We start from the raw sequence: 133,708 nt of genomic DNA, 5'->3' as shown, positions 1-133,708 counted from the left end.
TTTGTAGTGGTAATCACCCATTTTTTCATGGTTTGTGTGTATAAAAACATCTTTTGTACTTTCCACAGTATGCATCCGATGAAGTGAGCTGTAGCTCACGAAAGCTTATGCTCAAATAAATTGGTTAGTCTCTAAGGTGCCACAAGTCCTCCTTTTCAAATAGCACGTAGACGCCTAACTCCTATTAATTTCCAATAGGAGTTAGGTGCCTATATGACAGCGGTGTCTTCCAAAAGCATCTCCTTTAGGCTCCTAAGTCACTTAGGGTATGTCTACAGTGCAGCTGGGAGCGACCGCCACAGCCCATGTGATAAAGGAAGGAGGGGAGCTCCCTTTTATGGACACCGAGCCAGCCAGCTAGCTATAAAGTCCCACTTGGTGTCTGCTTGCTTTACCTGTAAAGGGTTAAAAAGTCCCCCAGGTAAAGAAAAGGGAGAGGGCACCTGACCAAAAGAGCCAATGGGAAGGCTAGAACTTTTTTAAAATGGAAAAAAAGCTTTCCCTTTGTCTCTTCTTTGTTCTCTCTGGGCGCTGAAGAGAGAGGGGCAGCTGGAATGCTGTGTAAAGTTTGGGCCAAGTAATAAAATTCATCGTCCATACCTAGAAGGGTTCACTGGGACAGGGAATGTTTAGAAAGACGCGATCAGGGTTATTTCTTTTATTTTTTGTAAGGCTTGTGGACTCCTCTGTGTTAACCCCAGGTGCTCTTGTTTTGCTTGTAACCTTTAAGCAGGAACCCCAAGGATGCTATTTTGAGTGCTTAATTTTGGGAATTGCTCTTTTAAAATCTAGCAAAAGCCTAAGTTCCAGATGTATTTTCTTTCTTTTTGTTTTGAATAAAATTTACCTTTTTAAAGAATCTGATTAGTTTTGTGTCTTAAAAGGTCTGTTTTTCAGTTAGCTGGTGGCAAAAAAAGTAAATTTTATTAAAAACAAAAAGAAAGAAAATACATCTGGAACTTAGGCTTTTGCTAGATTTTAAAAGAGCCATTCCCAAAATTAAGCACCCAAAATAGCGTCTTTGGGGGTCTTAAAGGTTACAAGCAAAACAAAAGCACTTGTTTTGTTTTTGTTTTTTTTCTCGGCTTCCCTGAGGGAGGGATGGAAAAGCTGAGGGGCATCAGGGAAAACTTCCCAAGTGAGTTTTCCGGGATTTGCAAGAGGCAGTTTTTGACTTGGGCAGAGTTTACCAAGCCACGGTCAGAGAAAAGCTGTAACCTTGGAGTTTAATCCAAGCCTGGAGCGGCCCGTATTAATTTTCAGAACCCTTGCGGCCCCCCACCTTCTGCACTCGAAGTGCCAGAGCGGGGAATCAGCCCGTGTAGACAGACGCATGCTTGCAAGGTTCGAGCAAGTGCTCTACAGATAGCAGTGTGGATGCTGTGTCGTGGGCTGGCGCTCAGGGTCTTAAGCCTAGGAGGTCAGGGGGGCTTCAGAGCCCAAAGCGCAAGCCCCCCATCCCCTGCTATTTTTAGTGCCCCAGCCACACTAGCCTGAGTCTCTCACTGGCAGGCCCCCTCCAGCTGCCGTGTGGACGTACCCTTGGGGGCTGTTGCAGATCATACGCCCTGAAGACCTAACAGCCTTGGGTCACTGAGACATGAGCACCTGAGGCAGGTGAGGGGCAGAACGGGTCTCCTGCTGCTGCTTCCCAAAGCAGGGAGCTGCAGGCCTGTCTGTGAAGTTTCTGCCCTTCCCCCAGGACCCAGCCACTCTTGGATAGCGCGCCCCCTCCCCAACAGGTAGAACCGGGTGACAAGAGCCACCTCAGCGGGGAGTGTGAATGGTGCACTTCGATGAGGAGAAAGCCCTCCCTAGGGACGGGAGCCACCGAAGCCCAAGGGGAGCCTGTCCGCCGTCTCCAACCACCTTTGCACTAGGCCCTAAAAGCCCAGCATCCACCTGCGGGCTGGATCTGGGGCTTGGCTGTGCAACATGTGTCCATCGATTGCTGATCAGTTCCACCGAGCGATGCCGCCTACAGCCCAGCCCGGGGGGGCTGGGACAATGTGTGCGGGGTGCGGGGGTGCTGGGAGCCGTTGAACCAAACTGCACACCCTGCATGGGCTGGGAACCGCTTCAAGCCAGGGCGTGCGGCAGCCCCCTAGTTCCAGCTCCTAGAGCCCAGCCTGTTCGCTGTACCCCCTGCCCCAGCAGAGCTGGGGGGAACCCTACGATCTAATGGGACTCCCCCTGCCCCCCTCCCCCCCCAGCTTCCAACACCAGCGGCGTGGCTTTCTAGGCTGCCATATGCCGCCAACCTGGGGCTGGGGGGGGCTGGCTAGCTGAGGAGCGTTGTGGGTCAGGTGTTGGCTCGTCCATCTCTGTCCCTCCTGGATATTCGCTGGGGCTTTGACCAGCTGCGCTGAACCCCCCCTCTCCTCCTGTGTACCTCGCGCAGCAACTAATGCAGGCAGCCTACTGCCTGGGCCTGATCCTCTGCCCGTTTCCTCCGTTGGCACCTGGCAGAGCGGCTCCCGGTTTACTCTGGCACGGGATCCCGCCTGCCTTTCCTTCCATTCCTTCCCCCTCTCTCAGCAGATGATTTAAAGAGACATGGGCGTGCGGGGAAGAGCCAGTGTATCTGCAGCTGCCTCTCGCTCCCTCTAATCCTCTCAGCTGCAAATGTGCAATTTACCCCAGCGAAACACCTGCCTGGAATCTGTCTCTTCCTATTAAGCATCGGGGCAGGGATAAATTGGGGACGAGTCGGGGAGTGGGGGGCTCGAAGCATATGATCCAGTCTTGGCCAAAGCACTGCAAATTAATTTGCACGGAGATGGAATGAAAGGCTGCCTTCCCCCACACCCCGCTACCGAGCTTGAAGGGGATACGGCTGCATCTTATATAGGGAGACAAATATATGTGTATATATATCTCCCTTCCAGAGAAAATGGCTGCAGAGAAACGACTTATCTCCACGGAGACGGAGCCCAGGGGCCAGCAGCAGCCGGAACTTCAAAGGGAATCTATAAAAACGGCATATGCCCCAAATACTAATAATAAATGGGGAGATGTTGTTTGTTTGGCTCCCCCTAAGTGCTTCCCACCTTCCAAGCCTATAGATCTGTATTGATGCAGTTTGTCCTATCTCTTCAAAGCAGCTCGCCATGAGGAAACGCTACATTACCCTAATTGCCAGCAAGCCTATCTTCCTTCTTCTTGTGCTGCCTGGCTTCAGTGAGAGGGCCTGGCATGCAGCTGGGAGGGCTGGGGTGTGAACGGGGTGGGTGAGAGGGCGTGTTGGGGATCATTAAGAAAGGGATAGATAATAAGACAGAAAATATCGTCTTGCCTCTGTATAAATCCATGGTACGCCCACACCTTGAATACTGCGTGCAGATGTGGTCGCCCTGTCTCAAAAACTATATATTGGAATTGGAAAAGGGCAACAGAAATGATTAGGGGGATGGAACAGCTGCTGTTTGAGGCAAGATTAATAAGGCTGGGACTTTTCAGCTTGGAAAAGAGATGTCTAAGGGGGGATATGATGGAGATCTATAAAATCATGACTGGTGTGGAGAAAGTAAATAAGGAGTTGTTGTTTACTCCTCAGAACATAAGAAGTAGGGGTCACCCAATGAAATTAATAGGCAGCGGGTTTAAAACAAACAAAAGGAAGTATTTCTTCACACAGCACACAGTCAACCTGTGGAACTCCTTGCCAGAGGATGTTGTGAAGGCCAAGACTATAAGAGGGTTCAAAAAAGAACTAGATACATTCATGGAGGATAGGTCCATCAATGGCTATTAACCAGGATGGGCAGGGATGGTGTCCCTTGCCTCTGTTTGCCAGAAGCTGGGAATGGGCGATAGCGGATGGATCACTTGATGATTCCCTGTTCTGTTCATTCCTTCTGGGGTACCTGGCATTGGCCACTGTCAGAAGACAGGACACTGGGCTAGATGGACCCTTGGTCTGATCCAGTATGACTGCTCTTATGTTAAGGGCAAGCCCCCTCACCTTAAAGAAGCTTGGGGGAACCTGGCTGAGAGGCAGTGTAGGTCAGTGGGGAGGGGACTTGCCTAGGTTCTAGTCCCCCCTCTGCCACTGATCAGCTGTGTGACCATGGATAAATCGTTTCCCAGCCTACCTTGGGCATAACCACTGGGTTTTGAGGCTTTGCTATTTAAGAAACCCTTTGAGAGCCATTAAGGTCCGCTGCCATGTGGGGTCATTAGAAACATCAAGGTACTTGACATGGTAAGGGAGGGAAATACAGTAAAATGGCCACCTCTCCTTCCCGGTGCTCTGGTAACATATGGTATTAATGACTGCTGTTGCACAGGGCGTGGCTCTCCGATGAGACTAGGGCACAAAGGGGCTCCCACGTGGGCTCGAGTTCCCTTTGCACAGGCACGAGAAGGCGCCTGATCCTGGTGCAGTCATTTACACTAGTGCAACGGGAGTGTGCAAAATCAGATCAGTAGCATTTTACACACTTGTTCTACCTGGTGAAAATGGCTGCCCCGTGGTGCGGGGTGGAATCCAACCCCAAAAGCTTTCAGAAGGGACAGGGAATGGGATACAGGCCCTTTCACCGCTAGGTCACTATTCAAATCTGGCCCAGACTGGCAGGGACTGATAGCCGATCCTCTCTGACCGCTGCTTGGTCAGGGCATATGTGAGATGGGTTGACATGTGTCAGCTCAGTTCTAGCAAACAGGCATCCATGTGCCAAACTACACGCTGCAGGTGGGCTAGCTCTCAGCAGAAGGGCCGAGGCTGGGCAGGCTGTGGGTCATGAGTGGAGGGGTGGGTCCGCCAGGTCACGTTGGCAGCATGCATGCGCCCGCCTGGTGCTCCTAGAGCTGCCTCGCTGAGCCGCATGCAGGATGCGGCCAGAAGCAGCTGTTCCCCGCGGCTTGTCACATTCCTCACGCGCGTCGCCGCAGAAATCAGCCCGCAGACAGGTAGTGATTTGTAAATATTAAAAAACCCTCAAATTGTAGGTTTGCAGCACTGCCTTAATGCACTGCCTGGCTGCGGTGACGCACGACACGAAGGGGCTGCTTTCTGCTGCTGGAGAGAGCAGACACATCTGAATGGGGGCCTAGCCCCCTCCCGCAATCCCATCGGACAGTTTCTTTCAGACCCAGAAATCCAAGGCTCCCAAAGGATCCCAAGCCTGCTCAGCTCTTATCCCCTTTGCACACGCCTCTCAACATCACTCCGGGCCATTCAGTGGCTTTTGGGCTACCCGGTGAGATCCCATCATACCTATCTGTCGTCTCCCACCATCTTCACCCAGAGCACTGTGGAGGCTCTTGGGGTCAAGGCAGTAGGCTGGGACTCCGGAGACCTGGCTTCAAATCCTGGTTCTGCCCCAGGCTCCCTGGGAGGCCTCAGGGGAGGCATGTCACCTCCTATGCCTCAGTTTCCCATTAGTAAACTGGAAATGATAATCCTTCCCGCGTCTGTCCTGTCAGTATAGACCAGGAATCGGCAACCTTTGGCACACAGCCTATCAGGGTAAGCCCCTGGCCGGCTGGGCCAGTTTGTTTACCTGTCACATCATTGTGGGGCCAGGAGGGTCCCTTTGGAGAGCAGATCTGTCTGGAGCCCAGGGAGGGAAGGGGGGCTGGTTCCGGGTGCATCGTGTCCTTTCAATTCTGCTGAGTGGTAACACCCCATCCCCCTGCTGCAAACTGGACCTTGCCCCTTCAAGCCTCCCTGCACTTTGTCCATCACAGGAGGGTGATGTCACAGCTATTCCAGGCTGGAGTCCCACGCCTGGGCCTTGGCGAGTCCTTCACCTCCCTGCTGTGCCCTCTCACGCAGAGATAATGATAATTGCTCTCCATCAAAGGATCCCCAAGCACTTTCCACACAGATTAGCCAGCCGCCCCAGGAGGCAGCTAAGTGTTAACTCACCCAATTTTGCATAGCGGGGAACTGCCAAGCTAAATGACTCACTTCAGGTGGCAAGCTGGCGGCTGAGCTGAGGATGGAACCCAGGAGTCCTGCCAGGCCTGACCCTCTCCAGGTGCCTGGCTAGGATTTCAGACCAACCAAGAGCACAGAACTGAGCACATCCCTCCCGGCAGTGGCTAGCACCAGTTGCTTCAGAGGCAGCATAAGGAACCCTGCAGATGTGGAATAATCTACACCCCTAACCCCCACACACATGGCTTATCCAAAACTCTGACGGGTCGAGTTCATTTTAAACCCTGAAGTACAAAGTTTACGTGCCCTTCCAGCACTCTGGCTACTCTTGTTATCCATCCCCCTTTGGACCTTGCCAAATTCCTCAATGATATCCGGTGGCAATGAGTTCCGCAGGATAAGCACACATTGTGTGAAGAAGAGGCTGGTCCCCTAAGAAGCCTTCCCAGGCTTTACACAGAGACTAGTGCATGGTGGAGCAGGATTTCAGGGGCCAGATCCTCCAGTGGTGTAAATAGATATGGCTCCCCTCTCTGTGTAGCTGGTTTACACCATTTGGCCCTGGGAGTTTCGCCTGTGGGTGCCTGTGCAGTGCTGATGCAGTCAATAAAGCCCAGCATTAAGTAGTCCCTGCAAGTGTTGTGACTGAAAGAACCTCTGACTTCCAGCCCCCATGCTCTAAGCACTGGAAAATAGCAGCAGGCAGGCAAAGCAATGGAGAAGATTCCTGGGGCTGCTTAAGTCACCGGAGCCCAGATCCTTCCCAGGACCCATGGGAGTTAGGCACCTAAATACCTTTGAGGATCTGGGTCTGGGATCCTTGCCCACTGGCCAGAATAAAGGCAGCGGGAGGTGCCTGCTTCAGCGAAGCACCAAGCACCGGCTTAAACTCCATTGAAGTCAGTCAGACTTCAGCATGTGGCAAGCGCTTTGCCTGAATTGGGTCCTGTATGCCCATGGGAAGCCTGGGGCTGCGTGGGGGGCTGCACGTCTAGATTCCCCGGCGGGTTTGGCTCCCAAGCCCTGACCTACTTTCTGCCTCGGGGAGCCCCAAACCCAACTGCCTCGGAACCTATTTACAGTATTTACCAAGGCCTAATGATGAGCACAATTAGCAGGGGACCGTTCCTGCCGCGGAGATCTGTGAAAGTTAAAAATACCATCGCAGCCTGGCTCAGGGAGGCGGCTCCACGGAGCCAGGCCCGACATCAAAACCCGAGTCTCCTTTTACCTTGGAGTCTTCATCTTTTTGCATCTCGTTTCACAAATGAGGCTCATTTGCAAAGACTGCCACAAAGCTCAGCGCCTTTCCTCCCTGCAGATCAGAGCCGTCGGGCCCGCCCTGTCTCCTTCGGTACTGCTGAGCCGGGACCCTGGGGCTATGCCAGGCCCGAGTTTGGTTCAGAAACCACAATGCTGGGCACAGTATACAACACGGAATGGCAAAGATTCAACCGGGCTGAACGGTTCCTATGGGCAAGCTCTTGCAAGACAGTTAGGCCTCCCTAGCCCATCATGGGAGCGACCAATATAAATAATGGTTTTCCAGGGAGGGTTCCCGTGGATTTGCTCAGCACCTGGCCATAACCTGATTTCCACCAAGGAATAATAATCCTCAAAATCTAGCACCGTGGAACATCTTGGGGCAAAATCACAGGAGAACCTCTGTTCTCACAAGCTCGAGAGCTATCTGTTATCTACCTATTTATCCCCATACATACCCGGGTATCTATCTTTCTATCTACCTAGCAACCTACTGGCAGTCCATATATTGTCCCATCCTTGTATATCTTGTTGCCTGGCTCAGGAAAGCAGCCCCCTACCAGCTCTAATCCAGACCCCATAATTGTAGAGAGGGCAGCTTTGAATCCGACCGCCCGGGAATTGCAGGAGGGACTGGCTTTGTGGTTGCAGTTTGCCTGGGCAGATTCCTTCGCCTGACGGCAGTGCGGGGTAACAGCTGTAGAGGAACGGCGCCGTTTATTAGTGGCCTATTAATCTGTTAATCATTCAGTGCAAATGAAATGAGTGTGTCTATGCAAATGCCAGGTCCTTTGCATACGCCTGTGAATGCCTTTTCCATTCATTAATGCCGGGGAACCATAGGCCTGATGTCTAGGAAAACACAGCAGAAATGTACATTAAACAGCCAATTAAAAAATTAACAGATTCAAACTGAGCCTGATTTGCATGTGTAAATTAACTTAATTACCACCATTTCTCCCAGCCTTCCAAAGCGCAGCTATGGAAAGGGGCTCCCCACGGCATCTCGAGCGGGCAGGTGTCTCCTTTAATGTTATTAACCCATTGCAACAAACAGCTAGTGTGCCCTCCACTGCACGGAACGGGAATTGAAGGAGCATTTGTCTCAGCCCCTGTACTGCGATGCCGGGGTGGCGATTCTCCAGCACTTCAGCTGGTTGGGGCCTGTGCGTTTGGTGCGCGAGAGGGAGAATCTGTACTGCAGCTCCTGGGAGGACCAGCGCCTGACGGTGGGGGACAAGAGAGGTGGCGTGGGGCAGGGAATAACCCCCTGGTGTAGGGTAGCGAGCAGCCGCGATGTAATAAATTGGTTAGTCTGTAAGGTGCCACAAGTCCTCCTTTTCTTTTTGCGAATACAGACTAACACGGCTGCTACTCTGAAAGATGTAATCCAGCTATGCTGAACTCTGGCAGTGGGGGGAACTCTCCCCTGAGAATCCCTGAACCTCCCTAGCTAATGCAAGGGTCTCCTCTGCCCCTGCTCCCAGCCCCAGTGTTGTGAGCATGAGGGGGTTGTCCCGATTGCACTGTACTGTGGCTATTTGCTACATCCCCAGGGTCTGTGGGGGACCGTGGGCACAAGAGAGGCAGCTTGTGCAGCAGGAGCTGGGTAGCTCCTTGTGCTGCCCCAGGATATGGGGAGCTGCCTTCAAGCCACCTCCCTGCATCCCCGTCCCCCATGCAAGTGCAGGGCCGGGGTGACCAAGGCTCAGGCCAGGAGAAGAAATTCCCCCCGGCATTTAAAAATCTCCCTCTCACCCTTTCCCCTCCCCGTCTCCCAGACACAGGTGCCTCCCATGAGCCTTTGCAATCAGCCATGTCAAGGCTCCAAAGGGAGCATGGGGGTGGAGGTACCTGGCTGGGCCAGGTACCCTGGAAAGGAAGCAGCCAGCCCAGCCTTCCAGCTGCAGCAGTCGTTTCCAGCTAGAAGAGGAGCAGGGGTGAGGGCGGCAGAGCCCGGGGCCAGCTCAGGAAGAGAAGGGGGGTGGAGAGGGAGATGATGACACCTGATGCTCTGGAGATGGCCTAGCTCCTTCCAAAGCTGTTCCCCACATTTCAGACGCAGAAAGGGGAAGAGATTTGAATGCTGGATTTGTCCAGCCTTTCTGAGCCTTGGTATTAAGGGTAAGGGGCCTTCTGAAGACTCAGGCCTTGGATTGGTAGGTCACTCTTATTATTATCCCCATTTTACAGATGGGGAAACTGAGGCACAGAGCAAGGCAACGACCAAGGATCTACAGAGATTCAGTGGCAGAGTTGGGGACTGAACCCAAGAGTCCTGACTCCTAGCTCCATGCTCTGATTACTAGACCACACTCCCTACTAGTGCTGGGGATGGAACCCAGGAGTCTTGATTGCCACTCCCATGCTCTGGCCACTAGCCCACAATCCCCATCTTTTAATGGCAGCAGAGCTGAGCCCTATATAACTTCAGGAACCCCAAGAAGGAGTGAGACGGGCTCCTTCCCTGTGCCTCCCCCTACACTGAATAGGGGTTCAAACACATTTACTCTGCTAATTTGATCATCAGTGTTGCCAACTCTCATGATAATTACTGTTTTCCTTAAAGCCCCAGCTCAAGGAGTCAGGTGGATCTGTGATGCTTTCAGCCTTCGTTCTCAAAGAAAAAGTAAGTTTCTAACCCTCGTGGCTGTGCAGAAAGCATCAAAATGTGAACTGGAAAGGCCCCCAAAAGCAGGAGGCCAATAAAAAGAACACCATGGCTAGTGTTTTTAGAAAATCTCATGATTTTAGGTGAGCCTGATTCCTGATTTCTGAACATTTGGGGTTGGCAATGCTGTCCTCCCCTCCTCATGCACGAACCAGCCAGAGCCCTGCTCCCTGCCCGACCCTGCCTGGACATCTCCCCTCTGCGCGGCTTGGCAGCTGAGCCCGCGGCGTGCCCCCCCCGCCCCGGGCCTTGCGCCATGGAGATCTCTCTCGTCACAGCCTGGCTTCAGCCACAGGAACTAATTAGGAGCGAAGCTAGGAGATGGGGAGGGGAGTAGCGGAGCGTGGGAGCCTCTCGCGGGTGCTGCTCCCTGCACTTGGACAGATCCCGGCCCCATTTCATCTCCATCCACCCCTGGGCTTGGCATTAGACTGTGAATCACCAGGCCGATGCACTAGGGGGGAGGCTGGGCACCAAGGACTGCACCCAACCTTCCCCCGGCTGACACCCCCTGCTGCCCCCGGCACAGCATCTCGATCCAGCGTGAAGCCCGGTTCCCCTCCAGCCGCTCAGCTGCAATGCACAATGATTTTGGCAGCCATGCGGTGGAAGAGCGGAGCTGGAAAGGGGAAGAAGCTGGAGGGGCACCTTGCGAGCTCCCCCTAGATATCCCCAGCCTGCCCCAGGCTCTCTCTCCCCTGCCCGACACCTCCGCCTGTAGACGCTTTGTCCCAGCCTCACCTTACCCTGGCTGGGCTCTGTTCCCTCCCCTAGTTCGAATTGTGGGGCCAGAGCTGTTTTATCTGTCCGCTGGAGAGACGCCTTCCTCCTCTCTGAGCCAGGCTCCCCCACCCCATCAAACACATGCAGGCCCCCGTTCAAACACCACGGTCCACATGGGGTCCGACCTGGTGATTTAATGATCCCTTCTGGCCTTTGAATCCATGGCTTCATGGGAACACACCCACCCCCCCAGGTGTGCTAACCCGCTGGCACCTTCAGCCTCACGCCTGCACGCAGGTACGCCCGCTTCCATATCACACACTGACGTCCCCCCGGCGAACACAGCCACCAGCGAAACACCCACACTGTGCCCCCCAGACACACACTGGCCCGTTCTGAAAACACCACAAGTGCACAACCCCAAAGGGACGCTCACAGGCACGCCCAAGCATGCCCACGCACCTTCCGCTCTGCACACGCGCACAGACGGGAACTCCCAAGTGCACACACACGCCGCCCTGCACACACATGTGCACTCCCCGACATACACGCACCCTCTGCATACACATGCCATGCACTCCCCAGCAGCCCCAGGGTGCCATGGGTGCCAGCAGGGACCCTTTGTGCCACCCAGCCTGCCTCGGCGTTTGAAGTGAGTGGGCTGGTTCCCTGCCCAGGGCCGAGCCCCAGGTGGGTGGCTCTGGCACGGCAGTCCCAGGATGAAAGGCACCGAGCCCGGGGAGGCTGAGAGGAAAGGCAGGCCTGACTCACACACACGCAAATTCACACTCGCGGATGCCAGCCCGGCCCCCTTTGGCTGATCTGCCTTGGATGCGGGCAGCGGAGTGCCACCGGCGACGGGCAAAGGGGCTGCGTGCCAGGGCCAAGCTGCGTTTCCCACGACGGTGCCGGGGACCTCGTTTTTTCCCAGCTTCTCTTCCCTGCTCCCAGCTGTGGCAGCAACCACTGATATTAGCGGCTCCCCCCCAACCCCCCCGGGACTCCCCCCTATTGCTTTACAGACCCTGTCACCCTGCTGTGCTTCACCATGGAGATTAAAGGTAGCTGCTTCTCTCCTCAGCTGAGCCATGCTCCGCCATTTCGTTAGGGAGGCTTCCCTGACAGCCGGGCTTTGGAGATGGGGGACTAGAAAGGAGAGCGGCTCTGGCAGCCTCTGGGAAGGCAAGGGAGGCGAGGGACGCTCAGCGTGAAAATTAATCAGCACAGAGACATAGCGGGGCTGAGCCACAAGAAATCCCAGGTTTCAGAGTAACAGCCGTGTTAGTCTGTATTTGCAAAAAGAAAAGGAGGACTAGTGGCACCTTAGAGACTAACCAATTTATTTGAGCATAAATTAAAGAACTAAGAATTAAAATTAAGAAATCGCAGCTAATGGGCCGGTGTCCCAGCCCCCAGCCTGGCACCGCGGATGGGTTTCTTCACCCTCCTCTAGCCCCTGCCATCCAAGGATCTCGAAGCACTTCACAAGCAGCCATGAATGCAGCGACCTGGCAATAGGAAAGTGTCGTTATCCTTCTTTTCCCCGGGGGGGGACTGAGGCAACAGAGCAGGGAGACGAGCAAGTCACAGGACCCGAAATGGCTCATGCCTGGCTCTAACCACTAGACGACGCTCCTTCCCTGTGTCTCCTTCTGCCAGCCCCACTGCTGTCTTGCAGCCCTGTGTTATCATGGGCATGTGTTATTTGTATTGCGGTCTTGAGGAAAGGCTGATGAATTCACACTGGCTTTGTGAACACAAACGAGAATTGGCGAGGGTCAGAAAACCCCCACAGGGTCACCCAACCCTTGTCCAAATACAGAGCCCACTCCAGCTGCCCCTCGCTCCATGGGCTGACGGACCAGGCCTCTGCTTTCATGCGTCTGGCTCAACACTGTGTGGTTCCTAAGTCAGGGCATTGGGTTGGGCTTCGGGAGGCAGAGATCCTCAAAGGTACGTGGGCTCCTAACTCCCAGTGAAATCAATGGGACTTGGGCACCCAAGTGAACCCTAGCATCTGTCCCAGATCTGTGTCAATGGGGCAAAGCCCTTATGGAACCAGGAGTGATGGGAAAAGAGCTGATTGGCTAGACAAACTGTCAATCATCCAGCAAGACAAGGGCGGGACTTTCCTTCTCTGCAAAGGGTTCTGGGTAGGGAAGCTCTCTATAAAACCCCTGGCTTCTGGCTTGCTGGGGCATTGGAGTTGTGAGGTTGATGAGGCAGGTTGTTGGGGTCTGGTGTGAGGCAGAGGGGGCACGGTGGATGAGTGAATGGACTGATGTTACCTTATGGAACAATATCCTTTGTTGTTCTTTTGTCTGTAGGTTATTAATGTTTGTTTTTTTCCTAAACTCCTCTGTACTAGGTCCTTCCTGCAGGTCTGTTTGGGCCACCTGGCTGCTGTGGCCTTCCAGGGGAGTCAGGCGCTGAGATCCCTTTGCGGGACTGAGACTGTCCCAAATCTGCCATTGGTCTCCTGGGTGACTTTGGGCAAGTCCCTTCCCCCTTTGCTTCCGTCCCACCCCTTTGTCTGCTTAGACTGCAAGCTCTTGTGGGGGGCTGGGGCCGTCTCTCACCATGTGTCTGTGTAGCATCTTGGAGCCTACAGGGGCTACTGGAGAATAAATCCTAGTGCTAATAACAACGCACCTGCAGACACGAGTCTCTGACGTGCGCTTTGTGAGCCAGAGCAAGCTGCTGCCCTGGCCGTCTGGGCACGCACAACAAACTGCATGCAGATGACATGTGGGTGTTTCACATGTATGATCCCAAATCTCTCAGAGGGGAGCGCGCAAGCAGCCTCAGGGCAGGCTCATGCCCCAGCATTTGGATGTGGATTTCCAGCTCCCCACAATTGAGGGCTGCTTGAATCCAGGGCCTTTTGCACCAGGCTCCTCTGTAATCCATATGCCTGCACCCAGCACCTGCTTCCCCCCATGCCAGGCAGGAAGAAGGGGGGATGTGGCGAGGGAAGGTTTGTCTGGCCTGAGCAGAGAGCCTGGCGTGTCACCTTGATGCATCTAATGCCGGGTCTGCTCCCGTGGGTCTGCAGCTGCAAGGAGGGAGCCCATTAAACTGCCCGCTGCCTTCCTCTGCCGACGGGAGGATAAGGCTGGCGAGCCTCTAGTGACCAAACCAGAGAGGATGGCACCCCCAGAGGGGAGGACTTTTGGCAGGAGGCTCTTTAAGAAGCTGGAGATTAGGGAGCTGCGGATGGCAGGCAGGTGCTGCCTGTCCGGCCCTGGAGCCTGGGACTCGGAGGCAACTCAGTTTGAGAGGTTCTGGCTCCTCTCAGCACCGGCTTTGCCTCGCAGCATGACTGAAAGCCAAGCCGGCGCGCACGCCTCCCAGCCGGTGCCTCAGTGCTGTCCCCCCAGAGTGCAGCACGGGCCATTAGCCTCGCAAGCCGGGAGGAGGTGGAGAGAAATCCTGACCTCAGCAGTTAAGCTACATTGGGTTTCTTTGGAAGGACGCACAGGAAAATGCCGGGCAGGCAGGAGAGGAGGGTGGGCTACCATCCAGCAGCCAGGAAGTAGAAGAAATCCGCTGATACACCGCGGGAGAGCAGTAGATCCAGAGGACTTTCTCTGTCCATCCTGACACGTACTCCTTGGTCTATTCTTCCCCAGACTACCTGCAGGGACAGCTTTGTCCCGATGATGCCCTAGGGGAGGCAGAGTGGAGTTAACCCAATTAGAATGTGCCCAGGACATGAGGTGTGATGCATGGGATCCTGTCCCGTATCGCCCCCCACCTGGAACAGTTTGGACACCCACAGACCCCTCCTCCTCCCCCAACCCCCCAAGCTGAAACTCAGGATCTCGGCCCTCCTGTCTGGCAGGAAGTGTGATGGGATCTTTCCTGACCCTGAGTCCCTCGTGGGAAAGGCGGCAGCACCGCGCCCCCCTAGGACCACATGGGGGTTCGGTACTGGCTCAGAGGGCCCCACTTTTCCCTCCCAGGCTCGACCAGGCCCAATGCTGCTTAGCTGGGGCCGGCCCTGACCCTCAGGACTCATTGGAGAATGCACGTAATGACTCTGGATTCTCTGTAACTGGAGGTCTTTAAATCCTGTTTTGAGGACGGCAATAACTCAGTCAGAGGTTAGGGGTGTGTTGCGGGGGGGGAGGGGGGCAAGGGTCTGTGGCCTGCGATGTGCAGGTCAGACTAGTGATCACGATGCTGCGTCTGGCCTTAAAAGTCTAGGAGACTACTAATCGAAGCCTGGGAGTGGGGTCTCGAGCAGAGGGCTGCTAACGGGAGCCACAACGTAGGAGTACACCACAGTAGGGCAGGGCAGTGACCCAGCGAGGTGTGTCGGGGCAGTCCGCATGGAGGCAGAGGGGGAGGCCGCTTCCCCTATCCGCTGGAATTATCTCTGCCTAGCGCAGCTCTGGCATCTGCTGCTCCCTGCAGGTCTGTGCCCTGGCTAGGGGCTCACCGCCCTGGGGCTGGCTGGAAGGATGGGGAAAGATGCCCTGAGTGACCCGCTGGAGCAGCGGGCCTGCCTTTGTGCCTTCTCTTTCGTGGAGAGCCTCTCTCTTTTCAGCCCAGGATGGCTGGCAGGTCGCGGGACCGCAGGGACCTTTTCCTAGGGAATCAAGCCAGTTCTTGGGCCTAATCCAGGACCAGATCCCCACTGGTGCTGCAATTCCTATGCAAGTGGGTGGGCCACCCTCCCCCAGCTTCCATGCCGGTTGGAGCTCAGTGGGAGTTGTAGGTGCTGAGCAGGTGCCTAGCACCTCAGGATTCAGCTCTGTAGGTTGCATGTCCCCCAGCCGGAGATCTGGTGGTTTCCCAGTGCTGGGAGCTGTAGATGGAGCCGTCCTTAGTGCGCGAGGCTGGCACCCGCAAAGGCCCGACTTAGTTCACTAGCAGGGCGCAGTATAGACACTACGAGCGGGGACCTGCCTGCGTCCTCAGAGCATCGCTCCGTGCAGAATGAACAGCAGCAGGGAGCCGAGGTGGTGACCCGGGAGGAGTTGGGGCAGGACAGATCCAGCGGGGGCTGCTGCAGGTCAGGCTGGGATGCATTAGCAGAGTGTGTGGGGAGCCCAGGGCTGGGATAGCAGGAGCTGTGAGCCAGGATTGGGGTGCACTAGGACAGGACCAAGTAAACGTAGACCATCTCTGACAGGGGTTTGTCCAGCCTGTCCTTAAAAACCTCCAGTGACGGGGATCCCAAAACCTCCCTGTTCCAGAGCTTAACTACCCTGAGAGTTTAAAAATTTGTCCTAACGTCTAATCTAGATTTCCCTAAATCAGTGCCATGGTCCATCCAGTCTCACTGGGGTGCTGCAACTGTGGGTTCTATCCCAGGCTCTGTCACTGACCTGCTGGGTGACCTTGGGCAAGTCACTTCCCCTCTCTTTTCTACCCTAGGTAGATGTAGATTGTAAGCTCCTCGAGGCAGCTGAGGGGCAAACCGCCCCCAGAGAGCAACCTCCTGGCCCATGCTAGCTAGGGGGTGGCGTAAGCCCTGGAGTGGGAGAGTTTATTGCCCTGCCAATCAACAAAAACAGGCATGGCCCACCAGCCCCATTTGCTGGCTGCATTACAGCAGAGGGGAGTCCTGGACAGGGTCCCTGTGGGAGACTCGGGGGATTGACACAAGCAGGCTCAGGGGATTGACACAAGCAATGGTACTGTAAAGGAGTCCTGTAGTGTTCACAGGAGCCAATGGGGAGAAGAGCGGGGGGAAGGGAGTGTGCACTGCCGGTGGGAAAGGCAAAGGGATACAAGTCTGAGAACATCACCCACCTCTGAGAGACAGGGCCCCAGGGACCGAACCGCAGGGGCGGGGAGGATGCTGCATGTGTCTGGTGGAGAGACCTCAGTCGTCCTCAGCTCCTACAGGGGGAGAGGAGCAAGCAGAGAGCTTCTTCAGGGACACCGTCTACCAGGCACCTACAGCAGGCCCCTCACCACGGCACCTGGCCTTCCCGCTGCTGGCCACCAGGACTCTTGTTTTGCATCAGTCCAAACCGTCTCCATTTCGGACATTGGTTTTCCCTGAGCAAGGAGGTCAGGGTGGAGATTGGCTACCAGCAGCTCTCCATGGGCCAAGTTCAGAGCATTGGGCCCCGTGAAATACAGGCCAGGTAGTGCAGGGAAGTCCTAGGTGTGCGTCTAGCTCAGGGAGCCAGGGCCCCCTCGGGACATGCGTTGCCCCCAACAGGTGAAGCCAAGAACTGCAGACCCCACTGTGCCAGACTAAACCTGGGTTTCCCTTCTGCCTCTGCCTGGTTGGAAGGAGACCAGTAGGAGTTAAGGGAGCTCAGCACCGTGCTGGGGACACCTGGAACCCTGCAGGATTGGGCCCGTAGGGGGTTAGCAGTCTGATGTACAGTGCCCTACGTCGGGGGGAGGGAGAAGCGGCTCAGGCCAGTCCCTTAGAGCCTTTGATCAGAGGAGGTGTGTGAGTGGGGAGTAGCCCAGGTAATTAGGGAAGAGAGGTAGTCTGGCTGTTTCTGCAGATCCAGCAACCTCCCCAGTAAGAGGGAGCTGGGGAAGATGAAACCCAAGCACGGTTCACAAGGCATCACTCCGAAAGGGGGCCTGGCTTTGGCTGAAGGATGTTTTCTCTGTCAGCATCCCTAAACAGAAAAGGCCTCCCGGCCAACAGAGGAAGCCTCCTCTGCCCCAAGTAGCCAGCCAAGAGCTAATGAGGCCAGGACCCCATTGTGCTAGGCACTGTACAAACCCTGAACACAAGGATAGTCCATGCCGCAAATCTGTATCTGCTCTGTACATGTGCTTATCCCCCTCCCCGTTCTCTGGGGCAATCCTCCTTTCTCCAGGGGGAGCCCACAAGACAAGAAACACCCACAAGACAAGAAACACCCACAAGGACCTCATAGTGTCTCCATGTTGCCTGGCAACGTGCCACCAAGCGACAGTATTGGGCCCCCCTGGTGCCCCCCCAGGGTGAGAGGGTGGGGTGTCAGTTTCGGGACAAGTGACAAGGTGAAATCAGAGATGGCATGACATGGTGATGGCGTGATGACATGCAGTGATGCTGCGTTGTGTCACAATGCAACGTGGTGACAATGCAGAGGGATGCAATGGCATATGGCAGCATCCCCCCCAGGGCACGATATGGTGCCCTGGCAGTGTCCCACTGACACTACCTATAGGACTGGAGGGGACCTGCTGGGTCACTGAGTCCAGGCTCGGCTATTGCAGGCTGGCCCATATTGGAGGGATCATGCTGCCAGTTAATACAGCAGCTTGTTACACAGGAACACCGGTGTCCAATGCTGGGAGACAGGATGGCTTTATCCAGCAGGACAAGGAGTCCAGAGAAAGGCTGGCCTTGTGAGTGAGGGACCCAAGAGATCTCAATCCATGGACTCCCTGTGTGCCATTGGGAAAGCCACGTGGTTGGGAAAGCCACCATGCCTCAGTTTCCACACCTACAATGTTGGGGATTGGTCCCGCTTTGAGCAGGGGGTTGGACTAGATGACCTCCTGAGGTCCCTTCCAACCCTGATATTCTATGAAAACAGGGCTAATAATCCTTCCTCCCCGCACCCTTAGCCTTCCTTGGCTATTTAGGTTTGAGGCAGGGAGTGTCTTGCTCTGTGTACGTACAGCACCTAGCACAATGAAGCCCCGATCTCAGCCAGAGTCCTATAGGCACAACTATGGTACAATGAATTAATCTAACGGGGGTGCCCTGGCCACCGTGCCTGGGTCACGGCTGGGTGCATGCTCTGTTCTTCCTCCTGCCGGGCTGGAAGACGGAAGGGATGCTGCTGTGTTTTCCAGCCAGAGTGTTAACAGAGTTGGGCCAAGGCCCTGCTCCCTGGGCTTGCGGAATCCCTGCTCCCGAGCTCGCTGTCCAGATGCTGCTCCGAGTTCCAAATGCAAAGAGAGGGTCAGCCAGCGTGAGGAGATCCTGGCTGGGATCAGATCCTAATTAGCTGCAGCCTCTGCCTCCCAGCTCCCTCGGGAGGGCGCCGGATAATGGAACAACTTGTTTGGAATTATCTTGATTTTTTTCCCAGTTTTCACTCAGGGGTTTATTTATTTCCCCTTCCCTCCCAGGCCCTCGAGCACCTCGGAGCCCTTTGCGGGAAGGCGCCAGCTCCCAGGGAAATGCATCTCCCCTGCTCACCTGGCCAACAAGTGCCATCTCCATTTCCCAGGGCAAAGCCACCTCCCGTACCAGTGGAGTGGGTGGAGGTATTGCAAGGCTCCAGCCTCGCCCAGCAGGGGGCGCTGCGGGAATGGTGGTGGGGGTGGGCTGGCTGAGCGGGAGCCCCTGACGGCGGGAGCCCTAGCCAATGCCAGCAGGGGGCGCTGGTCAGGGGCAGGGCAGGAGTGCTTGCTGCGGGAGGAGGTCCCCTGGCTACTCCAGTCCTGGCCTCTCCCAGCAGGGGGCGCTTGTCAGGGGCAGGGCAGGAGTGCTTGCTGCGGGAGGAGGTCCCCTGGCTACTCCAGTTCTGGCCTTCCCAAGCGGTGTGTGCTGCAGGGAACACTGGCTCTGCGGGGAGCTCTTGGCTACTCAGGTCCTAGCCTGTTGCAGCAGGGGGCACTGTAGGGAGCGGGGCAGGAGCGCTGGATGTGGGGGGCAGCTCCTGGCTACTCCAGTCCTGGCCTCTCCCAGCAGGAGGCGCTGTAGGGAGCGGGGCAGGAGCAACTGCTGCAGAAAAGAGATAAAAATGCCTCCCTAGAGGAGCGACCAGCCGATGCTTAATTGGGTGCGCAGGATCCACTGGCAGACATCTGCTCCCAGGGAGGGAGCCATCAGCAGCTACTTAGGAAGGAAGCAATTAGCGGGGCCAGGGGAGCAGGAGGCTTCTCCAGCAGGGTGCACAGCTGGGGCTGAGGCAGGGGGTGGCTGCCCCATGCCCAGGAGGATGGTGAAGGTGTAGGCTCAGCAGGGGGTAAACTGATGGCTCTGCCATGGACCTGGAGGGGCCGCAAGCAAAGGCCAAAGCACTTTGCGGATCCAAATCTTCCCAATTGGATCGGGCCCTAATTCCCAGCTCCTTCTCCTGCCCCCCTGGGCTGGGCCTGCGCCTTCCTGCCTGAACAGAGCAGGACGGGAACGTGGCCCAGGGTGAAGGCTGCCTGTGATCCACCCAGCCTAAGGCGACTGTCCCAACAGGCAGCGGGAACCCAGGCTGGCCGCCCGTGCTGCAGGCTTTGCCCACTGTGGCTCGGTGAATCCCAGGCGTAGAGACGCAAGAAGCTACTTGAGCCTGTGTCCCTGGTCTGGGCTCGGTACTAGAATCCCACAGGGCCTCATAGGGCAGCTAATTGAGTGACAAGGGTGACTGGGGCTCCCACCCTGGCATGGCCTGGGGGGGACAGCCAGGCCCAGCTGGGGCTGCCCTCAGCACTCACAGGGGGCTCTCTCTGGGCAGTGCTGGAGCGGGGTCTGCCAGGCAGCCGGGCTGCATGCCTGGGTCAGGGAGGGCTCCGAAATGGAATCTGGCGTGATCTGTACCTTGGCGAGGAGACTCCATGGAGCCAGGCAGCACCGGCTGCCCGAGGTGGGGTTTGGCAGGAGACGGGGGGTGTCCCTCTCTGCTCGGGTGGGTGGGCTGGCGGCTGCCAGGTCTGTGCAGATTTGGGGTGCGCTGGGTGAGTGGGCAGGGCAGAGCTAGTCTAAGAAGAGAGCCACAGGTCAGGACCGAGGGGCAGCGGCAGAGCTGTGGGGACCCCAGAAATGGAAGGGCAGAGGGGGCTGTGGGTCAGGATCGGCCGCGCTGCGTGTGGAATCGATGACAGAGATGAGTTTGCTACTGAATCTCCTGGGTGCTGGGCCATCAACCTCTGTTGCCCAGGGACAGAGCACCTGAGCCCCAGATCAACACCACCAGGCCCCCCGGCAATCCCGTCTTGCGGGGAAGATAATCGGGCTGTGATGCTTCCCAGGGAAGAGATCCCTGGGGCACCGGCTGTGTTCTGAAGGAGGGCCTCGTCGGCAGGGGGCCAGGAGGAATCTCATTCTCTACTCAGACTGATGGAGAGGATGAAAAAAATACCCATCCACACGGCAATCATTCCTTGAGGCTTCACTCCATGCAGCCACCACCCTGAGGGCTCCTGGCTCTAGATCCTCCAGCATGAGAATCACAGGAGGCTGGAAATCTGAGCTGGGAAAGACCTACAGGGTCCTTTCCCCATCCCCCAGGAGCCACCGCTGGATTGTTGTTATCATGTATGCCATGGTAGCACCAAGAGGCTCGGGTACCAGGTGCCAGGCGCTGCACAGACACAGAATGAGTGACGAGCCCTACCCCCAAAGACCTCCACGTCTAAACGGAAAAGGCAGACACAGGAGGGGAAACTGAGGCACAAAGTGAGGAAGTGACTTGCCCAGGGACATCTAGGCAGTCAGCGGCAGAGCCGGGAACAGAACCCAAGGCTGAGATCCTGGCCCCATTGATGACAGTGGCAAAACTCCCTGTGATTTAAATGGGGCTAGAATTTCACTCCAGGTGCCCCGTGTCCTTGTCCAATCCCCTACCCACTGGGTCATGCTGCCGCCTCATCTGAGACAGGCCCAAGGGGTTAGGGGGCATCTCTACAGCTTTGCTCCTTACCCCCAAATTAGAACTGGAGCTTTGGAACATGCTGGCCAAGCCATGGTCCGGGTCCTGGCTGGTGCAGGAATAGCTGGGGTGAGCAGGGAGGTGTGTGTTCCTAGGGGATAGTGAGCAGTAGGTGAAAAAGAACGTGGGTTTTACGTGCTTCTCCATACATGTGGGTGTATGGCCATGGCCTGTGCAGTGGGGCCTGTGTTAGAATACACTCGACATAGGTGATGTGATTGGGACTATGCGTGTGTCACGTCTGTGGGGATGTACATATGGGCATTGCAGGTAGTAGGTGTGTGAGTTCATACATGCAGGGGTGAATCTATGCTTGTTACACGCTTTGCACACCTACATCCCCATGTAACACTTTATTGTACATGATGTATGGATATGCACACAGGAAGGGTCTTCCCCCAGGTGGCACGGGTGGGGATGTAAGTGTGCAGAGCAGGCCACCCGTGAATGTACATGTGACTTGATGCGTGTAGCGTGTGTGTAGGGACACGGGTACAGTTGCATGCGCATGCAGGACAAGGCCTGCCAATGTGATTGAGAGCTTATGAGCATCGAAAGCTGCTCCGGCTTGGTGACCCAAGAGCCATCCAGGGCCCCCGGGCGATTTCCCCAGGCCCTGCTCCCTCCCTCTCCAATTACTGCATGCAGATTGCCAATCAATGCTATCGATTCCCTTCCTCAAAACTGTATCTCGCTGCTGCCTCCTGTCCCAGCCGGGAGCAGCTGTGCAGGGCCCGCGTGCTGGCCTGAGCCACCCCACCACACTGGGAGCTGGGGAGAACCTGACCCACTCGTTCTGCCAGGGACCGACTGGGCCAGACTGCCGTCCTGCAGCAATGCCATGGTGCTCCCGGCATCCCCGAGTCCCCTCTCACAGCACTTCCAAACCAGCTTTGCAGACCCAAGAGGCTCAGGATTCAGCTCCCCTCCCGAATTGGGGGGCAGGATTCTCTAATTTGACCCTCTGTGGCTGCAAGGGCACCGTGGCAGCTGTTCTCCCTGCTTCTAGCATCCATCTACCATGGTCACTCATGGGAGCAGCCCCGGTGAGGCCGAGAAGGGCTGCCCCAGCCTCTGCTGGGCATAGGTGTGCACTTGAGGGCAAGGGGCATCACAAAGGGTGATGGGGGGGAAACCTCCCCTTCCCCCAAGTTTCAAGTGGCCTGTGCAAGTTGGAGGCACAGCCGACAACACAGGGCCGCCCTGCAGAGCTGGGACGCTAGGCTGGGCTTGCCTAAGGGGCAGATGGGCGTTAGGTTCCCAGGTCCCCATGGAAATCCAGTGCGAGTCGGTCCCTATGGAGATCCCAGCCCAGAGGCTGAGCAATACCTGTTACCCACAGAGAGATGCCAACAGAGCCCGTCCCTGGCCTCCACTGGTTTCTGCTGGCAGACCGGTCGCCCTGCAAAGCTGTTGGCCTCTTGCTCTGCTCCAAAACTTAGAGGCCAGCTGGGAGCAGCAGGACCCCCCTGGAATCCACCCAAGCGAGGACGGGCAGGCTCTGACCGAGTTCCCCTTGGTGGGTCCCTGGCCGGGGGAAGGCGGGGGGGCATTTCATGCCGCATCCCCGCACAGTTGCCTCTTGCAGGCTCCGTGTCTTTGCATCCCCTCCCACGGGGGCCTGCGGGTCCCGAGGCTGAGCCAGGCAGAGAGTAGCTGCTGCGGTCCGGGTGGGAGCATGGGGCCAGCTTGTCAGCACCCAGCAGCTGCCACCCATCTCGGTGCTGGGGGGTTGGTCTCATTTGCAACACGGGGTGGGGAGGGATCTTTGTTGTTCTCTGTGGGGCTGTTGCAGGCGGGGGATTCTCCACTGTTCTCAATGGGATTTGCTGGGTGTTGAACCCTTCTCTAATGGGGTCCTATGTAGCCCAGTCCCGCTTTTCAGCCAGGCCCAGAGATCGGCTGAGCTGAGCAGAGGTGGATTTGGCTTTGGCTTATGTCTGCTGTTTGCACAGCTTGGATTTCATTTCATTGGCCCCGAATGGCCCAGGAGAGTGGAGTGTCTGCAGATCAGGTAATAGACGAAGAGAGTGGGGGTCAGGGACCTCTCGCAGGCTGGTTCAGGGGTTAATTGCTAGAGCCCCGGGAAGGCCAGGGTGGAAGGAACGTGGGGACGGGGCACTGTCTGGGGACAGGCCCCAAGAAATACCAGCAAGTGTCTGAAAAGTCCAGCCTGGTACTGCTCTCCCAGGGATAACTCCCCACCCTGTTTTATTCATGGGACCAATCCCTCCCTGTGAGTCACAGGCTGATCCTTTCCCCATTAGGGCTTGGGAACACTTTTCAATCCTAGTGAATGCTCTTCAGTGGCTCTTTATTGGCAACAGGTCACTGGATATTAGACTGCAGATAAGGCCCGACCTTTGAAACGCACAGCACATCTTCACCCTGTGCTGGGGGATGCCCATCCTGCCGTCCCACCCGCAGCTGAGGGGCAGAGGGGTGACACGCACGGCTGCTGTGTTATCTCTCACTCGCCAGCACTTATTTGTCTTTAACCCACCTTTCCTGCCTTGCTTTGATCTATTGATTTCCTTTTGCTTTCCATGATCCCTTCCCAGATCACTCTGTACCTGCCTTTCATCCGTGCCTCTGGCGAGAAAGAAATTCATTGGGACTGTAACAAACTATCACTGGCAAAGGGGTTAACTCACCTTTCTTCTAACACTGAGACCAAAAGTTCCCTCCCCACACCTGCTCCTGTCATCAACTCCACCTCCCTGGGTTTGCAGAGTCCAGGTCCCTGGGGCTGGTCAGTTTTGCTCTGTCACCATCTCCTCTCTCTCTCTCTCTCTCTGCTCCCTGTCTGTCTCCCCTGTAATGGGAAAGCATAGAAATGAGGTAATTTACAAGGTAATTTATGAGTCAATGGGCTCATCTGCTGCCTATAATCCTAGCTGGCAATTGTGTGTAGTTTATTTTCTCAGATGCAAGCTATTAAAAAAAAAAGAAAAAAGAGGAAAGATGAAGACCAAGCACAGGATCTGAGCACAGCAGGCTGTTGGTGTTAATATTATGGTACCAAGGAGAGGCCCTGTTGTGCCAGGCACTGCACAGCGAGACAGTCCCTGCCTCAAAGCGAATACAGGTTAAATAGACAACACAAGCCCAGAGTGGGAGGGGAGGCGACTGCCCTAAAGTCACCCCCCAGGTCAGAACTAGGACTAGCTTCTAAGTCTGCTGAATCCCAACCCAGTGCACCATCCTCTAGCCCACCCTGCCTGAGGCTCTGCCAAGGTCTTTGCTTAGTGAATATCTCCTGTTACAGATTTGGTTCCACCTCCTTGGAGCTGTGGCGTGTAATCACTGCCCTTCATTTAAGACAGCTGTAAAAACGATTAAGCTCCTTTATAGCAACCCCCACCGAAAACAAAGGCCTGTGTGAGTCAGCCCAAGAATTAGAACTATGTGAGTAGAGGGCTGGGCTGGGCTGGGCTGGGCATTGGTCTGGGTAAAGGGGTGTGTGTAAGGGCTACACACCCAGGAAGAGACTCAGCAGAAGCTCTGGAGGCACGGACAGACCCTGGAGAGAAGCAGACAGAACCAGAGAAGGAAGGTGCAGACGCATCTGGTGTGCTGGCTGGAAGAGGCTTTTTGGGTTGTGAGCACAGCAAACCATCTCCCGTTGTTTGGTCCCCCCGTGTTCAGGGAAACTGGACTTTGCACAGGCTTTGTAGATAAACAGGATTGCATCAAAGGCACCTGACTCCATCCTCGATTTCTCCCAGCTGGAACCACTCACAGGACCTGGATTTTTGTCTAGCTGCTCAGTTCAAAGGGAGTAACAATCCACATGTGTCCATAACACCATCAAACAGATGGCCCTAGGCTGCCCCGTTCACCCAACCCATCAAGAATCCTAGTGCTCCTTTCCTGAAGGGCTTTGTGAGTGTAAAACGCACCCGTCACACCCTCCTCCCAACCCGTGGTCCTCCTGTCTGCCTGGAGGGTCAGGCGCCGGCATTGGCCTCGGGTGCTCTGGGTACAATTCCCGGTTCTGCCACACACCCCCTTGGGTGAACCCTGTGACTCCCAGTTGCCCTTTGCCGCCTCTCTGCTAGAAAAGTGTGGTTACACTAGAGCCATTTGAAAATCGCTGGCGAGTTACCAGGAGGAAATTGACATGAGCAAAGGGGTTAAAGTGTGTCTTAACCCTGCAGGCCAGGTACCCAATGGGGGGGGTACAGCCTAGCACCGGTGGTACCGGCCACTACCAGGCTCTGACGGGCTCCAATTCCTAATAAGTCACTTCCTGCCTTCGCGCACCCTTTCCCTATTCTGAGCAGCTAATCAAGCCCATAGCAAAGATACGAGGCTATCTTGCCTCCATCTTTCTAAACCAACAGCTGCCCCTTTAGTGTGGGGAAGTTCACCCCAGAAGGCCAATGCTCCCATGGACTTTGAGGCCTTCTCCATGCCCCGGGCACCCCCATAATAAGAAGAGCAATGATCTGGGCACTCCCAGTTCACCGAGAGGGGATCCCTGGCCCCCACCCGACACCATGCCAGCCCTACTGCTGCTTCATGGGCCTCCGATTGAAATCATCCCTCCATCAATTTCCAGGCCAGCCGAAGGAAACTTAAGCCAGGCCACTGAGATAGCAGCAGGGCTGAGGCGGGGGGGTGGGATGGATTCCAGGATGCCTGATGGATGCAGCTTATTACAGCTTTGAAATATAATTTCCATTTACACCTCTGTTTATGTTTTCCTCATAAATAACGACTGCCTCATAAAGGCAGAGAGGAGCGCGCCCCACTCCCGTGCCAGCTTTAATTGTAAACAGGGCCATCAATCCTCAGGACAGCGCCGACGGAGTTGCTGCCTGGACAAAGCCCTTCGCCCATGCAACAGGAGATACTGACCAGCGTTCTTCTGTGCAAACTCCCCCCAGCCCAGCCCATCAACATCAGTCTTTGAATCCCCTGCTATTTGAGTCTGGGGCTACCCCTGCCCCTAGCGTTCTGCCAATGCTCCTCAATCCCAGCCTGCAGCCCCACTATCCCCGTCCTGGGCTCCCCACACATACAGCTTTTATTGATGTTCCTCCATCCTGACCCACAGGTCCCCTGGCATATCAATCCAGGGTCTTCCCGCTAGTGCCCCTCCATCCCGACCCATAGCCCTATCTGCTATTTCAGTCCAGGGCTCGCACAACTGCAAATGCCCATCCATCCCAACTCACAGCTCACAGCTCACAGCTCCCCTGCCATTTCAGTTGGGGGCTCCCCCCACCCCAGCTCTGCTGGTGCCCCTCGATTCCAACCTGTAGCTTCCTCCCTTGCACTCCAGCATTCCACCCATTAGCCCTCACTCCCTCCTCTAAGCATCCCGCCCTTGCCTTACTCAAGCCAGCCAGCGACCAACCAACCTATGCCAAGCACTTGTCCGACAGACACGGCCAAACGTCCCCTGGATTGGAAGCAATGGCTCTTGACTGGAAAGTTTCCCTTTCAGGGCTGCACTCGGTGGCAGGGTAGGAGCTGTGAGGTCCCAGCAGTGGAATTCATGCATCAGGCCTCCAAGCAAAGCTAACACTGAGCGCTCAAGCACCGTAGGGACCAGGCCAGGCCTGCAGAGAAGGAGCTGTCACTTCCCGTGGCTCAGGTTCGGAGGGAGTTGGCGAGTCATTGGAAGAGGCTGGGAGTTCAGACCCGTTTACCCTGCCACCCAGGGAGAATTTTGAGCAAGCCAATTAGTTCCTCTCCCACAATATATATTTCCAAAAGGTCAAATAAAATCCACAGGCCATGAATAAATCTCTCTGTGCAGGCTGTGTACAATAATAGCCCTCTCGACGCTACAGTTTCCAGACTGCCAGCCAAACTCAGACTTGGGCGGATTTATATAACCATCACAATTCCACTTTGCATTTATATAACGCCTTTCGGCCAAGGCTCTCCAGGCAGGAGGCAGCTTGTAACCATCTATCTCACCCACGGCTGGAATGCAGCCACTTCTGGGGCCGAACGCAGACACTGTTAAACGGCCACACTGCTGCATCTCAGAGGAGTCGTTCAGCCAGGAAATGCAGCCACCTCTGGGCAAGGGTGAAGCTATTGTCTGAAAGCCCCATGACAATTCAGCTTAAGGGTCGCTCACTCAGGGCAGGTCTACGCTACAAACTTGCATCGGCTGCATGCAGCTACGCCTCTGCTGCACTTCTGGTGAAGACGCTCTGAGCCAATGGGAGAGAGCTCTCCCGTCAGCATCATTACTTCGTGAGGGGTGGTGCCTACCTCCCGCTGACATACGCAGGGGGTTACAGTCAGTATACCTGCATCGCCCAGGAGGATGGATTTCACACCCTTGAGCGATGTAGTTATACCAAAGCAAGTGTGTAGTGTAGACCTGGCCTCAGTATTGAAATGCAGCCACCTCTGGGGTGCAACGTGGCAGCTGTTTAAGAGCCACCAAGCAGTTCTGCAGAGGGGCCACTCACCTACCATTAATGCAGCCACCTCTGGGGTGCAACGTGGCAGCTGTTTAAGAGCCACCAAGCAGTTCTGCAGAGGGGCCACTCACCTACCATTAATGCAGCCACCTCTGGGGTGCAACGTGGCAGCTGTTTAAGAGCCACCAAGCAGTTCTGCAAAGGAACCACTCACCTACCATTAATGCAGCCACCTCTGGGCTGCGAAGTGGCAGCTGTCTAACAGCCGCCTAGCTGCAATGTGCTGCAGTTTTAGGATAGGGAGCAAAGAACAGTTCATTCAGTTGAAATAATGGGGAATTTAGGTCAGCGGAATGTAATTAACCGGATTGGAATTGGGCCAGGACGCCGCTCTTAACAACCCTCCCTGTGCGAAAAAGGGCAGTGGGCTCTGTAGCGCCCTCTAGCACCCCACTATGGCATCAGTTCAGCAATGACTTCAAAGAGAAGAGCTCAGCACATGGACCAACACAGTTCTCTACTGCAGCCGGGTTTTCCTTGGCCATCTCCCATTCAAGCCCTGACCAGGCCTAGCCCTTCAACCACTGGCTGGGCCTTCCCTTGTGCTGACAGATACGCCCACGGTTTCCAAAGAGTTAATTTCTTCAGGCCTGAGAGAGGCAGTGAGGCTGGTCTCTAGCGGGCTGTTGAGACTTGCCCCAGGTGGCAGTGCTGGCCTGTGGCCTGTAGAGGGAGCTGTATGTGTTCCAACCATCATGCCCCAGCACCTTAATCTGAATTAAGTTGGAGACTCATCCAGGTTCCCTGCTATGGCAGAGCGTGGCAGGGAGCTGATAGCTTTCTTCCTCCTCGGCTGGAGGCCTCACTCTGCTCCCTTACGTCTGAGGGGAGATGCAGGCGGGGGCCAGGCTTGGGGAGAATAGGAACCAAATGCAGGACTGCAAAGGAAAGCAGCCAGAAGGGGAGGCAGTGGGAAACTCCTGTCTGAATCCCTTCCACAGCCCCGTCCTGCTACCAGCAAGGTCTGGATGGTGTCACCTTCCCAAATGCCCATGGGGTCCCCGATGTGAGGATTTGGGGTGGGGAGTGGGGCTGGCCCCTGGTGTGAGACAGCGCTTGCCCTGTTGGGGCCTATACAAGCCACGACCAAAGAGCTGAGCGAACCCAGCAGGGATGGGGCCATTCCAGCTGGTTTCACCCAGCCACTGAAGATGGAGAGGAAATGGCAGAAGGAAGGGGATGAGTGAACACTTCCCGCAGGGCCCTATTTTGAGCCCAGCATGCCTGGAAGCCGCAGGGCGGAAATACAGCTTTGTAAAGACTGTGAGGCCCTTCCTAACTGGAGCTGGCTTTGTGCCTTGTCTGGCTGCCTGAGAGGGACCCGGCCAAGCTGTTTGCCTGGAAGGTTGGTAAGAAACGGACCCTAAAAATGGCTTCAGTGTAGCCCACAGTTTCCTTCAGAGCTCCCTGTTTAATGTGAATGCTCTGCATTTCCATCACCCCTTCCAGCCAAGGAGCGTGACGGGCTTTGCCAGCATTTGTTAGCCTGGCCTCACAACAGCCCGCCTACCACACGTCTGGCACACCACTGCAATGCAGCCACCTCTGGGCCGGCGTGCGACAGCTGTCCACCAGCCACACGGTGATGCTTAAGGACCAGGAAGTGCAGAACGCTCCTAGCCAGCTGTCATTGAGACAGGAATCGGGGGGCGGGGAGGCAGGATGGCATCACCTGAGTGGGAATTCAACCCAGCTGGCAGGCCAAATGAGAATCCCCTAGGACTTTTGGGGGTGGTCCCAGCTATGGTGCTTCCAGCAGCCCAGTGCCCCCTAGCACCACGCTGGGGCATTAGCTTATTACTGACTGAGAGTGAAATCTGCCCCTGGAGCTGGGCCCTCTGCACAGGAGTGGATTTCACCCTCAGACAGACATTGCCCGGTTTCCTGCTGCTCAGTTTTGAGAGGTCTCCCAGCATCGCCAGGCAAGGAAAACCCCTTGTTATTGCTAGGACATGGAAGAAGCAAGGAGGTCATCACCTGGGGCAAAGAGACACCAAAGAGAGTGTGCGTGAGCACCCCCTGCTGGGGTGCAGCTTTCCCCTGCCTTGCCTCCTCCCTGCCTGCCGATGCCTGGTCGCGCTCAGGGCATAGACAGAGAAGTGAGCAGCCAGGCGCCGTGCCCGTGTTGGTGTCTCGGCTCTTACAGGTACAGGAGAGGGGGGCAGAGGAGAATCAGTGTTAGCCAGGAGGCAGGGTGGGAATACGTCTTATTTTCAGGCAGCAGAGTGGGATTTAAAAGCAGCAGAATGTGCAACAGTATCTATTTATATTGCAGTGATCACTTAGCACTTGAGCTCCTTGCTAGAGACCTGATTTATTCCATCTTCCATTCCAATGGGCTGTGCATTGTACGAGCTTTACAGTGCTCCGCCCAGTCTCTGTGTCTGGGAAGCTCAGCCCTTAAAGGCACCCCAGGACCACAGCAGTACCACCCACTAAGATCAGGGCCCCATTGTGCACATACACATAGAGAGAGGCAGGCCCTGCCCCAAAGAGCTTGCAGTCTAAATGGACAGGTCAGACAAAGGGGATGAAGAGAAACTGAGGCAGAGCAGGGAAGTGACTTGCCCAAGGTCATCCAGCAGGTAGGTGGCAGAGCTGGGAATAGAACCTAGGTCTCCCAAGTCCCAGCACAGTGCCCTGGCTGGCAGGAGAAGAAAATGAGATGTGCTATAAACTGACAGGACCCTTTCAACATCTCCCTGCGTGTTAGGGGCGGCTGCGCTGATACAAGTGGCTCAAGGTGGCTTGGGGGTGGTGGGGGAAATGAAAGGTCATTCTTGAAACAGATAATATAAACATTAATTTTCTGCCCAGTGGTTTTTAGGGGTTTGACACTGGTGGAGTTTGACAGGACTAGATCCGCTGGCCCGAATGCGGGTGATATACGACCCCTCGCGCTAAGCCATGTCGGCATGGGAGGCCTTCCAGAAATACCCTCTCCAAGTCAGTGCTGATCTGATGCCCCAAAGCAGTGCCAGGGGGCGCTGTGCTGCCAGAAGTGCCGTTTTCAAAGCCAGCTGTGAAACCCAGGTCTGGCCCACCGATGGCCACTGAGAATTTCAGGGCTCTTTCCATGAGAGTCAGGGTGGGAAGCCCTGGGGGTCTGAGCCAGACCCAACCATCCTGCCTCTAAGATTCCCCTGCTGTTCGCCTGTCCTGACCCTGAGCAGCACCCCCGGTAAAACGTGATGCATTTTTCACAGGAGAGAGGGCTGGAATTCATCTAGCGGTTTGGCCCTGACGGACAGTCCTTGCAGAGAAATCCCACATCTAAAGATTGGACGGCCACATGAATAAAGTTTCCCCCCTTATCTTCTACAGGGGTAAGGAGTTCAATCTATTGGCCACCAGTTGGAGACAGATTAAACTACTAGATACTAACAATATCTAGCATTGTTCAAATGCTTTATATGTTCAAAGCCCTGTACAGATATGAACTAATTAATCTACCCAACACGCTTGGGCCTGGGAAGCATTATCATCAGCTATTCGATGAGCTTCTGGACAAGACTTCGTGGGGTATAGTTGTCCTCAAATATATGGGGTCAAATCCCATTGGCTGCATGAACTGGGCCTATTGAGTAGATATTGTTCCACTCTGGTTATTCCAGGCCTCCTACAGACTGTGGGGAAGCCCAGAGATCTCCGTGGAATTGGCCGTGACTCACCTACTAGTCACTGGCTGACGTCTGTACAAACTGTTTCTGAGTTTGCAAATCAGCAGCGACATTTACATTTGGTCGTATGCTTTCAGCTAGCGTGAGCTCCATAGCCAGGGTCTGCAAGCAGGTGAATAAATAGATGGAATAGATCCAGGACCAAGAGGTAATATTACAGGCAGTGCAGGTAATGCCACCTATAGTTAAGGTCGCCCATCATTTGCCATGATAAGATCCTGTTTTTAGTTGCTTACAGCTTTGCTAAACTTTAACTGGTCAGGCTGAAATTTTCCATGGCCAGTGTCTGCCTTAGACTGATGGATTGATTGATTTTTGGAACGCTTCAGCTAAAACAGGCCAGCTATTGCTAAAAAGGAGGTTAGGGGGGAAATACCTTGTTTTCCCATTATTAAAAAAAAATTCTTCCAATTATTTCATGAGATGCTCAAGCACCTCTATGCTTTGGAGCGGGGATGGGAAATTTGGCAGGGAGCTCACCTTTTGCTATCCCCATGAAAATCCACCCAGATCTGGCCCAGTTAGAAGAGTCTCTGTTTGCACATGCTCAGAGAGTTAGAGTCAGGCAGCTAAATGCTCCGAGGAGTCCGTCTACAATGAGTGTGCTCCGTCCCCACCCAGCTCTTCCAGGCATGCGCCATCCCTGCAGGGTGGCTGACTGTGCTCCATCCTCAGCGTGGCAGGAGCTGAGCCGGACTCTCCCTGCAATGACTTCCAGAGGCTGCCGTGGCATCGCATTCAGGCACGGACCATGGGACGCCGTCTCTCCTGTGCACTCAGTGGCCCAGCCCCACCCTGGCACATGGAACCCAGGGAGTGGTGCAGGGGAGGAGAGGAGGAATCTGCCTGACTCAAAGGCAGAGGGGTGAGGAACCGGGGGCTGGGGGAGAGATGCAGGGCAGAGGGACGGGGCAGAAGCAGGGAACAGGAGCGGAGGGGGACAGAAGACCCAAAGTGGGAATAGGCTCAAGAAGGGGCTAGGGATAGTCATGATAGGAGAAGGGCCTGAACTGAGGAGGGAACATGGGTGGGAACAGAAAGGGGAGGCAGGCAGGTGTCAGGGGAGGAATAGCAGCAGGAGGGGACAGGAGTGGGGGAAGGGGTGGATAGGAGCAGAAGGGGATTTGGAGGAAATGGGACAGAAGGGTCTGTAAGCACCAAAGCACACTCCTCTATAGAACATGGAATGAACCCAGGAATCCTGAGTGTCAACATTCCTCTGCTGTCAGCAAATAGCGGGGAAGCCCACTAGCAAAGTGTGTCTCATCTTTCTCTTCTGCACAGAATCGAGCACTCCAGAGTTAGGAAATACCAGAATTCGGGTTGTCCATGCAACCTTAATTCAGCCTTCTTGTGCATTTACCAGGCCGTTATGATACAGTCCTTAATTACATGATCGCCAGTGATTTTTCCCACAGGCCCCCTGCCTCAGCCAGTGTATGGGCTGGACCTGCTCTGGGGATGACTCGGGGCTGTCCACCGAAGCTGCCTCTTGGAGCCCTGCGTCGTTTTTGCAGAAGTTGGGAAGTGTGCAATGAATGAGGTGGGGGACTGCGGGAAGGGAAAAGGATTCCTGGCTAAGAAGGCAGTGGAATGCCGTCCTGGACAACCGGGTTCCATCCCTGCCTCTGCCACGGAGTTCCTGGATGGTGCTGGGCAAGTCACTTAAAGCAAACTTTTCACAGCAGCCATTTTCTGGGTACCCAACCTGAGACACCTTGGGTCTGCCTTGCAGAAGTGCTGAGTACTCACAGCTGCCACTGAGGTCAACGGGCACCGTGCTCTGAATAATGAAGAGCTACACAATGTTTTGCAAAAGATCCTACACTTGTCAAACTGGGCCTCCAACCTTCCTTGGCATTTTTGGCTCTAATGGCTCAGTTTCCCATGTGTGAAATGGGGATAATACTGTGACCTCACCACCCCAGGGTGTCACACCAATAAATTCATTCATGTCTGTAACGGACTAAGATCCTCCAATGAGAGCAGCATGGAAAAGTCCACGGGGAAATTTAATAATTCTGTATTCAGTTCAGGGCTTGGCTGCTGGGCAGTGAATAATGCCTGGGGCCATGCACTGAAGCATGAGGATAAAAAGGAATATTGAAGAGAGACCCATTCAGTGAGCACCGTCCATCCTGAGCACTGAACGAGGCAGGGGGCTGGGGGAAAATAGACAGTAGGTGTAAGTAAAGACTGGATCACAATGCATGTGCCCGAGACAGCTGAGTTAAGGATGCAAAAGCTACCTTGATCCTGGCACTTCCTAACATTTGAGTGCTTGATTTTGCAACCTTCACATCCTTTGCATGTGGTTTGCTGTATGAAATAGCCATGTGCGTTCCATAATAAAGACGGGCCGTAAGGGATCGTCTATTCTGTGTTTCTGCAGTGCCTAGCACAGGGGTTCTCAAACTGGGGGTCGGGACCCCTGAGGGGGTTGCGAGGTTATTACATGGGGGGGGTGGCGAGTTGTCAGCCTCCACCCCAAACCCTGCTTTGCCTCCAGCATTAATAATAGTGTTAAATATATAAAAAAACGTGTTTTTAATTTATGGGGGGGTCACACTCAGTGGCTTGCTATGTGACAGGGGTCACCAGTACAAAAGTTTGAGAACCTCTGGGGGCCTGGGGCACGACTGGTGCTGCTCGGGGCTGCGGTAATACAAACAATAATAATACCCGGATTGCCAGCCTGGGATCAGCTCCCAGCTGTGCCGGGTGAGCAGGGCTGTAGGAAGGCAGTCTGGGGCCCTGGGCATGTGGCATCCCCAGAGCCCTACCTAAAGATCATGGCCTGGCCCCTACTTAGGGGGACAGCAGGTTTGTCTGTCTTGTCTGAGATTTGGGGCAAGAAATGGCTCGTGCTGTGTGTTTGTACAGCGCCTGGCGTCACCTTGGTCAGGACCTCTTGGCGCCACTCCCGTACCAATCATAAATCAAATACTACCATCTCATAACTAGCTCCAATGTAGACACAGTGCCCCGTCTGGCTACCACAAAGACCTAGGAGGAGTACCGAGGGCTGCGATTGTGTCCCCATTGTGCATACAGAGTCGGAGGCGGCCCCTGCCCCGAAGAGCTTACAGTCCAGGGGGCGGGGATGGGCAAAGAAAGAGTGCTCCTGATGCTGCAGATGGGGGAAACTGAGGCACGGAGCGGGGCAGTGGCTTGGCCAAGGTGGGCTGGGCTGGCAAGTGGAGACCTCGCCTCTGTGGCCTCAAACCAACCCACCCCTGGGCTGGCCAGGAACGAGCCTCCCCCTGGCAACCGGCCTTCAAATCCTCCCCCCGCCCGCTCGGAGCCTCTCCCCCCCCCCCCCCCACGCCAAGCGGGTCCCCCTCGCGATCCGGCTCCTGCCGGAAGCGCCGGAATCCAGCCCTGCTCTTGCCGGGAGCCCGGCGGGCTGGGTGCAGGCTGGAGCTGCGGCGGAGGGGAGATGCAGCCTGCAATGTGCGCGCTCCTGATAACGCAGGAGACGGAGCCAGCAGATAGAGCCAGCGCCTGGAGAGAGGGGGGACGAGACCCGCTCTCCGCCCCCCGCTAGCCCTCCCCCCCCCAGCAGGCTGACAAAGGCAGCAGGGAGGGGAGGGGAGGGGTGGGGTGGGGGGGAGGTAGCAGGAGCCCTCCTCCGTCCAGCGAGCTATAGCCCCCCCCCCTCGCAGGAGCCCCTGGCTGCAGCTGTTCCCAGCCCCCCAGCGCTGTTCCCCTGCCCGGGGGGGGGGGTGCTGGAGAAGAAGCTGCCGGGGTTTGCATGCACACAGCTGGTGGGGAGCTGCATTGCACCGGGGGGGGGATCTGTCAGGGGGGACCCCCCCCGTCCCTCCCCGCCTGCCTGGTGTGTGTCTCTGCGCCCTGGCTCCGGAGCTGGGTGCGTGGCCAGGATGCCAGGCGGGTGCGAGGCAGGGACAGGTGTGAGGGGGAGAAGGAGGAGCGCCGCCCCTTAAAGGAAAGAGCCGCTCGGAGTTGCACGCTGCAGACAGCCCCAGCCTGGCTCCCGGGGAGCCGCCGGCACGGTAGGTGAGGGCGCCGGGCGCTGCCGGGGAGCGGGGGGCTTTGCCTCGGCCGGGGGGGGCTTTTCCCCTGGGAGCCCTGCAAACTTTGCGGCTCTCGGCCGGCGATCGTCCGCTTGTGGGGGGCTGGGGGAGCAGCCCAGGGCAGGGGGGGCGTGGTGGTGGTGCGGGGGGGCGGTGTCGATTTCAGTCGTGGGGGGGGGTTATCCCCTGCCAGGGCAGCAACGTGCCTTTGTGTAGTCGGTGAGCAGCCCCTGCCTTCCCCATCCGAGCCGGGGGGCGGGGGGGGGACACACAGAAGAGCCTGCAGCGAGCTTTTGTTACGGGCTCCAATGCCGAAGGGAACCTTGAAGGGTCACTGGCTCTACCCCCCCTCCCGGGGAGCTGGCATTTCCCAGCAGCTGGTGGGTACCGCCGGGGGGGGGTCTGTTACAAAGGGGGAGGGGCAGGAGCGGCGAGGACCCCCCCCCCAGCCGGAGTTGTTCTACAGGGGGCTGGATGAGGGGCAAGGTGAACGAGGTAGCCGAGTGGCTGCCTGGGTTTGTTTTGTCCAGCCCCAAGCCCCTTGGTAACCGCCTGGGGGGCGAGGGGGCAGGACGGGACCTGCCCTTCACCTGGGGTGCAGCCCCCACTGTCAGGCAGAACCTGTCTGGGATGGAGCAGGGCGCAGACCCCGCCTGGGGACCGGGCACAGGGAGCTGAACCGCCCAGAATCCAGCACACGGGTGGGCTGGGGAGGGCTGCCGGGGGCCCTGGCATAGAGACGGGGTGGGGCAGAAAGGGTGACACTGACCCCTCCCCGGGGAGCCGTGCGAGGATCTGAGGTTTGCCACGGCTGGAAAGGTTGGCCTTGCCCTCGGATGAGGGGCGGAGGCTGGGGAACGGAGCCTTCCCCCCCATGTGGGTTCCCTCTGCCTCCGGGTGCTGGGTGGCCTCTGGACCCTGCAGCTGCAGGGAAGGTGTCTGCCGGGCTGTGGGTCCTGGTTTATGACATTTCTGCTTGAGGAATAAGGTTATTGGCAGGAAAGGAGAAAACAGCAGGGCACCAGGGGAGTTTAATACTTTTAAATGCGGGGGCTGGGCCCTGCGATTTCCAGGGGTGGGGGTTCAGCAGTGGGGAGCCCGGCTCGAGAGAGAGCCCTGCTAGACGTCACTCCACTAGGCACTTCATGGTTCCATGCTGGGCATCAACCACCCTCACCCGGTCCTGTGAAACCCCTGTTCCCCTGACGCTGGTCACACTAAAGATAGCCCACCTGTGTTCCTGCTCCTATCGGGGGGCCCATCCTGCAGAGTGCTGGATAAGGGCTCTGAGAGACGAAGGTGCTCAGCGCAGGATCGGGCCCCCCGAGATCCTCCTGGCTGGTTTCCAGTTGGCCTGACGTCTGTGCTAATGTTGAGCCCCTCCTGTTTTCTGCTTTGGGGACAGTCACTGCCAGGGGTGGGGGACAGGGGCAGGGACCTGGGTGCCGCCTGGCATGTGGCTGAGGACAGGGCTTTGCCTGCTAAGCACCTGGGGCAGTATCCCAGCTCCCTGTGCAGAGACTGCCTGCCTCCCCCTTCCCTAAACGCGCACCCAGCCTCCCACATCATGTGGGATCTATAGAGACACAGCCATGGAATCTGGAGCCACCCCGGGCATCGGAGCGGCAGGGCCTATCAGTGCATCCACTCTCCTGTCTGGGGCTCGCAGGGAGCACGTCGGCTCTGCCTCGCAGACAAGGCTCTCCCATCTCCCTTTCAGTCTCCCAGGGAGCAGGAGCGGTTGGCTTGGGGATGGGAAAGTGGGGCGGGCTGTCCGGTGCTCCATGCCAGTGCCCTGAGCCCATCGTAGCAGCGGGAAGTGGAATCTGGCCTGGAGCAAGAAGGTGATTGCTCATCTCTGTGCAGGTTCGTTAGCACTTGGGATCTCCGGAGTGCCGTACAGCCCGGAGCGTGCCGGGAGGCAGCATGGCCCAGTGGGTCAGTGCAGCACCCCGAATGGGGAAGTGGGGGGACCTAGGTTCTGTTCCCAGCTCTGTCATTGTTCTCTCTGCATGACTGTGGCCCTGTCATGTCCCTTCTCTGCACCTCAGTCTGCTTGTCTGTAGAATGGGGCTGTTGGTATAATGAGAGCGTCTAGGGGTCTCTGCTGAGATCAGGCCCTTCTTGTGCTAGGTTCTGTACAGACACAGTCCCTGAACCTGTGAGTGTACAGTCTAAATGGACAAGGGCAGGAGGGGAAACTGAGGCACAGGACGACTGCCCAAGGTCACAGAGCCGAGAGCCCAGGTCTCCTGAGCCATCACCCCATGGGCTGTCCACTAGCTCACACTGCCTCACTTTACCTAGCTGCTAATGATACCAAAGCCCCTTGAGATTGCTCCTCCAGAGGCCCTTTTCGTCCAGCAAAGTGTTATTAACGGATGATGAATAACAGTGCTGGGCAAGGACGCTGTCCGGGTGAAAATTCCATCAGAACAAAACTTTTCTGATCTGCGTCACTGGTAAGAGTTCTGCCGAGAGATTGGGAGAGGACATCATACAAGCAAATACAGGCCTGGCTTTGGTGCTGGCCTGTCCCCTTTTCCAAGGTCTTCACTTAGTTTCACTTTCTGGGCCAGACCCTTCGGCTGCTGGAGATGGAGTGAAACGGGTGCTCTGCTGGCTGTTGAGAGCTCACGCTGTAGCCTGCCCCGTGAATAATAATGAATAATCTTAACCCATTGTCCATTTCACCTCTGGTTCCTGTCCTGTGGCGTTGGGAGTTGCCCGTGCTGTAAGGGGAACGCAGGGCTCCAAGATTCAGTCTTCATTGGTACGATCATCGGAATAAATAGTGTTTAATGCTAATAAAATCGGTGCCGTCTAAATCTCTTTCACGCACCCCTCAGCCCCATCATCTAGTATTTTGAACCTAAATGTAGGGCATGGACTACATGACGCTAGGGGGCAGATTTTCAACTGCATAGCACCCAGTTGCTGCCATGATGCCGGCACTATCCGTTTAAAGGATAAGCATGGGCCCTTCACCTGCAGCTGGTGCAATTGGGGGTGGAGGGTGGGTCTTGAGAACATTGGTGTGCTTGTTTTTTCTTTTGTGCTTTTAATTTGAAATCGGGCAGGGTTGTGTTTGTGAATGAGGGGCCCAGTCCTGCCAGGTGCAGAGCACTGTCCGGCCCCGTTGAAGTCAGCGAGGGTGCTCAGCAGCTGCCCGCCGGATCAGGCCTTCCTATGGAGCGTGTACTGTGCGGGGGTGCGGGGGGGAGGCAGGCTGCCCCTTTGCTGAGTGATGCAGGGCTGTGTGGATGTAACATGGATGCAGTTGTCCTCCTTTGTGGAGGGACGCTGGCCCACAGCCTGCCCCCGAATTTCGCTCCATTCTGATGGGTGGGATGCCATCCCCCTGGAATAGCCAAACCCAGGGCTCTGCCAGTGGTAGATCGATCAAGGGGTCATAGCCAGGGGGCTCCCAAGTTGTCTTAGCTGCCGCTCCGGATTCTTTTGCAGCGTGCAGGTGGCGTCTGGGCGGTAGCGAGTCATGTGCTGGAGGGCGGGAGGGCTGTGCCGTGGGGTAGCAGCACCATGGGGAAGGCTGCCTCGTAAGAGAGAAGATGGGGGGGGGGGCAGGAGACTATGGAAAGGAGGAAATAGAGGGGAATATTTCGGGGGGCATCGTGAGGTAGGGGGCAGTATTCATTGGGTTGCTATGGAGAGGGGGAGAACTGGCGGTGTTTATAGGGGTTTGGGGCTGGGAAAAGATGGGGGGGGGGAAGGAGGGATGGACTCCCCTTCCCTGCCCCGCCCCTGCAAAGGCAGCACTTTACTGAAGGCAGCTGGGAAACTTTGCCCTGGCTCCGCGCGCCGAGGGTACCAGCTCCCAGCTGAGCAGGTGGTTTCAAGCTTGTATGAAACCACAGTCACCGCAGACCCCGCCTCGGGTGGTGCCGCTGGGCTTTGTGCCGTTCTGTGACCAGGATCTCGCCCGGGTTCGGGGTCAGTGGCTTTTGGGGAGCGGGTCGTTGCAGGGTTCGTAGCCTGCTGCGGTTTGGGCCGATCCTTAACGGCAATGTTTGCAGACCGGCTGCACGGGTTGTTTTATCCCTGCAGCTTTGCTGGCCGTTCGGAAAGGTCACCGTGTGTGTGTGTGTGTTTTATGGTGCTTTCAGACCCATTTTTCACCCGCTCTGGCCATAAAGAAGCTGGCCGCTTTGCGGGAACCCAGCCTCGAGTGCGCCATTCCCACCTAGACCCAACCCCGCTGGCTTATGGACGCTGCTTCTGAGCCAGACTAACCGGGCTGAGCAGGCTGCTGACCTGGGTCGCTCTCGAACTCCGTTTCCTACTGTTGGGCAGGAGGATTGAACTCCCCTGCCGGCCATCGGCAGCGCCCGGGGGTCACTAGTGATCAACACTTGCCTCCTGCTTCCGCCTTCACCCTGAGGCTGTCGGTCCTTGGGGAAGGGAGGGCTCGAGGAGAGAGCTTGTGACCTTGTCGCTGGGCAGCACAGGGCCCTTTGTTACTGACTGCAACCGGCTGCCATAAGCAAACCTCCAGTGAGACTCTGTCGCCCTCTAGAGGTGGCTTGGACAATCCAGGATCGCCCTGGGGGCCGTGGCAGTTGAGGTCACTGAAAAGGAGCAAGATCTTGCTTGGAGGGGCTGTCCCCTGCAGCTAGCATGGGGAGTATTTTATTAATGAAGTATCGAAGATCTCTGCCCACCTTCCTGTTTGGCCACTTTGTTCCTTCTGTGGCTCTGGCCTTTGCGTGAGTGGTGCGCAGAAGGGGGCCGGAGGGGTGGGGAGGGGCTCTTTAGTATGCGGTGTTGCAAGAGTTGGCAGGCTTCTCGGCCAGACGTGATCTACTTGGAAAGGGAGCTTGGGGATCTGATGCTGAGGCTTTCCTTCCAAGGGGGATGGGGGGGGTGGGGCTGGTTTCTCGGAGAAACCCGAGAAACTTCCCAGCGTTCCGCTTGGAGGCTGTTGAATTTTGCTGCACACATCTACCCTCCTGGCACGTGCCCCTCTGGTCTGTCTCTGTTCACCCCCTCTGACTCTGTCACTCTTGCAGCCCCATACCTGCCCCTCGGTCTAATCTAGCATGTGTCTGTCTCCCATATCGATTGCCCGCTCACTCGTGGCTGGCCCTGCATGGATGAGCTGGAGGGGGGAGGCATTCAGCTACTCCAGCGTCGATCACCTCTCCTTGGGAGGCAAAGGGGGTGCGTGGAGCCCCTTTGTCCCCAGGGCACCTGCTCAGGAGGTCACTGTAAATCTGGCCACACGGGCTGGGGAGCACAAAGGGGGGAGACCTGCTGATGCTGCCCCCAGCACTCGCTGGCCTGGAGAGGTCCTAGTTTCACCCCACTTTGTTTAGGGGAGTGGGTGGAGGACCCAGGGGAACTTGTTTTTGAAAGGACAACCGGATCGACTGCTCATCGTGCGCCTCCCGAGTGCCCAGGGGAGTGCTGCACAAGCTCTCTGCTTGGTTGCAGGGCCTGATCCTGCAAGCCAGGGCCTCCCTGAAGCAACTGGGTCAATCTGGGGGAGGAAGGGCTGCTCCCATGAGCCAGGGGGAAGCTCTCATTTGCTCCAGGTATTTTCAAGGCCTGGCTGTTAAACTCCAAGAAGCGGTTTATTACCCTGGTGCTGCAGCTCCTCTGGCTTGGGATCCGGGTGGAAGCTGCCATGGGCCCGGTTGCCTTGCCCGGAGCCCACAGGAGCTGCATCCTAGAAGCTGGAAAGAGGACTGGTCTTTTCTCCTACACCCACGCTGCCTGGAGCCTGGATCCCATGTCAGCCAGGGAGCCGCTTGTAAATACGTTTTTGTTCCGCCCTGCCGTTCAGATAAACAATGGGAAATTAATGAATTCAAACCCCGAGCAAGTAAACCAGCCCGAAGCCTCACACCTCCCGCAGGCAGGCAATTCAGAAGCAAGGCTGAATGACTCCATGCTTGTGTGCCCTGCTGTAATGCAGGGAAGGGGATGCATGGTGCTTTTCTCTTGGGGCAGGATCCGTGAGTTACTCCTAGCAATGGCCGACAAATTCTTTCCTGGTTGGGGTCGTGGGGAAGGCTGCTCCCACTGCAATCCAGTTTAAGGTGCTGAGGGGTAATTTTATTACTAGTTGTGAATGTTTATCTGATGGGCATGACCAAATTCCCCGATTGTGCAAGGCGCCGTACAGACACAGAAGAGACAATCCCTGCACAATCTAAGGCCCCTGTTCAGGGCAGTGCTTATGCACTCCTGGAATTCCCAGGAGATTGAAATCAATGGGAGAGCATAGATTTTTTCCGGCCAAAAGGGACCATCGTGTGGATCTAGCCCAAGCCGCCTGCGTTCACACCAGCCAGAGAACATCCCCTGGCGATTCCTGCATCAGTCAAAGCCCAGAACTTCGGGCTGAGCTAGAGCTTGTCTTTTGGAAAGCCAAGCAGGGCTGGATCGAAAGGCTGCAAGCGCTGGGGAATCTGCGGCATCCCTAAAGTTATGCTCCTGCTTAAGTGCTGCCCTGCATTGGGGCCTGAAAGGAAACTCTCGAACAATGGGGCCCCGTTGAGGTTAATGGAGCTATGTCCGTTTACGCCAGCCGAGGTGCTGCCCCTCGGAGACTTGTGGGAGCTGTAGTTGCAGGGGGGGCGCCAGCTTTGCCTAGACTGCCGAAGAGCGAATAAAGAATTGCTGCCTTAGTGCTAAATTCTCTGATGTTTCTTGGCTTAATGTTATCAGATGGCCTTGCGGTTTGTGTAATTAATGATACCGGTGTATATAAAATTTGATTTAGCAATCGCTGGATACGGATGCCTATATCTAGGCAGGAGATAGGGACAGAACTAGGTCAGTTAGTGCCTCCTCCACGCCAGGGCAGGACCCCTCCTTTCCCCCCCGCAGTGTATCTTCGAGTCTTTTTTTGAGTCTAGTTTAAGAGGCAAGTTTTGAAACCCACCTCTGCTGTTTGCACGGGCAATTTACGCACCCACTTATCTGCACGGACACGACACTGTGCAACCTGATGGAGCAGCTGTTCATCTGGGCTGTACTCAGGAGATCGGGATCCAGTTCCCAGTTCAGTCGCAGGCCCCCCCGCGTGACGTCAGGCAAGTCCCTGAAGGGAATTCTGTACTCCTGGAAGGCAATGGGAATCTTACCCCTGACTTCCTTTCTCCCACCCTCTGTGTTATCTGTTCGGATTGTAAGCTCTTCAGGGCAGAGGCTGGCTCTTGCTCTGGGCACATGCAGCACCTAGCACAGAGGGGCCCTGAGCTCTGCACACGCTGCTCATAATTGCAACTCTCTGGAGTCTGGCAAGGCAAAAGTAACTCTTCTCCCGGGAGTCTCAGTTTAGTCACACTGCGTCTCCTGCCTCTTCCATAGCATACGGCGTGCATTCGTCAACATAAACACTAGTAAAGAAATGCAGGAATCAAAAAGACTACAGACGCACTGCATGGCTGAGCAAGGATGTTTAACTCGTTCATTTCCTGCCTGGAGAGGCCACCTCCCTGCTCACCCTGCCCCACTGCGTGTGTGCGTTCTGCTTCAGGGACCGATCCCAGCCCTGCTTGCGAATCTTTCCATTGACATAATTATAGTATGTAGTGTCAAGATGGCCCGGCTGAGATCCGGGCCCCAGTGTGCTAGGCTCTGTACACCCACAGCAAGAGCCAGTCCCTGCCCCAAAGTGCACACAGTGTGAGTGGGGGAAACTGAGGCACAGAGCGGGGAAATGACTTGGCCATGGTCACCCAGCAGCTCCATGGCAGAGCCAGGGATAGAATCCAGGTCTCTAGAGGGTTAGCTCTGGGCTCATTCCACTAGCCCATGCTGGTTCTGGTAATGACTTCAGTGGGCTTTGGATCAAGCCTTAACTTTACAGATGCTGCGTGTGCCAGCAGCTCAGCAAATTGTTAATGCAATTTTGGTTCTCTTAGTAAAGGGAGGGGGAGAAGTAGAGTGAACTCCCAGCGGGGCTGGATTGAGCTAACAGGATTTCACTGCCTATTTAATTATAACTTTGTAAAATTAAAAAAGCAAACCAAACCCCCCCTTGTCTCCTTCTGCATGTCTCTGCCTGCCCCTGGGAGCCTGGCAGAGCCTTCGCCTGCTGAAGGGAGGTGGATGCTAACGAGGACACCCCCCCCATTTCTTGGAGAGCTGGTGGCAGCGGTGGGAGCTGGCAAGGGTTCCTGGTGGAGCGCGGCACCCAGGCTGCATGTCCCAGAAGCCCAAGGAGGCTGGGCAGACTCCTTATGGGGGGGCAGGAACTTGGTCGCCGTGACGGATCAGGCGTCTCTTAAGCAGTAGACGCAGGTTGCAGCCAGGGTAGAGGTGCGATGCAGCCCTAGTAGTAGAGATGCCCACCGTACTATCCCTCCTCCAGCCGCTCCATCTCCCCGGCACGTCTCAGCCGCTCTCAGCTTTCAGAGTGTTTTCTTGGGCCTGTGAGTGCGAAGTGTTTCCCAACTGCCTCCTTCTCCCACACAGGCTCCACAGACCCGGGTCTGGCATTTCTCTCCCCAGCGCCGGAGCTAGGATCTCCAGGCTAGTTTAGCCGCTTCTTTGGCAGAACAGCCCGAGTGCAGCTTCAGCTGTGTCCCGCTGGCTGCCTGCAGCCCGAGCAGCTCCTCGAGCCCCGCACGGCTCAGGCCTTGCTCTCAGAGGGCAGACTTGTGCCCAGGTGACCCGGGTCAGGAGGGCATGGGACCCTTCGTGGGTGGGTCACGCTTGCTCTGCAGCCTTGAGCCCTGGGCATAGACGGAGGCAGCCGGGGCGGCATTTTGATGCGCTGTGGCTAATCCACGCACCGACATGGATAATCTCTGGCCCGACGGCCCCACTGGTGACCTCAGCCGGGCCGCAGCATGGACGTTTCCTTGAGTTGCGTCCCAGGTAGGTGCCCAGGATGGGTGACGCCAGGCACAGCTGTGCAATCACGGGGGCGAAGCGGGGCTCCTAGCCGGCAGGGGGGATTGCTCCCCCTGGCAGACCAGGTGCATGGCAATCCGTGGGCTGCTGTTCTGTGGCCCAGCTCCTGAGGAGCTCGGATCTTGTCGGGCTTTGGTGTCTATTTCCCTCCTTCTATTTCCCTCATTCCTTTGTCCTTTCACTGGGTTTATAACTCCGCTGGAAAATAATTTTTGCCTTTGGGGCCGGGGTGGGGAAACTCATTTTGGGTGATGGGACTGAGGACGGGGCTGAATCCAGGCCTCCTTCCCAGACACCTGGGAACTGAGGAAGGGGATTTACCCAGTACTGCCCAGACGCACTAGCCTGGCAGGAAACTAGAGGTGGTTTCCAAAGAATTCAGATAGGTCCTCGAAACATTGCTCCCTCTCTGCCTCTATTCAGCAGCATTTGCATCTGGGGGTTGGATAGCAGGGCCCCCATCTCCAGGGGACTTAGACTGGGATTTTACAAGGGCGTAAAGGAGTTAAGTGCCCAAATCCCACTGATTTTCCAAAGGGAATTGGGAACCTAGTGCTCGCCTTAGTACGATAAGCAGTGGCCAAACTTGACCCGGCTCAGCTGGCTGCATTTGAATGAGCTCGGCCTCTTTAGTCTGGAAACAGGGACTGAGTGGGACACGATCAGGTGTCATCAGAGCGTGTTACAAAGGCGGGTGGGGTCTCAACCCCATGTGACAGATGGGGAAACTGAGGCACAGAGCAGCGAAGCCGCATGGCCCAAGGTCACTCAGGAGCAGAGCTGGGGATAGAACCTGGGTCTCTTGACACCCGCTCTCCCGCCCTGACCAGAAGACAATGCTGAAAATGAGGACGGGGTGGGGGGTAGGGAAGGGAAATTGTTTTGGAAAGTTCCATTAAAATCTCTGTATCGGGTCTCCGCTTGCCACGACCATTTCCCATCCCTCGCAGCCTCTGGTGCTCTCCCTCCGAGTGCCGCCGAGGACGGAGTGACGTGTCCTCGGCTTATGGGCAGCAGGGGAATCCCATGCTGGGGTTGGAGGGAGGGATCCAAATGCAAGAGAGACCTTTGCCTTTGGGCAGGGAGCACCCTGCACTCAGAAGCGCCCCCTGCTGGCTCCTCTTCAGCATTGCCTAGCTCGCCAGGATGGTCTCCCAGGGCAGGGTGAGGATGAGGTGGACACTGTCAGAGGCCAGGGAGGCAGGACATGCCCTTCAGGGGAGGGGGATTGGCGGTGTCGCCCCAGCGGCCTGGCTGCGTCAGAGGAAGCAGCAAATCCCGCTCCAGTGTCAAGCGGTGGGAACATAACTCTTTTTTTATTATCCGCCCCATTCATCATCTCTCTGCCAAGGGACATTGAGATAAAGTGCCAGTAAATTAGAAAGCGTTAAGAAGGCGATTTGGGAGGCTGTGAGCCTGGGGTGATTAGAAATCCTTCTTCTTGCAAAGCTGGCCCAGGAACAAGGATGTGGCAGGCCAGCCCATGGCCGCCAAGCCACGAAAACACTGCCCCTCCACCTTCAAGAATAGCCACTAGGTCCCCGTGCCCAGCTCCCATGCCACGGCGCTGCCCATGCCTTTGGTAGCTGCTCGCAGGCCTGGCACCCTTTGTTCTTGTGGCCAGGAGGGTGTCCACCCAGCATTGATCATAGGATTGGAAGGGACCTCGAGAGGTCATCTAGTCCAGTCCCCTGCACTCAAGGCAGGACTAAGTATTCTCTAGACCATCCCTGAGAGGTGTTCGATGTCCCATGCTGGTTTCCTTAGGGCGGAGGATGGCAGCGTGAGGCACAATGGGGAATGGGATCCTCTCCAGTTTGGGGAGTAGGCGTGGCCTAAAAAAGACTACATTTCCCATGATGCATCATAAAGCCTGCACACGCCCGTGTACCTACACCCCTGGCCTTGAGCCGCTGGCCTGGCAGAGGCCGGTTTCAATCCGTTCCCGGCCGGTAGTTCTCAGGAGTGGTTACTGTCGGGTACCCGGTGCGCTCGCTGGCTGGAGCGACCCGTGGGACAGGAGGCTAGAGGTTCTTGGGGGAGGTGTGTCAGCGACACACCAAAGCCACCTTGGCACTCACAGGCCCCATTGCAATCAGGCCAAGAGTGAGCGGGCAAACTCGCCTCTCTCTGCCGGGGCGGTCCCTGCGGGCCCCGGTTGAGGCTCATTGATGGAGAAGCCGGTTGGTTGTGAATGGGTTTGTCTCTCTTCCTGGTAGATTGGAGTGGGAGGCTGGGAGCTCGGGTCAGTGATGGAAAGGGAGAGCGAGCAGAGCTCTGCCATCTCCCTACCAGGCAGGATTCCTTCCTCCAGGACGTTCTCCGGCACTCCAATGGAGCCTGCGCCTCTCTGGTCCGGGGGCTCAAAGCACAAGGCCGAGCCTTGGGCTGCTAACGCCAGGCCCCCGGCTAGCTCTGCAGCCAATCCTGGAAAGAGCCACCCCGACTCGTGAATTCGGTCCAAGTGGTGTCATCAGATCTGGGCACCACCCGCTTTGCTCCACGGGCCAAATTCAGAGCGGAGTCTTGGCAGGTGTAACTGACTCCCTGAGACCCCCTTCCATGGGCACCCTGTCTCAAGTCCCCTCTGCGCTCAGCCCAGGGAGTCTGTTTGTTGCAAACACCTTTGCCCCAGGAACCCAGCTCTTTTGATTGTTTTTTGGTCTGGGGCCAGATCCCCAGGTGCTGCAAATCAGCCCAGCTCCACCCAGAGGCAAGGGAGATTTATACCCGGCGGGGCTAGGGCCAAAGAAGCAGCAGGTTAATCAGTGTGGTTCAGAAGGGGTGTGCTCCAACCCGGGCAGGCCGGCTGGCCCCCATCCTGCCGCATGGGAGTGCCTGCTGCAGGGCTGCGTAATATCCATCGTGTCATCTTTAAGAGGAATGCTCGGACTTGGAAGGATGAGGTCAGTGCTGCGAATAGACACGTAACCGCCCAGGGCCCTGCCGGTCCCAGCCAGCCAGGGGAGCAGCCCCCGTGTGCCCTGTCGGCACCAAACGACCCTGCCCTCCAGGCAATGGTTACCCTGGGCGTCCTCCCCTGTCAGCATCATCCTCGGGCTCCCCAGATCCCACCCCCATCCCAGAGCACACCCCCTAAATCAACCCTATCCATCCACCTGCATGTGCTTGAACGTCAAAGCCCCCAACACTGTCCACTCCCCCATGTCAAACCAGCCCCCCATCTGCCCTCTCACCCCTGCATACTGTCTGCTCCCCACCCAGTCAAACCAGCCCCCTCCATCTGTCCATCCACTTCTCAGTCCCCCAGCACCACTACCAGCCATCCCTAGACAGTCCCCAGCATTGCCATTCCCGAGTGTGTCAGATCCTCAAAGGCCTGCCTTGCCCGGGGGTGTGTTCTCATCTCCGGGTGCTGGGAGCTGCACGTTTAATCCCTGTGCATGGAGATGAGGAGCTATCCCAGAATGCTCTGCTCCCTTGGTTCTCTCCCACCCCTCGCTTCTCGTTTGCTGTAATGGACTCGTTTTTCTGCCCAGTTTGTCCACCCATCTGCCCCCAGAGAGAGAGACACCCTCAAACTGCACACACACGCATCCCCCCCCCACACACACACACAGACGCAGCCATGCTCCTGCAGGCACACCCGGTACAACACCACAAACACATGGATACCACACACAGTGACGCCACGGCACGCGCCACTTACCTGACTCCTGCAAACAATACAGACCCCCAACACACCCAGAGCCACGCTCGCGTACACCACACACCCATGCTGCGCACACCGCCCACACGTGTCTCACGCAGCGGCCGAGGGAATACAGCCAAAATTGGCCCTGAGCAGCCATCTGACTTTGGTAACAAGCTCCCTCTCCCCGGCCCCCGCCCCCAAAGCCCTGCGTTCGCTTTCTAGCCATTGTGGAGCGAGCGCCTTTTATTAGCAGGCAGGTCATCGTTAGCGGGTCACGAGAGGTTTGCACCTGCGTCCCGATTCAAGGCGCCTTGCTCATCCCGTCGGGGGCAGAAAGGCAAGGCCGTGCGACCTGCACGTCGGGTCAGATTGGCAAAGTCACAGCCCCGGAATGAGCGTGTGGTGAATTTTGACTGACGAATAAATGCGGGCCCGCGGGGATCGGTTCGCAGGCAGAGCCGGAGGTGAAAGTCATTGAATAAAGCCTCGATTCTGAGTGACCCACCTCTCCCATACGCAGCCGTGTGCAATCCACGCAGCTCCTCACTATAGCACACCCGGACGCTCCCCACCCCTGTAAATCACAGACGTACAAGCTACCCGGGCTCAAAGCCCCATGGCTAAGCGCGCACCCGGACACCGATCCACAGACACATGCAGGACACAGGTACATATCCTTGCAAGCCACACAAATACACACTCTACACGCAATGGTGCGTGTGCAACACACATATATTTGCGTGCACAACCTCCCAGCAGACCACGCCCCCACAAAGGGTATATGCATCCACACATATCCTGTACACACCCACACACCCCCCGCCCCCACGGATTGCGCACGGTCACACTGCAGACCCACAAAGACCTCTGGGGACGTGCGTACACACAGCTAATGAAGCACACGGGTGCGCACACACTGATCTCATCTCTGCGCTTTCCCAGTCCCTTTGAAATCCTCCTCAAAGGCGCACTGGCTTTGAACCGTTCCTCCCCCCCGCAAGCGTGAATTAATAATATTCTTTTGCCCTCGTTTCTGGGGCCTGGATCAACACACTTGGCCAGCCCTGCACATCCGCTTCACGACCCCGCCCTCCACAAAGCCAGGCCAAGGTGGGGCGGCGCGGGGAGACCCCCGCTGCGGAGATAAGGAAGAGCATATTGTGGGGCAAGTGGCGAGAGAGGCAAGGCGTTGAAATTTTTTTTTTTACCTGGTACCTTAGCATCTGTGATCTCTCTTTGCCTCTGAAGTGTTCTCGGGGAATGGTCCATGCAGCTGAAAAGTGTGTGGGGGGGGGAATCAGTGTGCAAAGGGAGGATGGGGTTTGTGTGTGCGGGGGTGTGGGTGTGAATCTATAACTGATTTGCAACCCCCCAGCCTGCCCCCAGCTGGGTTCCTTTGAGGTCTCTCCAGCCCTGCTGTCCCTGACCCCGTGTACTCAGAGGAATGGGGAGCTCACAGATGTCCCACCAGTGCCCCCCCCACTGGACCCCACTTACGATTGGACCCCAGGTAAAAGCAGAAAAAGCAGCTGGGGCAGAGGGAGAACATCCCAGTGGACCTCTCTCTTGGAACACAATAGCACTTGGTTCCTGGGGCACTAAAGGGTTAATTCACCAGGGGCCCTTGGCTGCCCTGGGGACACCCCCCCCCACCTTTCACCCTCCCTAACTCCCCTCCACTCCCTCCCAAATTCATGCCCAGCCCTCTCCGCCCAGGGCCTTCATGCCCATCCCCAACCTACGGCTGCTTCAAAGACAGCAAGGCGAGCATGATAAAGAGAGTTCAAAGGGCTAATTAAAACAGGAATTGCCCCCCACAAAAATTATGATGCACCCAGCAGAAAGGAGTGGTTAGAATCAGAGGGTGGAAGCCAGGACTCCTGGGTTCGATTATCAAACTCTGCCACTGATTCAGTGTGTGGCCTTGGGCAAGTCTCCTCTCCGCTGGGTGCATCTGCTTCCCCTTCTGCAGCAATGCCTGAGCAGGGCTGTGGTTTCTGTTCGCAGGACGCTGTATGGATGTGAAGGGATTAGCAGCTAGAGGGCTGAGCAAATGCCAGTGGATCATATCAAGTGGAGTGCCCCAAGGGTCGGTCCTGGGGCCGGTTTTGTTCAATATCTTCATAAATGATCTGGAGGATGGTGTGGATTGCACTCTCAGCAAATTTGCGGATGATACTAAACTGGGAGGAGTGGTAGATATGCTGGAGGGGAGGGATAGGATACAGAAGGACCTAGACAAATTGGAGGATTGGGCCAAAAGAAATCTGATGAGGTTCAATAAGGATAAGTGCAGGGTCCTGCACTTAGGACGGAAGAACCCAATAGACAGCTACAGACTAGGGACCGAATGGCTAGGCAGCAGTTCTGCGGAAAAGGACCTGGGGTGACAGTGGACGAGAAGCTGGATATGAGTCAGCAGTGTGCCCTTTGTTGCCAAGAAGGCCAATGGCATTTTGGGATGTATAAGTAGGGGCATAGCGAGCAGATCGAGGGATGTGATCGTTCCCCTCTATTCGACATTGGTGAGGCCTCATCTGGAGTACTGTGTCCAGTTTTGGGCCCCACACTACAAGAAGGATGTGGATAAATTGGAGAGAGTCCAGCGAAGGGCAACAAAAATGATTAGGGGTCTGGAACACATGACTTATGAGGAGAGGCTGAGGGAGCTGGGATTGTTTAGCCTGCAGAAGAGAAGAATGAGGGGGGATTTGATAGCTGCTTTCAACTACCTGAAAGGGGGTTCCAAAGAGGATGGCTCTAGACTGTTCTCAATGGTAGCAGATGACGGAACGAGGAGTAATGGTCTCAAGTTGCAGTGGGGGAGGTTTAGATTGGATATTAGGAAAAACTTTTTCACTAAGAGGGTGGTGAAACACTGGAATGCGTTGCCTAGGGAGGTGGTAGAATCTCCTTCTTTAGAGGTTTTTAAGGTCAGGCTTGACAAAGCCCTGGCTGGGATGATTTAACTGGGAATTGGTCCTGCTTCGAGCAGGGGGTTGGACTAGATGACCTTCTGGGGTCCCTTCCAACCCTGATATTCTATGATTTCTGGGAAAGGATTTCATAGATTGCACGGTGATCGTCTAGTCTGACCTCCTATCATTTAGCCAGTTTTTAATCCATTTAATGTGTGCCCTGTTAATTTTCTATCACTCTATCAACATGTTATGAGGTACCAAATCAAACGCCTGAGAGAAGTCTAAATATGTTATCGCAACACTATTACCTTTATTAACCAAACTAGTAATGTCATCCAAAAAAGATAACAAATTAGTTTGACAGGATCTGTTTTCCGTAAACCCATGTTGATTTGCATTAGTCACATTATCCTCCTTTAATTTGTTGTTAATCAAGTCCTGTATTAGCCACTCCATTATCTTGCCTGGTATCAATGCCAGGCTGAAAGGTTTATAATTACCCCAGTCATCCCTTTTACCCTTTTTAAAAACTGGCCCAACATTAACTTTCTTCCAGTCTTCTGGAACTTCCCAAGTGCTCCAAGACTTATTGAAAATCAACATTAATGGTCCAGTGACCTCATCGGCCCGCTCTTTTATAACTCTTGGATGCAAGTTGTTTGGACCTGCTGATTTAAAAATATCTGAGTTTAGTGGCTTCCGTTTAACATCCCCTAGAGATACTAGTGGAATGGAAAGAGTGTTATCCTCACCACATGATGAGACTGTATCGTGTTTTTTCTCCAAATACAGAAGAGCAATATTTATCAAACTCCTCTGCCTTTTTTGCCTTGTTGTTGATAATTCTACCATTTCCATCTTAATTTAGCCTTTCAGAGAGTGTGATTTCCCTGAGTTTTACAGTTATGCATGTATTGGACTGAGATCTCTCTTCCACACCATGGCTTGATTGGAAATATTGGGATTGGTCAAACAAGGGATTGAGTGATGGGATTGGTTGGATGAGTCACACGGTATTAGTTTTGTTCTCTGATTGGAGGAGTAGGCAAGTGCTTCTGGGAAAACTCCAGCATGTGACTCAGTGGCACGAATACTGATGCAAAGCCGTACAGACAGGGGCTGCAGCGAATTTGCTGTGCAACGTGACCCTTGCCTGGCACTGGAGCGCCTCTCCGAGGGCAAAGCTTTGCACACTGCCCCAGCCACTACAACAGCCCCCTATTTACTCCCCGCTGGTTGAGTTGCGCCTTTATCTTAGGGGTCCAGGCTGGTGGCTTTTGGTGTGGAATGTCCCAGGTTTGGTCCCTGATCTCTGTGTGATGGTGGCCATCTCCGTTGCATGGTGTTCCTAATGGGAGGTCATTAATGAAAGCCACAGTTGGGGTCTGTACGAGCAGTTGGGGAATGACTGCCGTCGGTGACAGCTCAAGGCTCCTTCCAGACTGGATTCCCAGCTCCTGGCAGAGAACAATGAACTATTTCTAGGCCTGCAAGGAAACAATTCACTTTCCAGCACAGGAGCAAAGCCGTAGGCGGGAGGCAGCTTCATGCAGTTGGATTCCTAGAACAATATCCCTTTGTTCCCATGTGGCGTTAGCAGCCAGCAACCTGGCCTGTCCCGGAGCTGCCAGGGCCATCTGAGCACGTCCGCCTTCTCGCATCCGGATGGAAGTACCTAGTCGCCTGGGGCGGTAGGTTCAAGGCCCAGCAGGGTCAATATTATCCTCTGGGTCAATGCATTGCATTCGAGGCAGTTCCCTGCATAGGTGATTTTCACAGAAGACTTCAAAAGCCAAGCAGGAGATTTTACAGAGCGCATTCCAGTTTCTCGCTCCAATTTTATTTGTTCCTTTGAAAATCTCCTTGTCCAAGCTTGTACTCTGTGCAGACATGAGGAGGCCCTGGCACGGTTAGGGGGATTGTCCCCAGTTCTTCTGTCCCTTCCTCTCGCTGTTATATGCTGTCTTCCACCCTAGAGGTGGCTGCATTGCAATGATGGGTGACGTGATTTCTGGGTGTCCTCGAACATCCACAGCTGCTTTGAGATCTTCACCATCTGTCACGCAGCCGGGATTAGACCACTTGAGCTCAAGAAGATTCTCCATATAAGGTATATGACACACAGTGGAACAGTTCAGATTGCACCCAGCAGAGGGCAGTGTGCTAGATCCTACTGGAGGGTGGTACAGTAGCCAGCGCATTACATTACTGTGGACAGAATTCTGTAAGCACTTCAGGATCCTTAAGATAATATTTATTAACACCAGCTGCTCTCCTGTCTAGCGGGCGCGGCACGGGACTTGCCATGGGTAAGGAGCAAGACTCTGGGGTCCATTGCCTCAGGAGATCATTTGCAGGTTCCCCATTCCCACCTTGGCTCTCGAGATTCCTTCGTCTCAGTGTCGTTCACAGTTATTACAAAGCCGGGTGTCGCGTGCCTCATTGGCTGATGTCCCCGTCTGGGGCTTTGATTTCCCTGCAGCCCCTGTCGTGAGCTCCCCCAGTCAGTAATGGAACGGGATCTGACAGCTCACGGGGCAGACGCCAAGTTCAAAGCCTTTGAAGTGGCGGCTGCGAAATATAGATCTAGATCTGTGGTGTGCCCCGGAACGGAGACCTCGGAGCGTTGGCTCCTGGGGGAGGCTGGCTTGGCCTGGCGGGGCTGCAGCGTGGGAAGGACTAGCGGTGCCTGGCGTCGCAGAGAACTCCTCGTTGTTAATACACCCCAGCTCATCGGAATAACAACAACCATCTCCCGACCTAGTTAACAAGCCTGTCTTACATTGGCACGTACCTTTTCATCAGATAATATCAGTGTTTTGCAAGCAATGCATGCACGGATGACGCTGCTGGAATGCAACCATCTCAGGTGTGGGGCAGGAACTGCCAGGCCGCCCACAGGGGACAGTGTTTTGGGCAAGCCTGCTGCTCTTGCCATGGGGTCTTTGTTGTTCCAGAGAGGAGCTGGGCTGATGAAGTCTGTGGTCACCTGCCAACCTGGCATTAAGCTGTCGCTTTTCCTGGTCCCACTTGCTTCCTGGTCGCCCTAACCCACTAAAGATGGGGCTGAGCTGGGGCAGCCTGGATCCAAACTGCAGCAGCATTTGGTAGCCAAGCGCTCGGCTGATTGTGCCCTGGTGCCAGGTACGTTCCAGTCTCTTGATGCCAGTTTGGGACAAAGCTGGGGAGGGGGATGGGATGGGGGAAGCCCTGGCAGGGCAATTCCAGTCCCTTGGCTTGGTTGGTGAGTTGCTTGGTTATCTGTGTTGTTTTGGGCAGGGCTGGTTTCCAGTCGGTTTAGAGCGATGGCCTTGGGGCTGGGGATGCTGCTGTGTGCCGAATGCTGCCTGCTTCATGCTAGGGACAGGTTTGCACACGCGTGTGCGTACACACACATGCTGTGCTACCCTGTTATTTTCGACACGCTGACTCGAAGCGAGCTAGCACAGGTATGTCCTCTTGAGCTAGTATTTCCGCCTCTGGCTGGCAGTGCAGGCCTGCCCTTGTCTCTCTGGGTCTCGCTTCCCCACCTGTATAATGGGTAGAATAGCCCTGTCCAGCTCCTAAAGGGGAATCCAGTGAAGACTGTGAGGCACCCAGAGGCGCAGCGATGGGGCCATAGATGGACAGTGCCCTGCCGGTGCCAGCATAAAGCCGTTTGTCTCCCTCCTTAACCCCGCGTGCCCTGATCCAGCCGCCTCGCTCGTCCCGCCAGGCAGGAGCTGCACCGGGGGCTTTGCTGCTGTTTAATATTCTTCCAGCTGCTCGGTCGAGGTGGTGGATCAGGTGACTCGGCGGTCGGGGCCTGGCGGGTGACGGGAGGTCCTCTAGAGCTCCTCCAGCAAAGCCGACAGCACCTTTGTCCTCGCTCCCCTCCCATTTGGGTCTCCATCCTTTCACCCAGCCCCGGGCTGTTTTCAAGAGCTCCGGTGGATCCTTCATCTGACTTAACTACGAATAAGTTTTTTGGAAGTGTCGAATTAAAGGGGACTTTTTCCTACCCAGAGCCCAGCAGCCAGGCAGGACATGGTGCAGGGGAGACTAAAGAAGAAATAAAAACATCAGCAAAATAAATGGTAGGCTTCAGAGTAGCAGTCGTGTTAGTCTGTTGTTAAATAAATAAATGTTATTAGGGCTTTAAATAGTGAAAAGGATGAAGAGCAGCATATTGTCTCTGGTTCTCTCTCCCGGCCTGCTTCCCCCCCTCCCCACCTTTCTCATCCTTGGATTGGTTTCTTAAAGTTTCTGGTTGCTTGTTCGCTCTTGTAGAGTTTCCTGTTAGCTCTGTATTTGTGTAGGCTGGTTTGTTATTGTAGGGTTGCCACAGAGTGCTTGGGGCCGTGGGCACGGTTTTGTTATCATAGGGTCAGTTGTCAGCACTGGGGCTGTCAGGCTGGTTTGTTGTTCCCGAGTGCTGGGGCTGGGTCGGCTGGTTTGTTATTGTAGGGTTCCCTGGGAGCTGGGTTCCAGAGTGGAATTGTTTGGGAACACAGCGTTGCTTGTTACCTTAGAGCTGCGCTCCACTGTGGGGTCCCTCGTGTTGCTCTGTTGTAGGGTTTCTCCGGGGATGACAGGAAAATAAATTGGAGGCGAGTTCTCATACGGACCCACCTTTCCCCCATCTGTGGCTTTCCCAGCCGCTCGCTCCCACTTGTCTAAAGGAAAATGCAGGATCCAGAAGGAAGCGGGGTGGAAATTAAGCAAAGGGAGGGCTAATGCTGCAGGAATTTGAATGGAATTTCTTTCCACGCAGGGATATTTATTAACACATAGGCCAGACTGGCCCGAGGCGGCGAGACACGGAAATGCTTCCACAACGGAGCCGGAAGAGTACTTAAAGGAGACAAATACTGGGGATGCAGCCCAGCCCTGGGTTCTCTCCCCGGCCTCCAGAGAAGGAGGAGCCTGTCCTGGTGGTCAGAGCAGGGGGGCTGGGAATCGGGACTCCTGGGTCCTCTTCCAAGCCTCAGCAGAGGAGCGTAGCCTAGTGGTTAAAGTGGAGCGGCTAGGGAGTCCGGACTCCTGGGTTCCGCTCCCCAGCGGGAGTATGGCCTGGGGATTTGAAGCGGGGGAGAAGCTGGATGGCAGAACTCCTGGAGCAGCTCCCCACTTGCCTTCTCTGCAGCAGCCGCCTTGTTCTCCTCCCCTCCTTGGGGACCTTGTTAATTCATTGTTCAGTGGCTAGCTCCTCTCTTCAGAGCCCGGCACTCTGCTCCCTGTGCCAGCTCTGGCCTTCGCCAGCCCCTTCCATCTCTTCGCCCACCCTATGGGACAGGGGGAATAAGACCCAGACCGAACCCCGGTGGATCCTCAGAACCAACCCTCCAGGAAGGAGTGGGGAGGGGAAGGGCCAGGTGCCAGGACTGCAGGCTGTGTTACAGACACTCCCCAGGAAGTGAGTCAGAACCATCCTCCTCATTTCAGGGAAAGGTAAACTGAGACACTGAGGGGTGGAGTGATGTCACCAGGGCGTGGGCAGCTGAGCTGTGAATGACACCAGGAGTTCTAGCTGGGCAGATGTAGGTGTCAGTGCAACGCGGGTGTGCAATGCTCCCACAGCATCCCAGGAGTGTCCTGTCCCCCATGTCTGGGGGCGAGGACTCTGCGGGGTGCATGGCGGCAGGGAATCTGGGCCGGTGCTTTTACAGAGGGGGAAATCTAAGGCAGGGAGAAGTGAAGCAACCTGTTCATGCCTGTAGTGAGAGAGCTGGAAATAGAACCCAGGAATCCTGGCTCCCAGTCCCCTGCTCTAACCAGTAGGCCTAGCATATAATCCCTGCGAGAAGTAGACCGCTGAGCCCATCATTACAGGTGTCTCCGTCATTCATGTGAAAGGAAGCCAGGCTGCGTTTATAAGCCATCCGCTCCCCCCGTGTGCCCACCCCTCACCTCCCCGAGCCAGTCGCTCGGGCCCCTTCCCCCGCTCAGCCCTGTTAATTGTACTTTAATTTCCTTGAAATCATTCCCTGAGCTCTGCAAGGATTTTTTTGTTCCCCCTAATTGCAACTCACCGTGGTTGGATTCTCAATCCCCCCCACCCCCCACCCCGCCGCAAACCTGCCCAATTTCCCAACAGTGAAAGACGGTAATTAAAATTAATTAGCCACGGAGCCGGCTGCATCCAGCGAGCTGCTAGGCAGGGAGATCGAGCGGCCTCCTGAATTATTTACGGGCCCTGCCACGGAGCCGATTGAGGACCTGTTGCTGCCTGGGCTGGAACCTCAGCCTCGGGCTCATGAATTATAGACCGCCGAGCGTGGCAGCACTGGGGCTGGTGGGCGATGGACGGGCGGGGGCCCAGGCGGGAGCGGTATGTCCTGGGCTTGGGGCAGAGAGAGCGGCGTCCCCTGGAGGGGAGGGTTCTTGCGGTGGGGAAGGGAGGAGAGGTGTTCTGGGGGGAGCAGTGTGCACTGGGCGTGAGCTTTGCAGCCCAGCCCCCTCCTGTCCCTGCCCAGCAGCATGCAGAGGAGTCACTCGGGGCGTCATCGGTGTGATGAGCGGCCAGTCCCCTGAGCGAGGGGCAGCACCTGGGATCCTTCTGCTGGGCCGATAGCAAGGACCTGGTGCAGTGGGGAGCCCCCCCTTTATATCCCCCTCCTCCTCAGGACCAGCTGTGGGCCAGGATCCCCTGCAGCATGGGCTGGTGGGCAGGTGGCGGTGTGGGCAGGGGACTCCACTTCCCACAGTGCTTTGTTCTGTGGGAGGGCCACCATGCGGGCAGGGCCAAGGCGCTGGGGAGCCAAACCCCACACCCAGTAATGGCCCCGTAAAGACTCACCTGGGAACGGGCTTCTCGTACGGCTGCTTTGTGTTTATCTTCGGTGCAAGTTCATGATGCTTCCTCCATGCAAATTGATCCTTAATATGCAGATTGATGTGTATTTAATATGCAAATTGGCATGCAGCTCTGGCAGGCTGCCAAGGCCTCCCTCCGCGCCGTGCCGCAAGGACTGGGCAGCCCCTGGCATGGAGAGCGAACCTACTGCTTGCCGGCCTCCGGCTTAGTAACCAGGGGCCCTGGCCTGGGGCAGGCCCTGGCTCCTTTCTGCTGCTCTGAGGACCTAAGGGGGCTAATCCAGCCCTGGGGGAATAACCCTGGGCCACAGGGGTCTCTGGGTAGCAGATTGGCGTATCAGGGGACCCTTCTCTGTTCATGTCCCCTGTACCCTGGTTGCAAAGTTACTGCAGCGTGCAGGGCTGTTACAGTCTAATACTCTAGTATTACAGTAGTGGGGGTGAAATGGTGCCGGGGGGGGCTCTGTTGGAAAGGGGTGGGGCATCTTGCCCCCCTATTCCAGAGAGCATCCGGGAGCCATTTCAAACCCACTGGGCCCCTATCGAGTAATGCTAGCAACCCCTGACCTGAATCCCAAGGGTCCCCAAGGGCGATGGGTGAGAGGCGCCAGTTGGGGAGGTGGGACTGGGACCCTGGCTTTGCCTGAGTTTGGAGAGGGTGGGGGTGTCCACCTACCAATGTAATGCAGCCACCTCTGGGGCAGCGCCTGGCAGAGGAGGGCACAGGGACACTTCACAACTGCCAAGCGCAGAAAGTGAGGAAGAAGGCTATATCCAATAGACACCATGGCAAAGTGTGCCTAGAAGGGAATCACCTGAGATGGACAGGACACCTGGGTTCCCCCCTTCCCCCCATCCCAGTTTCATTCTTGGTGGAGGAAGGCAGGCCGCGGGATGTGATTAATGTTTTATACCATGCCTGACAAGTGTGGGGGGGGGGGAGGGACTGCAGAGGGGTGTCCTATAAACAGCAGCGGTAAGTGGATCCTGTAATCGGATGCGTGGGTCCCTGGCTCCTGGGGCTGTCTGGCCTGGGAGCTGGGTCATTCGATCCAGCCGGGAAGTGTCAGAGGAGAACTGGCTACATGCTGTGTTTGCAGGCCCTCCGCCCGAGCCGGCCCCCTTTTGGACACAGCCCATGGTGTTAATGAGCTGCCTGGGCCATGGGCCGCCACGGGTGGGAGGCGGGAGCCCGGCAGGGCGGCTCCGGGGAGTCATGCTTCCCAGCCCCCTGCCCGAGTGGGGCGAAGCTGTTCTCTGAGTCACGGAGCAGCTAATCTAGGCTCCCCGCCCCCCACTGTCTCCCTGCTTTTGGGGGGATGCTCCTCTGAGCCACTGAGCAGCGTCACTCCAGGCCTGATCCCAGAGCCCGCTGTGACCCCTTCAGTTTAGGGAAGGGGCATCCCCAGCCTGCCTGGCATCGGGGTACTCTGCATCTGTTAGGACCCTGGCCATCCTGGGGTTCGTAGCCCTCCGTTGTAGGGGGGAGAAAGCAGTAAGGCTTGATTGGAGGGGAGGTCGTATGGCTCACCCTGCCAGCTGGTTGGGGTGACATTCCCACCCTCCCAGCATGAGAGCAGCTGCTTCCTGGCCCTGCCATCTGACCCGTCCCTTGACGGCAGGGCCGAGTCCGGGCGAAACGGAAACCTCTGAGCCCGACCCTCCCTCCCTTTGCTGCCGAGGCCTTGAACTGGGCACCTAGTTCCCGTGACAGAAGCAGCTGGGCCCCAGGCTCCCCTCAGGATTGTTAGCACCTTGTGGGGGGCTGGCAGGATCGCTGTGGTGGGGGAGGCCCCATGGCCGGCTCCCTTGTCTAAGTGGGGGGGGGCGGGCTGGTTGTCCTCTCCCCACTGGAAAGCTCCCATGATAGAGTCTCCATGAGGCTCCCTTCATAGAGAATCCCCCAGGTTCTTCCCTGGGGAGATTTACCCCCTTGAGGGAAATTGGGGGCTATTGGACCCAAATCCCTCCCCCCCCCGGCCCCGGCACCATCCCTAAACAAACCCTGATATATTGCCAGGTGGTTATAGTAACATACCACCCATTGCTCATGTGTAGTCCCCTTCATCCAAGGATCTCAAAGCACCGCATGGCCATTATTTAATTAAGCTTCAGTCCGTCATTAGCTCTGTTATGCAAATTGGGAGACCAGGAGGCTAACGGGACTTGCCCAAGGTCACAGAATGAAACAGTGGCACAGCCAGGACTAGAACCCAGGTGTCCTGTCTCTCCCCCTCATTCGACCACCCGGCCACTTTCGCAACCCAGAAACGACTTAGCGGGCTACGCACACCCTGAGCTTTGCCTGGCACAGTTGTGGTGACGTTCCTGCATCTTTACATGTGCGATAAATAGTATCGGAGGCTTGCGCTGCGTAGGGCCTGTCACTCTGGAAGATCTCTGCGTGATTTACAGACGGTAGTGTGTAGAAATCCCTTCACCGCCGTGGAAATGCAGCCACGGCTGGGGTGAAATGCAGCAGCTTTTTAACAGAGCACAGCAACGCTGCAGAAGTGACATTCTTGTCAGTTCACCTAGCTGGCTATGTGCCTACCCACTCTCTTGTGCTCGCTTTTTCTGTACAGTGTCTCTTTCAGCTCCTGTAAGTGTGTACTTTCAGCTATTCATTATGCGAACATTTACTTTTGGTGCTTATAAGGGACTCATTTGCATACATAATTGCTGCCTCTCTGTCGTGATTTGTGCTGATTTCTTTACCAGGTAACTCATGCCAATAAAAAGAACAGGAGGACTTGTGGCCCCTTAGAGACTAACAAATTTATTTGAGCATAAGCTTTTGTGAGCTACAGCTCACTTCATCGGATGCCAATAAGCAAGTTACCCTAATCCTCAAATACAATCCGTATGAAAAGAGAAGTCCTTTAGATATTTAGATAATATGTCAGAGCCCCCGGATATGGTTTTGAATAGCGTGTCTGCCGTCGGATGGCTCCTCACTAACCAGTGTATCTTTGGCGGATGGCTTTGAAGTCTGTTCTTGGTGCGGCTGGAAGATTTCACATGATTACAGAGCACGTTGGGTTTTAAGGAACGAGATGCTCTTCAGGCCCGTGCGCCTGCGTGTGTTCTCTCTCCTTTTTCTTTTTTTCATGGTTTTTCTATTTTGAGGCGGAGTGGATAAAAATGTCATCTCCCTAGAATGGATAGAAAATTAGCCAAGGCTTAGTCATCGTCATGCCCGGCTTCTAATCACGGCTGTAGATCAGGAGGGAAATAGACACATCGGCCGGTTCGCCGCCGAGTAGCAGCGGTAAGTTACTGCTGGTCGCAACGCGCCTATGGCTAAAAAAGGTTACGGGTGATGAGCCGTTAGAGGCAAAGCCAAGCTTTTAAAAGCCACTCTCGGCTGCAACTTGGCCTGCAGGTCATATCGCCGTCTAAATCTCCGGCTCAGTAATGGAGCTGCTCCCATCTCCCTCCGGATCGTTTACCCTCCTGGGCTGTGGTCCCGTTTCTCCCGAGCCAGTCCCCCGGGGGCATTTTCGCTTCTAAAAGGAGCGAGAGGAGGTTGGCAGCGCACGCGTCTATAATAATGTCGAGGGCTTCCTCGCTGCTGCCTGCGTTCCCCCGGCTGCCGTGCAAGCTGCCGCCACGTGGAGATGGAGAACCGGGCAGCAGCCGTCGTGGGCGCGCAGGGTTTTTACACGCGGCTGGCAGTGCCGGGGGGATAGCAGCTGTTTGAAATGGGTGGCGGGCAGGCCATTCTCTGCGAGGGCACTTCGGCCTGGCGTGGGTGCTGAAGGGAAGATTTTACTGATGCAAGGGTGATAAGGGGGGGGGGGCTTTAGAAGAGGGAGCATCCAAAGATCAGAACAGAACTCAGGAGTCCTGACTCTAACCACTAGACCCCACTCCCTATCCAGAGCTAGGAATAGAACCCAGGCGTCCTGACTCCCAAGCCCCCCCTGCTGTAACCACTAGGCCCTACTCTCCACCCAGAACTGAGAATAGACACCAGGAGTCCTGATTCAGAGCTCTCTGGTCTGTCCACTAGCCCAGGGATCTGGGGTCACTCCCGTAACGTTATATTTTTTTAATCAGGGAGCTCACACCAAGTGTGTGTAGGGGTGGATGTCATTTTCTTCCTGCTCCCTGCTGTCACCTGCCCCCAGGGACCATCCCTGTCTGGAGGCCCCATTAGAGCGAGGCGGCTTTCTCAATCCCCCATTGTTAGACCCTCCCAGGCCAGGGGCCTCTGTGGGACAGGGTCCGTGGTAATCTTATTCCTCAATGGAAGGCAAATTCCTCCGACGTCACCGCGGGAATAAAAATCAAACCCGTTTCTGTGCAATGCTGACAGCTGCCATTAGCGCCGGGTCCGGTTACACGGTGACATCAGCGCTACCTTGCCACCTGCCGTGGTGCGAGGGGCCCGGGCGCATCTCCTGGCTCCCTTTCCAGCTGGAACCGAGTGACAGCTGATCAGCTGGGGCCTCCCCCAGGGGTCTTCCCCCCCCCCCCCCAGGCAGCCCACGCCTGCCTCTCTGGGCATGCAAACAGCTTGGCCTTTTGTGGGAAAGAGCTGCCTCCTATGAGCGCTTGGGAGGGGAATCAGTAGGGGGGGGAGGCCATACTAGGAGGCAGGAGGGCACCTCACCTGATTCCTTCACCCCCTCCTGCTCTAACCAATAGACATGCTACCCCTTGCCCCTGGCCTGGGAATGGGAGCCAGGAGTTCTGATACCCATCCCCCTTGCTCTGACCACTCAGTGAAATCCAGGGCCATGCCACCTCCTGTCGCTAACCCACTAGACCACACTCCCCTCCTACCTCCAAAGAATAGAACCCAGGAGTCCTGACTCCAGCTCTCACTCCCCTCCCAAGGCTGGCATTGCAGGGAAGAGTAATAACTTTCCCAATAAAGCCAGCCCACAAGGCGCTCGTGAGCAGCCCGCGGAGCTCAGGTGGGGAGAGCGGTACGCTGCCTTGTTGATTTAAGGAGTCGTGAATCAAATCTCCTGGCTAGCGCTCACTTAGCCCTGATATTAAATCTAAACACATTCCCTGGTCTAGACAGGATCAGCAGCAAGCGGCAGGGCCTTTGGAAGCTGCCAGGGTTGGGCTGATCGCCTGGCCCAGCCGGGAGTTTGAGTGCCCCTGTGTCTGGCGGGGAGAGGAGGGTTCTTGTTCAAAGAGCAGAGAGGAAGCAGCGTGATCGCCAGGTACTGGGCTGGGCACTGCCCCTGCCCTTTGCCCAGTGTCCAGCTAGCCATGATCTGGGCTGGGCACTGCCCCTGCACCTTGCCCAGAGGTGACAGTAGCCTTAGCTGGCACATGACGTTTCAGCCCGCTCTGGAGAAATGATGAATCGGGGCTGGTCTACATGAGAAGATCAGATCGGCACAGCGACATCACTCAGGGCTGTGCAAAATCTATCCCCCTGAGTGACATAGTTAAGCCAATTCAAGTCCCCGGATAGGCAGCACTGGGTCGACAAAAGAATTCTTCCATCCACCTGGCTCCCGCCTCTTGGGGAGGTGGATAACTACAGCGAGGGGAGACCCCCTCGTGTCGGGGTGGGTAGAGTCTACGCTGGGCCCAACTGGCCGGTTGACAGGGGTAAAGGAGGGGCTAGCTGCTAAAGGAGCCGGCGCATTTGACTCAGACGACAAAGAACTCTCCGTGTGTGAATCAGCCTCTTAATGGAAGCACCTGCCCCCTGGACACAGCACCTGGGAGGGGGCGTGGCCCGCTTGCATCACATGCTGGCCTGGGTACCTCCTAAAAGCAGGGGCTCCTCAGCTGATAGTCCCCCATCAATAACCCCTAGCTCCTTTCCCCCAGAGATCTCCAAGCGCTTTACAAAGGCGGGAGAGATCATTATCCCCTATATGACAAACAGAGAAATTGAGACACAGGGAGAGGAAAAATGACTTGACCAAGGGCAAGCGCCAAGTTAGTGCCAGAGCCAGGAGCAGGCCCAGCTTCTGGATCCCCAGTCTGTCTCCTGGGCCTGGCTGCTGCAGCACCCTCTGACACATGCACAGAGCCAGCCGCGCTGATGACATGGTGCTGAACTGGAAGGGGGTGATTTCTTAGGTATCGATTTTCAATAGGTTTTGACAGAGATGGAACATCGCCCAGCCAGGGAGAGGGACTCTGGCTGCCTAATGGCTTAAGGGTGAAGGAGGGACATGGGCAGCTCCCTGTGTGAAAGGCGACAGTTAAAAATACATGAGTCTAGGATGGGGGGGGGGAGGGAGTCCTCTGATAAATGGCAATAAATAGACCCAATTTTGGAAGTTCAATTTACTCTGGTTTTTATTTCTTCTTCCTAGCAATGGGTGTTACGGGAGGTTTGGAAGCAGGGCCAGATCCTCAGATGATGCAAATTAGCACAGTGCTTGCACTGATTTACACCACCGGAGGATCTGGCCCAGAAAGTTTCCAGTAGTGCCTGGGGCCCTAATCCTAGACCCAGATCCATTGTGCTAGGCATTGTATAAATAAGGAAGAATACTTCCTTCTCTGGTAGCAGTTTCTGTGTGAGGCTCTGGTCTCAAAGCACTTTACGGACAGGGATGGACCAAGGCTTCTGGCTCTACCCTGTGGCAAGGAACGGTTGCCATCCCCATTTCACAGATGGGGAAACTGAGGCACAAAGTAGGGTAGTGACTTGGCCAAGGTTGCATGTTGAGTCGGGCCATCTCTGTGCAGCAAAAGCTATACACAGACTAGCCCACCTGACCTAGCTTGAATCCAGCTAGTGAGAGTAACAATAGCGGTGAGAACATGCTGGCCTGGTAGAACGAGCCTGGCCCAGGCCCCGGGTATGTAGTTGGGAGAATTAGCCCTGCACACGGCTGCTGTGCCACTGTTAAAGCAGTTGCTGTACTCCACCCCAGAGGTGGCTGCATTCCACTGATGGAGGTGAAGTGATTCCTTCACGTACACTGTTTGAAAGGCATTTTGGGGTCCTGGGGGGTGAAAAGTGCATTGCCAGGGAGAGGAGATGTTTGCTCTGAAATTGCTGTCGGGCTGGTAGTATCATGTCTCTGGATCCTGTTGGGATCAAAAGCCAAACAACAGAGGCCAGCCCCGGAGGGAGTTCCCGGGGCCCCAGCCCCAAGCTGGGATCCCACTTTGTGAGGGCGTTTGCCAAGAAAGGCATGCAGGCGGCGCCGGGGGCTCCTGTCATTTACCCATTTAAACCGGGTGTGCCGGGCAGATGTGACCTATGGGGCGGCGTGACGGGTCCCTCTGCTCTGGGGCCAGCCCCATGACCTTTCTCCCAGGGCTGTCACTCACCCGCTCTCGCCCGCCCCCATCCCTCCCCACTTCCCCCTCTCCCCATGCCTCCCTGCTAGGGCCCGTAGAGGGGTGTGCAGTGGGGGCTTGCGGTAACGAGGCCGCCAGCTCTCTCTGCCCGTGGCCAGCTAACGGGGAGAACAGGCACGGCTCCCGATCGGAATTCAATGGGCACTCAATAAGGAGCGGGTGAGCCAAGCAGCCCCCATTAAACACCCTGCAGTTAATTAGTGTCACTGGTAAACACCGAGTCAGCTAATTGATACTTGGTGCTGGCCTAGCTAACCTCAGCAGAGCTGGCTTCCCAGCTGCAGGGCTGGGGGCAGATCATGGTGCTGAGCAGGGCTGATGGGGGAGGGGGGTCTCTGTGCCCCCCCGCCCCCCGAGATTGCCCCTCTGCTGGTGTATGTGCCACAGCAACCTTGGCAGGGTGGAATTGGAGCTGCTGAAATGTGGGTGCCGATGTCCCCCCAGTGGTGGAGATCTTACGGGGGGGGGGGTGAAACGTTTGACCCAAATGGCTACTGCTCTGGGGGGCTTTGGTTGTTGGGCGCCTGACCGGAGACACCTGAAAGGTGCCAGGTGCGGCCCCGCCAACGTCACCCCCAGCTTTGGGGGCCGACTCCGCCCCAGATCTCTTGCTGAGCAGCCAGAAAATGGCAGGAGCCAAAGGGAGCAGCTATCAGGCTTAACAGGGCCAGTTTCTGGAGCACCTGCTTATGTGGCCCATCTCCCTCAGAAGTACCCCAAGCACACTGCTGTCCACACATGCACAGAGAGAGAGACACACACACACAGCTTGAGAAAGAGAGAGAGAGACACACACACACACACAGAGCTAGAGAGAGACGCACACCTGCAAACACACAAAGCTACAGACAGACATAGACAGCCTTGCATGCAGTTATCGAGACATCCATGCGCACACACGGCTAAAGACACACACACAGCGCTGTATACGCGTGCGCACACACGACACATAGTTATGTACACACAGAGCTATAGACACACAAACACACACAGCCGGATTTGCAAAGCCACCTAGGGAATTAGCCCGGGAAGTTCCATTATTTCTAGCCAGCTTTGCAAATCGCCTTGGTAACGGCTCCTTTTGTGGTGTCAATTCACTGGCTCGGTCCAGCACTGGCTCTACCTAAACAGCCAAAGGGCAGGAGGGGGAAACTGAGGCACGCAGCAAGGAAGTCTTTTGCCCAAGGCCCCCCCCGGTCGGTGGCAGAGCTGAGGGGAGAACCCAGGTCTCCACCTGGTGCCCTGTCCACTAGACCATACTGCCCTACAGCACATACTGTCTTCGCACTGCACCCACAGGTGGGCGCTCATAGAAGTGGTAGAAGGTGTGGTAGAAGACCTAGATGGGCAGAGGCTAGGCCTGCCCTGGAGGGACAGGTGATGTGACTGGAGTTGAGACTCCAGGCTAGATCCTCCCCACTGGATCGCCATGGGAGTCAGTGGGTCTGTATCTGACACCTGGTGCTCTTTCCAGTGCAGGCTTTCCCCCATAGACGTTGCCCCTCCAGGGAACACCAACCCTGGCAGAGCCCTATGTCGTTCCTTCCTAGAGAGGCTTGTGGTGGCTGCAGAGACAGCGTGGTCTAGTGGCGAGAGCATTGCTCCCTGCTCTGTTGCTGACTCGCTGGCTGACCTCGGATAAGTCATTTCCCCATGCCGTGCCTCAGTTTACCTACCTGCACGATGGGTTTAATGATACTTGCCTGCCTTGCGTGGGGGATCGTGACACTTCTCGGGCCAGTCCCGTGGGGTGCTGTGCACCCCTCATTCCCGTTATCCTTGTGGGATTCAGGCCCTTCACTAGTGGCTGCCTGCCAGGTGCTTTGAGATCCTCGGATGGAGGGAGCTAGAGGAGGTCGGAGCACATCCATTCCCTGCCTGCCTCCCTAGCGCTTGGGGCGACCTGCAGAACGCACCCCCGAGGAGCGGGGAGAGCTCCTTGCGTTGGCTTGCCATCCCTGACACGCAGCTGCCATGAACAAACCCGAGCCCTCCCCATCTCTCCACAGTTGCCTTTGGGACCCAGCCGAGCTGGGAATAGGTCCCTCTCCAAATGGGTTCGGCCATTCACAGGCTGTTTTTTCTCAGCTCTTCTCTGTTTTTCTCTCTCTCTTTCTCTTCTTCTTTCCCCTCCCCTCTGGCCCCTTTTCACAGTCTCTCCTTTCTTTGCCTAGACAATCCGAGGCATTAACGTCTCGCTCGAGGCTCATGTTACCCCTCTCCGTCCCATTCTCCTGCATTAAAGTGGGGCCCGTATTCCCAGCCCAGCCATTGCAAGAGCTTCACAGGACACCCCCAGGGGGGCCGGGGGGGGCTTTTCCAGGCCCAGACAGCATTACAGCCCCTCCCGCCAGGCTCTGGGCTGTTGTTCTGGTTGAAATTTGCAGTGGCTCCGAGGGACGGACGTGAGACCACATGTCCTTGCTGAACTCCCCACGGTTCCCTCCCCAGAGCACAGCTAGGGGGCGCTAGATGAAACGGCAGTTTAAGGCGGTGTCACATTAGCAGGGCTCGTGCTCCCTGGTGGGTTGCAGGTTCCCATCCCATCTGAGCCCTGGGTTCTTCTGAGCTAAGTATGTTGAGTTCTGGGCAGCTTGCATGGAGGCCTTTGCAGCCAGGTCTGGTCCGGTCTGACATTGTAGGATTCCCCGGGAGGGTAAAGCTGCCCATGCCACTGGTAAGATCTTTGCCTTGCAACCTGAGTTATTGTAACGGGTTTGCTCAGCAGGGCAGGGCACCCCATGCTGGCCTGTTAAAGGTAAGGTTGCTCAGGAGAGCTTTGCTCTGCACCCTGATTGATGATACAGGCTTATGTTCATTTGTTATGGTAGGGTTGTTCCTAAGGGCTAGCCCCTGCAGGCAGCTCTGTGAATATGGTGGGGTCGCCCTTTGATTTGCAGCATTTTGCTGGTGGAGACAAGCAATGGTGTGGGGTTGTGCTTGCTGGAAGAGAGAAGGAAAAATAAAACTGCACAGACTTCACAACTGGATCAAAAGAAATCGTGTTAGGGCTGGTATGAATCTCCTCGACATCGCTGTTCCCTGTTTAATAAAGGGCTGGGAGAAAATCCCAGGGGTTTGCTGGGCTGGCGGCTCCGGCGGCGGGAGTAGGAGCGATCTAATTAAGCAGAGCCCATGGAGCATTGTGCACATGCAGGGCTGTTGGAGGGGGACATGATTTACCCAGACTGAAGGAAGCTACCGACACAGACGCACACAAAAGGCTTATTTGCAAGGTCACTGGATTGCTGCGGTGCAAGATGCATGTGAGTGGATAAAGATCAGGCTTGAACACGGAGGAGGAGGAGGCGGCGGTGGGATGGGGGTTGGCCAGCCATTGGAATCTGCATTAGGAAGGAGGGAGGTGACGGGCGGTTGGGCTTTAAAACCTGGCTGGGTAATTTTTATGACTGTTAATAACATTTTGTGGCTGTGTGAGCCAAGGCAATGAGAAGGGGAATCAAACCGCATGCTTCAGAGCTCAGGCAGGCCGCTGTGGGGGAGTGGTCAGGAAGGAATCTGCTCTCCAGTCTCCCCCCTCCCCCTCCCGCAGCATTGCCAGGGGGCTATATGGGGAGGAGGGAAGAGCCTATCTCCCTCGGAAGCATCAGTGGGGGAAAGTGCTGAAGGTGGGATGCTGAACCCATGGGCTGAGCCAGTGTGGAGGCTTCTATGTTCCCAAAGTCAGCGTTGCCTAGCTCTTTAAGAGAAGAGACGAAGGAAGGAAATGAACAGGAAGAGGTAAACTGTGATGAGGGGGATCCCTGGTTTTCCGGTAGAGATCTGGTATATCGAGGGGGCATATGATGGCCCCGTATCCTTCCGTCTGTGAAGACGGGCTGCCCAGGGGCTTGATCTTATGCTGGGGGGATCTCAGCCATCCCGGCTGAAAACGCTGGGAGAAGGCCTTGGGGTGCTATCCTGTAGAAGACCGGGGAAGGGCTTGTGAGTTAAATGTAGGCTCTAAGAAGCCTGTTGTGGTTTTGTTTTCTATGTAACCATTTGTTCCCGCTATTGTGACTTTCCCTCCTTGGAATCTCTGGTCGTTGAGAAGAAACGGACTCTTGTTTTCACTCGAAATAGATCTGCGGGCTGGGTGTGAAGTGGAGTGGTGATCCCGGGTCCGCTGGCGTGTCCTGTCCTTTGGGAGCGGTGGGTATGAGGGCTCGGTGAGCGTCTGGTGGAGCGGGATGGGACGCTCGGAGGGCTCGGGGCCTGGGGTGCGACTGGACAGAGAGAGACAGGGCTGGGAGGCCGTGCGGGTGTCGCCAGAGGCTGGTGGAGTCAGGGGGGCACAGCGGGCACAAACAAGACGTCCTCGCGCTAAGGGCTCATGGGAGCGAGGTGCCTCCCGACCCTGTGTACCCCCAGGGAGCCTCCCGGGATGAAGGGGGGCAGCTGGTTCAGCGCCAGCTACCAAGTGTGCGCCCTCCTCTTGGCCGGTGTGTTCAATGCACGACCTGCACTCCGTACACGTTGGTGAGCTCTTCTGGCCTGTCACCCATCCCGTTCCCCCGCGTTTGGCCGGCGCCGTGTGTCGCACGTGCACGCTCGTGCCAATCCTGGGTGCACCCGGGCACTCTGTGCTCTTGTGCATTTGGGGCAGTGCTCTGTGAGGTGCCCCCCCGTGCCCGTGCGTCCGCATAGCTGGTGCCTTCTGCGTCCCTTCGTGGGTGTGGCCTGCACACACACTCCTGTGTTTTGCAGGCATGGTGTGAGTCTGTGGTGCACACGTTCCTGCACACGCGCGGCACGGCCCTTTCCGTGTGCAAACTCCCCCCGGCACCTTGCCAGGCTGCCTTAAGCCAGACAGGAAATGAAGACTAGCGGAAGAATGGGGCCAGAGACGGAAGGAAGGATGGGGGAGAAGTGGTGCTGGGAAGGAAGGAGCGTGGAGGGGGGGAGACGAGAAGATTTAAGTGCGCACTAATTCCGAGCAGAAGCTCTCGTTTGGGTAACGAGGAGTCTCAGGCAGCTAGTAAAAGGCTGCAGGTAAATGAAAAGACGGCTGCAGTTTCTCCTGGGGGGCCCATTGAGAGGGGCCAATAATTCAGCACAGGTGGCAAAGGCCGGGAATGGCCACCCTGGGGGAGACACTGAGCCTTTAATTATTGCAATTAAATTGATACTGGCTTTGTTTAAAAACGGCCCAGGCAAAGAACTAGTCTCCGGGCTGGGGTCCTGGGGGAGCAGGTGGCTCTCCAGCTTGGACATGGCAGAGCTGCGGGGAGCAGCCCAGAGCTCCAATTCTTTCCCAGCCGTAGCCACTCTCAGGGTCTGTCTGGGAGCCAGGAGGGACCCACTGAGCAGGGGGCAGCCAGAGAAGCCACCCGGCAGCTAAGCAGTCAGGAGAGAGGGACCCCGCAGGGGGTAACAAGCCAGCGACATGGTCACAGAGGTGGGGCTTGGCCATCTAACAGCAAAGGGTCGCCTTGTGGTTATGGCCCTGGGCTAGGAGGCAGGAGTCCTGGGTTCAGTTCCCAGTTCCCTGGGTGACCTTGGTCACATCACTTAGCCTCTGTTCCCCACTACAATGGGGCTTCCTTCCGCTCATTGGTGATCCTTGCTGGGTGTCTGTGCAGCGGCCGAGTTTGAGCAGGGCCTCTTGGTGTGACGGTAAGACAGGTAACACCACCACTGATTGTGCGGGTGGAAAGATGTAGATGATGCGGGACTGGTTTGAGAACGGCCAGGTTGTCTGTGTGAATGCGTTGCCTATAAATGAGTCTGAGTGTGAGAGAGAGGCTGTGTGTGTGTGTGTGTGTGTGTGTGTGTGTGAGAGAGAAAGCTCAGCTCACCTGCTGTTGCCGTATCTCTATCCGCTCCGAAAGGTTTGGCGTCTTTCCCAGACTGCTGAGCCCCACTCTGAACTGGTGGAGGGGGCGGCTCCCTCTTGCCCTGGTCCCTGCGGGTGCCCTGCAAATCGTGCGCCAGGCAGTCAGAGACGCCAGGGAAAACGGGAGGGAGGGCAGGGAATGGACGGGCCAACGGGGGGCTGCTCGGCCCCTGCCCACCCCGGGGGGAGGGGGGTTTTGTGCCTATTGTGGCGGAGGGGCGGCCGAGCCAGATTTGAGCGGCCTTGCGACCTGGCTCACGAGGCCACTCGCCCAGCGAGTGCCGTTCTCTCGGGTCGTGGGCAGATCAGCTCCGGCTGAGGCTCGCTTTGCCATCCCCGACAGAGCAGGGCCTGCTGCTTGGGATGGGAATTTACTGCTGGGACGTGTCGGGGAGGGAATGTCACTGCTGGGTATTTTTCCCCTTCTTTCGGTTTCTTTCCTTCCATCTCTCCCCCTCCGTATTAAAAAGCCAGGGCTCAAAGTGTGTGTTGGCCCAGGGCTCAATGATGGGCTAACCCGGCCCTGTCTGTTCCTCTCCTTTGCTGGGTCATTACACAGACGAGGTGCTGACAAACCGGGTTCCGGTGCTCATGGAAATCCCTGGGGATGGGATCAACTTGGCCGGGTGATGGAGCGGGACATGACTTACACGACAGCCACAGAAAGGGATGTGTGCGGGGAGAGCAGACCTCCCGGTGCCCTCCCAAATATGCGTGTGCACGTGGAATACACTCACCATCCACTCCCAAAATACGCACCCGTGTCCGGAGTACATTTACTAAAGTACACCGGAGTGCATATGCAGTGCCCCCGCCAGATACCCCTGAAATACTTCTGTATGTGGAAGATGTCGATGAAGTGCCCCCGTACACAGACCATCTATGGCAGTTGCATGCCTGCGCACACGAGACGCCCACCAAATGCACAAGTTTGCCTGGGAAGTACCCGCAACACAGCCAGGTGTCCACTAAGCATAGCCACCCAGAGAGTGCACACCCCACGTGTGGGTGCACAAAACACGTGCACAAGCATGCACAAGCGTGCACAGAATATTAAACTGACGCAGTCGATGAGTGTGCGTCGAAAACCTGCCAGACATGCTAACTGAGCTCACAAGCGTGCATTGAGCACACCCCCACGTTCCCTGAGTGTGCACATGGTGCTTTGAAGCTGTACCCGCAGAACACACACATGTGCCCCCCCAATGTCGGAGTGTGCACTAACGCACCCCCCTTGCACACTCACAGAGCATATGTATGTGTAAATGACCCCGAGCACCACAAATCACAGGCCCACACACGCAAAGACAAACGGCAAGGCCGTGTGGGTTGGCTGATCTCAGTTATACTGGTGTAAATCCGGAGTAACTCACAGTACTTGCCGGGTAGCATTAACCAAAGTGCACTCTGGGACTTTCGGTGCACTGCAGCAGGGTCCACACGGTGCGTTGGTCCATGGCAAGCTAGTGCTCTGTAGATTCATACCCTGCCTTGCCACACGATAATGATCTGTGTAGACAAGCCCTCAGTTAATGACTTCTAGGTTATTCCCGTTTTCAACTAGTGTGAGATCAGAATCCCTGAGTGTAGGCAGAGCCGCTCCCCGAATGGCCTGTTCTCAGCAGCTGGTCAGCTAAGCTTGGGCGGGATCGATGCTGCAGACCCAGGCAAGTCTCTTTCATCCATCTCCTCCTGCCCCTGATGAGGACAGTTAGAGAGTTTCTCCTCCACTCTGCAGATCTAATCAGCCTGGAGGAGGAACTGGCTGCATCATGGCTGATGGGACTCCCTGACAGATCACTGAACAGCAGCGAGGTATCTGTCTGCCATCTCACACCCTTCTAACGAGCTCATTAATTAAAGGCTGATTTCCCTGTCAACAGAACCCCCACCGCCCCACACATGCAACACCCCCCCACCACCACTTCCTCCACCTCTCAGATCCCCCATCCCTCTGATTTAGAAATTAACCAAGCTGCCAGTCTCTGATTCCGCAGGCAGCCGAGTGTGGCGTTCCTGTCGGGCTTTCCAAAAGCGGAGGGGGTGGAGAGCAAAGAGACCGGTGCTTGGGTGACTTTCAAGCCAAGGTGTCTATTCCGAGGCGGCTCTGTCCGCCAGCCCTTCATGCTCATGGCTACGTTCCCTGGCGCCTGGCAATTGCAAGCCCCCAGCTCCGCGCTGGTTCTGTTTATTCACACACCTACCCCGTGTTTACCCTCCCTGGCTCCACGCTGCCCAGCCTCGCTCAGCGGGACACGTGCCAAGCCTGGCTGTCTTCTGGTTACAAGAAAAGGAGTAGTCCTCCTTTTCTTTTTGCCAACACAGACTAACACGGCTGCTGCTCTGAAACCTCTCTTCTGGTTGGATCTCATGTGCTAAGCAGGGTGGCTATGGCGTCTGGCCTTGGGTCTGGAGGCCTCTGAGCAAAACCTCTCCCGCTGGGAATCCGTGCTGATCTCAGCGCTAAGGAGGGTGCCATGCTGCAGGCGGTGGGGTGGATGGCTCAGTAGGGGGCGCTCTGCCCTGTGAGTCGGCTGGCCCTAATGCAGAGGTAGGGGGCGCTGTGCTGCACGGGGCGGGCGGAGTCATTGTGCAATAAGACTCCAGTCCCTAGTGAGGCTGTGCCTCATGTCATTCAGTCTCTCTCACACACGCACACGCGCATGTGCAGTTACACATATGCACTCGCACACACAGTCACGCCTTCCCCCGCTCCGGTCTCCGAGCGCCTCTCTAGGCAGAAAGGAGGGATTTGGGGTTAAGGAGACCTGGGTTTGATTCCTAGCTCAGCCACCCATTTGCTGGGTGACCCTGGGCAAGTCACTTAACCTCCTTGTACGTCAGTTCCCATCTGTAACATGGGCCCAGCCATCCTTCCTTTGTCTGCTCAGACTCTGAGCTCTTCTCTCTCCTATGTGTGTGCACGGCAGCTGGCAGTGGGGCCCTGATCTTGGCTAGGGGCTCGTCTGGGGCAAGGGGAGATGCCGTGGGGGTGCCGGTCCGGATCCCGTGGCGGAGGAGACGAGAGGAGGCTCTAAGCAGGGTGGGCGTCTCGCACACACAACTTGCATTGCTCACGTGCCCGGAGAAAGCTGGCAGCAGGGTGTCTTGAAATCCCTCTGCCCGGGCGCTTTGTGTGGCGTGTCTGCTGGGGGCACCTGAGAGCTGCTCAGTTCCATTTCCACAGGTCACCCGACAGCCATCAGAGGGGAGCGGAGTTCCCCTGGGGCTGGGCTGGCACCAGTGACCTAGAGGCAAAAAGCTGTCTCACCGTGACCCAGAGCCATCCTGCCCCCTGCACCTATAGAAGTGCCCTGCCTGGGCAGATCAGGCTCTGGGCCTCCAGGGACGGCCAAGCCGCCAAGCCGTGGTGAGCCAAGAGCAGTTGCCCCAGCTGAGAGAGATCCATATGTGTACCCCCTGGGGAGGGCAGATTTGGACAGGAACCTGGCCCCTCTCTATGCACGCCTCTCCAGGGGCCTCCCTCCATTGCAGGAACCTTCCATTGCAATGTCAATTTCTCACACACACACACACACACACACACACACTCAGTACAGCCTGCTCACATTCCAGACTAGAGGGGGTGTGTGTGTGTGTGAGAAATTGACATTGCAATGGAAGGTTCCTGCAATGGAGGGAGGCCCCTGGAGAGGCGTGCATAGAGTGTGTGTAAAGGACAGCACTACCTGTCAGGTACTAAAGGGGGTGGATCAGACGTGAGAGGGAAGAGGGAACTGGAGAAGGAGTGACTCATTGCTAGTGGGTTGTGTTATGTAAGGGGGCAACGGGGGCTGTGTGGAAGGTGTGGGGTGTTTTGCGTGGGATGTGTCATGTGAGGCATGAATTGAGTGTCCATTTGAATTGAGTGTGTGTGTGTGTTACATGAGGCTAAACAAGGCATGCATGTTGTGTTATGGGAGGCATTAAGTCTTGTGGGGGTGTTTTGAGTTGTTTCGGACGGAGTGTGTTTGTGGTATGTGAGGCATGGGCGTTGTGTTATGTTTTTCTGGGTTTATCGAGTGGGGTGTGTTTGCATGGCAGGTGGGAGGGTTGTGTATATTGGGTTGGGAAGGTTGAATATATATTGGGCTGGAGTGGGGGTTGTGTATATTGGGTTGGGAAGGTTGAATATATATTGGGCTAGAGTAGGGGTTGTGTATATTGGGCCAGGGTGGGACTCTACGGGGCTGTGTGTATTGGGTTGTGGAGAGGGAGTTGTGTGTATGTTGGGCTGGGGGTGGGGAGGTTGTGTGTAGTCGGGTTGGGTGTTGTGGGGTGAACATGTTGAGCTGAGGTGGGTAGGGGGTGGGTGTTGCGTTGTGTGTGTTGGCCTGGGGTGGGGGTTGTGTCCCCTAGAAGGCTGTTTGCCCCGGTGAGACCCCTCACTGGGTGCTGATGCACCCCTGGGTGTGTGTGACCCCATCTCCCCAGTGCAGGTGCTCGGCCAGGGGAGGGGTTGGCTGTGCCTGATCCAAGCCCCCTCCCCCACTGCACAGGGAGAACACAGGATCAGGGCCCTGGGGCCAATGCTCCCTTCATCTCCTCAGCTCCTTTCTTCTCCCGGTGCTTCGAAATCCATCCGCTTCCCTCCCTCCCGAACCGCAGCCGCTAATGAACTGCGCGGCCTGTTTGCCAAGCGATTTCAAAGGGGTGATGCAGGGAAAGGAATCTGGTAAAGACACGGGGAAGAGATACCGCCAGCCTTTAGTGCCCAGACCCAGAGCTTTCATGGACCTCCCTGCCCCCTTTGGCTGCTCAAAGGGAGCTGGGCAGTTTTGCAGTTTCCCAGGAGTGTGTGAGACACTGTATGTGTGTGAGGGGAGGGGGTCCATGTGCGAATGTGAGCAGGAGTGCACATGCTGTGCGCACCTGTGAGCGGGTGTGCGAGTGTGCATGAGAATGTGTGAGTTTGTGCGTGTGAATGTAGGCGTGGGAGAGTGGGGGGGTGCGTGTAGGTGTGCGCACGTGTGCATAGTTGTGGGTGCGCGTGGGTGTGTACACGTCTGTGACCGTGCGTGCATGTGTGCAAATGTGTGTCTGCGAGAAAGTGCTTGTGCATGAACACGCATGTCAGTGCAGGTATCCATGGGTGAGTGTGTGAGAGAATGTGGGGGTGCAAATGTGTGTGAGTGAGAGTTTATGTGCATGCATGTGAAAAGTGAATGTGCCTGAGTGTGAGTGTGTGTGCAAGTAGGTGTGTGAGCGTGTATCTGACACCAGCGCTGCTTCAATAGCTGCTTTAATGAGTCAGATCGGCTTTCAAGCAGGCAGCAGCTTTGCTCCACCTTGCTCTGACCCACCGGCAGGTGCTTTCCCCTGTGGAGACTGTCCCCGAGCTCCTGCCCCTGGCTCTTCAGCAGGGCGTAGCTCCCACTTGCTCTGTTCTTGCGGCTGGTGCTGCCCCGCCTCCCAAAGCATCCCCCATCAGGGAGCCTCTGTGCTCACGCCCCCCGGGCTGGGCAGAGCCAGAATCACAGGTGGGGCAGTGATCTGAGCAGAGGGCCGGGCGCCAGGCGGTCCTGAGTTCTAAACCCTGAAACTCCCCGTTCCGGGCACGAGAGGGGAATTCAGCCGCTCCAGCTCATTCGGATCTTGGCCTCCCGGCTAACAGGCCCCATCAACCGCTCAATGGCAGAGGCTTCTGGGTGCCGTACAGAAACAGAGACCATAGTGGACCACAAGCTAAATATGAGTCAACAGTGTAACACTGTTGCAAAAAAAGTGAACCTCATTCTGGGATGTATTAGCAGGAGTGTTGTCAGCAGGACGCGAGAAGTAATTCTTCCGCTCTGCTCCGTGCTGATTAGGCCTCAGCTGGAGTGTTGTGTCCAGTTCTGGGCACTACATTTCAGGAAAGATGTGGACAAATTGGAGAAAGTCCAGAGGAGAGCAACAAAAATGATGAAAAGTCTAGAAAACATGAGCTGTGAGGGAAGCTTTGAAAAACTGGGTTTGTTTCGTCTGGAGAAGAGAAGACTGAGAGGGGACATGAGAACAGTTTTCAAGTACATAAAAGGTTGTTACAAGGAGGAGGGAGAAAAATTGTTCTTCTTAACCTCTGAGGAGAGGACAAGAAGCAATGGGCTTAAATTGCAGCAAGGGAGGTTGAGGTTGGACATTAGGAAAAGCTTCCTAACAGTCAGGGTGGTTAAGCACTGGAATAAATTGCCTAGGGAGGTTGTGGAATCTCCGTAATTGGGAATTTTTAAGAGCAGGTTAGACAAACACCTGTCAGGGATGGTCTAGATAATACTTAGTCCTGCCATGAGCGCAGGAGACTGGACTAGACGACTTCTCGAGGTCCCTTCCAGTCCTGTGATTCTGTTAAAAGCTGATGGGGCCTGCTAGATACCAGACTGAGAACAGCTACACGCTCCAAGCAGCCACCAGACGCGACTGGCATTCATGCCCAAGGTGCGTTTGAACTGGTGAGCCAGAGACAAAAGGCTCCATAGCCCCCAGAAGCAGTGGGAAAAGGCTGAAATTTTCCCAGCTCCAGATGTTGGCTATTTGAGCGTCACGTGGAAACAATCATAAGCTGGCAAGGGCTCAACGGTTTGGCACGGAGTTATTTCTGGGGCAGCTTTTGTATTTCTACAAATGCCATCGGAGCATCTCGCGCTATTAGAAAGCTCCACGTTTTCACTCCTTTTTTTATCCTCTTCAGAATAATAACCCCTTGGAAACATGAGTCTGAAATCTCTTTGTATTCCCCAATTCTCAGTTTGTTTCTTCTTCTACTTTGCTGGTTTGTTCGGGTAGGGTTGCTCCTAAATTCTGGGCCCTGCGTCCTGGTTTGTTGGTATAGAATAGCTCAAGAACAGCTGCACTCTGCATCCCGTTGCTTGGACGATCTGTGTTCTGAGTCCTAGTTTACCACTGTCCGGCTGCACAGAGCAGAGGGGCTCTGCGTTGTTATTGCAGAATTGTAATGATGTCCAGGCACCTGTCAGTTAGTTAGTTTTTTTTAATGGAAATTTTTTTTAAAAAAAGAGCAGCTGAAGCTGTGTCTTTGTGGTGGTGGCGGGGGAGAAATTCACATCCTGAATTGCACAGACTTTGCAAAGAGACAGAAGATGAAAACAAGGCAGGTCAGACCTCGTGCCAGGCCATCTCTTTTTAAGTTGTTACTTAAACTTTGAGATGCGGTCGTGATAACAAAGGGGGAAATAATTGGCATGCAAATGAAGCACCATGGTTTTTATGGCGCTGGGAGCTGCGTTGTGAATTCCACTGGGGATTCGTTCACATGTTTTTATGTTTAAAGTCAACCCTGGACGCTTTGGAGAATTAATTCAGTTTCTTTTACAGCCCTGGGTACATCAAAATGGTATGTAAAAATATACCACACTGTGTCACCCTCCATCTGACAGCTCGTAATTCCCCCTTTGTAAAACATTAAAGAGGATCTGCAATCCGAAACGAAAGCCTAGCAGCCTGAGCATGGCTGGGGGAAGTGAATCTGACGCTCTAGAGTGCTTAGGGATGACTAGTATCTGAGCACCTCATAATGTATTCATCTTGTGACATAGGGCAGTGTTGTTGTCCCCATGTTACACAAGGGAAACTGAGGCACAGTGGGAGCCTATTGACTTGAGGCCAGGCCCCAGTGCCTTTGCTACTTCCACTCTGCAGGGTAGGTGAGTAGGGGGGACAGGTCACAGTTCAACATACCCATTCCCAGAGGAGCATGCCAGCTCTGAATCAATGCAGCTGTAAGGGCTTCAAGTGTGGAGGATGGGCAGGGGTGGCATTTAAAACCCCACAGTGTAGACATACCATGAGTGACTTGCCCAAGGTCACAGAGACAGTCTGGGGCAGAGCAGGGACTTGAACCCAGGTCTCCCTAGTCCGGAGAGCTGCCCTAACCACTGGACCACCTTCCCTTCCCGTGAGTATTACACGAAAAACATCCTGATGCTGAACTGAAGGAGGCTATAGGCTCATGTCCCCAAGGGAAGGGCTGGGAACCCCATTGCACAGGAGAGTAAAAAGAAGTGCTCAAGATTTTCAAAAGTGACTAGTGATTTTGGGTGCCCAGCTTCAGAGCCCATAAAGGGGCCTGATTTTCAGAGGTGCAGATGCTCAGCACTTTCTGAAAACCTCCTCTGAAGTATCTGACGTCAGACGAGCAGCACTGGAAAAGCTGGGCCTAGAGTGATCGACAAAAATGTCTTTTTGAACACGGCACACAGTTGGCCTGTGGAACTCATGGCCACAAGATCCCATTCCAGCCAGGAGCTTAGCAGAATTCCAACATGGGACTGAACATTTATATAGGTGATGAGAACATCCAGAGTTATGAGAGTAAATGAATAAATAAGTGTATTTGAAAGGATATAAACCTTTCTGCTCCAGGACATATGCCAACCTCTAACTAATGGGAGAAGGAGAATTTCCCCTAGATTATCCCATAACTGCCTGCTACAGGGTTCTCACACCTTCCCTGAAACAGGTGCTCCTGCTCATATTGGACACAGGATACAGGAATAGAAGGTCTCTGGGGCTGACCCAGTCTGGCAGTTCCTATAAGCCAGACTGTAGGCAGCAGTCCTGCCCTGGCTAGCGTGGTTGTGTGTGCCTCTGTGATATCATTCCATACGGTGACTGTCCCAAATGATACCCGACTAATCGACGGGGGCAAGGGATCGAAATGTTCTATTAATCACAATGATCTCCTAAGTAATATTCATAGTCAGCCCTTCTGTCCCTCCCCTCTCGGGTCACTCCTAGCGCCTGGGGGCAGAAGGGTTGGTAGCCCTGCGTGCTGCTTGTTAGGAGCTGACAGGCTGTTTTCGGGAGGTGAGTGGCCAGGGCTGGCTTTGCTTCACACATCCCATCTGGGAAGCCCGCCTGTCTCGCGAGGGGGGTGAAATATCGACTCCGCGTTCAGTTGGCTGATTGCCCGGAGTCCTGTATTGGAGACCCCTTTGTGAGAAGAGGCAGCTTTAATTTCTAATTACGCCGGTTCTTTCTCACTGCCTGTCACGGGCGCCCGTATCCTTAACGTCCCCGCATGGCAGGGGAGGAGGGCTCGGGGCAGGGCGTTGGACAGTCGGGAAGACAATGAAGGGGGAGGGAAGACAGGGAGGTGGGAGTGAAGGGAAGGGCGGCTGTTAACAGCAGAGGAGGTGCACAGGTGACAGGGTGCAGTGCATGGTGGCCTGCGTCCAGATCTCGACGTGAGGAAGGATGCTGGCGCTGGGCAGTACCAAAGGTGCCAGAATTAGCTCTTGGGGTGCTGGAGGTTGCAAGGGCTGGGATATGGCAGAGGTCTCGGGACGCACTTGGGTCTCCTGGCTGGAGACTCCCAGGGGCTGAAATATAGCATTTTCCTTTCCTCCCACGGGAGTCATCAGACCTCAGCCCTGGCCCAGGACTCCCCAAGATGGACTTGGCTGAAAGTCATTGATTTCTGTGCTAACAAGTTCTGTTCTACGCTGTGTTCCTGTCGAACAATAAACCTTCTGTTTTACCAGCTGGCTGAGAGCCACGTCTGACTGCGGAGTTGGGGTGCAGGGCCCCCCTGGATTCCCCAGGGGCCCTGCCCGGGCAGACTCGATGCGGGAAGCACACGGTGTGGAGGCAGCCTGTGTCTTAGCAAATACCTCCTGCTGTGTTAGAGGAACCGCAAAGACAGGGTGGGGGAGCGGGGGGGGCATCTGTCCACCCCTAAAATCCCTCTGCCCAATGCCCTGTTGCAGTTTGAGCTGCAAGAACTTTCTAGGTGCGTCTCCTCCCCGCCCCACTCCTGCATCCTCTTTCTCCCCCCAGGGAAGGGCTGGGGGGGGTGGTCACACCATGGTATTTCAGGGGCTGTTGTGCAATTTCACCCTTGATGGCTTCTTCTGCCTAGGACACAGGGGGGAGAAGGCGTTTTGATTTAACCAGAGTCTCAGCTCGCTGGTTACATGAAATTGACTAATCAATTAAATTGTCGCTTACTTGTTAATTACAGCAACTGGACAGCAGCCAAGGGCCCTGGGTTCAGTTCCTTCTGCTTCCCCCGTACCCCGAGTTCGGGGCAGCCCCAGACTTGCCTGGTGAATTTGCTCTTGCTTCCAGAGAGCTACCGCCAGTTGGCTGAATGGCTCCGATGGGACACGGAGGGAGCCTTTCACCCCCAGGAGGTTCGGCTCTTGCAGAGGGGAATGAAGGCAGGGGGAGGGGGAGTTAAGCCGTCCGTTGTAGGCTCCAGTGTATTTCAATTGATTTTCCAACACTCTGTACATCCCGATCTGATTGCATTTCAGACAAGAAACAAGCACAAAGCAGCTTTGGGTTACAATGAGAAAATATCACTCCCTGGCTTCCTTGCTCCCACTGATCCGAAAGGCAGCAGGATTACTGTATGAGGCAGGAAGGATGATCCAGTGGTTGGCACACTAGCCGAGGATTTAGAGACGCAGCTTCAAATCCCTGCTCTGTCACAAACTTCCCCTGTGACTTTGGGCAAGTCACTTAGCCTCTCTGTGCTTCTGTTCCCTGTCTGTAACAAAGGGCTAGGGGTGTTGTAAGGATAAAAGCATTAAAGATTGCGAGGCGCTCAGACACTACTGTAATGGGGCCGGATACATACCTTCGATAAACAAAACCAGGTAGGGCTGTGGGGAATCTTCAGGAGATTCCCAGCGGAGAAGCTCGGCCAACGTTCGTCCAAATGTATCAGGAACTTTTGAGGTTTTCCATTGCACCAGCAAGGGAAGAGTTAATTCATAGACTCTTAGAACGGACGGGGTTTGTCCAACCTGCTCTTAAAAACCACCAGTGCCGGGGATTCCACAAGCTCCCTTGGGAGCCTGGTCCAGAGCTTCACTCCCCTGAGATTTGGAAAGTTTTTCCTAACGTCTCCCTTGCTGCAGATTAAGCCCATTGCTTCTTGTCCTGCCTACATGGAGAACAATTGATCACTGTCCTCTCTAGAACAGCCCTTAACGTATTTGAAGACTGTTATCAGGTCCCTCCTCGGTCTTCTGTTCTCAAGACTAAACACGCCCTGTGTTTTTAACCTTTCCTCTTTAGCATGCACAGTTGTGGAGTACCTGTGTGCGTTGCTGTCTTCCCCTTGGCTAAAAAGGCCCTGGAAAAGGTAAAAGATGATAGGCACAATGTTGCAACCAGCAGTGTAACCTGCACCTGTATTTACTCACCTTAAGTGAGAAAAGAGAGCAGCGGCTTTTGGAAGCTGCTTTGATCTTTGCCACCTCGGGACATCTCGTCTAGGTTTAATAAAAGATTTTGTTCAGGAAATCCAAGCTGATGCTTCTTCGATACACATGGCTTGGCTTCTCTGTATCCCTTCCTGCCTCGTTTTCGTGGGGCCGGATTCTCCACAGTGCTCTGTTGTGACACTCAATGGTGACAGATTTGGGGCTGGGCTCGTTAGGAACTCAAGGCCCCTGGGGCTATGTTGGGAGCTCATCCCATCAGATTCTTAGTTCAGGGGCCACATGACCCAAGCCCTCCCTGTGGAAGGCCATCAGAGGTCTCCACATAAAGGCTAATGGCTCTTGTCCGTCTAAATTGGGTAGCATGAGTTTCGCCTGCAGTGGGCATTAAGCTGCAGCTCAGAACCAGCTGGCAATTAATCTGGAATGCCAGTGAATGCTGGAATGAACTGGGGAGAGGGGAGTGGAAGCCAGCATGGCTTGCCCTGTAATCAACGCAGCCTCTGGGGCAGGGGCAGTTCCAGGGATGGGCCCCTGCTAGGGTGATGGGAAGCGGGGGCTTCATTCTTGCTTCTTTACCTGCTGTGTCTCTCTCTCTCTCTCTCTCTTCATCCCTTCCTGTATCTTTTTCTCCTTTTTTTAACTCTCCATAAGTATGTTTATTAATCCTCCACATTAGCTCTTAATTTCTGAGCTGCATTAGTTACTAAATGATGCCATAAGAGTGAGCAATGGAACTGGGTGCTGCGGTGAAAGCGGTGAGCAATTCTAGTGGGTCGGGCAATCAGTGTCAGAAGCAGGTGTTCAGGCAGGGGTGGTGTTTCCTAGGGGCCAGAGGGGTTTGTAACGTGTGGGTCCTCGGCTGTGCTTCGAGCATGTTGGGATGCAGGGTTTTGGCTTGGGTCCTTCGACGTTACATCACGCCACGATTGCAAGGGATGGGGGTTTTATGGGCACTGTAGGTGGCCGGTGGGGAAAGCTGAGAATGTACAAAACTTGAGGTCGTGTTCCTGTGTGTGTGTTGAGAGGGTGATGTATTTGTAGAGGGTGCAGAGAGTAGTGTGTATAGAGGAGGCGGTATATGTGACTGGCACACATGTGTGTTTCTGTGTAGAGAGTGGGAGGGGTGTGTATAGAAAGAGTGGATCATGTGTAGGGAGTTGGGGGGGAGTGTCTGTGTGCCCAGAGAGTGGTGTGTGTGTGTGTCTTTATGGGTACCCAGTGGGACGGATGTATGTTTCCATGCGGTGGGCCGTGTGTGTACGTGGAAGGACTGGGGAGTGGGGGGTTAGTGGGGGCAGGTGTAGGGGCGGAGGGGGTGTATAGATTTCACTTTTCCATCACCCCACCCCAGCTGCTTGCCACGGGGCAAACCCATGCCCTGCTTCACCGCCTGGATGCTGTGCTGATGGGACCCTTAGACCCTTCCATTCCCTCTCCCTCCCTCACCCAGTTCATCTCTCGAGCCTCCCATCACCTGCATCCCAGTCCTTCTTCCCCATCGCCTGGGGAAGCAGCAACCCGAACTGCCACGGCCCACGATCACCTCTCCCTCAGGGCCCCAGGAGGCTGCGAAGCCGGTGGCGGAAGGGTCACCGCTGGAGAGCATGGCCTGTCCTTTGTCACACCTCGCCAGTTTCTCCTCGTAGTCAGAGCACCAGGGCAGCATAGGAGCCTTTTGTCTGTTGGGGAGAGGATCTCGCGGCCCAGGTGCCATCCGCAGCCCAGCGGATGCCCAAGAGCCTCTTCCTCCCCAGCTGCCTCTGTCTTTCTGCCTACCTGCGCTGTGCGTCTTTCCTCTGTCTCCCTGGAGCAAGAACCGAGCGCCTGATGGCCCACGCGAGGCCGTGCCCTGGCAGGGCCCTCATCTGTAACGTGGCCCCCGCGCCGGGCAGCTCTGGGGAGTTACACTCAGCCAGGATGCGACCCCAGACGAAGGTGTCCCTGTGGAGTGGTGCATCTGCCTGGTGTTTTTGTGTGGGTGTGTGTGTGTGTGTGTGTGCCCTTACATACCTATCTGGCCTGTGGTCTGCGGTGTGTGTACGGGAGTGGAGTGTGCAGGGGTTGTGTTTGTGCACTGCATGTCTCTTGGGTTGGCGTTGTGGCTGTGTGTGGGCAGTGTCAGTGTGTATCTTGGTGGTTGCGGGGGGTATTGTTCTGTCTGTGCAGTGCCTGTCGCTTTAGGTTGGGGGTGAAGAGGGTGTTTCACTATATTGCGTTGGAATGATGCGAGTTATTATTTATTATCCCACTGCGCTCAGCCCTGTACAAACGTGGAACAAAAAGACAGCTCTTGCCCCAGTCTAAGACAAGAGACAACAGGTACAGACAGACAGATGGGCAAACGAGGAAACCAATGATACGATACGGGTCAGCAAGATGGCCGGATGTCCCAGCCGCCGAACTGCTGTCTAGTTTCGTGCAGGCCTCAGGGCAAAGGAAGGTTTGGTGGCGGGACTGAAAGGATTTTGTGGATGTTTACGGGGAACGCCTGCCCAGTGACAAAGGGGCTTGTCTGGAGATGTAACGCGTGGGCCGATCGGAGGCAGGAGTTGACATCTCGACAGTGAATAAGGGCCAATGGGTCAGTGGGGCCAGGTGGTGAAGAGCCGTGAAGGGGGAAGACAAGCAGCTTGTGTCTGATGCGAAGGGGATGCAAAGAGAGGGGTGACCTGGTCAGAGCCACGATCATCGCAGCCGCATTGTGAACGGAGCGGAGTGGGGCAAGATCACGTGTGTCGAGGGCAGAGGGCAGGATGGCGCAGCGGAGATGCGAGATGATGAGAGGCTGGATGAGCGGTTCGGCTGCGGGGATGGATGAGAGAGGCCGGATCTCAGAGATGGTCCCCGGAAAGAATCTTCCCCAGCCTGGGTGGGAGGCCCTAGAGGGAGGTCTGGATCCAAGATGGCACGCCGGTTATGGGCCTGAGCGACCAGCAGGATGGCGGTGTGGGCCACAGTGACTGAGAAAGGAGTGGAGGGAAGGCTTGTGTGTCGACATAGCAGGGTGCGTTTTGTGCGTTTGGGGTGTCCTGTGTGGTTTGTGCTGCTGTCAGAGCAAGGGGTTGTGTCTCTGCAGTGGGTTGTGTCTGTAGTGTAGTGTTCGTGTGCTGGGGTCTGTGCAGTGGGTTGTCACGGGGCGTTGTGCTGGGCTCTTCACAGTGGGTTGTGCTGGGGTGTTTTGCTGGGGTCTGGGCAGTGGGTTGTGTTGGGGTCTGGGCAGTGGGTTGTGTCACGGGGCGTTGTGTTGGGGTCTGGGCAGTGGGTTGTGTCACGGGGGGCGTTGTGTTGGGGTCTGGGCAGTGGGTTGTGTCACGGGGGGCGTTGTGTTGGGGTCTGGGCAGTGGGTTGTGTCACGGGGGGCGTTGTGTTGGGGTCTGGGCAGTGGATTGTGTCACGGGGCGTTGTGTTGGGGTCTGGGCAGTGGATTGTGTCACAGGGGGCGTTGTGTTGGGGTCTCGGCAGTGGGTTGTGTTGGGGTCTGGGCAGTGGGTTGTGTCACGGGGCGTTGTGTTGGGGTCTGGGCAGTGGGTTGTGTTGGGGTCTGGGCAGTGGGTTGTGTCACGGGGCGTTGTGTTGGGGTCTGGGCAGTGGGTTGTGTTGGGGTCTGGGCAGTGGGTTGTGTCACGGGGCGTTGTGTTGGGGTCTGGGCAGTGGGTTGTGTCACAGGGGGGGTTGTGTTGGGGTCTGGGCAGTGGGTTGTGTTGGGGTCTCGGCAGTGGGTTGTGTCACGGGGGGGTTGTGTTGGGGTCTGGGCAGTGGGTTGTGTCACGGGGGGCGTTGTGTTGGGGTCTCGGCAGTGGGTTGTGTTGGGGGGAAGGGAGGTTGCGTGGCTGTCCCTGTGCGCTGCCCGTCTCTGTCACTCACCTACATGTTGATTTATGCCGCTGAAATGTTTGAGCAAAATCTAAAATGACCCCTGCTTAGTGCCTGGGTGGGAGAACACTAGGGCCTTGGCAACCCAGCCAGAGCTTCCCCCTGAATCCCCAAACCCAGAGAGACCCTCCCGCGACACTGGGGAGCACAGGGAGGGGGAGGCAGGGGAGGCTTTTCGAGCCACCTGCACGGGGTTCGCGTTCCCTGGTGCTGGCTGACCAGTGGCTCCAGACTCCTTGTGCTCAGTTCTGATCCAGCCCCAGGGGGTGAGGGTCACACTTGTGCACATGGGGGTGTCTGGTGCTCTGGGGAGGAGGCTTCTGCTAGCCAAACCTGGAGGGGCTAGCAGCCTGCGCTGCATGATGAAGGATGCCAGGGAGGAGGCCCCCAGGGCCGTCCGGTCCATGCTGTCTCTGCAAAATCAAATTCTCCTGTTTCCTGTGGTCCTCCTCTGAGCCCATCAATCCTGAGAGAGAGGGATGGGGAGATCGGAGGAGAGGGCTGGGGGCAGAGCAGGGGGTTGGATGACAGAGGAGCAGGGGAGAGAGGGAAGGGGGAAGTGGAGGAGAGGGAAGGAGAGCGAGGGATGGGGGATGGATAGAGGGGGCTGAGCGGGACTTGGAAAGAACAGCGTTTCCCAGCATATATGGGATTCTTTCGTCTGGGAATGACCCACTTTCCTTCACCCTTTAAAGAAACAATCCCCTCCCACCCAGGGCCTCCTCCATAGGAAAAAGACAGCTGCTCTTGCCCCCCTGCCCAGTAGCCTCTGCCCCAAGCCCCCTCACCCAGCCCTCGCGGTGTGCCAGGGAGCCTGTGCTCTGGTCTGGGATCAAGGGCCCCGGGAAGAGCAGTGAGTTTTCCAGCCAGGCCTCCAAATGCCCCACCCTCAGTGAGGAGGGTTGGCAGCCAGCCTCAGGCTCCCCTAGGGATGGGATGCTGCTCAGCTGCTGCCAAGAGGGGTGCCCGGCAGTGGGGCTGGTGTTTTGGGAGCACAGGAGTCCGGGATAACGGGGCAGTTCCCAGTCACCACCATTTTGGCACAGAGGGGGAAACTGAGGCATGGAGGGGGTGGGACTTGCCTGGGGTCGCACCATGAGTCAGTGGCAGAACTGGGACTAGAACCCAGGAGTCCTGGATCCCAAGCCCCCTTGCTCTAACCCCGAGATCACTCCTCTGCCGGAGCTGGGGCCTGAACCCCAGGGTCCCCAGCCCCATGCCGCCTTCCCCTATCCTGGGGACCCAGGCAGGAGCCGAGAGCTCAGTGCAGAAGGGGCCCTCGAACAGTAATAGAGCCGAGTGGGGGTGGGGAGCGTCTGTCTGACTCCCCCTAGCCCCCGCCTCACTGGCCCCCTGGGCAGGGGGAAACCCGAGCCGTGCCCCCACCCCACCCCCCTGTGGCGGGCCGTGATGGGGCCAAACAGCTGCTTTCATTAGCGCCTTTGAAACAGGAACAGCCAGACATTCCCTCCCGGTCCCCTTCTCGCCTTTTGGGGGTGGGGAGGGGGTGTACAGGGCGGGTGGGGGGTTGGTTTTCTCTGCCTGCCCCCTGCTGGCTGCTGACCACCCCCGTGCCCCCTGCCTCTCACACCCCCGTCTCTCTCCTTGTGCCACCGCAGGTGTGAAGGGTGCCCGTCCCTCCTGGAGACCATGACGCCGCCCCGTGCCCTGCTCATCCTGCTGCTGCTGGGGGGTGCGGCCGAGGCCGCGTTCCCGGAAGAGCCCGGGCCCATAAGCCTGGCCCCCGGAGACTGTAAGTGAGGGACTGTGGAAGCGAGGGGGGGCCGGGCAAGGAAGAGTTGGGGTGGGGGGGGCACAGCCTGGTGCCAAGCTGGCCCAGAGGGGCCCTCAGCCAACCCTGTGCACCTTTACAGTGCGGGTTCCTCCCCCCCACCGCCCCTCCGGTTTCATGTTGAACATTGGGTCCCATTTCGGGGCAGGTGCAGGGGAGCACAGGGGGCTGCCCGGCAGGACGCTGACAGGACAGGGGGCTGCATCGGAGTGCAGGTGGCAGCCGCTCTGGGACGCAGGGGGAAGCTGCCTTGGAGCTCAGGCAGGATGCGTCCGATTGAGCAGGTGGCCCTGGCGTGGGGCGGCTGCGTTGGTACTGGACGGGTGGGGCACTGGCATGCAAGGGGGCCAGTCCTGCTGAGCAGGGAGGAACTGCGCCAGCAGAGTGGGAGAGGGGCATCCAACTCGGCATGTGGCATGGCAGATACATTGGCATGCCAGTGGGGGTTGCTTTGCAGGTCATTGGCAGAGCGAGGGGCGGGTGGGAGGCTATTCCAAGCCAAAGATGGGGGTGCCTTCAGGTCGGGATTGTGGGGCATCGGCAGAGCTTGGGGGCAGAGCCTCGCTCCTGACCAGTCAATCAAACCGATTTGATGGGAGAGAACCCCTGGCTCAGCTGGGGCTGCAGAACTCAGCTCACCCCTGATCTGGGCAGGATTGGCGCAGTGGGTCCAGGGGCGGGGAGGGCAGCGCGGGGGTGCTGTTGAAGAGGGGAGCTAGCGGGCGCTGCTGTCCCCTGGCAGATGTGAAGCACTACTCGGTGTTCGTGGGCAGCGGGCTGAGCCGTTTCTCCGGCCTGGATGGCGGCGGGGCGGAGCGACTCCACATCCAGCGAATGTTGAAGGTCAACAGGACTCTGTACATCGGCGACAGGTAACGCACTCCACTCCGGGCTGGGCACCCCCCTCGGACGGGGGCCCACGCCCCAGAGATCTCTGGCCGCCCCCTCCCCAAGATACAAGACACAGCGAAGAGAAGAGTTCCAGGGAGCCAGGGCAGGAAATGGGGGAGCAGCACAGGAAGGAGGAGAGGGATCGGAGGTGTGTGTGAAAGGGGATTGGGAGGGTCAGGGGAGCAGTAGAAGATTTGGGTGCAGATGGAATTAGGGGGCTGGGGGGAGAAGTGGGGGCAAGAGGAGATCTCTGTGCTCCCAGCTGTCCTTTCTCCTTCCTCCTCCTCCTTTCCTGCAGGCTGATGTGGTGGAGGGGTAGGGGGAGACCCAGAGGACCAGGAGGTGAGGCCAGGGGGGAGGGCATGGGACAGGTCGGGGGTGAGTCCCAAACAGGCAGAACCTGGGGAAGTTGCACCCTGCCAGATCGCCATAGCAACCCGCAGCCTACGGGAAGAGAGGGGGAGAGAGGATGCTGGTGAGAGTGGAGGATGGGCTGAGGTCCCCCGGAGATGGGGTCCAGCCCCCCATGTGGTAATGGAGGTGGGGGTGCAGTGCTCCATTGCATTAGCTCCCCCCTGTGAGTCATTAATGGGCCTCTGCTGTCTGGACCTCCAAAAGGGGTGCCCCAATTGTTGGTTCTGACCTGCTGTCCTCTGTCTTCTCCCTTCACAGAGAGGACCCCAAAACCTGCATCTCGCACACCCCACCATGTGACTCTCCTCCCCTCGCATATGAGTCTCACAGCTCTGTGACCCCTTCCCTCACAGGGGGACCCTAATATGTGGCTCACTGTTCTGTGACCCCTCCCTTGTAAAGGCTGAAAGCCAGTTCTGAATATACAACTTTATCTGTTATGGCTCAATCATGACTTTGAACTGGGCTTTCCATCTCAGTAGCTGGTCAATGAAACACACAACTATCGTTTGTAAACACAGCGGCGAATCTGCAATTCTGGGCTTTGTGTGTTGGTTAGATGAACACGATTTGTTGGGGAAGAGTCAACATGGTTTTTGTAAAGGGAAATCATACCTCACCAATCTACTAGAATTCTTTGAGGGGGTCAACAAGCATGTGGACAAGAGTGATCCAGTGGATATAGTGTACTTTTGAACTTCAGAAAGCCTTTGACGAGGTCCCTCACCAACGGCTCTTAAGCCCAGTAAGCTGTCATGGGATAACAGGGAAAGTCTTCTCATGGATCAGTAACTGGTTTAAAGGCAGGAAACAAAGGGTAGGAATAAATGGTCAGTTTCAGAATGGAGAGAGGTAAATGGTGGTGTCCCCCAGGGGTCTGTCCTGGGCCCTGGGCTGTTCAACATATTCATCAATGATCTGGAAAAAGGGGTAAACAGGGAGGTGGCAAAATTTGCAGTTGATACAAAATTACTCAGGGTAGTTAAGACCAAAGCAGACTGCAAAGAGTTACAAAGGGATCTCGCAAAACTGGGTGACTGGGCAACAAAATGGCAGATGAAATTCAATGGTGCTAAATGCAAAGTAATGCAAGTTGGAAAACATAATCTCAACTATACATACAAAATGATGGGGTCTAAATTAGCTGTTACCACTCAAGAAAGAGATGTTGGAGTCATTGTGGATGGTTCTCTGAAAATATCTGCTCAATGTGCAGCGGCAGTCAACAAAGCAAACAGAATGTTGGGAATCATTAAGAAAGGGAGAGATAATAGGACAGAAAATCATACTGCCTCCATGGTACGTGCACACCATGTGCAGATCTGGTCACCCCATCCCAAAAAAGATATTTTGGAGTTGGAAAAGGTCCAGAGAAGTGCAACAACAATGATTAGGGGGATGGAACAGCTTCCGTATGAGGAGAGATTAGTAAAACTGGGATTTTTCAGCTTGGAAAAGAGGCGGCTGGGGGGGGGATATGATCGAGGTCTATAAAATCATGACTGGTGTGGAGAAAGGAAATAAGGAAGTGTTATTTACTCCTTCTCATAACACAAGAACTAGGGGTCACCAAATGAAATGAATAGGCAACAGGTTTAACACGAACAAAAGGAAGTATTTTGTCACCCAATGCACAGTCAGCCTGTTGAACTCTTTACCAGAGGATGTTGTGAAGACCAAGACTATAACAGGGTTCAAAAAAGAACTAGATAAGTTCCTGGAGGATAGGTCCATCAATGGCTATTAGCCAGGATGAGCAGGGATGGTGTCTCTAACCTCTGTTTGCCAGGAGCTGGGAATGGGCAACTGGGGATGGATCACTTGATGATTCCCTGTTCTGTTCATTCCCTCTGGGGGCACCTGGCACTGGCCACTGTCGGAAGACGGGACACTGGGCTAGATGGACCATTGGTCTGACCCAGTGTGGCTGTTCTTATGGTAGAAACACAGCGTCCCTGCTTCACCTGAGCCACCCTGATGGGAGAGAGCAGAGGACCGTGATTACTGCATTAGTGTTGGTAGCACCCAGACTCCCTGCCACAGGTCTCTGTGTAAAGCAGGGGTCTCAAATACGCGGCCCGAGGGGTTATTTTCTGCAGCCCGCCAAGCTCCCCGCACCCCCAGAGTTATTTCCTGTGGCCCACCAGACTCCCCTCCCCCGCTCCCCTTCCCCCCCCCCCCCAGCGTGCTGTGTCCCTGCTCCTCTGCCTACCTGCAGGCGCTTCCCACTGTCAAACAGCTGTTTGGCGGCACTTTGTGCTTTCCAGGAGGGAGGGGGAGGAGCGGGGAGCTGCGTGCTCAGGGGAGCAGTCAGAGAAGAGGTGGGGCAGGGGCGGGGATTTGGGGAAGGGTTGAAATGGGGGCGGGGCGGGGCAGGGGTGGGAAGAGGCGGGGCAGGGGCGGGGCCTCATGGAAGGGGTGAACTGGGGCGGGCGGGTGTCAGTGATGCGGCCCTCAGGCCAATGTACTAGTCCTCATGTGGCCCTCGTGGTGATTCGAGTTTGAGATCCCTGGTGTAAAGAGAGGCCATATCCACGGATGGCCATTGACCCACCGCCTTGGTTTCACGACTGGCCTTTGGTAGCCAGGCTCACCCTTCAGCCCTGTGGAGCCATGGCGGCCAGTGCAATTTCAAGCCCATCCCAGTCTGAGCCCTGATGAGGTGGCTGCCTCATACAACTGCGGCTGCAGCCGTCAGCTTGGCGAGCAGTGGGGTGTGGGACTGACTGGGCCCTGGAGGCTGATGTCTCTAGGGCAGAGTTGTGGCATGGTGGCCAGGCAGTTAGTTGAGGGGAATCTTGCCCTGCTGCTGCCCAGACTGCACCCAAGCTGGATAAACAGAGATCTAGTTGCCGGGGCACTCAGTCATTGCAGCAAACAGAACCTACGGAGATCTAGAATGCAGCCCGTGGTCCCAGCATGCAATGCTCCGCCTAGACCTGAGCGGGCGGTGTGTGCCCTAGAGTCTACAGGTCCCAGCATGCAATGCTCCGCCTAGACCTGAGCGGGCGGTGTGAGCCCCAGAGTATACAGGTCCCAGCATGCAATGCTCCGCCTAGACCTGAGCGGGCGGTGTGAGCCCCAGAGTATACAGGTCCCAGCATGCAGTGCTCCACCTAGACCTGAGCGGGCGGTGTGAGCCCCAGAGTCTACAGGTCCCAGCATGCAATGCTCCGCCTAGACCTGAGCGGGCGGTGTGTGCCCTAGAGTCTACAGGTCCCAGCATGCAGTGCTCCGCCTAGACCTGAGCGGGCGGTGTGAGCCCCAGAGTCTACAGGTCCCAGCATGCAGTGCTCCACCTAGACCTGAGCGGGCGGTGTGAGCCCCAGAGTCTACAGGTCCCAGCATGCAATGCTCCGCCTAGACCTGAGCGGGCGGTGTGAGCCCCAGAGTATACAGGTCCCAGCATGCAGTGCTCCGCCTAGACCTGAGCGGGTGGTGTGTGCCCCAGCAATGACAGGTCCCAGCATGCAATGCTCTGCCTAGACCTGAGCGGGAGGTGTGAGCCCCAGAGTATACAGGTCCCAGCATGCAGTGCTCCGCCTAGACCTGAGCGGGTGGTGTGTGCCCCAGCAATGACAGGTCCCAGCATGCAATGCTCTGCCTAGAGCTGAGCGGGAGGTGTGAGCCCCAGAGTCTACAGGTCCCAGCATGCAATGCTCCGTATAGATCTGAGAGGCTTTTCTGCTCAGATTGAGCAATGCATGCTGGGAACTGTAGTTTCTGTAGGTTGCATCTGTGTTAAAACAGGAGGGCTACATCACGTTCCACTAAAGTAGACAGCCCTGGGCCCTGCCCAGCATATCCCTTGGCTGGGCAACGTTTGGGCCCCCCCTGCCGGCCAGTGCCGAGAAGGGAATGCTTTCCAGGCACTTTGTTGTCTGGGGGCTTTGTGCCGGGCCCACCAGCCCAGGAGCATTGGAACACAAATGAATATAAATGCGTATTTAACTTGTTCATTCATTAGCCCAAAAGTATCAGTTTTTGCCATCCCAGTTTAATTGAGATGAATAAAAACAGAGCTAGCCACTCGGAGCATAAATTACCCACTCACCGATCGGCTCCATGAATCATAATTTTGCCTCAGCCCTTACACACCGGCAGCTGCACTTAGAGGCGAACTTTTCACATCCAAGGCTGCCACTTAACTGCACCGATTATGGTGGAAACCAGCCCCGTAAATCAGCGTAAAAAGCCAGATTGAGAAACAAATTGCCAGCGAGAGCAGCGTGATTTCCCCCAGAGCTGGGTCAGGCGGGGCTGGAGCAACGGAGTTGCCACGCGCTTGGGACACTGTGGATGCATGGCCCAAGAGTCATTCACTTTATCCCATCACTCCACACCCTTCACGTCCTCACCCTTGTGTCCCACCCTGACACCAAGTGGCAGGACCTACTTCCCCCCACTTAGGGTGGGGAGCCCCGGTGGGCCAGCCCATGCTCCACCCTGGTCCCGCGGCCCGCTGGGGATATTAGTTGGTGGCTCCTTCGCAGAGCTGTGAGCACAGGTGCGTACCTGGCACGGTTCCCCACCTCCCCCAACATCTGCCCCTTCTGCTGCAAGAGGGAGACCCTGGCGGGCATTTACATCAAGGGCGCCAGTTGCAGGCCTTCTTCTGGCTCCTCCACAGCCTCCTTCTCTTCTGGTTCTAGCTGCACTTTTCCCTGCACCTCCTAATTTATGCACACCCCGTCCGTGGCCCCACGAAGTCACAAGACCTCCTCGTCAGCCTCCTCCGGGCGCTGGTCAAGGTGGCCGTCCACCCTACCAGGAGGAGGAAGTTGGATTGGGGGGAGGGGAGGGATCTTTCCTCAAGTCACGTCTCCGGGCGGCATTCCTCTGGGCCGTGTCCCCTGGCTCCCTGGCCACCTTCGAGGAGCAGAGGGCGCTGACCGGTGTCCCCCTCTGCATCCGTGCGTCTGTCCCTGTCACTTTCACTCCCGACCCTTTTCATTTCATGTCCCCTGGAATGATTGGATTACTGGGTCTGGGTGTCTCCCCCGCTTTTAGATGTGGACTTTTAGATGTGGGCGGGCGTCTGCCCATCCCCAGGGATTCCACAGGTGCTATAATACCCCTACCCACCCCACTGTCTCTCAGTGGCAGGTCACAGGTAGCCAGCCAGTGACTGTAGTCTCTCGACAGATGTAGGTGGCCCACAGTGTGCGCTAAGCTGCCTTAATGGGGCGGGGCCAGTCCCACGTTGCACAGAGCAGGGAGCGATTGCGTCGTGTGGGCAACCTTTGTACAATATTTTTGGCAAATATATAACAGTGGTTGCAACAGTGATCTGTACGGTTACAGATCCTGCCAATAACGCCCAGCCCCCGCACCCCCATCTTCCGCGCCCGCCCCTTCCCCCCTCGCATGCACCCTTGCAGCAGCCGGCTCGGCAGCATTAAGTGGCCGGGCCCTGATTTGTCACCCAGACCCCATCTCCGAGGAGGCCCCAAACGGGTGAGCGTGACTTGCCCCCTGTTCTCTCCATAGGCTCCTTGTCTGGCACTGGGGGGCAGGAGGCTGGACGAGCAGGGGGTGATGCAGCTTCCTCGGAGAGGGAATTTTCAGCCACCGGCTCCACATCCCTGATGGGGCTCAGCAGAGTGACCTCGGGGCATCTCCTCCCCGCGGCACGCAGGGCCTCTGCCTCTAATGAGGACCTGGCTCTGCTCCTTTGCCAGAGCCCCGGGAGGCAGCAATTAGGGGGAGGTTTCCCAGAGGTTCATTAATGCACCATCACTTGTAATTGATGCAGGAGCCAGGCAGGTGGGGGAAGAGGGGGGGCACTGTGAACCAGCTGTGGGGGGGATCGGGAGGAGTGGAAGGGGCATGGGGACCAGCTGGGTGCTGGCAGGGGCCGGCATGCAGGACTGGGAGAGGGGCCAAAGGGCAGGAAAGGGGGCAGGGACCAGTGACGGGGTGGGGGCATTTGGGAAGTGTATAGTAGCCGGTGGTGGAAAGGGGGAGGGAGCTGGGGGGAAAGGTCCCAGGAAGGCATCTCTTTAAAATAGCCATCAGCTGCGATCCTTAGCTCCACGAGGGAGGCTTGGGACCCAGGGCTCCCCATCTCCCCACCCCACTGGGACCCCTCCTCCCTTCCCTGGTGAAGACCCCTGGTCCCCATGGGGATCCCCCCTCTTGTCCCTGGAGAGGAGCCCAGTGCAGAGCAAGCTGCGGGGGAGTGGGTGGGGGGGGGGATTGTCACGGTGACGGATCGGCGTAGTGTCCCCCTCCTCAATGGCAGGCGCGTGTGGGTCAGAACACACTGGCGGGGGGGGGGGAGCCTCCTGAGGCCGGCTCTCTGCCAGCACAGAAGAAGCAGCAGCCATGTCCCTCCGCCCTGCTCTGCGAACCTTCCTCTCACCTAGCCTTGGGTCCCCCCTGCCTCTCCTTGCCCTCTGCACGGACAGCGCCGGCTATGGGGACGTGGCATTGATCAGGCGCGGCGCACGGCGCCCTGCCGGCCTGCCTCAGCCCTGGGCTAGTGCCCTGCTCTGCTGCTGACCACCTGGAGCCTGCGTGGGCCACATGGGTGGCCCGCTCTGGCAGCTGTGGGCATCCCTTCCTGCTGCCCTGGCATGAGTCTGGGACACAGTACCTGCGGGGGCTGGCGGAACTGGTCCTGCGCTCCCCCAGACCCCGCTGCCCCTTTCCCATCACAGAGACCACGTGCCCGACAGTCGCTCCAGGACGGAGTGGCCAGTGGAGTGCTTGGGAAAAGCTTCCCATGTCAGACGGGGAAAATGCCCTCAACTCGCCAGGGAACCAGCCTGCCCCACCCACCAGGCCTGGCTCTTACACTCATGCATGGGTGTGGGTGTGTGTCAGGGGGTGGGGGAGGAAGGGGTGGTGTGCGGGGAGCATTTTTGTTTGGGGAGTTGGAGTTGTTTAGGAATGTGTGTGTGTGTGTGTGAGTCTGTGTGTTAGGACAATCCTAGAGATTGTCATGTGTTGGGGAGGTATTTGTGTTTGAGAGGTGTGTTATGAGTGGGTGACTGCTGGTGACCTGTTTGCTGTTTGTGTGTTATGAGTGTGTAGGTTTGTAGGGAGGGGTTGGGAATGAATTGGGGTGCATACGGGGGAGGTTTCATGGGGGGGGGTGATTCAGGGATGTGTGTTGTGAGTGGGTAGGTTCGTAGGGAGGGGTTAGGAATGAATTGGGGTGTATACAGGGGTGTTTCTTGGGGGAGTGATTCAGGGATGTGTGTTGTGAGTGGGTAGGTCCATGGGGAGGCGTTGAAGATGTTTTTGGGGATGTGTGATGGGGAGCCGGCAGTGTGGGTTGGGGAGTGTTTTGTGTAGGTTTTGTAGAGCTGTATATAACATTCACCCCCATGGCCTAGCACTCTCTCAGGCGCCTGCCCCCCTTCTCCCCCCCAGAGATAATCTGTACCGGGTGAGCCTGGAGCCTGCCACAGCCAGCGAGATGCGCTACCAGCAGGTAAGTGCCAGCCCTTGGCGGCGCTGCAGGTCTCCCCCAGGGGCTGCTAACCCCCAGGGCCGGCTCCCCATGCCTCCGCCAGGGACCAGCCTCACTTATTCATGGGTTCAGAACAAAGCCGCTGCCTTCAAGTGGGAGCCTGAGTGCAGGATCTCTCCAGGCAGCTCCAGGAGCAGGTCACACAGTCCTGGGGGCTCCTAGCAATTAGAAGCCCTGGGCAGGTGTCCGAGGTACAAATGTCAGCCCAACCCCTCAGGCCACCACTGGCACGCAGGGGGCAGCATGCCTGGGCCGGTCTCTTCCCTCTGTGCATAGAGATGCTCATGCAGCTCTCAGCAATGCACCAAATGCAGGGAGCTGAGACCCAGCCAACTCATCTCACTGATGGCTGCGGTGGGATGGGGCTAACTCGGTGCAGGGGGAGCAGCTGCAGCTACAGCTGCAGGACATCTGGGCCTTTCACTCACCTGAGTTTGACTTGAGTTCCTTGTTGGTTTTATCCCCAGAAATTGACTTGGGGGTCGAACCCACATGACATCAGCATCTGCCGGATGAAGGGGAAGCACGAGGTAAGGGTGCAGCCTGCCCTGCTGCCTGGCCTGCAGGGGCGGGGGCTGGGGGGAAGTGGTGTTTCCCCGGCACATTGCCCCAGCACTCTGCGCCCCCCACTCCTCTCAGGCTAGGACTCCCAAGGTGCTTGCCATTACTCAAAATAGTGGCACCATGCTATGCACACTGGTGCCAGGATTCACGCTCCCAGCTTGGGCGTGCACCAGGATCCACACCCCAGCTCACTAATGCCAGTACACCCACTCCCACAACTGTCCACTGAGCACACTGGCCTTGTTTGGTGCCTTAGCTCTCTGGCCAGCTCCTCCCATTGCCTCCCACTCGCTGTGGGGTGGTCAGCGTGGGCCCCACCGTGAGCTGTGTGTGTGTGTCATATTCTCTGCCTTTTAATGCCCTGCAAACATTTGTGTCAAATGTGATTTATTAGATGCTAGTATAATTGGCTTTGTAATTAATTATTTCTGGTCTGTTGATCAGAACAGACACATCTCATAATCGGTAAGAAATCCAATTTCCAGATTCCATTAATGCCTCTTCAGGCTGAAAAAGGCAGAGCACCGGGCTCCCCAGGGAGTGCAGACCGGGTGTCCCGCTGGATCAGAACCCGGGACAGCAGGAGCTCTGGCTCACAATTACAGCCAGGAAGTAGAATAAATCAGCCTTAGCTGAATGGGGCGCTGTCTCATTAAACATCTGAGGGCCAGACTCTGAGCTTCCTTACACCAGTCTGAATCGGGAGTGGATCTCTTCACACACAAAGAATTACTCCAGATCGACATTAGTGTAAGGGACGGGAGAATCTGACCCACAATCTTCCTAAAACATGGGAGGTCAATGGTTTCAGACGTGGGGGTCTGAGAGTGGGATTTTCAAGAGTACCGAATGGAATTTGGCACCTAGTTCCCACGGAATTCCCGTGGCACTTGAGTTCCCAGTTCCCTTAGCCTGCAGCCGCAAATCCGTACCTAGACACCCCCATACAAGTGGCCTCAGTTTCTGTGGTATGGAATAACTGCAGCATCCATGCAGTGGAAGTTGTGGCTGATCAGCGCGCGCTATCTCCCGCCCGGCCTCCCCAACCCCCAGTTCCCATTCTTCTTTCCCACTCCTCTCCCTACAGTGTGTCCTCTTTCAACGCCCCCCTTCCCAGTCTCTGTATTACCCTTCACTCATGCGTCCCTCCCCAACGCAATCCAACGGGTGCCTGTGAGAATCCAGCGCTGTTATTTACATGGTAATCTCAGGGTCCCTGTCCTGTTTGAAAATCCAACCTCAAGCGCCTAACCGTAGGCACCCAGGTGTGGACGTTTTGCCCGTCTTGGGGGAGGCGTTTGCAAAAGGCATAAATGGGAGCTAAACACCCAACTCCCCTAGACTTTCAGTGCGGGAAGGGCACCTAACCTTCCCTTTCTGCCTTTGATAAGCGCCCTCCTTGTCTTATCCATGTGACAAATAACACCCCAGCTCCAAACACAGAGAGGGTTTGAACAACCAAGTGGGCTCCTGGGAAGAAGGAAAACAGGCTCGTCAGTTTTAGGGCTCTTCCTAGTCAGTTTCATTTTCAGCTGCCCAGCCCTGGTTACAAGGCAGCTGGGATTGGGGCTCCCAGGCTGCTGGGGAAATTTTACTTCTTTATTTTTTTAATGGTTGCTGCTTTTTTTTGGTTAATAAACCATTTCTGTGATCTGAGGGTTTCTAATTTTTTGAGCCTGACTTGGGGCACTAGTGAGGGTTTAAAGGACTGTTGCCCTCCCCAGCCCCCACCCCAGCCCCAAACTGGGCTCAGTTTTTATTCCTTGCGCATTTGGGAACCCTCATCCACAGTAACCTCGAACCCCTGGCAGGTTCCTGAGCCTTGCACGGGCACACACCCGGCCCCCCCACCTCTCCCGCACCTCCGAGCTTTGCAAAAGCATTTCCAGCCGTTTCCATCCACCCCTGCCCTTGCTCACGTCTTGTCTTTCTGCCCAGGCAGCTTTGCAGGGTTTCGGCCTCTCTTTGTTTCCCAATCAAAGCGCATGAATGTGTGTTTCCATGGTTTCCTAGCAGGCCTGGAAAAAAGAAGCTTTAAGGTGCTTGGTTGGATTCTTTTTTTTTTTTTTCCTCCCCTGCACACTTTTGAAGGCCTCGTTCCTGGAGCTTTGGTTCACAAGGGCCAACCGTGGGGTGTGCAGGTGGCCATCAGCCCCTAAACGTGCAGCCTTTCTGTTTGTGTCCACCCTGCCGTCTGGAGCGGCACCTGGAGCCGGCTGGAGGAGCCCATCTGTATCCAGCCACTGACACCTCTGTGCAAGGTTAAAAGCCACTGTCAGGTTACAAATCCTGCATTCAAAATCTTTCCCTCACCTGGGCAGCCAACGGCGTCGAAGATGATTAAGGCTGGATGAATTTTTAACACCTCTTTGTTGCCTCTGTCCATGCATATTGTCCCCTTTTGGCATTTCCCTCCGACTGGACAATGAAACTAAATGAAGCCTTTAACTAGTGGGATGTCTGGGTTCCCAGGTACTAGCCCAGTCACGCTGCAGTGTTCCCAGTGCAAACCCTCCAGGGCGTTTTAAATAGAAACAGAAAACTGTTCTAACCTAGATTTAAAAACAAAAGCAACCGGGAAACATTTCTAGCTAGATGACTAGATAGATAGAGGAGTTTGCTTAGAGATGGGTGGATTTTACAGAGGAGAGGGATAGATGGGGATGCAAGTGAAGGGAGGGACAGATAAAGAGATGGATAGACAGAGGAGCATGGATAGCTAGCTAGGTAGGAATGCATGGGGGTAGATGTAGGGGGAGGCATGGGGTGGATAGATGGGTGGATGGATAGATCAGATGGGTGGCTGGGTAGATAGGATGGATGGATACAGGGGGTGCACGGTGACTTAGAGAGATGTACTTCTTTACCTGAGCCATAAGTGGGGCGAGGCTCCCTGACCATGTCCTTTGAAGGTTGTGCTTTCCCTGATGTACTGAGATGGCCGCATGGTGCGGTCCTCGTCCCCTGGCACGGTGCTGGGCCCACGGTGGCCGAACCAGCCCACAGTTTGGCCATCTGGGTGCATCAGGCCAAATGTTGCTCCCCGATACCAGGCCCCCCGCCCCACACCCATGAGTTCTAAGAGCAGGGATGGGCCCGTCGTCCCAGGCTGGCCCAGAACAACGTTTCCCAACTCCGTCCTGGACAACGTAATCCCAGCGCAGTGAGCGGGGCTGCTCGAGCAGCCCCTGCCGCTGGCTCTGACCCCCCCCCCTCCTCTCCAGGCCGAGTGCCGGAACTTCGTCAAGGTGTTGCTGGTGCGGAACGAGAGCACGCTCTTCGTCTGCGGGACCAACGCCTTCAACCCCGTCTGCGCTAACTACAGCGTGAGTCCCCCCGCCCCACCCCGCCGGGGACGGAGAACGTGCCAGCCAATGGGCTGGGGCGCGTGTGTGTGTGGGTAGGGGGCGGGGGTGGGGCGGGGCGGGGGGGGGACCTCTCTGTGCGCAGCATCTGCCCGTGTCTGTCTGGCGCTTGCACGGGTACGTGGGGTGTGTCCCCCGTGTGGAGCGAGCGAGCGCGTGTGGGGCACGTGCCCACGTGTTTAGCATGGAGTGGAGCCTCTGTGTACCGTACGTATGCGTGTTCCGGTGGGTGGCATGTGCCCTGCATGTGTGATGTGTATGTAGTACGTGCCTGTGTGTAGCAGGTAGTCAATCGTATGGACATGTAACATGTAACATGTATGTATAGTATGTTCACCTGTGTAGCGTGGACCCCTGTGTAGCGTTTGTGGGTCTCTGTGTCATTTGATCGCTGACTGGGCGGGTGTCTTCCCCTGACCCCCCTGCCCTGCCTGGGGACTCTCCCCTCTGGGCACGCGGCGCCCTGGTCCCCCGAGGCCTGCTTTCCTTACGCTCCTCACAGCGCCGGGAGCAAGGCAGCTGGCAGTGGGGCCGGGCAAAGTGCAGGGCGTGAGCACACAGTGCACCCCCCTCGCCCTGGGGAGCAAGGGGCAGCCCCAAGGGCCCGGCCCCAGGGGAACTGCTCATGTTGCGTGGGGCATGGTTCTGGGATGGAGCAGAGCTGGCGGGAGGGTGTCAGTGGGGCAGCACAAGGCAGCAGGGGCAGCCAGGGGCGCAGTGCACTGGGGACATTCCCCCCTCAGGCCCGGATCCCTGCATCCCCCACTGGGGCTCTCCCTGCTCCCTGTGCTGAACCCCGGTTGCCTCCGAGCCGTTGCCAAGCGGACCCCAGGGGACAGACACAGCGCAGAGCTGATCAATGCCAGCTCTGCAAAGGTCCCAGCCCAGTGCGAAGGAGGCCAGGCTACCAAGAGCCTGGGAGGGAGCGGTGAAGCAGGGAGCAAGGCAAAGAGCCGCAGTGTATCCAATATTGAGGGGAACAGATGACACTGACCCGCACTGCTGTCATCCCCTGGCACAGCGGAGCCAGGGGCCAGGGAGCAGCATGTTCCAGGGAGAAGCCAAGGAGGTGTCCGTGGTGGGAATCCTAAACGGGTGGTACCTAAACTAAAGAGTGGCCCCAGCTCAGGCGTGGATCTGACGGCACCGGGGTGATGGGGCAGGAGCCTGGGGAACCTCCTGAATCCAAGAGGGGATGGGGGTGCAGGCTGTGTGAGAGGCAGCCTGGCACAGCCCGGGACTCAGGAGAGATGGGTTCTACTGCCGTCTCCGGGGTGTGACCGTGGACAAGTCATTTTGCCTCGCTGTGCCTCAGTTTCCCCTCCCTTGCCCATTTAGACTGTAAGGTCTTTGAGGTGGGATCGTGTGTGTGCCCAGCGCCCAGCATGGTGGCACTCCCCTGGCAGCCAGTAGGAGTCGCAACACTCGGCACCCCGACAGGCAGTCATTTAATGAGGTGCCTGGTTGTGGATTTAGGGGCCTTGCTTTAGTCCGTCCCTGAGTTTGCTGTTCGTGGGCGAGTGCGGGGAGACTGGGAGCTGTCAGGCCCCGGCACGAACTTACCACCTCTCTCTCTCTCCTTAGATGGACACCCTGGAGCCCATTGGAGACAGCATCAGTGGCATGGCCCGGTGCCCCTACGACCCCAAACATGCCAATGTCGCCCTCTTCACGGGTCAGTACTACCCGGCCTGCTCCCTGCTCTCGGGAGGGTGGGGGAGGGCGTCTCTGCTTGGACTCAGAGTGATGAGCTCCCTGCTGGGAGCCTGCCTGGCTTGGGGGGCCAAATCCGGGGGGTCACTGGCTTTTTGATTTTTTCCTTCCTTCTTCCTTTTGTTCATTTTTTCTTTTGCTTTAGCTGTCTTCCTTTTGTCACTTTGTCCGTCTACTCCAATAAATACCCATTTATCTGTCTGTCTGTCTGTCTTGCAGTGGTGTTGTAGCCGTGTTGGTCCCAGGATATGAGAGAGACAAGGTGGGTGAGGTCATATCTTTTCTTGGACCAACGTCTGTTCGCGAAAGAGACGAGCTTTTGCGCTACACAGAGCTCGTCTTAGCTTGCTGCAGCTCGGAAGCGTCTCTTGCACCAACAGAAGTTGGTCCAATAAAAGATATCACGTCACCCACCTTTTCTCTCTCATTCTCTATCTATCTATCTATCTATCTATCCCCATATACTCCCTATATCTATCTATCTATTTATCTATCCCCATATAACCCCTCTATCTATCTATCTATCTACATACACACCCCAATATCTATCTATCACTCCAATATCTATCTATCTATCCCCATACACACCCCAATATCTATCACCCCAATATCTGTCTATATATCTAACTACATACACACCCCAGTATCTATCTATCACTCCAATATCTATCCCCATCCACCCCATCTATCTATCTATCCCCATACACACCCCAATATCTATCACCCCAATGTCTATCTATCTACATACACACCCCGATATCTATCACTCCATTATCTATCTATCTATCCCCATACACACCCCAATATCTATCTATCTATCACTCCAATATCTATCTATCTATCCCCATCCACCCCATCTATCTATCTATCCCCATACACACCCCAATATCTATCACCCCAATGTCTATCTACATACACACCCCAATATCTATCTATCACTCCATTATCTATCTATCTATCTATCTATCTATCTATCCCCATACACACACCCCAACATCTATCACCGCAATATCTATCTATCTATTCATTTCCTCTCTCTCCTTGGCAGGCGGGATGCTGTTCACGGCCACGGTGACGGATTTCCTGGCAATCGACACAGTGATCTACCGGAGCCTGGGGGACAGCCCCACTCTGCGCACCGTCAAGCATGACTCCAAGTGGTTCAAAGGTGGTTTCCCGTCCCCACAGAGGCCATTCCCAGTGGGGTGCGCGGAGAGGGAGAACATTCTCTGCTGGGGACCAAGCTGGATCTGATGTGGGGGTTCTGTTACCTGCTGCCTTAGAAAGTTTCTCAGCTTGGAGGCTCCTGGGGCAGCTCCCCCTATGCCACTCCCGCCAGGCCCTGTCTCAAGGCGAGGGTGCCCCCGTAGGGAACACGCGCTGCTGACTCTCATCAGGTTCCCCCCCTCTCCGCTTCCTGTAGCTAGGCCCTGACCCCGTTGTGTTCTCGCCCTTCTCCCACCAGAGCCCTACTTTGTCCACGCGGTGGAGTGGAAGAGCCACGTCTATTTCTTCTTCCGGGAGATCGCCATGGAGTTCAACTACCTGGAAAAGGTGAGGCACCCTTCCCGGGCTGCAGCCAGCGCTCTCCAGGGGCAGGGCCGCCCAGCCGGCGTCTGCTCTGCTCCTTCACTTCCCTAGGTGAAGTCTTGGGGACAAGCTAGGGTGGAGAACGGAGATCACAGGCCTTGGGAGCACATGGAGGACCGATGGTTCTGTGGGCAGTGGATGCTCCTGACCCGTCGATACTGATTTACAGGGCAAAGTACTGGGAGAATTGCCTTAGCTTCAAAGCAGTGCACGAAGGCTGCAGCTGGGCTCAGGATTCTATTGTGCAAGGCGCTGCGAAGACACAGGAGGAGACAGACCCTGCCCCAGCTGAGATCAGGGCCCCCACCGTGCAGGGCGCTGCACAGATACAGGGGGAAGACAGTTCCTGCCCCAAAGCACATACTGTGTAAGCGGGCGAGCCAGACAAAGGGTGGCAGGGAGGGAGAGGCACAGAGAGGGGAAGTGACTTGCCCGCGGTCACCCAGCTGGTCAGTGGCGCAGCAGGGAATGGGTCCCAAGTCTCCTAAGTCCCAGTCCCGTGCCCTGCTCCGCCCTGCTGTCTCTCCAACGGGGACCTAGCGCGGGTCTGTGGAGGCAGGTTCTGGGCAGAGGTGGAGGAGAGGCGGCAGCCTGGGAAGGTGGGGCGTTCGCACTGACTGGCCTGGGACCTGGGGATGGGCCGGACAGAAGATCCACCCACAGAAGCGTCTTCAGGCCAGGCTGTAACTGGGGTGGGGCACAGAGGCCGCTGCATGGGAGATAACCACAGTGTGTGCCACGCTACACCCCCCCAAAGCTCAATCCCTCTCTTCCCCCCTCCACGATCCTGCAGTGAAAGGGCTACTGACTAGCCAGGGGGGCGGGGGGCACAGCAGCTCCGGTGTGGGCAAGCGGGGTTGGAAGACGGCTCATTGGCTGGGCTGGGAGGGCGGCAGGGGCGGGTGCCTCCTCCCCGTGACACCCTCGTCCCCGCGGCAGGTGGTGGTGTCCCGGGTGGCCCGGGTGTGTAAGAACGACATGGGCGGGTCGCAGCGCGTGCTGGAGAAGCAGTGGACGTCCTTCCTCAAGGCCCGGCTGAACTGCTCCGTGCCGGGGGACTCGCACTTCTACTTCAACGTCATCCAGTCGGTGACGGACATCCTGTACCTGGACGGGCGGCCCGTGGTGCTGGCGGTCTTCTCCACGCCCTCCAACAGGTCAGTCCTCTGCAGCCAAGGGGCAGGGAGGGGCCCCCGGCACCGTGTCCAGCTGGGGGGGTCTCTCCTCACTGCTCATTTCGCCCCCAGCTGATGTTCGCGCCCCCTTCCCAAAGGAGCAGGCATGTGCCCTGGCCAGCTTGGGGACCTGATCCTGCAGACTGCCTCGCAAAGCTCCCACAGGCTAGTGGATCTCAGCGTTGGGCCGATGGCTCCCACGGGATGTCTGCAGAGAACCCCGACGTGCTGACTAAATCGGGCACGGATCAGTCCGTCCCCCCCTTCTGAAATTCCACTTGCAGTCTCTGCACACGCACACACGTGCACACCCTCGCACGTGGGCCTGGGGGCCTGCACACGTGCACTTGTGCACACATCCTGCATGAGCCCTGAGGGCCAGATCCAGGTAGCTGAAGTCAGTGGGAGTCTCTGCATTCGTTCCACTCGGCTTTGGATCAGGGCTGCACGGACACCCGCACTGTTGTCCCCCCAGCCCTGCAGATTTTCCACGCAGCCTCGCTGAGAGGCCGCTGCGCCTCAGGGAAAACGCATGCACGCCCGGCTTTGGGCCTGATCTGGAGCTCAAAGACTCCCATTGCCTTGCCCTGGCCCTGGATCAGGCCCATCGTGAGTTGCTCCTGGCACTTGGGCTCAGACTGTCCCTCCCATCCACCAGCCGTGCAACGGGCTTCGCGTGATTTAGGGGGTCATCGTGCATATTTCACACCCGGGGGGCTCAACTCCCGGCTCTGTCCCAGGTCCCACCACCACTCCACTGAGGCCCCCCCCCGCCTCTTCCTGACCCCGCTCCACTCCCACCTTGCCTCTTCCTGCCCAATTCCACTCTCTCCCCTCAGCACACTGCATCCTCGCTCCCCCCCCCCCCAGCCTCCTGCCTGCCATGAAACCGCTGATTGCGGCGGGCAGGAGGGAGGGGGCGGCACTGATCGGCAGGGCCCGCCAGTGTGCGGGAGGCACTGGCGGGGGGGAACGGGGATAGAGGGGCTGCCGGTGGGTGCTCCCCACCTATCCGCTCCCTAGCCAAGCCCACTGGGGTCCTCCTGCCGCGTGGCACCATGGGAACCCACGGGGACGTCAGTTTCACCCGCGAGGGTCCATTCCATGGCTGGGATTATGTGCAAACCTGCGGGGGATGGCGGGGGAGAAAAATCCAGACGTGCCCCTTCTCCGGGGAGGCCAGGGCATCTCCCGTCACAGGCCCAGGAACATCCCTGACTGCTGCGGGCGATTGGTATGCGCTGCCTGTTGAGCCCAGGGCTAGGGGGCAAGGGCTGATTGTGCAGTGGGGGGTCCCGGCTCTTTGGGTCTGGCGGTAGCTTTGGTAACAAGTCTGCCATGGCGAGAGCCGCCCAGGGTGGGCAGTGGGTAGAGAATGGGTTTTTTTCTCTGTCTTTTGGCTGCTCTGAAGGCCTCCCTCCCCTGTCTGAGCCATGCAGTCTATCCCTTCCCCGCCCCCCACCCCGAGCCTTGGCAGTAGCCACCAAGAGGGGCAGGCAGCTCGGCCCCCTCCGGGATGTTAGCACCCTGAGCCATGCCAGCTGCAGAGACCTCCCCATCTCCTGCCGCCACATTGGTTAAGGTGCCAGGCACGGACGGGGCAGGCCAGGGGTCCCCCGAGGTGTGAGGATGCTGCGGTGTGGGTCTGACACAGCTTTGTGTGACTGGGAGCCAAGTAGCTGCTTTCAGATTGCTCTGCGGAGAACCTGGCCTGGGCTGGATCTGGATCCCAGACAGAACCCAGCCCAGGCTCCAGACTGGATCCCAGATGGAACCTGGCCCAGACTGGATCCCAAACAGAACCCAGCCCAGGCTCCAGACTGGATCCCACGGAACCTGGCCCAGACTGGATCCCAAACAGAACCCAGGCCAGACTGGATCCCAAACAGAACCCAGCCCAGGCTCCAGACTGGATCCCAGATGGAACCTGGCCCAGACTGGATCCCAAACAGAACCCAGCCCAGGCTCCAGACTGGATCCCAAACGGAACCCAGCCCAGACTGGATCCCAAACAGAACCCAGCCCAGGCTCCAGACAGGATTCCAAACAAATCTACATCAAGACAAATCCCATCCATAGCTCAACCGAAACTAGATCCCAAACAGAACCTGGCTCAGATCCGTAAGCAGATCTCACGCAAAACCAGACTCAGAAGCCAAACCAAATCTGAACGGAATCAAGCCCAGACACCAAACTAGATCCCAAACAGAACCCAACCCCAAATGGATCCCAAACAGAGCTGGGCCTAGACACCAAACCAGATCCCAAGCAGTACTAGATCCCAAACAGAACCCGACAAAGGATCAGCGCAGAGTCAAAGCGGAATTCAGCCCCAGCCCCAGACAAGAAACGTTGGGACACCCAAAAATATTCACCCAAGTCCTTAGCGAGCTGCTCAGCCCAGGCCCGTAATGTCCTCTGTGACCTTTGCAGGGGGGTCCCGTGCTGTGCAGGAGGAGTGTGGGAGTGGGTGCTGGGAGGCTGGGCCGGCGACATGGCTCTCATGGCCCTTGTGTCTCTGCAGCATCCCCGGCTCAGCGGTCTGCGCCTTCGACATGGCACAGGTGGCATCTGTCTTTGAGGGGCGCTTCCGGGAGCAGAAATCCCCCGAGTCCATCTGGACTCCCGTGCCAGAAGAGATGGTGCCGAAGCCGCGGTGAGTGGATGGCACGCACCCTGGGCAACGGCCTGTGTGTATCGCCAGGACCCCGCAGCGGGCTGGCTGCCAGGGCAGAGCACCCAGGCTTTGTGTGGGCAGACCAGGAGCGCTGGCCCAGCAGAGAGCGGGAATGTGGAGCGATGCCCATGCAGAGAGCATGGCCAATTATCAACCCTCTCCCACCCTGTGTCCTGGGGGTCCCTCTCCTCCCCTGCGTCCTGGGGGTCCTTCCACTTGCCCACCTTGGTCCTTGTGTCCTGGGTTGTCCCTCCCCTTCCCCATCCTCTGTCCTGGAGTGTCCTTCCCCCACCCTGGTCCCCATGTCCTGGGGTGTCCATCCTCTCCCTGACCCTGGGTCCTGAAATGTCACCCCTCCCAGCCCAAGTCCTGGGTTCCCACCCCATCCCCCACCATGGGCCCTGAGTCTTAGAGTGTCCCCCTCACCGCCCCACCTCCAGTTCTAACTCAAGAGTCACCTGTGGCCCATGCAGTCAGATCGAGGGTTCGGGACCAGCCCCTGCCTGGAGGTTAGGGGGGCGACAGAGGGAACGATCCATTCATGATCCGTTGGTCACACCCCTGCTCAGGTAGGCAGGGCCGCCCCCCTGCCCCGGCTTCCTGCTCCCCCGGGCCACTGCTAGCAGCTGCACCCTCCGGGAGGGACACACAGGGGTGGGAGGGGTCAAGGTTTGCGGGCGAGAGGAAGTGGGGGGGTCTGTGCCACTCAGCCCTTGCCTCCCCCTCTGCCCCCAGGCCCGGGTGCTGCGCAGCCCCCGACATGCGCTATGACTCCTCCAGCTCCTTCCCGGACGAGATCCTCAACTTCGTGAAGACGCATCCCCTGATGGACGAGTCGGTGCCTTCCCTGGGCCACGCCCCGTGGATCATCCGCAGCATGACTCGGTGAGAAAACCCGCCCGCTCGGCCGTGCTTCCCCCTCCCTGGCGCCCGGGGGGGCCCAGGCCACACACACACCCCACCCCGCAGGAACAGGGGGAAAGCCAAGGAGCAACACACGCCTCGAGCCGCTGGCTCCCTGGAGGCCTGGCCTGGGTGCTCCCAGCCAGGAGCAAAGAGCCAAGAGGTGTGGCCGGACTGGTGTTTAGGGAGGGTGGAGTGAGTGTTAGGCAGGACTGGATTCCCCCTTCGTTCCCCTGTCTCAGCTGCCTGGAGCAGATTTAGGTTGGTCCTGGGGCCGGTTGTGTTCAACATCTTCATTAATGATCTGGAGGATGGGATGGATTGCACCCTCAGCAAGTTCGCGGATGCCACTAAGCTGCAGGGAGAGGTAGATACGCTGGAGGGTAGGGATAGGGTCCAGAGTGACCTAGACAAATTGGAGGATTGGTCCAAAAGAAATCTGATGAGGTTCTACAAGGACAAGTGCAGAATCCTGTGCTTAGGACAGAAGAATCCCATGAACTGCTACAGGCTGGGGACCGACTGGCTAAAAGGCAGTTCTGCAGAAAAGGACCTGGAGGTTACAGTGGACGAGAAGCCGGATATGAGTTTGCAGTGTGCCCGTGTTGCCAAGAAGGCTAACGGCATATTGGGCTGCATTAGTAGGAGCGTTGCCAACAGCTCGAGGGATGTGATTATTCCCCTCTATTCGGCACTGGTGAGGCCACATCTGGAGTATTGCGTCCAGTTTTGGGCCCCCCTCTACAGAAGGGATGTGGACAAATTGGAGAGTCCAGCGGAGCACAATGAAAATGATCAGGGGGTTGGGGCACATGACTTACGAGGAGAGGCTGAGGGAAATGGGGTTATTTAGTCGGTGGAAGAGAAGAGTGAGGGGGGATTTGATAGCAGCCTTCAGCTACCTGACGGGGGGTTCCAAAGAGGATGGAGCTCGGCTGTTCTCAGTGGTGGTGGGTGGCAGAACAAGGAGCAATGGTCTCAAGTTGCAGTGGGGGAGGTCTAGGTTGGCTATTAGGAAACAGTCTGTCACTAGGAGGGTGATGCAGCCCTGGAATGGGTTCCCTAGGGTGGTGGTGGAATCTCCATCCTTAGGGGTTTTTAAGGCCCGGCTTGACAAAGCCCTGGCTGGGATGATTTAGTTGGGGTTGGTCCTGCTTTGAGCAGGGGGTTGGACTAGATACCTCCTGAGGTTCCTTCCAACCCTGATCTTCTAGGATTCTATGATTTTCCTTAGAAGGAGATAAACGATGCGAAGGGTGTGTGCACAGGTGTGTGTGCACGTGTGCACTTGCGAGTGTGCGAGTGTGTAAGTGCGTGTGAATGCATGCAACTGAGTGTGTATGTGCACATGGGCCCTTCTGAGGGGGTGTGTCCATGTGTATGTGTGCACTTTTGAGCGTGGACATGTGTGCATACATGTGAACTTGTGAGTGTGTCTACACTTGTGTGTGTGTGTGTGAACTTGTGAGTGTGTCTACACTTGTGTGTGGACATGCGCACTTGTGCGTGTGTGCAGTTTTGAGTGTGGGGACATGTATGCACATGGGTGTACACATGCCCTTGTGCGTCTATGCATGCTCTTGCGAATGTGTGTGCCGGTGTGTAAATGTGCATTTGTGAGGGGGTGGGTGTCACATGTGCACTCGTGGGTGTGTGCGCACATGTGCCTGTGCGAGGACTGAGGGCACCAAGAGGCTTGATACATCTTCTCAACTGTGCTGCCGAGATTGCCTCATTCTAATTAAATCTGCCTTAATTGCTGTTTTATGTGGAATTAATCAAGCATCACTCCCTGGCTCTCAAGCCAGAAGCTCCCATCCAGAGGCTCTGGGGGCTCCTGTTGATGGGCAGATGCATCACTCGCTGGGATTCGAGGCGTTGAGAGGGGAAATGCGGCGGGGTGCGGTGGGGAGTGTGCACCGCACGTCGGGGGGGGTGCATTTGCGGGAAGCTGGGAGGACGGGGACAGGGACCAGTGCACGTGCCAGGGGGGCATGCGGTCGCCAGCCGGGCCCTGATGGCGCGCTGGCGGGAGGGAGCAGGAGGGGGTGGGGAGCGCAGTGCTTCCCAATCCTCACCCCATGGTACCAGCACTGAAAATGCAAACCAGCCGGAGTTCATTGGTGCTGATAATTACAGCTGTGATGAGACAACAGAAAACTTATTCTAATTGACCCTTTTGGGGGGGTGGGGGGGTGGGTAGGGACAAGGAGCTCTTGTTTAGCTGCAGCTTTCTGTAAAGGTTGTGATACCCACCAAAATCTCTTCCTCTCCTCTGCCTGGCCTTGGCTCGGCCTCTGGGGGCCTTTCTCGGGGGTCTGTCTGTCCATGGGTTCATGGGTCTGTCTGTCTATAGCTGTGTGGGTGTATGTTGCATAGCAAGGAAACCACTGAAGTGGTGCAGGGGTGTCTGTGCCCACACGTGATGTGCAAGTGTGTGAACATGTGGAAGCAGGGATGTCCCTGTGTGGAGAGGGATTGTGTCCAGAATGCAAGTAGAATCTGTGCATTTCTGCTCTGGATGTATGGTGCATGGGCTTCTGGAGTCTGTATGGATGCCGGGGGGCGGGGGGTGTGGGGGTGTGTACATGTGTGTATACCTTCTTGGACTGTTGTTTCTTCAGGTTCAGTTTGGGATGTGGGTGGGTTCTGATGGGGATCTGGGTTGGGTTCTGATGGGGATCTGGGTTGGGTTCTGGTTAGGATCTGGATGAAGTTCAGTTTGGGATGTGGGTGGGTTCTGATGGGGATCTGGGTGGGTTCTGATGGGGATCTGGGTTGGGTTCTGGTTAGGATCTGGATGAAGTTCAGTTTGGGATGTGGGTGGGTTCTGATGGGGATCTGGGTGGGTTCTGATGGGGATCTGGGTTGGGTTCTGGTTAGGATCTGGATGAAGTTCAGTTTGGGATGTGGGTGGGTTCTGATGGGGATCTGGGTGGGTTCTGATGGGGATCTGGGTTGGGTTCTGGTTAGGATCTGGATGAAGTTCAGTTTGGGATGTGGGTGGGTTCTGATGGGGATCTGGGTTGGGTTCTGATGGGGATCTGGGTTGGGTTCTGGTTAGGATCTGGATGAAGTTCAGTTTGGGATGTGGGTGGGTTCTGATGGGGATCTGGGTGGGTTCTGATGGGGATCTGGGTTGGGTTCTGGTTAGGATCTGGATGAAGTTCAGTTTGGGATGTGGGTGGGTTCTGATGGGGATCTGGGTGGGTTCTGATGGGGATCTGGGTTGGGTTCTGGTTAGGATCTGGATGAAGTTCAGTTTGGGATGTGGGTGGGTTCTGATGGGGATCTGGGTGGGTTCTGATGGGGATCTGGGTTGGGTTCTGGTTAGGATCTGGATGAAGTTCAGTTTGGGATGTGGGTGGGTTCTGATGGGGATCTGGGTTGGGTTCTGATGGGGATCTGGGTTGGGTTCTGGTTAGGATCTGGATGAAGTTCAGTTTGGGATGTGGGTGGGTTCTGATGGGGATCTGGGTGGGTTCTGATGGGGATCTGGGTTGGGTTCTGGTTAGGATCTGGATGAAGTTCAGTTTGGGATGTGGGTGGGTTCTGATGGGGATCTGGGTGGGTTCTGATGGGGATCTGGGTTGGGTTCTGGTTAGGATCTGGATGAAGTTCAGTTTGGGATGTGGGTGGGTTCTGATGGGGATCTGGGTGGGTTCTGATGGGGATCTGGGTTGGGTTCTGGTTAGGATCTGGATGAAGTTCAGTTTGGGATGTGGGTGGGTTCTGATGGGGATCTGGGTGGGTTCTGATGGGGATCTGGGTTGGGTTCTGGTTAGGATCTGGATGAAGTTCAGTTTGGGATCTGGGTGGGTTCTGATGGGGATCTGGGTTGGGTTCTGATGGGGATCTGGGTTGGGTTCTGGTTAGGATCTGGATGAAGTTCAGTTTGGGATGTGGGTGGGTTCTGATGGGGATGTGGGTGGGTTCTGATGGGGATCTGGGTTGGGTTCTGGTTAGGATCTGGATGAAGTTCAGTTTGGGATGTGGGTGGGTTCTGATGGGGATCTGGGTGGGTTCTGATGGGGATCTGGGTTGGGTTCTGGTTAGGATCTGGATGAAGTTCAGTTTGGGATGTGGGTGGGTTCTGATGGGGATCTGGGTGGGTTCTGATGGGGATCTGGGTTGGGTTCTGGTTAGGATCTGGATGAAGTTCAGTTTGGGATGTGGGTGGGTTCTGATGGGGATCTGGGTTGGGTTCTGATGGGGATCTGGGTTGGGTTCTGGTTAGGATCTGGATGAAGTTCAGTTTGGGATGTGGGTGGGTTCTGATGGGGATCTGGGTGGGTTCTGATGGGGATCTGGGTTGGGTTCTGGTTAGGATCTGGATGAAGTTCAGTTTGGGATGTGGGTGGGTTCTGATGGGGATCTGGGTGGGTTCTGATGGGGATCTGGGTTGGGTTCTGGTTAGGATCTGGATGAAGTTCAGTTTGGGATGTGGGTGGGTTCTGATGGGGATCTGGGTGGGTTCTGATGGGGATCTGGGTTGGGTTCTGGTTAGGATCTGGATGAAGTTCAGTTTGGGATGTGGGTGGGTTCTGATGGGGATCTGGGTGGGTTCTGATGGGGATCTGGGTTGGGTTCTGGTTAGGATCTGGATGAAGTTCAGTTTGGGATGTGGGTGGGTTCTGATGGGGATCTGGGTGGGTTCTGATGGGGATCTGGGTTGGGTTCTGGTTAGGATCTGGATGAAGTTCAGTTTGGGATGTGGGTGGGTTCTGATGGGGATGTGGGTGGGTTCTGACGGGGATCTGGGTTGGGTTCTGGTTGGGATCTGGATCAAGTTCAGTTTGGGATCTGGGTTGGGTTCTCATGGGGATCTGGGTGGATTCTGGTTGCGATGTGGGTTGGGTTTGGGTGGGGACGTAGATTTCCCATACACACTAGCAGGAGGGCCGTAAGTGGTAACTCTGCAGTTCTTTTCTAGCTACAGAGAGTCCGATCCACGCTAGGTGTGTTAACCCCGGGACACTATCCCATCTCCCCTTCCTCCTGCCTCACTCCCCCACATCTGATGGCATCACCTCTTCTCTGGGGCTTCTCCTGAACCTCAGCCATCATGAACAATAACGAGCAACCCCACTTCCACCCCACACTCTGCAGGTATCAGCTCCGTAAAATTGTGGTGGACACTGCGGCGGGGCCCTGGGGCAATTGCACCGTGGTCTTCCTGGGCTCCAACACTGGCACCATCCTCAAGTTCCTGATCAAGCCCAACATCAGTGCCAGCCGCTCAGCCATCAGCGCCGGGAGCCAGAGCCTGCTCCTGGAGGAGTTCGAGACCTACCACCCCGGCAGGTAGGCGGCTAGCGCTTTCGGAACAGTGGCACCCAGGGGCTGGGAATGAAGTTAAACAGGATGGAGGGGGTTTGGGGAACATGCAGTGGGCTTTGGGGACACAGAAATGCCAGTCAGAGAACAGGAAATGCCATGGGGGCGGGCATGGTGTAAGCACCTGGACGGATGGATCCGAGTCTCTGTGATACTAAGGTGAGTCCCTACGGCTTTCTCACAGCAGCAGGGAGTGTTGTTTGTGCCCACCTGGGGAAAGTCTCCCCAACTATCCAGAGTTACACTCCCCAGCTTCTACTCTTGTGGCACGGGAGTGCCCAGTCCCTTGCGTCTGGACACCCGCAGCGCACCCCAGGGTACTGGGTTCATCGTGGTTCTGCCCTCTCCTTAGCATGAGGCATGTGGACGTGTCTGTAGCAAACCCAAAGCGAAGTGTATTTCACAGAGCTTGAGACAGAGACTCAAAGAGCAGCAAGTACAAGGATTTGGAAACGTAAGGTTACAGGTACAACCCAATCTAGAGCCTATACTTATTAACAAGCTGCTTTCCTGTCTAACAAGGTATTTCTCACCCAAATGGTGAGTCCGTGCAGCACTTGTCCAGTCCAGAAAGCTGGGATCCACCTGGAGCTAGCGTGTCTCCTCCATAATGGATAAAATCTTGGGCCCTCTCTTCTCCTGCAGTTACAGACTCTTGTCTCTTGGCCCAGGGGGGGTCCCCTATTTTCTTGGGGTACTTGGGTCTTTGTAAATCCTCAGGCCTGCAGCTTAAACGGCAAACTCAGGGCGGCTGATTCAGTCCGCCACCTCGCCACTGGGGACGAGCTTCACTTCAAAGCTGATCTCCTCTGTGTTACGTCTCTCTCCAATGACTTCCTCTCCAAACATCTCACCCTGACCATGACGATCAGCTAGTTCTTAGCTTGCGGCAGAGACCCTGCATGACCCCCCCACCCTCCCATGGTGAACAAGTGAGACGATGGTGCGACGCGGGTACTAGACCTGCCTGGGCAGGTCTCTGTCACAGTCTCCCATGTAATTCTCAGGCCCTGGTGCAGAAGTTGGCTTCCGTGAGGGGGCGTCAGATTCACAGTGGCTCCCACACGCACTCTGAGTTCACGTTCCGTGTCCGCACAGGCCTGCCCCTGGCCCTCCACGTCCACCCAACGCAGGGTGTGATCAGTCCCCAGGTGTCAGGCCTCCCTGACAGTGATGCAGAGTGAATCCCGCCCCATGGTCCATCGGAGGACCTCCCCATCTCCTGCAGTACAAAAGGACCTCGGGTTCCTTGCCTGACTTGGCACCTTCTCAGAGGTGTGGGGAGGAGCGTGGGGCTTTGGTTCTGTTCTCTGTCTGTTGGGAAGGATGCCAAAGGTCCCTCCGCCCCATGCCCTTCTGGGGACCAGTCCCAGTTGCACGCTGGCCACCCCGCACAGTGGCAGCCCAGGGTCAGGGCGGGCAGGCTCTCCTCTGGGACATTGGGCGGACTGAGATTTCCCCTGGGTCTGTCTGCAGGTGCGGCCGAGACAACGAGGACGAAAGGAAGCTCTTGGGCATGGAGCTGGACAAAGCCACGGGGTCCTTGCTGCTGGCCTTCCCCCCGTGCGTGGTGAGGGTGCCCACTGCCCGATGCCAGCAGCACTCGGGCTGCATGAAGTGAGTTTCTCGTCCTCAGCTCGGGGGTTGTGAGTGGGCGGGGTTTGGGGTTGTGGGCGGGGCTTGGGGTCCGTAGAGCATCCTTCCCCCGCAACACACAACCCTCTCCCTGGTTTTGCATTGAAACCCCTGTCTCTCGTCCCCGCTGTCCCATGACTGTGGTTCTGGGGGGTGAGGGGCGAGTTCCTCTTGTAGGAGCCAAGCTGCCCCGCAAGTAATGCCATCCATCACACGTGGTGGGGCCCGAGGGCCGGTGCCCACGTCCTCACCTGCGACATTCCCCAGCCTCATTATCAGAGCCCGAGACACAATTATTCAGAACGTCTCGGCTTAATACCTGGCCCCTTCGGGAAGCTCCTGGCAAATTAAAGCTCTGGCTTCTAGGAAGGGACTGAGCTGAGGGCAGCATGTGATTTTTCCAGGACAACCACCGCTTTGTCCATCAGCTCCTGGGCTTGAGGGGGTCTCCAGGGGCATTCTGGGCCCCTTCCCTGCCGTCAGCTCCAGCTTGGCCACAGGCCAGCTGCCCACCTGAGCAGACGTGCCCTCCGTCCCCTGGAGTTGAGAGTCGACCGAGAGCTGAATGAAGCAGGGGACCTTATGTTAAAAATAGCACGTGACCATGAAAACTGGGACCCTAATGCAGACTTACTAGGGCACTGGATTGAGGTAATGCGGGCATTAATGCAGCCGCTTCCTGCCTTGGGCGTGCTGGACAGTGTAACCCCCATGTTCTTCTAATGGAGCTTTTCGGAGGTCATTATTTGTATGTGGCCCCATTGTGCCAGGCGCTGTGCATAGAGCGAGAGACGGTCCCTGCTCACAGACAACACAAAAGATGGGAAGGGAAACAGAGGAAGTGACTTGCCCCGGGCTCCCCCAGTAGCAGAGCTGGGACGAGAACCCAGGCGTCCTGAGGCCCTGCCCAGCTCCCCACCCACCAGCCCACGCTGCCTGCATACATGCCAGCCTGTGTTCCTTCGCTATTTAATAGTCAACACAGCTTCTTTGCCGCCCCGGATGCAGCATTCTCACGAGTCGCATCCAGGTTCTCAAAGACCCCATGAGCCAATTTCTTCGCCACGTGACCTTGCTGGCTCCAAGGGGCCTACACCAGGGATAGATTTGGCCCAGTAAACTGTCCCACCCTGACTATGGACTAGGCGCCCGCGATCCACCGTGCCAGGACGTGGACTTCTCTAACCAGCCCCCTTGCCTGCCGGGTTTCAGGAACTGCCTCGGGAGCCGGGACCCTTACTGCGGCTGGACCCCCGAGGGCTCCTGCATCTTCCTGGAAACCAACACCAGGTAATAGTGGCCAGCGAGGACCCCTCCAGGGCTGGGGGTGGGGAGCCGTCTGGATGGGAGTTGGCTGCTGCAGGTGGTGCTGGGTTAACGGCCCTAAAGACCGGAGACCTGGGGCAACCCAGGCTGTGGGATGAGCCTCCGCCTCGCTGCCCTGCTACTCTGCCTCCACCCTGATCTGGTGGGGCCACCTCCCTGCGCCTTTGACCTCTCTGCTGAGCCAGCCAGCCTGGGGTACCACTGATTGCGCAGGTGGGGTTTATGCTGCGACCCTCCTAACAGCTGGGCTGAGAACCAGCAAACTCATCTCACGCCCAAGCCCCGTCAGACGGTAACGGCATGTGGTCCCCACCAGGCGGGGCGGGAATTCGGCGCCCAGGTGAGAGGTTTTGCCCAGACTTCTGCTGCCGAAAGAATCCCGGGATCTTCTTCCTCATGCAGCATCTCAGCCCTCGCCCTGCCGGAGACCCCGTGTCCCTGCCCCGTGCTAGGCGTCTGGGGATAAAGGAGAGATGCTCAAGAGGCCAGCAGCTCCTCGGGGTGTACTGGGGAGTAGCTCCCTCCTGGGGTGCTCCACGGACATAGGGCTGGACCAAGCCCCAGATTACGGAGAGGGGAGGGATTTGCCAGTGGGGCCTATTGAGACCCAGAACACGAATGGGGGACCATCCACCGAGCATCTCCCTTCCCCTGGGAGCCCTTTGCTCCCATCCGACCGTCTGCTGCTGCATTCCCCGGCCCAGCCCGTGCTGAGCACCCCCACCCCAAGGGTCGTGTCATTTCCATGTGGCGTCACTGGAGGAGGTTAGGGGGGTGGAGGATGGAATTCCCTCCCCTGCAGGAATCGGGCCAGGGCTGGCATCTGGCCTTGGCGCAGGAATGCCCCGGGGTCTGTAATGACCAGACTCGGTTCCACGTGTCAGCTGCCATGGGGCCCCCAGCAGCCCAGCCCGGGGCCCCCAGCACCCCCTGGCACAACCCTGGGGTCTGCACTGACTGCAGGGGTGAAGTGTCCCCTATTCAGCCAGCCTCCCTCCTATTCCCAGCCCCCGCCCCCAGCACTGTGCCCTGTATTGGCTGAGATGGGAGCATGCCCGCCCCTTAGCGCTCCGGGTTTGCTGTCTCCCACCCGAGTGCGGCCCCAGCCAGGCCCCGTTTGGTTCCCGGGGCAGGAAGCACACGGCCAGCAATGAGCTGGCAGCTGACCCCTCAGCATGGCATCCCGCCCCCGGGCAGCAGTCATGCTCAGGTCCCAGGGAGCACGGCAGCCTTGGCCCATTTCCTCCCTCTGACTGATCCCTTCCTTCCTTGTGGCTGTCCCGCAGGGCTGTGTTCGAACAGGACATCGCCGGAGGCAGCATCTCGCACCTCGGGGAGTGTGAGGGTAAGGGCTCGCTGGCGCGGGGGGCCGGGGTTGGGGGGAGCTGCCGTGGGGAAGCCTGCATGGCTGGCCTCCCAGCTGGCATCGGTGCGGGACTGCCGGGGGGGAACTCACGGGGTAGGACAAGCAGCTGGCCTGGGCAGGGCACTGCTGTGGGGAAGCTCACACTGCCAGATCCCAGCTGGCACTGTGGTCCTGGTGTGGCCCTTTGGACTCTCTGATTGCTGGAAGCACCGGGCAAGCGCACGGTGCCAACGTGCCAGGCAGCCTGGCCTGTGCCCCGCGCCCCATACGCTCACCCGCTCCTCCCTCCCCCTAGGGCTGGTGACCGAGAGCTTCGTGGAGGAGCCAGACGGGCTGGTCTCCGTGAATCTGCTGGTGATCTCCTCCGTGGCTGCCTTCGTCATCGGGGCGGTGATCTCCGGCTTCAGCGTGTGCTGGTTCATCGGGCACCGGGACCGCAAGGAGCTGGCGCGCCGCAAGGACAAGGAGACCATCCTGTCGCACAGCGAGTCGGTGGTGAGCGTCAGCCGGCTGGGCGAGCGCCGTGCCCGCGGGGGCCCGCCCGAGAACCTCCTGGCCCCGCTGATGCAGAACGGCTGGCCCAAGGGGCTCATCAAGGTCAGCCAGCACGACCTGGACTCGGGGGTGCTGCCCACCCCCGAGCAGACCCCCCTGCAGCAGAAGCGCTGCCCCGGCAACCTCAAGAACTGCAGCTGGGAGCAGAGCCACAATCTCATCAACGCCTCCATCCGCGAGCCGCCCTGCGCGGGCTCCTCCGTCATCCTCCTGCACTCCGGCCGCGCCCAGGTGCCCCACCACCTCCGGGCCGGGCGCGCCATCCCCATCTGCCACTCCAGGCTCATGGACCAAGAGCTGGAGGACGAGGCGAGCGACTCCTCCACGGACATGCACTACCTGCCGGTGAGCGGGGGCCGGGAGCACGGCGAGGGGCCGAGGGCCCAGCAGCAGCCGCCCGCCTCCCACCGGCCCGGCTTGGGCAGGAGCTCGTGCGGCGAGTTCCCCGTCACGCCGCACGACAGCCCGGACCGGCGCCGGGTGGTGTCGGCACCGAGCGGGCAGGCCGGGGACTACGCCGACGGCAGCCACTGGAAACCCGACAAGCTGAACTTCAACAGCAACAACGCGGCCAGCAAGGCGGCCGCCCGCCTCAAGAGGAACCACACGTTCAACAGCGCAGAGAACCCAGGGGTGTACAGCCGGCACGCCGGGCCCCCGCGGGCCCCCACGCTAGGCAGCCAGCACACCCTCACGGACCTCAGCCACCTCCTCAAGTACAGCATCGAGCGGACTCCCTCCGTCAAATAGGAGCCGGCCGGGGAGAGGGTGTGGTTTGGTTTTATAGCCTCCTCTTGGGGGCGGGGTTTCAGTGGAGGGGGCGGAGCATAGGGAGCCTCGCTCCCATCCAGGGAGACACGCCTCAGACCCAGGTGTCTCCAGCAAATGACTGTAGGGGGCGCCAGAGAGGAGCCGGTTGTGGGGCCGGGGCGGGGTCTCCGCGTTTGCTCTGGCAGCTGGTGCTTCCTCACTGGACTCTTCTCCCCTTACCTGCCCACTCGCTCCTTCTTTTCGGTGGGACCTAGGCAGGATTGGGGCCCCTCCAAGCAGGATTTCATCATCACCCTAGATATAACAAAGCAGCCATGAGGGGATGGAAGGCAGCTGGCTGGAAAAGGCCCCAGTGAACCTGGGGTTCCCCCCACCCCACCTGGCTCGTCACTTCCTCGTTTTTGTACTGTAAATGGTGGGGGTGTGAGATCTTTTAATGAGTGGGTGACTTGCTCCTTGACACCCCTGGCGCAGAGCGGCCTCCCCAGGATCTCAGAGCTCTCCGCTCTCCTTTTGGGAGGGGCCAAAGCCAGAGTTCCCCTCTGGTCCCCCCCGTCTGACACTGCCAGGTCCCTGCCAGTGCCCAAAGTCCCCCTCTGCCTCTTGCTGGGAGGGCACAGGGCCTGGGTTTCCCTTCTGGCCTCACCTGGCAAGGGCTGGGCCCGTTCCTATGCGTGCGGTGGGCAGCGCCCCTTCCGCCCCATGCTGGCAGGGATGGCACTGGGTGCAGCGCCCCCGCTGCCCTGCACTGGCAGGGAGCAAGACCCCCTCTGTCTGTCCCAGGACAGGGCTTCTGTTGCGTGGTCCGGAAGGTCTGCGACCTCCAGTGAATCAGGCCTGTTGGCTTCCCGGCCAGCCCAGCTAGGACTGGGATCTGGTGTGATGCCCGTGGGCGCTCCACTGGTGGACCGGCAGAGAGAGGGGGCCGGGGGTGGGGTGGGGGGGATGTTCCCTTTCCGCCTGGCTGGGGCCAATCTGTCCTGGCTCCCCGATGGCCTGTCCAGCTACCACGCTGCAGAGAGAACAGCACTTTACCCGTCACCCCGGGAAGCCCTGCCGGGCTCACGCCAGCGGGTGGCATTGGGCTGACGCTGCAGCAGGGTTACCGCTGCGCTCCCCGGAACCACCCATCCTCCTTCCCTACGGCATTTCCTGATACTGCCCCCCAGCCGCCTCCCGGCCCTCCCCTGGGCTGTTCTCCCCACGGCCCATTTCGTGCACTCCCGAGTGCAGGGCGGGCACTGGTCCCTGGCAGGGCGGGGGGCACAGCTCACTCGGCCGGGGCAGGCGGGGCACGCGCTGCCGGGCAAGGCCAAGCAGCCCGCACGAGGCCCCTCTGAAATGTCTGACGAAACAGTTCCCCGGCTGCCTCCCCCGCGGCTCCATCGCCCCCGTGCCTTGATGCAGTCGGTCACACGCCGCCCGATTCCGGCAGGAGCCCTTCGCGCGGGGGGGGCAGAGGATTGGCACAAACGTAGCCTTAGGGATGGTGGAGTCCCCCAGGCTGGGGGGGGGGCTGGGGGGGCGTATGTCTCTGGAACAATAGGAAGCACAATTTTTCTGTCGTTGTTTTAAACCCGTTCAGGGGCTGGTTTTCTACCGACCACCAGGCGGGAAGGGGCCCCGGGGGTGTGGCTTGCTCTGGCTTGGCGCGGATTCCACCAGGACTTCCAGGATGGGATCTTGGCCTGTTTGTATTTTTATTTCATTGTGGGGGGAGGGAGGAGGTGGCCTTTCTTTTTCTTTCCTTTCCTCTGTCACAAATTGCACAATCCCTCCAGCGCGGAGGTGTCTCTCGGGCCAGGGGTCAGGAGTGTCTCCGGCTGGGGCAGGGCAGCGGGTGGGGTGTTGCCCCTGCTGGTCCCCTCCCAGGGCCTAGCTCTGCCCACCTGCGGCCAGGCAGGGAAGGGGCTCTCCGGGAAGTCTGGCTCCTGCCCCCCCCCCACTCCCCCAAAGCACAGATTGGAGCCTAGCTGCTGGCACGATCCCGGAGGCGGTGCGGCGCTTGCGGGCCCGGGGAGCGGGCCATAACACGGGCATGCGTCGGCCTGTCTGTATGCATGCCTGGCGCTGCCCCCCGCGGGCACGCAGCCAGCCTCTCGGGGCCTGAGCTGCGGCTTGCAGGGGCGCCTCCAGCTCTCATCTTCCCCTAGGTCTTGGCGGGAGGCTCAGAGCTGGGGTGTGGGACCAGCTCTCGTCTACACTCGCTCCTGGTGGCAGCTAAGCCGGTGCAGCTCCCCAGGCAGGTGGGGACCGGTGAAGGTTGCGGGGCATGGGGCTGGTTCAGATGGTCGCCCCAATGCTCAGCTGCTTCTCCCAGCCTCTCTGGGGGTGCAAAGTCCATGGGGAGAGTGGGGGGAGGATTCACTTGCTCCCCAAGTACGCTGCACCCCACTCAGACCACAGAGCTGACAGGGATGGCTTCCCCTGCTGCATTTCGGCACGTACAGCCACAAGCACAAAAGCCACTGAAACAAGGTCCCCAGCCCCCTTGGGGCCGCAGGGTCTGGGCTAGGGGCGGGAGCCGGGTTCTTGACCTCTCCGAGCCTGTTAGCTGGAGCATTGGGTCCAGGGTCAGATCCTGCTGCTGGGGGCGGCCTTGCTGGTCCCCAATGAAAAGGCTTTGCCTGGGGGCTGGACCCTCTGCCCACCCCAGTGAAGGGGAAGGACTGGCAGTGTGGGGCCAGGGCAAGGAAAGACACCTGAAGGAGGTGGTGACCGCCTTGGTGCTGGATGGGAAGTGGGGAGAGGCAGCAAAAGGTGCTCGCGGGGCTGGGGAAGGTAATGTGGGAGCAGCTGCCCCCCTCCCTAGAGCTGGCCTGCAGCCTGCCCCCCTACCCACACACACTTGGCCTTCTCCACCAGGGTTGGCAAAGCACAGCTCTCGCCTGGCACCGTCTTGGGGCTGGAGCGCCAGGCGAATGGGAGCTGCTGGGGGCTGGGCACTTTGTGCGAATTTAGCCACTTCCTTTAGGTGCCTGAATGGGAGCTGAGCTCTTGTGACAATCAAGCCAAAGGGGCCTGCAGCCCCGTGGGTGTGGTGTGTACCACGCACCGGCTGCAGCCCCATGGGTGCAGCGTGTACCATGCCCGGGCTGCAGCCCCGTGGGTGTGGCGTGTACCACACCTGGGCTGCCAGCCCGGTTAGCCCGCATCTGGACGGATCCTGCCCACACGCTGCCCAGGCCAGCTTAAAAAGGCAGCCAAAGCTCTGGGAAGATGGAGACTGCTCAGCAGGGCTTCTGCCCCGGCCCGCTGCGGATCCTGGGCCCCGCCAGCCGGGCTCCTGCTTTCCCAAGGGAGGCTGGGGGGCTGGATCCCCACCCTGGGGAGTTTGACGAGGGAGCAGAACCAGGCCTGGGGGAAGAGGGGAGGGGACCGGATCGTGGCGACGTGGAGGGTGGCAAGACAGCTGTGATGGGCTCCGCAGAGAGGGGCAGGCGTCTCTTACTGCCCCCAGGGGAAGCCGGGCCGCCCGCTACCCACCACTGTAAATAAGGTGTGCGAGGCATGCAGCCCTCAAGGAGACACCCCACTGCCAAGCGAGTGGTCAGTACGATGCAAGTTCTCTTGTGACCTGTACCCCCCTGTGACCTTTCTCCTTTGAACCCACACAGCCCATGCATGCTACAGCAGTAAACTCTTCTCTGTATAACTCTGGAGTTCCCCCTGCCAATAAAGTTCTGTTCACAAGACTGGACCCCTCTGCCCCACACCCACGCCCACTTTCTTTTCTCGCTTTCGTTGGCCCCGGGGGTTCCCCAAGGGTGGGAGGAGGGGATCCACAAAGAACCAGGTTGTGGCTTATCCAGTTCTGGGATTAATCCAGTGGGAAATGCCCCTGGTACCTCGTCCTTGCCATCTGTGCCAGCTTGACTTTGCCATGGCCAGTGGGGCTGAGATCTGCCGTGACTTAAAGGGAGTTTGCAGCGGAGCACCTGAGAGCAGCGACTAAAGCACTGAATGCAGGGCCAGGGGAAGATCCCCCCTGCACCCCTGATGTGATGCCCCATCCATACGGACAATCCCGCCCACAGGGCAGAGCAAGTGCCAGCTTTCCCCTACCCCCTTCACTGGGGGCAGCGTGTTTCCTTCAGGCCTCTGCTACTCCAGGCGCAGCCAGCCGTGCTGGTGGACAATCTCCTGACTAGCTAGCCTCGGGGCAGCTGGCTTGGTCCATGGAAGCTCCTGAACGGCATCGATATTGGATGGTTGGTTGCTCGCTATTAGCCCAGAGGGGGTGCGAGCCAGCAACCTGGAGGTGACGCACCCCATCCAGCCCTGTGCACTTAACACTGGCTTCAGATAGGTGCCCAGTTGCTGCGGGCATGGGAAGGATGTGGATTTCAGTCCTGCCTCTGCCACATACCAGCTGTGGGTCCTTGGCCAAGTCACTTCTGCCCAGAACTCCAAAGGAAGTTAGGCAGCGTAAGCCCTTTGGGGATCTGAGCCATCCCGGCCCTGAGCCTGTGAAAGAGGGATAGAGACTCTCACAAGGGCTTGGCAATGGCTGGCCAGCAAGCGTCTGGGTCGGAGCTGAGTGGTAGGAATGACCATAGTCCTCTCCTCTCGGGGCAGAATGGCCTCGGTCGTACCAGCTGAGCTAGCTTGAAAACTATGGCCTGGAGCCTGCAACCCTTGCTGGCTGCAGTGTTCCCAGCCCCATGGCATTCAGCGGGGTCTGTGTGCGTCCGCTCACCAGCTGCCTGAGCACTGCACAGCCTAGACACAAAGACTCCTGCTTTACTGAGCTCAGTGGGAGTTGGGTGCCTAACTCCCTTAAGTATCAGGGGGTAGCTATGTTAATCTATGTCCACAAAAACAACGAGGAGTCCGGTGGCACCTTAAAGACTAACAGATTTATTTGGGCATAAGCTTTCATGGGGAAAAAACCCACTTCTTCCCATGCAACATCAGAAGAAGTGGGGCTTTTTCCCCATGAAAGCTTATGCCCAAATAAATCTGTTGGTCTTTAAGGTGCCACCTAACTCCCTTAGGCTGCACGGACAATCTCAGCCCAGCTCCTGGTGCCGTGTGAACGGAGCTGGCTGCTTAGAGGCCCTGTGTGCTCCTGCCTGATGCCGTTGGTAAGCAGGGCAGGAGACGAGCGCAGCACGTAAAGCCAAAGGCTAAGGAGCCGAGTCTCCAAGCACCAAATGCTGCCAAGTAATGCCAGTTGGGTCAGGCCCCGCGGGACCGTTACGAGCCTCCCATCTGATCCCCTGCAGAGCACAGGCCAGAGCACCTTCCCTAGTGAGCCCTGCAGTCAGCCCGTAGCTTGGGGTTGAGCTGGCACGTTTGGCTGGTTGTTTCGAATGTTGTCGTGGTGGCAGCCGGGCAGTTTTGACAATTGGGCTGCCACGGTGACTTCCGATGCCGAGTCTGTGCAGCCTGCTGCCCTGCCTGGAGCGCACAGCCCTTCCGGCCAGCGGGTCGGGTAAGCCGGCCTTTCCCAAGACCCTGCTAATGGAAGGGCACCGGCTAAGCTACAGGCAGAGGAGAGGGCTAGTGAGGTGTTTGGCATACAAATGGAAGGACAGCCCCGTTTTATTGGGCCTAACTCACCTGCAGACCTGGCTGCAGGTTGAGTCTTTCGCCCTTCCCAGCGAAGCCTTTCGTTTGAAGAAGAGTGAGCCCGTTTTAGAAGCACAGGGAGGCGCTCTGGCCGTGCGGTCACTTGCGCGGTGCCGCTAGGAGGCAGCGAGGGCTAGTGGATAGAGCACCAGGCTGGGAGCCTTGTCACCGGTGCCGGGCTCTGCCATTGACCTGCTGTCCCTGGCCCTTCCTCGCTCTGTGTGTTTGCTTCTCACCCTCGGGCTCTCTTGGCTGGTGAGACTGCGAGCTCTTTGGAGTAGGAACCAGCTCTCGCTATGGTCTGTACAGTGCCTAGCACAGCAGCGGCTTGAGCTCATCTGGGGCCTCTCGGAGCTCCTGTCATACGACACATAGCAAACACTAGCCTCCAGTACGTGGCTAGTGGCCAGCACGCCCAAGGTGTGTACATAATGGCTGGCGAATACACACCCTAGCTGGCCCTTCTTGCTTACTATGGGCCTCATGCTGCATTTGCTAAGGCATGACTGTCACAGAGTCCCCGGGCGATGCTCTGGAAGTGCTCCCCACGAAGCCAGTCAGGACTCTGGGGAAGTCTCTTTTCTGTGAGCAGCCTGTCTGCAGGACACCCAGCTCACACGGCTTCCACCTTCCTGGGTCTGACCTCGGACCATTCAGCATCCTCTGCCCCTCCGTGCGCTTCCCCCGCTCAGGCAGGGCTCCTGGGGAAGCCAGAGGGTCCTGCACCCCAACTCCGCAGTCAGACGGGACTCTCAGCCAGCCAGTAAAACAGAGGTTTATTAGACGACAGGAACATGGTCTAACACAGAGCTTGTAGGTGCAGAGAACTGGACCCCTCAGCTGGATCCATTTTGGGGGGCAGTGAGCCAGACAACCACGTCTGCCCTTCACTCCATGTCTCCAGCCAGCCCCAAACTGAAATTCCCTCCAGCCCCTCCTCCTCTGGGCTTTGTCCCTTTCCTGGGCCAGGAGGGCACCTGATTCCTTTGTTCTCCAACCCTTTAGCTCTCACCTTGCAGGGGGGAAGGGCCCAGGCCATCAGTTGCCAGGAAACAAGGGTGTCGGCCATTCTCTGTGTCCAGACCCCTGCACACACCTGCCCTCTAGGGCTCTGCAATGATCATACACCCTTATCTCACCCCCTAGATACTTAAGAACTGCATAGGGGAAACTGAGGCACCCCCACACTATTCAGAGGAAACATTAAGGACAGTCCCGCTTCATCACAATGACATGAAACAAATGCATTGTCCGTCACTTTCTCATCATCTGTGCCCCCCGGCCTTGCTTTCCTTGCCTCTGAAATGCAGCCACCTCTGCGGTGGAGCGCACCAGCCCTGGCGCAGCTCCCAGCAGTGCCGCAGCCCAGGAGGCAAGGTGGCATGTGCAGGCCTGGCAGCATTTGCGGTTGATTTTTTCTAATTGCAACAGATAATATTGACGTTTCTTTTTAAGCAGGTTTTTATCCATTTAAATGGTCACAGCTGTGCAAAATTATGAGTTTTAAGCATTTTTTTTCCGTCACTTTAAACGTCCACAGTTGTGGGAAATCAGGGGTGAGGGAGTTGGACAATAATTGTTTTAAGGCCGGTAGATATTCAGATCCAGAAAGTTAAAGCTACCTAAATAGCAGCCCCTCTGGCCAGCATTACAACATGATTCATACATATAAAGGTGGGACCCCAGTAAGGTGTCAAACTCCATTTTCCCAGCTCTCCATTTCAATTATCATCCAGGGCGCTGTCGGTGCGTGAGTGTCCTGTGAAATCCATGTTTACTGCCATTTACCAATAAAAACCTCAGCCTTCCAAGCCGAGGTAGGAGAGATCAAACTGGACCAGCAGGCAAGCTGTAATTACCGACACTGGAATTTGTCCAAGACATTGGGGTTAACATGCCTGCTTTTACAAGAGGTGCTGGAGGATCTTTAATGACCGCAGGCGTTCAGGACCTTGGGTTTGCAGGACTCATCCCTGAGACAACACTTCCAGTGGCAGGGTGCCTCCTGGCCTCATTAGCTCAGTGCTACCACAGAGAGTACAACGCTACTTACCAGATTTCCACCACCGTCTCCTGCAGCATGCTCCAAGGTCTGCCTGCTAAATGCTGGCCAGGCCTGACCCTACTTAGTATGGGAAGGACTGATGAGCACAGAGCCAGAGGGGTTATGACTCATTTGAAGGTAAGCAGGGTAGTCCCTGAATGAAGCCTAAGCTTAGACAAAAAGGCTGTGGGTGTGTGTGTCTGTGGGTGTGGGTACGAATGCCTCTGTGTGTGTGTGTCCGTGTGCATACGTGTGTGGGTCCACATGTGTTTACGTGGATGCATGCATATGTGTGACGTGCATGTGTGTTTGTGTTTGGTTGCGTGCATACCTGTGTGTGAATGCATGTGCGTTTGTGTGGCTACGTACAGATCCCCGTGGCTCAGTCCAACGCTGGCTGGATCTGTACTGGCAGCCGCAAACGGGTCTGTAGCCTACCCCGTAAGGGTGACCCTGGGGCAGGAGGCCTAGGAACCAGTCCCACACAATAAGGCTCAGCGTGGCAGATGGTACTTGTGGCCCACAGGGGTCATTTCACCTCCACAGAACAAGCCTGTACCTGACCGGTGCCGACATAACTCACAAGCCGCATTAGCTTCCACCTTCCAACCACATCTTCCCCCCCCAAGACCTGCCTTCTGAACAAACACGTAAAACGCACAGAGCCGGGGAAGTGATTTGCCTGCGTGAGAGGCTTTAGCAAAGTGTTTGAGTCAATCTGGCAGCCAGGGTGAGCCTGAAAACAGAACTGGTCGGGAAACATATGCCCCCCTTCAGCCTGCATGCCTGGGCAGTCCAGCCACATGCAAATGGAGACCTGGGCTTGTAGGGATGTGGCCACAGCCCCAGCCTTTCCGGCATCGCCAGCACGGGCCTGGGGGCAGATGTCAGCTTTGCCACTGGCTGGCTCCATGATCAAACGCCTTCTCTAGGCTGACGCCCTGATCGGCCATGCGAGGCAGCCTTACGAAGAGCCTCACGTGCCAGAGGCCTCCTGCCACGCGTGGGGATCAGCAGGGAAAAGACAAAACTGGGGCTTTTTCAGCAAAGCCATCAAGCCCACCTTGGTATTGTAGAGCCAATGGGTCTGATCTGGCTCCCATTGCTCCAGCTGGGAGCCAGGAGTAACTCAGGGCAGGCTAAGGATGGACTCTAGGGTGAAAGGGGTGTAAATGAGATCAGAATCAGGCCCAATTAAAGGGAACGTGGTCTAGATCACTCTCCCCCAGACCCCGTAAGATCTATATTAGCCTCCTCCTTCAAGCTCACCTGCCTATCTTGGGTACTTATATGGAGCCCATCATTGTACCATCTGGGTAGCTCAGTCTGTATTGACCCTCACAAAGGTAAGTGACTCACCCAAGGTCACACAGGGAGCCTGTGGCAGAGGGAATTGAACAGAGGTGCTAGTGGCACGGTCTCTCTCTGCCAGTCTATTTTACAGGAGCAAACCCTAGGCACAATTAAAAGGCCCCTGAGCCAAGTCAATTGGCAGTATTGCCTAGTGGAGACAGCACTAGCCTAGTACTCAGAAGACCTGGGTTCTAGTCCTGGCTCTGTTGCTGGCCTGTGGGTGACCGTGAGCAAGTCATTTTGCTGCTTAGTGCCTCAGTTTCCCCATCTGTAAAATGGGTATAATGCCCCTGACTTCCTTTGTGAAGTGCTTTGAGATCCATTAGTGGAAAAGTAGGCACTCTGGATTAGGCCTTAAATGCAGACAGGGGACAAAGCCCCTGATGCAGCACAATGCATACAGTAGCTAGAAATTCTTTCTTGCCCATGGCTGCAGAGCAGAACTAGGGCATTTCTCTCTACTAATCAATACCATCAAAGCGACGCTGAGCTGCTAGACTCATCTTATAAGCGCTACATGCTCCTTCCACCACAAAGCCGGAGGAGATCAAAGGCGGAAATTCATGAAAAACACACTTCGCTCGCATGCGACGTAGCTCCCCGTCTTAAATAACACTGACACTAGGACCCGAACAGTCCCAGGGAGAAATGGAGAATGTTCAAACGCGCCACCCGAGCCCTAAAAACGGCAACCAGAACACAGCCTCTGGGAAGAGCAGATTTAACCCAGGGAGGGGCTAGATTGCGATAGATCCCTGCACCGTCACTTTGCTCCGGCAAATTGGCTTGCTGACATGAATTAGGCAAGGCAGAAGCCAGCCCAGAGGCAGCGAAGGCAAGCTGGGAAGTCAGCCTGGGAGATGTAAGATCCACCAGAAACCCAGTAAGGAATGATTTGTCAAACCAAGGGCTCTCCCATGCCAAAGCTGGAAAGACAGAGGCAGCACGGGTCTGGGAGATGTGCAAGTGGAGGCGGAATTAGCTTCCTGAGACGGGGCAGCCAGCCAACGGATTAGAAGTGAACACTCATACCACACGGGCATAGCCTGGAAAGCAGGGCAAGCACAAAGGCCTCGCCTGCAAACAGACATGATTGAGCTTTGGTAGCCCCCTGTCATGCCAGTAAAGTTTATTGAATGTAACTGACATGAAATTGACCATGATACTGCAAACCTGCATATGCTCACCTTGCTACGCTTGGCTGTATTGGGGGCGGGGGATGTGTGCACGTGCATTCACATCCATTCACAGAATTAAACTGAACCACAATACATTTACAGGTGATAGAAGGGAATACAATTTATTTTACACAAATCATAGATAACCTGTGGAACTCCATGCCACAAGAGCGCACTAAGGCCAAGAGATTATTATGATACAATCAAGGATTAGGTATTTCTGGGCAATGAGAGCATCCACAGTCATAGCAGGGAAAATTAAAAAGGCGTATTAAGGGATATAAACCCCCATGCTTCAGGGTAAAACCCAACCCCTCACTGATAGGGGTCAGGAAGGAACTTCCCTGGTGGGTAGGTTACTCTGTAATTATTCCTTGTGGGGACTCTGAGGCACCTCACACCCAGAGACTCAATTCACTGGTGGTCCAACAACTCCTGCGATCCTAGTGATCAGTTTACCTTTTCAGGGCTACCTTCCCAAGGAAAATGGCTCGGAACTTAGACTAAACTTTCCAAGCTTGGAGATTTAAAACTAGGCCTTTGGCTCCATAGTTGGGTACTTTCACAGGCACACTTAGGTGCTTAAAACTGGATGAAAGGGCCTGACTCCAGGCTCATTTGAAAGCCATTGGCCTTTGTGAATGCCAGCGAAAGCTGAGCTTCCTTTGCATTTCTAATTCCCTTGAGCGATGTGAGGGCCATGCAAATGTGTGGGGCACTCTGCCTGGGGGAGCCTGCCGTGCACAGTGGGCTGCCTTTGTTCTGACCAGCGGTGGGTTGTGTTTGTTTTAGTGGGTACTTGCTGGTGAAGGTAGGTCAGGGCAGCACCAGGAGAGTAGGTGGGCGCGAGTGTGTCTGGACTAGTGTCTTTGCTGATGGCTGCACGCCCCTGTGACATCGCACATAAGGGCACGCACAGGGAAGGTCATACGCATGTTGGGAAGGGAGACAGCAGGAGACTGGGGGGGGGAGTGGGGGAGGCAGAAAAACCCTTCCCACAACAGTGAAGGCGACAGGATTACTTGTAACCATTTCCCATGGCCAGACAATGCCGGGCGGGAGACGAAAAGAGATTAGGGTGAACGGTGGCCAGCAGCGTACTCTAGAGACAAATGTAATCAGCTCTTCATTTTTGTACTTGCCATGCTGGCAATGAGCGCTACCGAAAAGCGATAGCTAGACAGACAGATAGGAAAGAGATCTGAGAGCGAGCCGAAAGGAGCGAGCGAGAGACACTGGATACACTGAACGCATCCGATGAAGTGAGCTGTAGCTCACGAAAGCTCATGCTCAAATAAATTGGTTAGTCTCTAAGGTGCCACAAGTCCTCCTGTTCTTTTTGCGGCTACAGACTAACACGGCGGCTCCTCTGAAACTGGATACAGAGAACGCGAACCAGCTAGCAAGAGCGGGAGACGATAGATGGAGGGCAAGCGCAGGAGCGAGCGCGAGCCTATCAGATTGCATTTGCATTAGAAAAGCGTCTCGAGTTTTTTAGGCAACAAATTAGCGGGTTGCAGACGGAACGAGGCACAAGGAGAAAGATACAGCCCCCCTCGCGCACACGCACATGCTCCTTTAACGGGGAGCGGGCGGGAGGACACTAAATGACCCAGTAGGGCAGCTTTGAGCTTGCACTAACAGATGGTGAGAAATAATACAACCTAATATATGCATCGCGGCAGGCTGGGGCTTAATAAAAACCTTCTCGGAATCTGCCTGCTCCCCGCCTCTTGCTCGCGTAATGAATTCCTTCAGTGTCCAATTTGCAGCCGCCGCCTGCCACGACTCATTAGAAAACAGAGACGCTGGCCCGGGTTTTAGTGGCTACACCAGCAGCAGCCCCGGAAGCAGCCGGCTTCACCTGCAGAACCCAGGCGGGAGCGGGAAGGCGCTCGGCCCGCCCCTGGCTCGGCTGGCCCGATGCTCCACTGGGCACGGGGGTAGCGGTTGCCACACCACTGGCCCTGGCCCTGCCTGCTGATCGTTTCCAGGGAGAGGGGCGCGTCTGGGTGCTGGCAAACAGGCCGCGGCCCCCTCCTGGGAAAGAGGTGTCGAGGGCGCAAGCAAGCCGGGGCAAGGCTTGACTCATAGACTCATAGACTATCAGAGTTGGAAGGGACCTCAGGAGGTCATCTAGTCCAACCCCCTGCTCAAAGCAGGGCTAATCCCCAATTTTTTTTTTGCCCCAGATCCCTAAATGGCCCCCTCAAGGATTGAACTCACAACCCTGGGTTTAGCAGGCCAATGCTCAAACCACTGAGCTATCGACGTGAGTGAAATGTGCGTGCAGCCTAGAAACATGCACCGCAGGCTCCGAAGCCGGGGGGGTGCTAAGGACGGATCCTCTGGGCTTCTTTTAACCAGGGCTCTGGGAGTCAGGCACACTGCCTCAGTACTGGGGCTCGTGCAGGAGCTGCATGAATCCACCCGAAAGGCGCCTGGAGCCCCAGGCTCCAGCCAGGCCTGCGGCAGCAGCCGCCTGACAATAAATTTTGGGTGAGCCTGAGCCAGCTTCCCAGCGGGCCTGGGCCTGGTATTTCGTGGTCCTGTTCCCAGGGCCTGTAAGTTCTTCCTCTGGGTCTGTTACCCCCGAGGGAGCCGCTGCCCATGCCAGTGCCTCTCAGAGCACCCCCCCCACCCCCCCCGCCAGCCTGCCACCTTGCCCCCTCCAATGAGGCCTGTCAGTGACCCTTACGGTCCTGGAGCCAGCCCCCAGCACACGCACACAGAATCAGAGCCTCCAGGCTGCCCAGTGGCTCTGTCGCCACCTCCAGGCAGCGGTGACCTGGAGCCGGTTGTTTAGGAACCGGTTGTCCCTCGCCGAGGCGGAGCAGAGGGGAGCTGCCCCAGCTGATTCACAGGAAGCCGGGGGGCGGAGAAGCAGAGCGGGGCGGCGCCTTCAGGGGAGGAGGTGGAGGCGGAGCGAAGGTGAGCTGGGGCGGGGCAGGGAGCTGCCGGTGGGTGCTCTGCACCCACCAAATTTTCCCCATGGTGCTCCAGCCCTGGCGCACTCACGGAGTTGGTTGCTCTCCTCCTAGCTTCGTTCCCCCGCCCCTAGGAGCCAGAGGGACCTGCTGGATGCTTCCAGGGAGCTGCCCCAGGTAAGCCCTGCCAGGACTCCCCACCTCGCCCCCCAGAAGGTCCCTCTGGCTCTTAGGGGTGGGGCGCGGTGGGCACCCAGTACGGTGACCCACGAGACCCTCCTGCCCAGTTCCAGGGGCAGTCAGGGGACAGGGGAGGGGGGTGAAGGGGGCGGGGGGGCATCAAGGAATGCCAGGGGTTGGATGGGGCAGGAGTCCCGGGGGGCAGGGGTGGGCCATGACCCCCTCGTGGGGTGAGGAGGGAACCGGTTGTTAAGATTTTGGCAGCTCATCACTGCCTCCAGGCCGCAAGCAACCCAGCCTTGGGCTCCTCTCCACCTCGGACAGAAGTAGTGGACAGGGCCAGGGCCTGCAGGGAAAGCCCTGCCGAAGCCACTTCTGGCACCCAGGGAAAGGGACGTGGGAGTCTGAGCTACGGGGAAGGTGCTGGGACTGGGCCTGGCTTTCCTGCTCCCCACAAGGGGGCGCTGTTACACTCGGCCACGCCAGGCGACGTCCGTGGACGTTGCACCGGATCGGGCCCTGCGCTGCCCCAGAATCGCTGCCCTTGGGCGGCAGCCGGGCCAGCCACTGACCCAGCCGGCACCTGGCAGCCCAGACCAGGTCCCTCGTCTAACCCTCCGCTCCCCAGAACCGCCCGCCGATCTCCCCCAGCAGCCACACAGCGCGGCCGTACGTCTCGGCTGCGGCTTTCCCAGGTCCCCCGGGAGCCCCGCCTGGCACTGGCAGCCGCTCAGAGCCTGCGATGCTGCGTGTACAGGGCGCCCGCGTAATGACCTGTTTCCAAGCAGCTGGAATAGCCCCAGCTGCTTGTTGTGAGTGCATTAGCCAAGGCTTCCAGGAAGAACTTGACGTCTGCATTGTTCCAGCTCACCCCGGCCACTTGCGTGTAACGGACTCCATTGAAGCAGCCGGTTCCACGGGGCTAGTGTTTATAGCCTGCCCGGCTTGTCTGCGCTTGGGGGCGCGGGCGCTGCTCCGGGAAAGGGGCCCTGGGAGCTGCTGACGGCTCTGCTGAGGGGCCCGCAGGGGGGTGGCCCAGCAGCCCAGCTCCTGTAGCCGAGCCCTGGGCAAAGGGGCCAGGCTTGAGGCCTTCCACCAGCTGCTGGAGGCAGGGGGCGTGAATGCACAGGGCCACAGGGCAGGGTTTCGCACACGGTCGATAGGACAGTGACAGA

The 133,708-nt window shown here is 56.8% G+C and overlaps 1 protein-coding gene across 3 annotated transcripts; it reads left to right on the top strand.

Annotated features, from left to right (window-relative positions):
- Positions 1–34,665: 34,665 nt before the first annotated feature.
- On the top strand, positions 34,666–122,977 carry SEMA6B (semaphorin 6B). 3 transcript variants are annotated; one of them, XM_073324600.2, is made up of 17 exons: positions 34,667–35,267; positions 87,343–87,476; positions 88,258–88,387; positions 96,201–96,261; positions 96,768–96,830; positions 100,089–100,190; positions 101,814–101,904; positions 102,991–103,110; positions 103,408–103,496; positions 104,472–104,689; positions 107,232–107,363; positions 108,120–108,269; positions 113,397–113,591; positions 115,101–115,241; positions 116,472–116,549; positions 117,872–117,930; positions 118,247–122,977. In XM_073324600.2, the coding sequence occupies exons 1-17, from the start codon at positions 35,002–35,004 to the stop codon at positions 119,254–119,256; spliced, it is 3,039 nt and encodes a 1,012-aa protein (XP_073180701.2). In that variant the 5' UTR covers positions 34,667–35,001; the 3' UTR covers positions 119,257–122,977. The 3 variants fall into 3 exon arrangements, with proteins under 3 accessions (XP_073180702.2, XP_073180701.2, XP_073180703.1); XM_073324602.2 differs by having other exon boundaries at positions 35,172–35,263; XM_073324601.2 differs by lacking the exon at positions 100,089–100,190 and having other exon boundaries at positions 34,666–35,267.
- The last annotated feature ends 10,731 nt before the right edge of the window (positions 122,978–133,708 follow it).

The sequence above is a fragment of the Lepidochelys kempii genome, chromosome 25, assembly GCF_965140285.1.
Source record: "Lepidochelys kempii isolate rLepKem1 chromosome 25, rLepKem1.hap1, whole genome shotgun sequence".
In the NCBI taxonomy this organism is placed as follows: domain Eukaryota; kingdom Metazoa; phylum Chordata; order Testudines; family Cheloniidae; genus Lepidochelys; species Lepidochelys kempii.
Note: the sequence above shows the minus strand (reverse complement) of the source record. Positions and strands in the feature narration are given on the sequence as shown.

What these genes read in the sequence shown, in the direction of transcription:
- SEMA6B (XM_073324600.2), top strand. Translation starts at nt 35,002, where the DNA reads ATGCACACAGCTGGTGGGGAGCTGCATTGCACCGGGGGGGGGATCTGT. An exon ending in GGATGAAGGGGAAGCACGAG is followed by an intron (nt 96,831 to 100,088) that starts GTAAGGGTGCAG and finishes CCTCCTCTCCAG; the next exon opens with GCCGAGTGCCGGAACTTCGT. An exon ending in CAATGTCGCCCTCTTCACGG is followed by an intron (nt 101,905 to 102,990) that starts GTCAGTACTACC and finishes TCTCCTTGGCAG; the next exon opens with GCGGGATGCTGTTCACGGCC.